Raw genomic sequence first — 144,179 nt, 5'->3', positions numbered from 1 at the left:
TTGTGCTTTGCGTTTCTGTTCTTTCGATGGAAACTTGTTCCTGTGCTCTACAGTGCGTTATATCACTTTTCAGCTTTCCTGTTAGAATAATTGAACAGGGGACACGTATGTGAATTAGTTTACAAAGTTGTGCTTTGCATTTCTGTTCTTTCTTTGGAAACTTGTTTCTGTGCCATACAGTGCGAGATAACACTTCGGTTTTCCTGTATTCCTAATTGTGCGAGTGACACACATGTGATTTAGTGTACAAAGTAGTGCTTTGGATTTCTGTTCTTCGGTTGGAAACTTGTTTCGGTGCTGTACAGTGTGATATATCACTTTTCAGTTTTCCTCTTGTAATAATTGAACGGGCGACACGTATGTGATTTAGTTTACAAAGTTGTGCTTTGCTTTTCTGTTCTTTCGATGGAAACTTGTTTCTGTGCTGTACATTGCCAGATAACACTTTTTGGTTTTCCTGTATTCTTAAATGTGAGATTGACACACATGTGATTCAGTTTACAATGTAGTGCTTTTCATTTAAGTTCTTTCGTTGGAAACTTGTTCCTGTTAGGAACAAGTTAGGGTTAGGGTTAGGGTTAGGGATAGGGTTAGGGTTAGGTTAGGGATCGGTAAGGGATAGGGTTAGGGTTAGGGTTAGGGTTAGGGTTAGGGTTAGGGGTTAGGGTTAGGGTTAGGGTTAGGGTTAGGGACTTAGGGTTAGGGTTAGGGTTATATCACTTTTCAGTTTTCCTGTTATTAGAATTGAACAGGCGACACATATGTGAATTAGTTTACAAAGTTGTGCTTTGCGTTTCTGTTCTTTCAATGGAAACTTGTTTCTGTGCCGTACAGTGCGAGATAACACTTTTCAGTTTTCCTGTATTCCTAATTGAGCGAGCGACACACAGGTGATTCCGTTTAAAAGTAGTGCTTTGCTTTTCTGTTCTTTCGTTGGAAACGTGTTCTTGTGCTGTACAGTGAGATATATCACTTTTCAGTTTTCCTGTATTCCTAATGGAGCGAGTGACACACATGTGATTTAGTTTACAAATTAGTGATTTTCTTTTTTGTTCTTTCATTTGAAACTTGTTCTTGTGCTGTACAATATGATATATCACTTTTCAGTTTTCCTGTTATAATAATTGAACAGGCGACAAGTATGTAAATTAGTTTACAACGTTGTGCTTTGTCTTTCTGTTCTTTCGATGGAAACTTGTTCCTGTGCTGTACAGTGCCAGATAACACTTTTCGGTTTTCCTGTATTCTTAATTGAGCGAGTGAAAGACATGTGATTCAGTTTACAAAGTAGTTCTTTTCATTAAGGTTCTTTCGTTGGAAACTTGTTCCTGTTAGTTAGGGTTAGGGGTAGGGTTAGGGTTAGGGTTAGGGTTAGGTTAGGGCTCGGTAAGGGATAGGGTTAGGGTTAGGGTTAGGGTTAGGTTAGGGCTGGGTAAGGGATAGTGTTAGTGTTAGGGTTAGGGTTAGGGTTAGGTGTTAGGGTTAGGGTTAGGGTTAGGTTTAGGGACTTAGGGTTAGGGTTAGGGTTAGGGATATATCACTTTTCAGTTTTCCTGTTATAATAATTGAACAGGGGACACATATGTGAATTAGTTTACAAAGTTGTGCTTTGCCTTTCTGTTCTTTCAATGGAAACTTGTTTCTGTGCCGTACAGTGCCAGATAACACTTTTCAGTTTTCCTGTATTCCTAATTGAGCGAGCGACACACAGGTGATTCCGTTTAAAGGTAGTGCTTTGCTTTTCTGTTCTTTCATTTGAAACTTGTTCCTGTGCTGTACAGTGTGATATATCAGTTTTCAGTTTTCGTGTTGTAATAATTGAATAGGCGACACGTATGTGAATTAGTTTACAAAGTTGTGCTTTGCGTTTCTGTTCTTTCGATAGAAACTTGTTTCTGTGCCGTACAGTGCAAGATAACACATTTCAGTTTTCCTGTATTCTTAATTGAGCGAGTGACACACATGTGATTCAGTTTACAAAGTAGTGCTTTTCATTTACGTTCTTTCGTTGGAAACTTGTTCCTGTTAGGAACAAGTTAGGGTTAGGGTTAGGGTTAGGGTTAGGGTTAGGTTAGGGCTCGGTAAGGGATAGGGTTAGTGTTAGGGTTAGGTTAGGAATGGGTAAGGGATAGGGTTAGGGTTAGTGTTAGGGTTCGGGTTAGGGTTAGGTGTTAGGGTTAGTGTTAGGGTTAGGGACTAAGGGTTAGGGTTAGGGTTATATCACTTTTCAGTTTTCCTGTTATAATAATTGAACAAGCGACACATATGTGAATTAGTTTCGAAAGTTGTGCTTTGCGTTTCTGTTTTGTCAATGGACACTTGTTTCTCTGCCGTACAGTGCGAGATAAAACTTTTCGGTTTTCCTGTATTCCTAATTGTGCGAGCGACACAAATGTGATTTAGTGTACAAAGTAGTGCTTTGGATTTCTGTTCTTCAGTTGGAAACTTGTTTCTGTGATGTACAGTGTGATATATCAGTTTTCAGTTTTCCTGTTGTAATAATTGAACGGGCGACACTTATGTGATTTAGTTTACAAAGTTGTGCTTTGCTTTTCTGTTCTTTCGATGGAAACTTGTTTCTGTGCCGTACCATGCAAGATAACACTTTTCGGTTTTCCTGTATTCTTAATTGAGCGAGTGACATGTGATTCAGTTTACAAAGTAGTGCTTTTCATTTACGTTCTTTCGTTGGAAACTTGTTCCTGTTAGGAACAAGTTAAGGTTAGGGTTAGGGTTAGGGTAGGGTTAGGGTTAGGGTTAGGGTTATGTTAGGGCTGGGTAAGGGATAGGGTTAGGGTTAGGGTTAGGGTTAGGTTAGGGCTGGGTAAGGGAGAGGGTTAGTGTTAGGGTTAGGGTTAGGGTTAGGGTTAGGTTAGGGCTGGGTAAGAGATTGGGTTAGGGTTAGGATTAGGGTTTGGGTTAGGGTTAGGTGTTAGGGTTAGGGTTAGGGTTAGGGTTAGGTTTAGGGTTAGAGACTTAGGGTTAGGGTTAGGGTTAGGTTTAGGGTTAGGGACTTAGGGTCAGGGTTAGGGTTAGGGTTATATCACTTTTCAGTTTTCCTGTTATAATAATTGAACAGACGACACATATGTGAATTAGTTTACAAAGTTGTGCTTTGCGTTTCTGTTCTTTCAATGGAAACTTATTTCCGTGCCGTACAGTGCGAGATAACACTTTTCAGTTTTCATCTATTCCTAATTGAGCGAGCGACACACAGGTATTTCCGTTTAAAAGTAGTGCTTTGCTTTTCTGTTCTTTCATTTGAAACTTGTTTCTGTGCTGTACAGTGTGATATATCAGTTTTCAGTTTTCCTGTTGTAATAATTGAACAGGCGACACGTATGTGAATTAGTTTACAAAGTTGTGCTTTGCGTTTCTGTTCTTTCCATGGAAACTTGTTCCTGTGCTGTACAGTGCGTTATATCACTTTTCAGTTTTCCTGTTAGAATAATTGAACAGGGGACACGTATGTGAATTAGTTTACAAAGTTTTGCTTTGTCTTTCTTTTCTTTCGATGGAAACTTGTTCCCGTGCTGTACAGTGCCAGATAACACGTTTCGGTTTTCCTGTATTCTTAATTGAGCGAGTGAAAGACATGTGATTCAGTTTACAAAGTAGTTCTTTTCATTAAGGTTCTTTCGTTGGAAACTTGTTCCTGTTAGTTAGGGTTAGGGGTAGGGTTAGGGTTAGGTGTTAGGGTTAGGGTTAGGGTTAGGTTTAGGGACTTAGGGTTAGGGTTATATCACTTTTCAGTTTTCCTGTTATAATAATTGAACAGGGGACACATATGTGAATTAGTTTACAAAGTTGTGCTTTGCCTTTCTGTTCTTTCAATGGAAACTTGTTTCTGTGCCGTACAGTGCCAGATATCACTTTTCAGTTTTCCTGTATTCCTAATTGAGCGAGCGACACACAGGTGATTCCGTTTAAAGGTAGTGCTTTGCTTTTCTGTTCTTTCATTTGAAACTTGTTCCTGTGCTGTACAGTGTGATATATCAGTTTTCAGTTTTCGTGTTGTAATAATTGAATAGGCGACACGTATGTGAATTAGTTTACAAAGTTGTGCTTTGCGTTTCTGTTCTTTCGATGGAAACTTGTTTCTGTGCCGTACAGTGCAAGATAACACATTTCGGTTTTCCTGTATTCTTAATTGAGCGAGTGACACACATGTGATTCAGTTTACAAAGTAGTGCTTTTCATTTACGTTCTTTCGTTGGAAACTTGTTCCTGTTAGGAACAATTTAGGGTTAGGGTTAGGTTAGGGCTCGGTAAGGGATAGGGGTAGGGTTAGGGTTAGGTTAGGAATGGGTAAGGGATAGGGTTAGGGTTAGTGTCAGGGTTCGGGTTTGGCTTAGGTGTTAGGGTTAGGGTTAGGGTTAGGGACTAAGGGTTAGGGTTAGGGTTATATCACTTTTCAGTTTTCCTGTTATAATAATTGAACAGGCGACACATATGTGAATTAGTTTCGAAAGTTGTGCTTTGCGTTTCTGTTCTGTCAATGGACACTTGTTTCTCTGCCGTACAGTGCGAGATAAAACTTTTCGGTTTTCCTGTATTCCTAATTGTGCGAGTGACACAAATGTGATTTAGTGTACAAAGTAGTGCATTGGATTTCTGTTCTTCAGTTGGAAACTTGTTTCTGTGATGTACAGTGTGATATATCAGTTTTCAGTTTTCCTGTTGTAATAATTGAACGGGCGACACGTATGTGATTTAGTTTACAAAGTTGTGCTTTGCTTTTCTGTTCTTTCGATGGAAACTTGTTTCTGTGCCGTACCGTGCAAGATAACACTTTTCGGTTTTCCTGTATTCTTATTTGAGCGAGTGACACACATGTGATTCAGTTTACAAAGTAGTGCTTTTCATTTACGTTCTTTCATTGGAAACTTGTTCCTGTTAGGAACAAGTTAAGGTTAGGGTTAGGGTTAGGGTTAGGGTTAGGGTTAGGTTAGGGCTGGGTAAGGGATAGGGTTAGGGTTAGGGTTAGGGTTAGGTTAGGGCTGGGTAAGGGAGAGGGTTAGTGTTAGGGTTAGGGTTAGGGTTAGGGTTAGGTTAGGGCTGGGTAAGAGATTGGGTTAGGGTTAGGATTAGGGTTTGGGTTAGGGTTAGGTGTTAGGGTTCGGGTTAGGGTTAGGTTTAGGGTTAGGGACTTAGGGTTAGGGTTAGGGTTAGGTTTAGGGTTAGGGACTTAGGGTCAGGGTTAGGGTTAGGGTTATATCACTTTTCAGTTTTCCTGTTATAATAATTGAACAGGCGACACATATGTGAATTAGTTTACAAAGTTGTGCTTTGCGTTTCTCTTCTTTCAATGGAAACTTGTTTCTGTGCCATACAGTGCGAGATAACACTTATGTTTTCCTGTATGCCTAATTGAGCGAGCGACACACAGGTGATTCCGTTTAAAAGTAGTGCTTTGCTTTTCTGTTCTTTCATTTGAAACTTGTTTCTGTGCTGTACAGTGTGATATATCAGTTTTCAGTTTTCCTGTTGTAATAATTGAACAGGCGACACGTATGTGAATTAGTTTACAAAGTTGTGCTTTGCGTTTCTGTTCTTTCGATGGAAACTTGTTCCTGTGCTCTACAGTGCGTTATATCACTTTTCAGCTTTCCTGTTAGAATAATTGAACAGGGGACACGTATGTGAATTAGTTTACAAAGTTGTGCTTTGCATTTCTGTTCTTTCTTTGGAAACTTGTTTCTGTGCCATACAGTGTGAGATAACACTTCGGTTTTCCTGTATTCCTAATTGTGCGAGTGACACACATGTGATTCAGTTTACAAAGTAGTGCTTTTCATTTACGTTCTTTCGTTGGAAACTTGTTCCTCATAGGAACAAGTTAGGTTTAGGTTTAGGGTTAGGGTTAGGGTTAGGTTAGGGCTCGGTAAGGGATAGGTTTAGGGTTAGGGTTAGGGTTAGTGTTAGGGTTAGGGTTAGGGTTAGGTTAGGGCTGGGTAAGGGATAGGGTTAGGGTTAGGTTTAGTGTAAGGGTCAGGGTTAGGGGTTAGGTTTAGGGTTAGGGTTAGGGTTAGGGACTTAGGGTTAGGGTTAGGTTTATATCACTTTTCAGTTTTCCTGTTATAATAATTGAACAGGCGACACATATGTGAATTAGTTTACAAAGTTGTGCTTTGCGTTTCTGTTCTTTCAATGGAAACATGTTTCTGTGCCATACAGTGCGAGATAACACTTTTCAGTTTTCCTATATTCCTAATTGAGCGAGCGACACACAGGTGATTCCGTTTAAAAGTAGTGCTTTGCTTTGCTGTTCTTTCGTTGGAAGCTTGTTCTTGTGCTGTACAGTGCGTTATATAACTTTTCAGTTTTCCTGTTATAATAATTGAACAGGGGACACGTATGTGAATTAGTTTACAAAGTTGTGCTTTGCGTTTCTGTTCTTTCTTTGGAAACTTGTTTCTGTGCCATACAGTGCGAGATAAAACCTTTTGGTTTTCCGCTATTCCTAATTGTGCGAGCGACACACATGTGATTTAGTGTACAAAGTAGTGCTTTGGATTTCTGTTCTTCGGTTGGAAACTTGTTTCTGTGCTGTACAGTGTGATATATCACTTTTCAGTTTTCCTCTTGTAATAATTGAACGGGCGACATGTATGTGATTTAGTTTACAAAGTTGTGCTTTGCTTTTCTGTTCTTTTGATGGAAACTTGTTTCTGTGCTGTACATTGCCAGATAACACTTTTCGGTTTTCCTGTATTCTTAAATGAGAGATTGACACACATGTGATTCAGTTTACAATGTAGTGCTTTTCATTTAAGTTCTTTCATTGGAAACTTGTTCCAGGTAGGAACAAGTTAGGGTTAGGGTTAGGGTTAGGGTTAGGGTTAGGGTTAGGTTAGGGCTCGGTAACGGATAGGGTTAGGGTTAGGGTTAGGGTTAGGGTTAGGGGTTAGTGTTAGGGTTAGGGTTAGGGTTAGGGACTTAGGGTTAGGGTTAGGGTTAGGGTTATATCACTTTTCAGTTTTCCTGTTATAATAATTGAACAGGCGACACATATGTGAATTAGTTTACAAAGTTGTGGTTTGCATTTCTGTTCTTTCTTTGGAAACTTTTTTCTGTGCCATACAGTGCGAGATAAAACTATTCGGTTTTCCTGTATTCCTAATTGGGCGAGCGACACAAATGTGATTTAGTGTACAAAATAGTGCTTTGGATTTCTGTTTTTCGGTTGGAAACTTGTTTCTGTGCTGTACAGTGTGATATATCAGTTTTCAGTTTTCCTGTTGTAATAATTGAACGGGTGACACGTATGTGATTTAGTTTACAAAGTTGTGCTTTTCTTTTCTGTTCTTTCGATGGAAACTTGTTTCTGTGCTGTACATTGCCAGATAACACTTTTCGGTTTTCCTGTATTCTTAAATGAGAGATTGACACACATGTGATTCAGTTTACAATGTAGTGCTTTTCATTTACGTTCTTTCGTTGGAAACTTGTTCCTGTTACGAACAAGTTAGGGTTAGGGTTAGGGTTAGGGCTTAGGGTTAGGGTTAGGGACTTAGGGTTAGGGTTAGGGTTATATCACTTTTCAGTTTTCCTGTTATAATAAGTGAACAGGCGACACATATGTGAATTAGTTTACAAAGTTGTGCTTTGCGTTTCTGTTCTTTCTTTGGAAACTTGTTTCTCTGCCATACAGTGCGAGATAAAACCTTTTGGTTTTCCTGTATTCCTAATTGTGTGAGCGACACAAATGTGATTTAGTGTACAAAGTAGTGCTTTGGATTTCTGTTCTTCGGTTGGAAACTTGTTTCTGTGCTGTACAGTGTGATATATCTGTTTTCAGTTTTCCTGTTGTAATAACTGAACAGGCGACACGTATGTGAATTAGTTTACAAAGTTGTGCTTTGCATTTCTGTTCTTTCTTTGGAAACTTGTTTCTGTGCTGTACAGTGAGATATATCACTTTTCAGTTTTCCTGTATTCTTAATTGAGCGAGTGACACACATGTGATTCAGTTTACAAAGTAGTGCTTTTCATTTACGTTCTTTCGTTGGAAACTTGTTCCTGTTAGGAACAAGTTAGGGTTAGGGTTGGGGTTAGGGTTAGGGTTAGGGTTAGGGTTAGGGTTAGGGTTAGGGTTAGGGTTAAGGTTAGGTTAGGGCTCGGTAAGGGATAGGGTTAGGGTTAGGGTTAGTGTTAGGGTTGGGGTTAGGTTAGGGCTGGGTAAGGGATAGGGTTAGGGTTAGGGTTAGGGTTAGGGACTAAGGGTTAGGGTTAGGGTTATTTCACTTTTCAGTTTTCCTGTTATAATAATTGAACAGGCGACACATATGTGAATTAGTTTACAAAGTTGTGCTTTGCGTTTCTGTTCTTTCAATGGAAACTTGTTTCTGTGCTGTACAGTGCGAGATAACACTTTTCAGTTTTCCTGTATTCCTAATTGAGCGAGCGACACACAGGTGATTCCGTTTAAAAGTAGTGCTTTGCTTTTCTGTTCTTTCGTTGGAAACTTGTTCTTGTGCTGTACAGTGCGTTATATAACTTTTCAGTTTTCCTGTTATAATAATTGAACAGGCGACACATATGTGAATTAGTTTACAAAGTTGTGCTTTGCGTTTCTGTTCTTTCTTTGGAAACTTGTTTCTGTGCCATACAGTGCGAGATAAAACTTTTTGGTTTTCCTGTATTCCTAATTGTGTGAGTGACACAAATGTGATTTAGTGTACAAAGTAGTGCTTTGGATTTTTGTTCTTCGGTTGGAACCTTGTTTCTGTGCTGTACAGTGTGATATATCCGTTTTCAGTTTTCCTGTTGTAATAATTGAACAGGCGACACGTATGTGATTTAGTTTACAAAGTTGTGCTTTGCTTTTCTGTACTTTCGATGGAAACTTGTTTCTGTGCTGTACTGTGCCAGATAACACTTTTCGGTTTTCCTGTATTCTTAATTGAGCGAGTGACACACATGTGATTCCGTTTACAAAGTAGTGCTTTTCATTTACGTTGTTTCGTTGGAAACTTGTTCCTGTTAGGAACAAGTTAGGGTTAGGGTTAGGGTTAGGGTTAGGGTTAGGGTTAGGGTTAGGTTAGGGCTCAGTAAGGGATAGGGTTAGGGTTAGGGTTAGGGTTAGGGTTAGGGTTAGTGTTAGGGTTAGGGTTAGGGTTAGGTTAGGGCTGGGTAAGGGATAGGGTTAGGGTTAGGGTTAGGGTTAGGGTTAGGGAGTTAGGGTTAGGGTTAGGGTTAGGGTTATATCACTTTTCAGTTTTCCTGTTATTATAATTGAACAGGCAACACAAATGTGATTTAGTGTACAAAGTAGTGCTTTGGATTTCTGTTCTTCGGTTGGAAACTTGTTCCTGTGCTGTACAGTGTGATATATCAGTTTTCAGTTTTCCTGTTGTAATAATTGAACAGGCGACACGTATGTGAATTAGTTTACAAATTTGTGCTTTGCATTTCTGTTCTTTCAATGGAAACTTGTTTCTCTGCCGTACAGTGCGAGATAACATTTTTCAGTTTTCATGTATTCCTAATTGAGCGAGCGACACACAGGTGATTCCGTTTAAGTGTATTGCTTTGCTTTTCTGTTCTTTCGTTTGAAACTTGTTTCTGTGCTGTACAGTGTGATATATCAGTTTTCAGTTTTCCTGTTGTAATAATTGAACAGGCGACACGTATGTGAATTAGTTTACAAAGTTGTGCTTTGCTTTTCTGTTCTTTCGATGGAAACTTGTTTCTGTGCTGTACATTGCCAGATAACACTTTTCGGTTTTCCTGTATTCTTAAATGAGAGATTGACACACATGTGATTCAGTTTACAATGTAGTGCTTTTCATTTAAGTTCTTTCGTTGGAAACTTGTTCCTGTTAGGAACAAGTTAGGGTTAGGGTTAGGGTTAGGGTTAGGGTTAGGTTAGGGCTCGGTAAGGGATAGGGTTAGGGTTAGGGTTAGGGTTAGGGTTAGGGTTAGGGTTAGGGACTTAGGGTTAGGGTTAGGGTTAGGGTTATATCACTTTTCAGTTTTCCTGTTATTATAATTGAACAGGCAACACAAATGTGATTTAGTGTACATAGTAGTGCTTTGGATTTCTGTTCTTCGGTTGGAAACTTGTTTCTGTGCTTTACAGTGTGATATATCACTTTTCAGTTTTCCTGTTGTAATAATTGAACGGGCGACACGTATGTGATTTAGTTTACAAAGTTGTGCTTTTCATTTATGTTCTTTCGTTTGAAACTTTTTCCTGTTAGGAACAATTTAGGGTTAGGGTTAGGGTTAGGTTTAGGGTTAGGTTAGGGCTCGGTAAGGGATAGGGTTAGGGTTAGGGTTATATCACTTTTCAGTTTTCCTGTTATAATAATTGAACAGGCGACACATATGTGAATTAGTTTACAAAGTTGTGCTTTGCGTTTCTGTTCTTTCGATGGAGACTTGTTCCTATGCTGTACAGTGCGTGATATAACTTTTCAGTTTTCCTGTTATAATAATTGAACAGGCGACACATATGTGAATTAGTTTACAAAGTTGTTCTTTGCGTTTCTGTTCTTTCGATGGAAGCTTGTTCCTGTGCTGTGCAGTGCGTTATATCACTTTTAAGTTTTCCTGTTATAATAATTGAACAGGGGACACGTATGTGAATTAGTTTACAAAGTTGTGGTTTGCATTTCTGTTCTTTCTTTGGAAACTTTTTTCTGTGCCATACAGTGCGAGATAAAACTATTCGGTTTTCCTGTATTCCTAATTGGGCGAGCGACACAAATGTGATTTAGTGTACAAAGTAGTGCTTTGGATTTCTGTTTTTCGGTTGGAAACTTGTTTCTGTGCTGTACAGTGTGATATATCAGTTTTCAGTTTTCCTGTTGTAATAATTGAACGGGCGACACGTATGTGATTTAGTTTACAAAGTTGTGCTTTGCTTTTCTGTTCTTTCGATGGAAACTTGTTCCTGTGCTGTACAATGTGATATATCACTTTTCAGTTTTCCTGTTGTAATAAGTGAACAGGGGACACGTATGTGAATTAGTTTACAAAGTTGTGCTTTGCATTTCTGTTCTTTCTTTGGAAACTTGTTTCTGTGCCATACAGTGCGAGATAACACTTTTTGGTTTTCCTGTATTCCTAATTGTGCGAGCGACACACATGTGATTTAGTGTACAAAGTAGTGCTTTGGATTTCTGTTCTTCGGTTGGAAACCTGTTTCTGTGCTGTACAGTGTGATATATCACTTTTCAGTTTTCCTGTTGTAATAATTGAACAGGGGACACGTATGTGAATTAGTTTACAAAGTTGTGCTTTGCATTTCTGTTCTTTCTTTGGAAACTTGTTTCTGTGCCGTACAGTGCGAGATAACACTTTTCGGCTTTCCTGTATTCCTAATTGAGCGTGTGACACATGTGATTCAGTTTACAAAGTAGTGCTTTTCATTTACGTTCTTTCCTTGGAAACTTGTTCCTGTTAGGAACAAGGAACAAGTTAGGGTTAGGGTTAGGGTTAGGGTTTTGGTTAGGGTTAGGGTTAGGGTTAGGTTTAGGTTAGGGCTGGGTAAGGGATAGGGTTAGGGTTAGGGTTAGGGTTCGGGTTAGGGTTAGGGTTAGGGTTAGGGGTTAGTGTTAGGGTTAGGGTTAGGGTTAGGGTTAGGTGTTAGTGTTAGTGTTAAGGTTAGGGTTAGGGGCTTAGGGTTAGGGTTAGGGTTATATCACTTTTCAGTTTTCCTGTTATAATAATTGAACAGGCGACACATGTGAATTAGTTTACAAAGTAGTGCTTTGCTTTTCTGTTCTTTCGTTGGAAACTTGTTCTTGTGCTGTACAGTGAGATATATCACTTTTCGGTTTTCCTGTATTCCTAATGGAGCGAGCGACACATATGTGATTTAGTTTACAAATTAGTGATTTTTTTGTTCTTTCATTTGAAAGTTGTTCCTGTGCTGTACAATGTGATATATCACTTTTCACTTTTCCTGTTATAATAATTGAACAGGCGACACGTATGTGAATTAGTATACAAAGTTGTGCTTTGCTTTTCTGTTCTGTCGATGGAAACTTGTTTCTGTGCCGTACAGTGCCAGATAACACTTTTCGGTTTTCCTGTATTCTTAATTGAGCCTGTGACACACATGTGATTCAGTTCACAAAGTAGTGCTTTTCATTTACGTTCTTTCATTGCAAACTTGTTCCTGTTAGGAACAAGTTAGGGTTAGGGTTAGTGTTAGGGTTAGGGTTAGGGTTAGGGTTAGGGTTAGGGTTAGGGTTAGGTTTAGGTTAGGGCTGGGTAAGGGATAGGGTTAGGGTTAGGGTTAGGGTTAGGGTTAGGTGTTAGGGTTAGGGTTAGAGTTAAGGTTAGGGGCTTAGGTTTAGGGTTAGGGTTATATCACTTTTCACTTTTCCTGTTGTAATAATTGAACAGGCGACACGTATGTGTATTAGTATACAAAGTTGTGCTTTGCTTTTCTGTTCTGTTGATGGAAACTTGTTTCTGTGCCGTACAGTGCCAGATAACACTTTTCGGTTTTCCTGTATTCTTAATTGAGCCTGTGACACACTTGTGATTCAGTTTACAAAGTAGTGCTTTTCATTTACGTTCTTTCATTGCAAACTTGTTCCTGTTAGGAACAAGTTAGGGTTAGGGTTAGGGTTAGGGTTAGGGTTAGGGTTAGGGTTAGGGTTAGGGTTAGGTTTAGGTTAGGGCTTGGTAAGGGATAGGGTTAGGGTTAGGGTTAGGGTTAGGGTTAGGTGTTAGGGTTAGGGTTAGAGTTAAGGTTAGGGGCTTAGGGTTAGGGTTAAGGTTATATCACTTTTCACTTTTCCTGTTGTAATAATTGAACAGGCGACACGTCTGTGAATTAGTTTACAAAGTTGTGCTTTGCGTTTCTGTCCTTTCGATGGAAACTTGTTCCTGTGCTGTACAGTGCGTTATATCACTTTTCAGTTTTTCTGTTGTAATAATTGAACGGGCGACACGTATGTGATTAATTTACAAAGTTGTGCTTTGCGTTTCTGTTCTTTCGATGGAAACTTGTTTCTGTGCCGTACAGTGCGAGATTACACTTTTCGGTTTTCCTGTATTCCTAATTGAGCGTGTGACACACATTTGCTTCAGTTTACAAAATAGTGCTTTTCATTTACGTTCTTTCATTGGAAACTTTTTCCTGTTAGGAACAAGTTAATGTTAGGTTTAGGGTTAGGGTTAGGGTTAGGGTTAGGGTTATGGTTAGGTTAGGGCTGGGTAAGGGATAGGGTTAGGGTTAGGGTTAGGGTTAGGGTTAGGGTTAGGGGTTAGGGTTAGGGTTAGGGTTATGTTAGGGCTCGGTAAGGGATAGGGTTAGGGTTAGGGTTAGGGTAAGGTTAGGGCTGGGTAAGAGATAGGGTTAGGGTTAGTGTAGGGGTTAGGGTTAGGGGTAGTGTTAGAGTTAGGGTTAGGGTTATATCACTTTTCAGATTTCCTGTTGTAATAATTGAACAGGCGACACATATGTGAATTAGTTTACAAAGTTGTGCTTTGCATTTCTGTTCTTTCTTTGGAAACTTGTTTCTGTGCCATACAGTGCCAAATAGCACTTTTCGGTTTTCCTGTTATAATAATTGAACAGGGGACACGTATTTGAATTAGTTTACAATGTTGTGCTTTGCATTTCTGTTCTTTCTTTGGAAACTTGTTTCTGTGCCATACAGTGCGAGATAACACTTTTCGGTTTTCCTGTTGTAATAATTGAACAGGCGACATGTATGTGAATTAGTTTACAAAGCTGTGCTTTGCGTTTCTGTTCTTTCAATACAAACTTGTTTCTGTGCCGTACAGCGCGAGATAACACTTTTCGGCTTTCCGGGATATTAGTCCTCTGTCAGATAAAGGGTTAGTGAAGATTCTTTCCCAATCTGTAGGCAGTCGTTTTGTTTTGATGATGGTATCCTTTGCTTTACAGAAACTTTTCAGTTTCATGAGGTCCCATTTATTGATTGTTGCTCTTAGAGCCTGTGCTGTTGGTGTTCTGTTCAGGAAGTTGTCTCCTGTGCCAATGAGTTCTAGGCTGTTCCCCACTTTTTTTCCAATTGATTTAGGGTATGTGGTTTTATGTTAAGGTCCTTGATCCACTTTGACTTTAGTTTTGTGCAGGGTGATAAATATGGATCTATTTTCATTTTTCTGCATGTAGACATCCAGTTGGTCCAGCACCATTTGTTGAAGATGCTGTCTTTTTTCCATTGAATGGAATTGGCTTCTTTGTCGAATATCGAGTATTCATAGGTGTGTGGATTTAGTTCTGGGTCTTCTATGTGGTTCCATTGATCCTCCTTTCTGTTTCTATGCCAATTCCATGCAGTTTTTATTACTGTTGCCCTGTAGTACAGCTTGAGATCAGGAATGGAGATACCTCCAGATGATCTGTTGTTGTACAGGATCGTTTTGGAGATTCTGGGTTTTTTGTTTCTCCATATGAAGCTGAGAATCTTTTTTTCAAGGTCTGTAAAGAATTGAGTTGGTATTTTGATGGGAATTGCATTGAATCTGTAGATTGCTTTTGGCAGTATGGCCATTTTCACAATGTTAATCCTACCAATCCATGAGCACGGGAGATCTTTCCATCTTCTGATATCTTCTTCGATTTCTTTCTTCAGAGACTTGAAGTTTTTCTCAAACAGGTCTTTCACTTGCTTGGTTAGAGTCACACCAAGGTACTTTATGTTATTAGTGGCTATTGTGAAGGGTGTTGTTTCCCTAATTTCTTTCTCAGCCTTTTTGTCTTTGGTATATAGGAGGGCTTCTGATTTTTTTGAGTTGATTTTGTATCCTGCCACTTTGCTGAAAGTGTTTATCAGCTGAAGGAGTTCTCTGGTTGAATTTTTGGGGTCGCTCATGTATACTATCATATCATCTGCAAATAGTGACACTTTGACCTCTTCCTTTCCGATTTGTATCCCCTTGATCTCCTTTAGTTGTCTTATTGCTCTGGCTAGGACTTCAAGTACTATGTTGAAGAGATATGGGGACAATGGACAGCCTTGTCTTGTCCCTGATTTCAGTGGGATTGATTTAAGTTTCTCTCCATTGAGTTTGATGTTAGCTATAGGCTTGCTATATATTGCCTTTACTATGTTTAGGTATGTGCCTTGTATCCCTGATCTCTCCAAGACTTTAAACATGAATGGGTGTTGGACTTTGTCAAATGCTTTTTCGGCGTCTAAGGAGATGATCATGTGGTTTTTCTCCTTCAGTTTGTTTATGTGGTGGATTACATTGATGGATTTCCGTATGTTGAACCACCCTTGCATGCCTGGGATGAAGCCTACTTGGTCATGGTGGATGATATCTTTGATGTGTTCTTGGATTCGGTTTGCAAGTATTTTATTAAGTATTTTTGCGTCAATGTTCATAAGAGAGATAGGCCTAAAGTTCTCTTTTTTTGTTGGGTCTTTGTGTGGTTTAGGTATTAAGGTGACTGTGGCTTCATAGAATGAGTTTGGTAGTGTTCCTTCTGTTTCTATTTTGTGGAATACCTTGAGGAGAATTGGAGTTAGCACTTCTTTGAAGGTCTTCTAGAATTCTGTGCTGAAGCCATCTGGTCCAGGGCTTTTTTTGGAGGGGAGACTGTTAATAACTGCTTCGATTTCCTTGGGAGATATAGGGCTATTCAGTCTTTCTACCTGATCTTGACTTAGTTTTGGTAGATGGAATCTTTCAAGAAAATTATCCATTTCATTCAGATTCTCAAATTTTGTGGCATATAGGCTTTTGTAGTATATCACTTTTCAGTTTTCCTGTTATAATAATTGAACAGGCAACACATATGTGAATTAGTTTACAAAGTTGTGCTTTGCGTTTCTGTACTTTCAATGGAAACTTATTTCTCTGACGTACACTGCAAGATAACACTTTTCAGTTTTCCTGTATTCCTAATTGAGCGAGCGACACACAGGTGATTCCGTTTAAAAGTAGTGCTTTGCTTTTCTGTTCTTTCATTTGAAACTTGTTCCTGTGCTGTACAATGTGATATATCACTTTTCAGTTTTCCTGTTATAATAACTGAACAGGCGACACTTATGTGATTTAGTTTACAAAGTAGTGCTTTGGATTTCTGTTCTTCGGTTGGAAACTTGTTTCTGTGCTGTACAGTGTGATATATCAATTTTCAGTTTTCCTGTTGTAATAATTGAACGGGCTACACGTATGTGATTAATTTATAAAGTTGTGCTTTGCGTTTCTGTTATTTCGATGGAAACTTGTTTCTGTGCCGTACAGTGCGAGATAACACTTTTCGGTTTTCCTGTATTCCTAATTGAGCTAGTGACACACATGTGATTCAGTTTACAAAGTAGTGCTTTTCATTTACGTTCTTTCGTTGGAAACTTGTTCCTGTTAGGAACAAGTTAGGGTTAGGGTTAGGGTTAGGGTTAGGGTTAGGGTTAGGGTTAGGGTTAGCGTTAGGTTAGGGCTGGGTAAGGGATAGGGTTAGGGTTAGGGTTAGTGTTAGGGTTAGGTTAGGGCTGGGTAAGGGATAGGGTTAGGGTTAGGGGTTAGGGTTAGGGGTTAGTGTTAGGGTTAGGGTTAGGGTTAGGTTTAGGTGTTAGGGTTAGGTTTAGGGTTAGGGTTAGGGGCTTAGGGTTAGCGTTAGGTTAGGGATGGGTAAGGGATAGGGTTAGGGTTAGGGTTAGGTTTAGGGTTAGGATTAGGGGTTAGGGTTAGGGTTAGGGTTAGGGGTTAGGGTTAGGGTTAGGGTTAGGGTTATATCACTTTTCAGTTTTCCTGTTATAATAATTGAACAGGCGACACATATGTGAATTAGTTTACAAAGTTGTGATTTTCGTTTCTGTTCTCTCAATGGAAACTTGTTTCTGTGCCGTACAGTACGAGATAACACTTTTCAGTTTTCCTGTATTCCTAATTGAGAGAGCGACACACAGGTGATTCCGTTTAATATTAGTGCTTTGCTCTTCTGTTCTTTCGTTGGAAACTTGTTTTTGTGCTGTAGAGTGCATTATATCACTTTTCAGTTTTCTTCTTATAATAATTGAACAGGTGACACGTATGTGAATTAGTTTACAAAGTTGTGCTTTGCGTTTCTGTTCTTTCTTTGGAAACTTGTTCCTGTGCCATACAGTGCAAGATTACACTTTTCGGTTTTCTTGTATTCCTAATTGAGCGAGCAACACATATGTGATTTAGTTTACAAAGTAGTGTTTTGGATTTCTGTTCTTCTGTTTGAAACTTGTTTATGTGCTGTAGAGTTTGATATATCACTTTTTAGTTTTCCTGTTCTAATAATTGAACGGGCGACAAGTATGTGATTAATTTAGAAAGTTGTGCTTTACGTTTCTGTTCTTTCGATTGAAACTTGTTCCTGTGCTGTACAGTGCGTTATATCACTTTTCAGTTTTCCTGTTATAATAATTGAACAGGGGACACGTATGTGAATTAGTTTACAAAGTTGTGCTTTGCATTTCTGTTCTTTCTTTGGAAACTTGTTTCTGTGCCGTACAGTGCGAGATAACACTTTTCAGTTTTCCTGTATTCCTAATTGAGCGAGTGACACACATGTGATTCAGTTTACAAAGTAGTGCTTTTCATTTAGGTTCTTTCTTTGGAAACTTGTTCCTGTTAGAAACAAGTTAGGGTTAGGGTTAGGGTTAGGGTTAGGGTTAGGGTTAGGTTAGGGCTGGGTAAGGGATAGGGTCAGGGTTAGGGTTAGGGTTAGCGTTAGGGGTTAGTGTTAGGGTTAGGGTTAGGGTTAGGGTTAGGGTTAGGGTTAGGTGTTAGGGTTAGGGTTAGGGTTAGGGGCTTAGGGTTAGGGTTAGGGTTATATCACTTTTCAGTTTTCCTGTTATAATAATTGAACAGGCGACACATATGTGAATTAGTTCACAACGTTGTGCTTTGTGTTTCTGTTCTTTCAATGGAAACTTGTTTCTGTGCCGTACAGTGCGAGATAACACTTTTCAGTTTTCCTGTATCCCTAATTTAGCGAGCGACACACAGGTGATTCCGTTTAAAAGTAGTGATTTGTTTTTCTGTTCTTTCGTTGGAAACTTGTTCTTGTGCTGTACAGTGAGATATATCACTTTTTAGTTTTCCTGTTATAATAATTGAACAGGCGACACGTATGTGAATTAGTTTACAAAGTTGTCCTTAGCTTTTCTGTTCTTTAGATGGAAACATGTTCCTGTGCTGTACATTGTGTTATAACACTTTTCAGTTTTCCTGTTATAATAATTGAACAGAGGACACGTATGTGAATTAGTTTCCAAAGTTGTGCTTTGCATTTCTGTTCTTTCTTTGGAAACTTGTTTCTGTGCCATACAGTGCGAGATAACACTTTTCGGTTTTCCTGTATTCCTAATTGAGCGAGCGACACACATGTGATTTAGTTTAAAAGGAGTGCTTTGGATTTCTGTTCTTCTGTTTGAAAGTTGTTTCTGTGCTGTACAGTTTGATATATCACTTTTCAGTTTTCCTGTTGTAATATTTGAACGGGCGACAAGTATGTGATTAATTTACAAAGTTGTGCTTTGCGTTTCTGTTCTTTCGATGGAAAATTATTTATGTGCCGTACAGTGCGAGATAACACTTTTCGGTTTTCCTGTATTCCTAATTCAGCGAGTGACACACATGTGATTCAGTTTACAAAGTATTGCTTTTCATTTACGTTCTTTGGTTGGAAACTTGTTCCTGTTAGGAACAAGTTAGGGTTAGGGTTATGGTTAGAGTTAGGTTAGGCTTAGGGTTAGGTTAGGGATGGGTAAGGGATAGGGTTAGGGTTAGGGTTAGGGTTAGGGTTAGGGTTAAGGGTTAGGGTTAGGGTTAGGGTTAGGGTTATATCACTTTTCAGTTTTCTTCTTATAATAATTGAACAGGCGACACATATGTGAATTAGTTCACAACGTTGTGCTTTGTGTTTCTGTTCTTTCAATGGAAACTTGTTTCTGTGCCGTACAGTGCGAGATTACACTTTTCGGTTTTCCTGTATTCCTAATTGAGCGAGCAACACACATGTGATTTAGTTTACAAAGTAGTGCTTTGGATTTCTGTTCTTCTGTTTAAAACTTGTTTCTGTGCTGTACAGTTTGATATATCACTTTTTAGTTTTCCTGTTGTAATAATTGAACGGGCGACAAGTATGTGATTAATTTACAAAGTTGTGCTTTGCGTTTCTGTTCTTTCGATTGAAACTTGTTCCTGTGCTGTACAGTGCGTTATATCACTTTTCAGTTTTCCTGTTATAATAATTGAACAGGGGACACGTATGTGAATTAGTTTACAAAGTTGTGCTTTGCATTTCTGTTCTTTCTTTGGAAACTTGTTTCTGTGCCATACAGTGCGAGATAACACTTTTCGCTTTTCCTGTATTCCTAATTGAGTGAGCGACACACATGTGATTTAGTTTAAAAAGTAGTGCTTTGGATTTCTGTTCTTCGGGTGGAAACTTGTTTCTGTGCTGTACACTGTGATATATCACTTTTCAGTTTTCCTGTTGTAATAATTGAACGGGCGACACGTATGTGATTTAGTTTACAAAGTTGTGCTTTGCGTTAATGTTCTTTCGATGGAAACTTGTTTCTGTGCCGTACAATGCGAGATAACACTTTTCGGTTTTCCTGTATTCCTAATTGAGCGAGTGACTCACATGTGATTCTTTTTACAAAGTAGAGCTTTTAATTTAGGTTCTTTCGTTGGTTAGGGTTAGGGTTAGCTTTAGGGTTAGGTTAGGGCTGGGTAAGGGATAGGGTTAGGGTTAGGGTTAGTGTTAGGGTCCGGGTTAGGGGTTAGTGTTAGGGTTAGGGTTAGGGTTAGGGGTAGGGGCTTAGGGTTATGGTTAGGGTTAGGGGTTAGGGTTACGGGTTAGGGTTAGGGTTACTGATAGGGTTAGGGTTATTGTTAGGGGTTAGGGTTAGGGTTAGGGTTAGGGTTATATCACTTTTCAGTTTTCTTCTTATAATAATTGAACAGGTGACACATATGTGAATTACTTTACAAAGTTGTGCTTTGCGTTTCTGTTCTTTCAATGGAAAACTTGTTTCTGTGCCGTACAGTGCGATATAACACTTTTCAGTTTTCCTGTATTCCTAATTGAGCGAGCGACACACAGGTGATTTAGTTTACAAAGGAGTGATTTTCATTTCTGTTCTTTCATTTGAAACTTGTTCCTGTGCTGTACAATGTGATATATCACTTTTCATTTTTCCTGTTATAATAATTAAAAGGCGACACGTATGTGAATTAGTTTACAAAGTTGTGCTTTGCGTTTCTGTTCTTTCGATGGAAACTTGTTCCTGTGCTGTACAGTGCATTATATCACTTTTCATTTTTCCTGTTATAATAATTGAACTGATGACACATATGTGAATTAGTTTACAAAGTTGTGCTTTGCATTTCTGTTCTTTCTTTGGAAACTTGTTCCTGTGCCATACAGTGGAAGATTACACTTTTCGGTTTTCTTGTATTCCTAATTGAGCGAGCGACACACATGTGATTTAGTTTACAAAGTAGTGCTTTGAATTTCTGTTCTTCTGTTTGAAACTTGTTTCTGTGCTGTACAGTTTGATATATCACTTTTCAGTTTTCCTGTTGTAATAATTGAACGGGCGACAAGTATGTGATTAATTTACAAAGTTGTGCTTTGCGTTTTTGTTCTTTCGATGGAAACTTGTTTCTGTGCCGTACAGTGCGAGAAAACACTTTTCGGTTTTCCTATATTCCTAATTGAGCACGTGACACACATGTGATTCAGTATACAAAGTAGTGCTTTTCATTTACGTTCTTTCGTTGGAAACTTGTTCCTGTTAGGAACAAGTTAGGATTAGGGTTAGGGTTAGAGTTAGGGTTAGGGTTAGGGTTAGGTTAGGGATGTGTAAGGGATAGGGTTAGGGTTAGGGTTATTGTTATTGTTAGTATTAGGGGTTAGGGTTAGGGTTAGGTTAGGGTTAGGGGTTATGGTTAGGGTTAGGGTTAGGGTTAGGGGCTTAGGGTTACTGTCAGTGTTAGGGGTTAGGGTTAGGGGTTAGGGTTAGGTTTAGGGTTAGGGTTAGGGGCTTAGGGTTAGGGTTACGGTTAGGGTTATATCACTTTTCAGTTTTCCTGTTATAATAATTGAACAGGCGACACGTATTTGAATTAGTTTACAAAGTTGTGCTTTGCGTTTCTGTTCTTTCGAGTGGAAACATATTCCTGTGCTGTACAGTGCGTTATATCACTTTTCAGTTTTCCTGTTATAATAATTGAACTGGCGACATGTATGTCATTTAGTTTACAAAGTTTTGCTTTGCGTTTCTGTTCTTTCTTTGGAAACTTGTTTCTGTGCCATACAGTGTGAGATAACACTTTTCGGTTTTCCTGTATTCCTAATTGATCGAGCGACACAAAGGTGATTCCGTTTAAATGTATTGCTTTCTTTTCTGTTTTTTCGTTGGAAACTTGTTCTTTTGCTGTACAGTGAGATATATCAGTTTTCAGTTTTCCTGTGTTCCTTATTGGAGCGAGCGACACACATGTGATTTAGTATAAAAATTAGTGCTTTTCTTTCTTGTTCTTTCATTTGAAACTTGTTCCTCTGCTTTACAGTATGATATATCACTTTTCAGTTTTCCTGTTCTAATAATTGAACAAGCGACACGTATGTGATTTAGTTTATAAAGTTGTGCTTTGCGTTTCTGTTCTTTTTATAGAAACTTGTTTCTGTGACGTACAGTACGAGATAACACTTTTCGGTTTTCCTGTATTCCTAATTGAGCAAGTGACACACATGTGATTCAGTTTACCAAACAGTGCTTTTCATTTACGTTCTTTCGTTGGAAACTTGTTCCTGTTAGGGTTAGGGTTAGGGTTAGGGTTAGGGTTAGGTTAGGGTTGGGTAAGGGATAGGGTTAGTGTTAGGGTTAGGTTAGGACTGGGTAAGGAATAGGGATAGGGTTATGGTTAGGGTTAGGGTTAGGGTTAGTGGTTAGGGTTAGGGAGAGGGTTAGGGTTAGGGTTAGGGGTTTGGGTAAGGGTTAGGGTTAGGATTAGGGTTAGGGTTATATCACTTTTCAGTTTTCCTGTTATAATAATTGAACAGGCGACACGTATTTGAATTAGTTTACAAAGTTGTGCTTTGCGTTTCTGTTCTTTCGAGTGGAAACATGTTCAAGTGCTGTACAGTGCGTTATATCACTTTTCAGTTTTCCTGTTATAATAATTGAACAGGCAACACATATGTGAATTAGTTTACAAAGTTGTGCTTTGCGTTTCTGTTCTTTCAATGGAAAATTGTTTCTGTGCCGTAGAGTGCGCCATAACACCTTTTCAGTTTTCCTGTATTCCTAATGGAGCGAGCGACACACATGTGATTTAGTTTACAAAGTAGTGCTTTGAATTTCTGTTCTTCTGTTTGAAACTTGTTTCTGTGCTGTACAGTTTGATATATCACTTTTCAGTTTTCCTGTTGTAATAATTGAACGGGCGACAAGTATGTGATTAATTTACAAAGTTGTGCTTTGCGTTTCTGTTCTTTCGATGGAAACTTGTTTCTGTGCCGTACAGTGCGAGATAACACTTTTCGGTTTTCCTATATTCCTAATTGAGCACGTGACACACATGTGATTCAGTATACAAAGTAGTGCTTTTCATTTACGTTCTTTCGTTGGAAACTTGTTCCTGTTAGGAACAAGTTAGGATTAGGGATAGGGTTAGAGTTAGGGTTAGGGTTAGGGTTAGGTTAGGGATGTGTAAGGGATAGGGTTAGGGTTAGGGTTATTGTTATTGTTAGTATTAGGGGTTAGGGTTAGGGTTAGGTTAGGGTTAGGGGTTATGGTTAGGGTTAGGGTTAGGGTTAGGGGCTTAGGGTTACTGTCAGTGTTAGGGGTTAGGGTTAGGGGTTAGGGTTAGGGTTAGGGTTAGGTTTAGGGTTAGGGTTAGGGGCTTAGGGTTAGGGTTACGGTTAGGGTTATATCACTTTTCAGTTTTCCTGTTATAATAATTGAACAGGCGACACGTATTTGAATTAGTTTACAAAGTTGTGCTTTGCGTTTCTGTTCTTTCGAGTGGAAACATATTCCTGTGCTGTACAGTGCGTTATATCACTTTTCAGTTTTCCTGTTATAATAATTGAACTGGCGACATGTATGTCATTTAGTTTACAAAGTTTTGCTTTGCGTTTCTGTTCTTTCTTTGGAAACTTGTTTCTGTGCCATACAGTGTGAGATAACACTTTTCGGTTTTCCTGTATTCCTAATTGATCGAGCGACACAAAGGTGATTCCGTTTAAATGTATTGCTTTCTTTTCTGTTTTTTCGTTGGAAACTTGTTCTTTTGCTGTACAGTGAGATATATCAGTTTTCAGTTTTCCTGTGTTCCTTATTGGAGCGAGCGACACACATGTGATTTAGTATAAAAATTAGTGCTTTTCTTTCTTGTTCTTTCATTTGAAACTTGTTCCTCTGCTTTACAGTATGATATATCACTTTTCAGTTTTCCTGTTCTAATAATTGAACAAGCGACACGTATGTGATTTAGTTTATAAAGTTGTGCTTTGCGTTTCTGTTCTTTTTATAGAAACTTGTTTCTGTGACGTACAGTACGAGATAACACTTTTCGGTTTTCCTGTATTCCTAATTGAGCAAGTGACACACATGTGATTCAGTTTACCAAACAGTGCTTTTCATTTACGTTCTTTCGTTGGAAACTTGTTCCTGTTAGGGTTAGGGTTAGGGTTAGGGTTAGGGTTAGGTTAGGGTTGGGTAAGGGATAGGGTTAGTGTTAGGGTTAGGTTAGGACTGGGTAAGGAATAGGGATAGGGTTATGGTTAGGGTTAGGGTTAGGGTTAGTGGTTAGGGTTAGGGAGAGGGTTAGGGTTAGGGTTAGGGGTTAGGGTAAGGGTTAGGGTTAGGATTAGGGTTAGGGTTATATCACTTTTCAGTTTTCCTGTTATAATAATTGAACAGGCGACACGTATTTGAATTAGTTTACAAAGTTGTGCTTTGCGTTTCTGTTCTTTCGAGTGGAAACATGTTCAAGTGCTGTACAGTGCGTTATATCACTTTTCAGTTTTCCTGTTATAATAATTGAACAGGCAACACATATGTGAATTAGTTTACAAAGTTGTGCTTTGCGTTTCTGTTCTTTCAATGGAAAATTGTTTCTGTGCCGTAGAGTGCGCCATAAAACCTTTTCAGTTTTCCTGTATTCCTAATGGAGCGAGCGACACACATGTGATTTAGTTTACAAATTAGTCATTTTCTTTTTTGTTCTTTCATTTGAAACTTGTTCCTGTGCTGTGCAATGTGATATATCACTTTTCAGTTTTCCTGTTATAATAATTGAACTGGCGACACGTATGTCATTTACTGTACAAAGTTGTGCTTTGCGTTTCTGTTTTTCCTTTGGAAACTTGTTTCTGTGCCGTACAGTGTGAGATAACACTTTTTGGTTTCCCTGAATTCCTAATTGAGCGAGCGACACACATGTGATTTGGTTTACAATGTAGTGCTTTGGGTTTCTGTTCTTCTTGGAAACTTGTTTCTGTGCTGTACAGTGTGATATATCACTTTTCAGTTTTCCTGTTGTAATAATTGAACGGGCAACACGTATGTGATTTAGTTTACAATGTTGTGCTTTGCTTTTCTGTTCTTTCGATGGAAACTTGTTTCTGTGCCATACAGTGCGAGATAACACTTTTCGGTTTTCCTGTATTCCTAATGGAGCGAGCGACACACATGTGATTTAGTTTACAAAGTAGTGCTTTGGATTAATGTTCTTCGGTTGAAAACTTGTTTCTGTGCTGTACAGTATGATATATCACTTTTCAGTTTTCCTGTTGTAATAATTGAACGGGCGACACGTATGTGATTTAGTTTACAAAGTTGTGCTTTGCGTTTCTGTTCTTTCGATAGAAACTTGTTTCTGTGACGTACAGTACGAGATAACAGTTTTCGGTTTTCCTCTATTCCTAATTGAGCAAGTGACACACATGTGATTCAGTTTACCAAGTAGGGGTTTTCATTATGTTCTTTCATTGGAAACTTGTTCCTGTTAGGGTTAGGGTTTGGGTTAGGGTTAGGGCTGGGTAAAGGATAGGGTTAGGGTTAGGGTTAGGGTTAGGGGTTAGAGTTAGGGTTAGGGGGTTAGGGTTAGGATTAGGGTTAGGGTTAGGGAGTTAGGCTTAGGGTTAGGGTTAGGGTTATATCACTTTTCAGTTTTCCTGTTATAATAATTGAACAGGCGACACATATGTGAATTGGTTTACAAAGTTGTGCTTTGCGTTTCTGTTCTCTCAATGGAAACTTGTTCTTGTGCTGTACAGTGAGATATATCACTTTTCAGTTTTCCTGTATTCCTTAATGGAGCGAGCGACACACATGTGATTTAGTATACAAATTTGTGCTTTTCTTTTTTGTTCTTTCATTTGAAACTTGTTCCTGTGCTGCACAGTGTGATATATCACTTTTCAGTTTTCCTGTTACAATAATTGAACAGGTGACACGTATGTGAATTAGTTTATAAAGTTGTGCTTTGCGTTTCTGTTCTTTCGATGGAAACTTGTTTCTGTGCTGTACAGTGCGTTATATCACTTTTCAGTTTTCCTGTTATAATAATTGAACAGGGGACACGTATGTGAACTAGTTTACAAAGTTTTGCTTTGAGTTTCTGTTCTTTCTTTGGAAACTTCTTCTGTGCCATACAGTGTGAGATAACACTTTTCGGTTTCCCTGTATTCCTAATTGAGCGACGGACACACTTGTGATTTAGTTTACAAAGTAGTGCTTTGGATTTCTGTTCTTCGGTTGAAAACTTGTTTCTGTGCTGTACAGTATGATATATCACTTTTCAGTTTTCCTGTTGTAATAATTGAACGGGCGACAAGTATGTGATTAATTTACAAAGTTGTGCTTTGCGTTTCTGTTCTTTTGATGGAATCTTGTTTCTGTGCTGTAGAGTGCGAGATAACACTTTTCGGGTTTTCCTGTATTCCTAATGGAGCGAATGACACACATGTTATTCAGTTTACCAAGTAGTGCTTTTCATTTACGTTCTTTCGTTGGAAACTTGTTCCTGTTAGGGTTAGGGTTAGAGTTAGGGTTAGGGTTAGGGTTAGGGTTAGGTTAGGGCTGGGTAAAGGATAGGGTTAGGGTTAGGGTTAGGTTTAGGGGTTAGGGTTAGGGTTAGGGTTAGGGGATTAGGGTTAGGATTAGGGTTAGTGTTAGGGGTTAGGCTTAGGGTTAGGGATAGGGTTATATCACTTTTCAGTTTTCCTGTTATAATAATTGAACAAGTGACACATATGTGAATTACTTTACAAAGTTGTGCTTTGCGTATCTGTTCTTTCAATGGAAACTTATTTCTGTGACGTACAGTGCGAGATAACACTTTTCAGTTTTCCTGTTATAATAATTGAACAGGGAACACGTATGTAAATTAGTTTACAAAGTTGTGCTTTGCATTTCTCTTCTTTCTTTGGAAACTTGTTTCTGTGCCATACAGTGTGAGATAACACTTTTCACTTTTCCTGTATTCCTGATTGAGTGAGCGACACACATGTGATTTAGTTTACAAAAGTGCTATGGATTTTTGTTCTTCATTTGGAAACTTGTTTCTGTGCTGTACAGTGTGATATATCACTTTTCAGTTTTCCTGTTATAATAATTGAAAAGGCAACACATATGTGAATTAGTTTACAATGTTGTGCTTTGCGTATCTGTTCTTTCAATGGAAACTTATTTCTGTGACGTAAAGTGCGAGATAACACTTTTCAGTTTTCCTGTATTCCTAATTAAGCGAGCGAAACACAGGTGATTCCGTTTAAAAGTAGTGCTTTGCTTTTCTGTTCTTTCGTTGGAAACTTGTTCTTGAGCTGTACAGTGAGATATATCACTTTTCAGTTTTCCTGTATTCCTAATGGAGCGAGCGACATATGTGATTTAGTTTACAAATTAGTAATTTTCTTTTTTGTTCTTTCATTTGAAATTTGTTCCTGTGCTGTACAGTGTGATATATCACTTTTCAGTTTTCCTGTTATAATAATTGAACAGGTGACACGTCTGTGAATTAGTTTACAAATTGTGCTTTGCTTTTTTGTTCTTTCGTTGGAAACTTGTTGCTGTGCTGTACAGTGCGTTATATCACTTTTCAGTTTTCCTGTTGTAATAATTGAACGGGCGACACGTATGTTATTTAGTTTACAAAGTTGTGCTTTGCTTTTCTGTTCTTTCGATGGAAACTTGTTTCTGTGCCTTACAGTGCGAGATAACACTTTTCGGTTTTCCTGTATTCCTAATTGAGCCAGCGACACACAGGTGATTCAGTTTACAAAGTAGTGCTTTTCATTTACCTTCTTTCGTTGGAAACTTGTTCCTGTTAGGAACAAGTTAGGGTTAGGGTTAGGGTTAGCGTTAGGGTTAGGGTTAGTTTAGGGCTGGGTAAGGGACAGGGTTAAGGTTAGGGTTAGGGTTAGGGTTAGGGTTAGGGTTAGGGTTAGGGTTAGGTTAGGGCTGGGTAAGGGATAGGTTTAGGGTTAGGGTTAGGGGTTACGGTTAGGGTTAGGGTTAGTGGCTTAGGGTTAGGGTTAGGGTTAGGGTTATATCACTTTTCAGTTTTCCTGTTATAATAATTGAACAGGCGACACATATGTGAATTAGTTTACGAAGGTGTGCTTTGCGTATCTGTTCTTTCAATGGAAACCTATTTCTGTGAGGTACAGTGCGAGATAATACTTTTCAGTTTTCCTGTATTCCTAATTGAGCGAGCGACACACAGGTGATTCTGTTTAAATGTAGTACTTTGCTTTTCTGTTCTTTCGTTGGAAACTTGTTCTTGTGCTGTACAGTGAGATATATCACTTTTCAGTTTTCCTGTATTCCTAATGGAGCGAGCGACACATGTGATTTAGTTTATAAGTTAGTGATTTTCTTTTTTGTTCTTTCATTTGAAACTTGTTCCTGTGCTGTACAATGTGATATATTACATTTCAGTTTTCCTGTTATAATAATTGAACAGACGACACGTATGTGAATTAGTTTACAATGTTGTGCTTTGCGTTTCTGTTCTTTCGATGGAAACTTGTTACTGTGCTGTACAGGGCGTTATACCACTTTTCAGTTTTCCTGTTATAATAATTGAACAGACGACACGTATGTGAATTAGTTTACAATGTTGTGCTTTGCGTTTCTGTTCTTTCGATGGAAACTTGTTACTGTGCTGTACAGGGCGTTATATCACTTTTCAGTTTTCCTGTTATAATAATTGAACAGGCGACACATATGTGAATTAGTTTACAAAGTTGTGCTTTGCATTTCTGTTTTTTCTTTGAAAACTTGTTCCTGTGCCATACAGTGCAAGATTACACTTTTCGGTTTTCCTGTATTCCTAATTGAGCGAGTGACACACATGTGATTTAGTTTAAAAAGTAGTGCTTTGGATTTCTGTTCTTCTGTTTGAGACTTGTTTCTGTGCTGTACAGTTTGATATATCACTTTTTAGTTTTCCTGTTGTAATAATTGAACGGGCGACAAGTATGTGATTAATTTACAAAGTTGTGCTTTGCCTTTCTGTTCTTTCGATGGAAACTTGTTTCTGTGCCTTACAGTGCGAGATAACACTTTTCGGTTTTCCTGTATACCTAATTGAGCGAGTAACACACATGTTATTCAGTTTACAAAGTAGTGCTTTTCATTTACATTCTTTCGTTGGAAACTGGTTCCTGTTAGGAACAAGTTAGGGTTAGGGTTAGGGTTAGGGTTAGGGTTAGGGTTAGGTTTAGGGTTAGGGTTAGGGATCGGTCAGGGATAGGGTTAGGTTTTGGGTTAGGGTTCGGATTAGGATTAGGGGTTAGGTTTAGGGTTAGGTTTAGGGGTAAGAGTTAGGGTTAGGGGTAGGGTTAGGGGCTTAGGGTTAGGGTTAGGGATAGGGATATATCACTTTTCAGTTTTCCTGTTGTAATAATTAAACGGGCGACACGTATGTGATTTAGTTCACAAAGTTGTGCTTTCCTTTTCTGTTCTTTGGATGGAAACTTGTTTCAGTGCCTTACAGTGCGAGTTAACAGTTTTCGGTTTTCCTGTATTCCTAATGGAGCGAGCAACACACATGTGATTTAGTTTACAAAGTAGTGCTTTGGATTTCTGTTGTTCTGTTGAAAACTTGTTTCTGTGCTGTACAGTATGATATATCACTTTTCAGTTTTCCTGTTGTCATAATTGAACGGGCGACACGTATGTGATTTAGTTTACAAAGTTGTGCTTTGTGTTTCTGTTCTTCCGATAGAAACTTGTTTCTGTGACGTACAGTACGAGATAACACTTTTCGGTTTTCCTGTATTCCTAATTGAGCGAGTGACACACATGTGATTCAGTTTACCAAGTAGTGCTTTTCATTTACGTTCTTTCGTTGGAAACTTATTCCTGTTAGGGTTAGGGTTACGGATAGGGTTAGGGTTAGAGTTAGGTTAGGGCTGGGTAAAGGATAGGGTTAGGGTTAGGGTTAGGGTTAGGGTTAGGGTTAGGGGTTAAGGTTATGGTTAGGGTTAGGGTTAGGATTAGGGTTAGAGTTCGGGGGTTAGGTTTAGGGTTAGGGTTAGGGTTATATCACTTTTCAGTTTTCCTGTTATAATAATTGAACAGGCGACACATATGTGAATTAGTTTACAAAGTTGTGCTTTGCGTATCTGTTCTTTCAATGGAAACTTATTTCTGTGATGTACAGTGCGAGATAACACTTTTCAGTTTTCCTGTATTCCTAATTAAGCGAGCGACACACAGGTGATTCCGTTTAAATGTATTGCTTTGCTTTTCTGTTCTTTCGTTGGAAACTTGTTCTTGTGCTGTACAGTGAGATATATCACTTTTCAGTTTTCCTGTATTCCTTAATGGAGCGAGCGACACACATGTGATTTAGTATACAAATTTGTGCTTTTCTTTTTTGTTCTTTCATTTGAAACTTGTTCCTGTGCTGTGCAGTGTGATATATCACTTTTCAGTTTTCCTGTTATAATAATTGAACAGGCGACACGTATGTGAATTGGTTTACAGAGTTGTGCATTACCTTTCTGTTCTTTCGATGGAAACTTGTTCGTGTGCTGTACAATGCGTTATATCACTTTTAAGTTTTCCTGTTATGATAATTGAACAGGGGACACGTACGTGAATTAGTTTACAAAGTTGTGCTTTGCATTTCTGTTCTTTCTTTGGAAACTTGTTTCTGTTCCATACAGTGCGAGATAAATTTTTCGGTTTTCCTGTATTCCTAATTGAGCGAGCGACACACATGTGATTTAGTTTACAACGTAGTGCTTTGCATTTCTGTTCTTTCGTGGGAAACTTGTTCCTGTGCTGTACAATGCGTTATATCACTTTTAAGTTTTCCTGTTATAATAATTGAACAGGGGACACGTACGTGAATTAGTTTACAAAGTTGTGCTTTGCATTTCTGTTCTTTCTTTGGAAACTTGTTTCTGTGCCATACAGTGTGAGATAACACTTTTCGGTTTTCCTGTATACCTAATTGAGCGAGTAACACACATGTGATTCAGTTTACAAAGTAGTGCTTTTCATTTACCTTCTTTCGTTGGAAACTTGTTCCTGTTAGGGTTAGGTTTAGGGTTAGGTTTAGGGTTAGGGTTAGGGTTAGGGTTAGGTTAAGGCTGGGTAAAGGATAGGGTTAGGGTTAGGGTTAGGGTTAGGGGTTAGGTTAGGGTTAATGTTAGGGTTAGGGTTAGGAGGTTAGGTTCAGAGTTAGGGTTAGGGTTACGGGGTTAGGCTTAGGGTTAGGGTTAGGGTTATATCACTTTTTAGTTTTCCTGTTATAATAATTGAACAGTCGACACATATGTGAATCAGTTTAGAAAGTTGTGCTTTGCATTTCTGTTCTTTCTTTGGAAACTTGTTTCTGTGCCATACAGTGCAAGATAACACTTTTCGGTTTTCCTGTATTCCTAATTGAGCGACCGACACACATGTGATTTAGTTTACAAAGTAGTGCTTTGGATTTCTGTTCTTCGGTTGAAAACTTGTTTCTGTGCTGTACAGTATCATATATCACTTTTCAGTTTTCCTGTTGTAATAATTGAACGGGCGACACGTATGTGATTTAGTTTACAAAGTTGTGCTTTGCGTTTCTGTTCTTTCGATAGAAACTTGTTTCTGTGACGTACAGTACGAGATAACACTTTTCGGTTTTCCTGTATTCCTAATTGAGCAAGTGACACACATGTGATTCAGTTTACAAAGTAGTGCTTTTCATTTACGTTCTTTCGTTGGAAACTTGTTCCTGTTAGGAACAAGTTAGGATTAGGGTTAGGGTTAGGGTTAGGTTAGGGCTCGGTAAGGGATAGGGTTAGGGTTAGGGTTAGGGTTAGGGTTAGGGTTAGGTGTTAGGGTTAGGGTTAGGGTTATATCTCTTTTCAGTTATCTTGTTATAATAATTGAACAGGCGACACATATGTGAATTAGAAACTTGTTTCTCTGCCATACAGTGCGAGATAACACTTTTCGGTTTTCCTGTATTCCTAATTGAGCGAGCGACACACATGTGATTTAGTTTACAAAGTAGTGCTTTGGATTTCTGTTCTTCGGTTGGAAACTTGTTTCTGTGCTGTACAGTGTGATATATCACTTTTCAGTTTTTCTGTTGTAATAATTGAACGGGCGACACATATGTGATTCAATTTACAAAGTTGTGCTTTGTGTTTCTGTTCTTTAGATGGAAACTTGTTTCTGTGTGTAAAGTTCGAGATAACACTTTTCAGTTTTCCTGTATTCCTAATTGAGCGAATGACACACATGTGATTCACTGTACAAAGTAGTGATTTTCATTTACGTTCTTTCGTTGGAAACTTGTTAGCGTTAGTGTTAGGTTTTGGGTTAGGTTACGGCTGGGTAAGGTCTAGGGTTAGGGTTATGGTTAGGGTTAGGGTTAGGGGTTAGGTTTAGGGTTAGGGTTAGGGTTAAGGGTTAGGGTTAGGGTTACGGTTAGGGTTAGGGTTAGGTGCTTAGGGTTAGGGTTAGGGTTAGGGTTATATCACTTTTTAGTTTTCCTGTTATAATAATTGAACAGGCGACACATATGTGAATTAGTTTACAAAGTTGTGCTTTGCGTTACTGTTCTTTCTTTGGAAACTTGTTTCTGTGCCATACAGCGCAAGATAACACTTTTCGGTTTTCCTGTATTCCTAATTGAGCGACCGACACACATGTGATTTAGTTTACAAAGTAGTGCTTTGGGTTTCTGTTCTTCTTGGAGACTTGTTTCTGTGCTGTACAGTGTGATATATCACTTTTCAGTTTTCATGTTGTACTAATTGAACGGGCGACACGTATGTGATTCAGTTTACAAAGTTGTGCTTTGCGTTACTGTTCTTTCGATGGAAACTTCTTTGTGTGCTGTACAGTGCGAGACAACACTTTTCGGGTTTCCTGTATTCCTAATTGAGCGAGTTACGCACATGTGATTCAGTTTACAAAGTAGTGCTTTTCATTTACATTCTTTTGTTGGAAACTTGTTCCTGTTAGTGTTAGGGTTAGGTTTAGGGTTAGGGTTAGGGTTAGGGTTAGGGTTAGGGTTAGGTTAGGGCTGGGTATAGAATAGGATTAGGGTTAGGGTTAGGGGATAGGGTTAGGGTTAGGGTTAGGGTTAGGGGGTTAGGGTTAGGGTTAGGTTTAGAGTTAGGGGGTTAGGCTTAGGGTTAGGGTTAGGGTTATATCACTTTTCAGTTTTCCTGTTATAATAATTGAACAGGTGACACATATGTGAATTAGTTTACAAAGTTGTGCTTTGCGTATCTGTTCTTTCAATGGAAACTTATTTCTGTGACATACAGTGCGAGATAACACTTATCATTTTTCCTGTATTCCTAATTGAGCGAGCGATACACAGGTGATTTCGTTTAAAAGTAGTGCTTTGCTTTTCTATTCTATCGTTTGAAACTTATTCTTGTGCTGTACAGTGAGATATATCACTTTTCAGTTTAATTGTATTCCTTAATGGGGCGAACGACACACTTGTGATTTAGCATACAAATTAGTGCTTTTCTTTTTTGTTCTTTCATTTGAAACTTGTTCCTGAGCTGTACAATATGATATATCACTTTTCAGTTTTCCTGTTATAATAATTGAATAGGCGACACATATGTGAATTAGTTTACAAAGTTGTGCTTTGCATTTCTGTCATTTCGATGGAAACTTGTTTCTGTGCCGTACAGTGCGAGATAACACTTTTCGGTTTTCCTGTATTCCTAATTGAGCGAGTGACACACATGTGATTAAGTTTACAAAGTAGTGCTTTTCATTTACGTTCTTTCGTTGGAAACTTGTTCCTGTTAGTAACAAGTTAGGGTTAGGGTTAGGGTTAGGGTTAGGGTTAGGGTTAGGGTTAGGTTAGGGCTGGGTAAAGGATAGGGTTAGTGTTAGGGTTAGGGTTAGGGTTAGGGGTTAGGGTTAGAGTTAGGGTTAGGGTTAGGGTTAGGGGTTAGGGTTAGGGTTAGGGTTAAGGTTAGGGGCTTAGGGTTAGGGTTAGAGTTAGGGTTATATCACTTTTTAGTTTTCCTGTTGTAATAATTGAACGGGCGACACGTATGTGATTTAGTTTACAAAGTTGTGCTTTGCGTTTCTGTTCTTTCGATGGAAACTTGTTTCTGTGCTGTACAGTGCGAGATAACACTTTTCAGTTTTCCTTTATTCCTAATTGAGCAAATGACACACATGTGATTCAGTTTACAAAGTAGTGATTTTCATTTACATTCTTTCGTTGGCAACTTGTTTCTGTTAGGAACAAGTCAGGGTTAGGGTTAGGGTTAGCGTTAGGGTTAGGGTTAGGTTAGGATTGGGTAAGGGATAGGGTTAGGGTTAGGGTTATGGTTAGGGGTTAGAGTTAGGGTTAGGGTTAGGGGTTAGGATCAGGGTTAGGGTTAGTTTTAGGGTTAGGGGTTAGGGTTAGGGTTAGGGTTAGGGGCTTAGGGTTAGGGTTATATCACTTTTCAGTTTTCCTGTTATAATAATTGAACAGGCGACACATATATGAATTAGTTCACAAAGTTGTGCTTTGCGTTTGTTTTCTTTCAATGGAAACTTGTTTCTGTGCCTTACAGTGCGAGATAACAGTTTTCAGTTTTCCTGTATTCCTAATTGAGCGAGCGACACACAGGTGATTCCGTTTAAAATTAGTGCTTTGCTTTTCTGTTCTTTCGTTGGAAACTTGTTCTTGTGTTGTACAGTGAGATATATCACTTTTCAGTTTTCCTGTATTCCTAATGGAGTGAGCGACACACATGTGATTTAGTTTACAAATTAGTGATTTTCTTTTTAGTTCTTTCATTTGAAACTTGTTCCTGTGCTGTACAATGTGATATATCACTTTTCAGTTTTCCTGTTATATTAATTGTACAGGGGACACGTATTTGAATTAGTTTACGAAGTTGTGCTTTGCGTTTCTGTTCTTTCGATGGAAACATGTTCCTGTGCTGTGCAGTGCGTTATATAACTTTTCAGTTTTCCTGTTATAATAATTGAACTGGCGACACGTATGTCATTTAGTTTACAAAGTTGTGCTTTGCCTTTCTGTTCTTTCTTTGGATAATTGTTTCTGTGCCATACAGTGTGAGATAACACTTTTTGGTTTCCCTGTATTCCTAATTGAGCGAGTGACACACATGTGATTTAGTTTACAAAGTAGTACTTTGGGATTCTGTTCTTCTTGGAAACTTGTTTTTGTGCTGTACAGTGCGTTATATCACTTTTTAGTTTTCCTGTTATAATAATTGAACAGGGGACACGTATTTGAATTAGTTTACAAAGTTGTGCTTTGCATTTCTGTTCTTTGTTTGGAAACTTGTTTCTTTGCCATACAGTGTGAGATAACACTTTTCGGTTTTCCTGTATTCCTAATTGAGCGAGCGACAGACATGTGATTTAGTTTACAACGTAGTGCTTTGCATTTCTGTTCTTTCGTGTGAAACTTGTTCCTGTGCTGTACAGTATGATATATCACTTTTCAGTTTTCCTGTTGTAATAATTGAACGGGCGACACGTATGTGATTTAGTTTAAAACGTTGTGCTTTCCGTTTCTGTTCTTTCGATGGAAACTTGTTTCTGTGATGTACAGTATGAGATAACACTTTTCGGTTTTCCTGTATTCCTAATTGAGCGAGTGACACACATGTGATTCAGTTTACCAAGTACTGCTTTTCATTTACGTTCTTTCGTTGGAAACTTGTTCCTGTTAGGGTTAGGGTTAGGGTTAGGGTTAGGGTTAGGTTAGGGCTGGGTAAATGATAGGGTTAGGGTTAGGGTTAGGGTTAGGGGTTAGGGTTAGGGTTAGGGTTAGGGTTAGGGAGTTAGGGTTAGGATTAGGGTTAGGGTTAGGGGGTTAGGTTTAGGGTTAGGGTTAGGGTTATATCACTTTTCAGTTTTCCTGTTATAATAATTGAACAGGAGACACATATGTGAATTAGAAACTTGTTTCTCTGCCATACAGTGCGAGATAACACTTTTCGGTTTTCCTGTATTCCTAATTGAGCGAGCGACACACATGTGATTTAGTTTACATAGTAGTGCTTTGGATTTCTGTTCTTCGGTTGGAAACTTGTTTCTGTGCTGTACAGTGTGATATATCACTTTTCAGTTTTCCTGTTGTAATAATTGAACGGGCGACACGTATGTGATTTAGTTTACAAAGTTGTGCTTTGTGTTTCTGTTCTTTTGATGGAAACTTGTTTCTGTGCTGTACAGTGCGAGATAACACTTTTCGGTTTTCCTGTATTCCTATTTGAGCGAATGACACACATGTGATTCAGTTTACAATGTAGTGATTTTCATTTACATTCTTTCGTTGGAAACTTGTTCCTGGTAGTAACAATTTAGGGTTATGGTTAGGGTTAGGGTTAGGGCTTAGGGTTAGGGTTAGGGTTAGGGTTATATCACTTTTCAGCTTTCCTGTTATAATAATTGAACAGGTGACACATATGCGAATTAGTTAATAGAGTTGTGCATTGCGTTTCTGTTCTTTCGATGGAAACTTGTTCCTGTGCTGTACAATGCGTTATATCACTTTTAAGTTTTCCTGTTATAATAATTGAACAGGGGACACGTACGTGAATTAGTTTACAAAGTTGTGCTTTGCATTTCTGTTCTTTCTTTGGAAACTTGTTTCTGTGCCATACAGTGCAAAATAACTCTTTTCGGTTTTCCTGTATTCCTAATTGAGCGATTGACACACATGTGATACAGTTTACAAAAATGTGCTTTTCATTTACGTTCTTTCGTTGGAAACTTGTTCCTGTTAGGAACAAGTTAGGGTTAGGGTTAGGGTTAGAGTTAGGGTTAGGGTTAGGGTTAGCTTAGTGCTGGGTAAGAGATAGAGTTAGTGTTAGGGTTAGGGTTCGGGTTAGGGTTAGTGTTAGGTGCTTAGGGTTAGGGTTAGGGTAAGGGTTGTATCACTTTTCAGTTTTCCTGTTATAATTGAACAAGTGACACATATGTGAATTAGTTTACAAAGTTGTGCTTTGCGTTTCTGTTCTTTCAATGGAAACTTATTTCTGTGCCGTACAGTGCAAGATAAGTCTTTTCAGTTTTCCTGTATTCCTAATTGAGCGAGCGACACACATGTGACTTAGTATACAAAGTAGTGGTTTGGATTTCTGATCTTCGGTTGGAAACATGTTTCTGTGCTGTACAGTGTGATATATCACTTTTCAGTTTTCCTGTTGTAATAATTGAACAGGCGACACGTATGTGATTTAATTTACAGAGTAGTGCTTTGCGTTTCTGTTCTTTCAATGGAAACTTGTTTCTGTGCCGTACAGTGCGAGATAACACTTTTCGGTTTTCCTGTATTCTTAATTGAGCAAGTGACACACATGTGATTCAGTTTACAAAGTAGTGATTTTCATTTATGTTCTTTCGTTGGAAACTTGTTCCTGTTAGGAACAAGTTAGGATTAGGGTTAGCGTTAGGGTTAGTGTTAGGTTAGGGCTGGGTAAGCGATAGGGTTAGGGTTAGGGTTAGGGTTAGGGTTAGGGTTATATCACTTTTCAGTTTTCCTGTTATAATAATTGAACAGGCGACACATATGTGAATAAGTTTACGAAGTTGTGCTTTGCGTATCTGTTCTTTCAATGGAAACTTATTTCTGTGACGTACAGTGCGAGATAACACTTTTCATTTTTCCTGTATTCCTAATTGAGCGAGCGACACACAGGTGATTACGTTTGAAAGTAGTGCTTTGCTTTTCTGTTCTGTCGTTGGAATCTTGTTCTTGTGCTGTACAGTGCGATATATCACTTTTTGGTTTCCCTGTATTCCTAATTGAGAGAGCGACACACATGTGATTTAGTTTATATATCACTTTTCAGTTTTCCTGCATTCCTTAATGGATCGAGTGACACACATGTGATTTAGCATACAAATTAGTGCTTTTCTTTTTTGTTCTTACATTTGAAACTTGTTCCTGTGCTGTACAGTGTGATGTATCACTTTTCAGTTTTCCTGTTATAATAATTGAACAGGCGACACGTATGTGAATTTGTTTACAAAGTTATGCTTTGCATTTCTGTTCTTTCTTTGGAAACTTGTTCCTGTGCCATACAGTGCGAGATAACACTTTTCGGTTTCCCTGTATTCCTAATTGAGCGAGCGACACACATGTGATTTAGTTTACAAAGTAGTGCTTTAGGTTTCTGTTCTTCTTGGAAAATTGTTCTTGTGCAGTACAGTGCGATATATCACTTTTTGGTTTCCCTGTATTCCTAATTGAGAGAGCGACACACATGTGATTTAGTTTACAAAGTAGTGCTTTGCGTTTATGGTCTTTCGTTGGAAACTTGTTCCTGTTATGAAGAAGTTAGGGTTAGGGTTAGGGTTAGGGCTAGGGCTAGGGTTAGGTTTAGTGTAGGGTTAGGGTTAGGGTTAGGGTTAGGGTTAGGTTTAGGGTTAGTGGTTTAGGGTTAGGGTTAGGGTTAGTGTTACGTTTATGGTTAGGGTTAGGGTAGGGTTAGGGTTACGGTTAGGGTTATGGTTATATCACTTTGCAGTTTACCTGTTTTAATAATAGAACAGGCGACACTTATGTGAATTAGTTTACAAAGTTGTGTTTTGAGTTCCTGTTCTTTCGATGGAAACTTGTTTCTGTGCCGTATAGTGCGATATATCACTTTTCAGTTTTCCTGTATTCCTAATTGAGCGAGCAACACACATGTGATTTAGTTCACAAAGTAATGATTTGCATTTCTGCTCTTCTGTTGGAAACTTGTTTCTGTGCTGTACAGTGTGATATATCACATTTCAGTTTTCCTGTTATAATAATTGAACAGGTGACACGTATGTGAATTAGTTTACAAAGTTGTGCTTTGCGTTTCGATGGAAATTTGTGTCTGTGCCGTACAGAGGGATATAACACTTTTCTGTTTTCCAGTATTCCTAATTGAGCGAGCAACACACATGTGATTCCTTTTACAAAGTAGTGCTTTGCTTTTCTGTTCTTTCATTGGAAACTTGTTCCTGTGCAATACAGTGCGATATATCACATTTCAGTTATCCTGTATTCCTAATTGAGCGAGCGACACACATGTGATTCCGTTTACAAAGTAATGCTTTCCTTTTCTGTTCTTTTGTTGGAAACTTGTTCCTGTACTGTACAGTGTGATATATCACTTTTCAGTTTTCCTTTATTCCTAATCGTGCGAGCGACACACATCTGATTTAGTTTACAAAGTAGTGCTTTGAGTTTATGTTCTTCTGTTGGATACTTGTTCCTGTTAGGAAAGAGTTAGGGTTAGGGTTAGGGTTAGGGTTAGGGTAGGGTTAGGGTTAGGATTAGGTTTAGGGTTAGGATTAGGGTTAGGGTTATTTCACTTTTCAGTTTTCCTGTGATAATAATTGAACAGGCGACACATATGTGAATTAGTTTACAAAGTTGTGCTTTGCGTATCTGTTCTTTCATTGGAAACTTGTTCTTGTGCAGTACAGTGCGACATATCACTTTTTAGTTTTCCTGTATTCCTAATTGAGCGAGCGACACACATGTGATTTAGTTTACAAAGTAGTGCTTTGCGTTTATGTTCTTTCATTGGAAACTTGTTCCTGTTAGGAACAAGTTAGGGTTAGGGTTAGGGCTAGGTTTAGGGTTAGGGTAGCGTTAGGGTTAGGGTTATTGTTAGGGTTAGGGTTAGGGTTAGGATTAGTGGGTTAGGGTTAGGGTAGGGTTAGGGTTAGGGTTAGGGTTATGGTTATATCACTTTGCAGTTTACCTGTTATAATAATAGAACAGGCGACACTTATGTGAATTAGTTTAGAAAGTTGTGTTTTGAGTTTCTGTTCTTTCGATGGAAACTTGTTTCTGTGCTGTACAGTGTGATATATGTCTTTTCAGTTTTCCTGTATTCCTAATTGAGCGAGCGACACACATGTGATTTAGTTTACAAAGTAATGATTTGCATTTCTGCTCTTCTGTTGGAAACTTGTTTCTGTGCTGTACAGTGTGATTAATCACATTTCAGTTTTCCTGTTATAATAATTGAATGGGCGACAAGTATGTGAGTTAGTTTACAAAGTTGTGCTTTGCGTTTCTGTTCTTTCGATGGAAATTTGTATCTGTGCCGTACAGTGGGAGATAACACTTTTCAGTTTTCCTGTATTCCTAATTGAGCGAGCGACACACATGTGATTCCGTTCACAAAGTAGTGCTTTGCGTTTATGTTCTTTCGTTGGAAACTTTCTCCTGTTAGGAACAAGTTAGGGTTAGGCTTATGGTTAGGGTTAGGGTTAGGGTTACGGTTAGGGTTAGGGTAGAGTTAGGGTTAGGGTTAGGGTTAGGGTTAGGGTTATATCACTTTGCAGTTTACCTGTTATAAAAATAGAACAGGCGACACGTATGTGAATTAGTTTACAAAGTTGTGTTTTGAGTTTCTGTTCTTTTGATGGAAACTTGTTTCTGTGCCGTACAGTGCGATATATCACTTTTCAGTTTTCCTGTTATAATAATTGAACGGGCAACAAATATGTGATTTAGTTTACAAAGTTATGCTTTGCGTTTCTGTTCTTTCGATGGAAACTTGTTTCTGTGCTGTACAGTGCGATATATTACTTTTCAGTTTTCCTGTGTTCCTACTTGAGTGAGCGACACACATGTGATTTACTTTCCAAGTAGAGATTTGCGTTTCTGTTCTTCTGTTGGAAACTTGATTCTGTGCTGTACAGTGTGATATATCACTTTTCAGTTTTCCTGTTATAATAATTGAATGGGAGACACATATGTTAATTAGTTTACAAAGTAGTGCTTTGCTTATCTGTTCTTTCCATGAAAACTTTCTTTGCCTTACAGTTCAATATATATCAATTTTCAGTTTTCTTGTATTCCTAATTGTGCGAGCGACACACATGTGATTCCGTTTAAAAGTATTGCTTTGCTTTTCTGTTCTTTCATTGGAAACTTGTTCCTGTGCAGTACAGTGCGATATATCACATTTCAGTTTTCCTGTATTCCTAATTTATCGAGCAACACACATGTGATTTAGTTTACAAAGTAGTGCTTTGTGTTTATGTTCTTTCGTTGGAAACTTTTTCCTGTTAGGAACAAGTTAGGGTTAGGGTTAGGGTTAGGGTTAGGGTTAGGGTTAGGGTTAGGGTTAGGTTTAGGGTTAGGGTTAGTGTTAGTGGGTTACGGTTAGGGTTAGGGTTATATCACTTTTCGGTTTTCCTGTTATAATAATTGAACAGGCGAAACGTATGTGAATTAGTTTACAAAGTTATGCTTTGCGTTTCTGTTCTTTCGATGGAAATTTGTGTCTGTGCCTTACAATGGGAGATAACACTTTTCAGTTTTCCTGTATTCCTAATTGAGTGAGCGACACACGTGTGATTCCGTTTACAAAGTAGTGCCTTGCTTTTCTGTTCTTTCATTGGAAACTTCTTCCTGTTAGGAACAAGTTAGGGTTAGGGTTAGGGTTACGGTTAGGGTAGGGTTAGGGTTAGGTTTAGGGTTAGGGTTAGGGTTTTTGGGTTAGGGTTAAGGTTAGGGTCATATCACTTTGCAGTTTACCTGTTATAATAATGGAACAGGCGACATGTATGTGAATTAGTTTACAAATTTGTGCTTTGTGTTTCTGTTCTTTCGATGAAAACTTGTTTCTTTGACGTACAATTCGATATATTACTTTTCATTTTTCCTGTATTCCTAATTGAGAGAGCTACACACATGTGATTCATTTTACCAAGTAGTGCTTTGCGTTTCTTTTCTTTTGTTGGAAACTTGTTCCTGTTACGAACAAGTTAGGGTTAGGTTTAGGGTTAGGGTTAGGGTTATATCACTTTGCAGTATTTCCTGTATTCCTAATTGAGCGAGTGACACACATGTGATTTAGGTTACAAAGTAGTGCTTTGCTTTTCTGTTCTTTCGTGAGAAACTTGTACCTGTGTTGTACATGGCGATATATCACATTTCAGTTTTCCTGTTATAATAATTGAACGGGCGACACGTATGTGAATGTTTACCAAGTAGTGCTCTGCTTATCTGTTCTTTCGATGAAAACTTCTTTCTTTGCCGTACAGTTCGATATATATCACTTTTCAGTTTTCCTGTATTCCTAATTGAGCTAGTGACACACATGTGATTCCGTTTATAAAGTAGTGCTTTGCTTTTCCGTTCTTACGTTGGAAACTTGTTCCTGTGCTGTAGAGTGCGATATATCACTTTTCAGTTTTCCTGTATTCCTAATTGAGCGAGCGACACACATGTGATTTAGTGTACAAAGTAGTGCTTAGCTTTTCTGTTTTTCCGTTTGAAACTTGTTCCTGTGTTGTACAGTGCGATATATCACATTTCATTTTTACTGTTATAATAATTGAACAGGCGACACATATGTGAATTAGTTTACAACGTTATGCTTTGCGTTTCTGTTCTTTCGATGGAAAATTGTTTCTGTGCCGTACAGTGCAATATATCACTTTTCAGTTTTCCTGTATTCCTAATTGAGCAAGTGATACATATTTGATTCTTTTTACAATGTAGTGCTTTGCTTTTCTGTTCTTTCATTGCAAATTTGTTCCTGTGCTGCAGAGTGCGATATATCACTTTTCAGTTTTCCTGTATTCCTAATTGAGCGAGCGACACAAATGTGATTTAGTTTACAAAGTTGTGCTTTGCATTTCTGTTCTTCTGTTGGAAACTTGTTTCTGTGCTGTACAGTGTGATATATCACTTTTCAGTTTTCCTCTTATAATAATTGAACGTGTGACACGTATGTGAATTAGTTTACAAAGTAGTGCTTTGCTTTTCTGTTCTTTCGTTAGAAACTTCTTCCTTTGTTGTACAGTGCTATATATCACATTTCCATTTTCCTGTTATAATAATTGAACATGCGACACATATGTGAATTAGCTTACAAAGTTATGCTTTGCTTTTCTGTTCTTTCGATGGAAACTTGTTTCTGTGCCATACAGTGGGAGATATCACTTTTCAGTTTTATTGTATTCCTAATTGAGTGAGCGACACACATGTGATTCCCTTTACAAAGTAGTGCTTTGCTTTTCTCTTCTTTTGTTGGAAACTTGTTCCTGTGCTGTACAGTGCGATATATCACTTTTCATTTTTCCTGTTTTCCTAATTGAGCGAGCGACACATATGTGATTGAGGTTACAAAGTAGTGCTTTGCGTTTATGTTCTTTTGTTGGAAACTTGTTCCTGTTTGGAACAAGTTAGGGTTAGGGTTAGGGTTAGGGTTAGGGTTAGGGTTAGGGTTATATCACTTTTCAGTTTTCCTGTTATAATAATTGAACAGGTGACACGTATATGAATTAGTTTACAAAGTAGTGCTTTGCTTTTCTGTTCTTTCGTTGGAAACTTGTTACTGTGCCTTACAGTTGGAGATAACACTTTTCAGTTTTCCTGTATTCCTTTTTTTTGTTTGTTTCTTTTTTTTTATTTTTTTTATCAGTTACATTTTATTAACTCTGTATCCCAGCCGTGTCCGGATCCCTCATTCCCTCCCGGTCCCTCCCTCCTTCCCTCATCTCCACCGTGCCCCTTTCCAAGTCCACCTGATAGGGGGGACCTCCTCCCCATTCATCTGATCCTTTTTTATCAGATATCTTCAGGACTGGCTGCAAAGCCCTCCTCTGTGGCCCAACAGGAGTGCTCCTCCCTTCGGGGGTGGGGAGACCAAAGAGCCAGTCATTGAGTTCCTGTTAGAAATAGTCCCTGTTCCCCTCACTTTGGGAAACCAATTGGTTACTGAGCTACCACAGGCTACATCTGAGTGGAGGTTCTAGGTTATATCCATTCATGGTCCTTGGTTGAATGTCAGTCTCAGAAAAGACCCTGTGCCCAGATATATTTGGTCCTTGTGGAGCTCCTATCCTTTCCCCATCAGACTTATTCCCCTTCTTTCTTATGATTCCCTGTACTCTGCCAAAAGTTTGGTCATGAGTCTTTGCTTTGAAAACACTGCTAGTTAGAGTCTTTCAGATGCGCTCAGTAGACTCCTGTCATACGTTCAATGCACATCCCATCTGTCTTTCTAAACGAGGATTGATCATCTTATCCCATGTCCGCTCAATTGATTATCTTTTTTAGGTGTATAGATTTCATTATGTTTATCATATCTTATAGGTCTATATATGTGAGTATATCCCATGTTTGTCTTTCTCCTTCTGGGATATTTCACTCAGAATGATCTTTTCTAGATCCTACCATTTGCCTGCAAATTTCATGATTTCCTCCTTTTTGATTGCTGAGTAGTATTCCATTGTATAAAAATACCACAATTTCTGTACTCATTCCACCGTTGATGGACATCTGGGTTGTTTCCAGGTTCTGGCTGTTACAAATAGAGCTGCTATAAACATGGTTGAGCAAGTGTCCTTTTTGTGTACTTGAACAAACTTTGGGTATATACCTAGCAGTGGTATAGCTGGGTCTGGAGGAAGCACTATTCCTATTTGTCTTAGAAAGCGCCAGATAGCTTTCCAGAGTGGTTGTACCAGTTTACATTCCCACCAGCAGTGGAGGAGGGTTCCCCTTTCTCCACAACCTCTCCAGCATGTGTTATCGCTTGAGTTTTTCATCTTGGCCATTCTGATGGGTGTAAGGTGATATCTCAGGGTCGTTTTGATTTGCATTTCCCTGATGGCTAATGAGGATGAGCATTTCTTTAAGTGTTTTTCTGCCATTCGATATTCCTCTGTGGAGAATTCTCTGTTTAGCTCTGTTCCCCATTTTTTAATTGGATTACTTGGATTGCTGCTTTTCTGCTACTTATTTCTTTGTATGTACTGGATATTAGTCCTCTGTCAGATAAAGGGTTAGTGAAGATTCTTTCCCAATCTGTAGGCAGTCGTTTTGTTTTGATGACGGTATCCTTTGCTTTACAGAAACTTTTCAGTTTCATGAGGTCCCATTTATTGATTGTTGCTCTTAGAGCCTGTGCTGTTGGTGTTCTGTTGAGACATGGTCTTAACACAGCCCAAGCTGTCCTCCAGCTAACAGGGTAGCCTAGGCTGGCATCAAACTCTGAATTTTCCTACCTCATCTTACAGAGTGCAGGGAAAACTAGTGTGTAATACTGAGCTTACAAATACTCTCTCTTTCTGCATTGCACTCATTAAATTTCCGAAGCTGTCAAGAAAATCTAAACCATTACTAAAATCTCATTTGATAAAAACCCAATGAACTGCTCCTGGCATCCACATCCCTCTATTCTTTTACCCCATTTTTAAAAAGATGTTCTTCTACTGCCAGTTTGTGTGCTGGCTTCTGTTGAACAGCATCAAGATGAAATAGATCTCCTCCTGAGACTGTAGCTCAGTTGGTAGAGTGACTAACTACCATTCATGAAGCCCTGGGTCTGATCCTCTGCACTTTTGTAAGAGAGATATGATAGTAAACACCTGTAGTTTCCAGCACAGGGGAGGTGGAGGCAGCAAGACAGAAATTTAAGGTCATCCTCAGCTACATAGAGAGATTTTGGCCAGTCTAGGTTACATGGAACCATGTCTACAAAGGGGAGGAGCACCTGACCAGATGGGTCATGAGTTTAAACTGATAGTGGCTCTTGCACAGTACCTTAGTTTGCTTCCCAGCAACCATATCTCATTGCTCATGGCCACCTCTAACTCCAGGTTTAGGGTATCCAATGCAGGGTAATTATTTTGAAAACTAATTTAAATTATCATATTCATTTATTTTTTTATTTGTTTGTTTTTGTTTTTCAAGACAGGGTCTCATTATGTAGTCCTGGCTGTCCTGAAATTACTCTGTAGACCATGGCTGAACTTGAACTCACAGGTATCTGTCTGCCTCTTTTTCCCCAGGGCTGGGATTAAAGACTGTATTTTTTTGTTTATTTGTTTGTTTTAGTTCCTTTCCTATGTTTGTCATCTGAGGAGATCAGAAGAATTCATGGGATCCTGTAGAGGTGGACCAGGTGCCGTGAGCCAGCTTAAGTGGATACTGTGAATTAAACTTAGGTTTATTTTTGGAATAGCCGGAAGTATTCTTATCCACTGAGCCATTCCTTTAGCCCTCTCAGTTTTTTTTTAAGTTGATACAAGTAAATTTGGGGAATCTGAGGATTTAGCTCAATGGAAGAAAGCATGCTCTACATGTATGAGAGCAAAGATTTCATCCTCCATGCTGCAAAAAAAAATGCTTGTTTTGTTTTGCTTTATATTTTCAGACAGGACTTCTTTTAGCCATTGATAGTCATAAACTCACTAGCCAAGGATATCCTTGAACTTCTGATTGTTCCACCTGTACCTCCTAAGGGCACTGATTACAGGTAATACCACTGTGTCAAGTTTTATGTGGTGTTGGGCATGAACCCATAGCTTCATGCATGCTAGGCAAGCACCATGCCAACTGAGTTCCATCCCCAGCCATTTTTTTTCTGTGAAGTCACAGAAAAAAATAATCTCATTGCATTTTCTAAAACCTCTCTTTAATCTTTAATACTCTTGGCACCCTTCCACCTGTGGGACAGATTGTTCACTTTGCCTCATGTTGACTAAGGCTGTACGGTATTCACCTTAATTCCAGGAGGAGGAGGGAAATTGCCTACTGAGTGCTGGAAGACAAAAGGTAGGCTATGAAACGACAGGCGTAAATGATACTGAAATAAAAATCTCTGAAGATCTGGAAAAGGTGTGGCCCCCAAATGGAATCCAAGGCCAGAAATCACTGAGCCCATCCCTTCAGTACACTGTAATCCCAAGGCAGGTGCACATGTCACTTAAGACTCACTGGCCAAGGTGGCAGCGCCAGGAGAACACTACTTCTGAGGACCAGGACAACATTTTCTGTACAGCAACCAATTGACTGAACTCTGGGCCCTAAAACAATAGTGATCATGTTTCCCAGGTGAGAGGAAACCCCCACAGTGTGGGAATCAGTCAGGTCCACTCTCAGCTCACCCAGCCAGAACCCGGAAGAGATCCCAGGTCGTGCAGCCACTAGGTTGCCAGACCAGAGCCACATGCCTGTGTATCCTGATCACCTTCCCAGGCTGAATGGTGGGTACAAAAACACCAGAGAATGGGAGTCCCAGTTGTGAGAAAAACCCACAGGGAAGGAAGGAAAAGGATCTAGCCTCCGGTCAGCCAGTCTTTCCCTGGAAAAGATCTCACAGAATGGTGGGTGTGCACCACCAGCACTGAACTGGGCTCCAGCTGTGAGCACAGAGACTTGCTGCATGCCCAACTCTCCATCACAGACAGAACTGTGCACTGCAGGGCAACAGAGGCTGGGAGTCCCTGTTGGGAGAAAACCCCACAGGAAGGAAGCAGATGGGGACTGAATTAGGTCATCCAGTATATCCCTGGAAAAGGTCCCATAGACTAGCAGGCACTCGTGCTGTCAGCCCAGAGACCTGCTGTGCACAGTTGTTCAGTAGAGACAGAACTGTGTGCCCCAGGGCACTAGAGACTGGGAGTCCCTGTCAGGGAAAAAAACTTACAGGGAAGGAAGCAAATGCGGATGGATGGAGGCCACCCAATATATCCCTGAAAAAGGTCCCACAGACCAGCGTGCCTGCCAAGCCAGGGACCTGCTGTGCACCAGCTAGCCTGCTGCTCCCAGGAGAGCGGTACTCACCTGCCACTGATTACCACTTGGGTACTGGGGCACAGAGCCCCAACCTCAGACCTACAGAAGCCTGGGATCCCCGAGATCAACCCCCAGATACTTCTCCAAGGGGCAACCAGTTATCCCTAAACAAACCAAACCACGGGCTACCCAGGTTACAGCAACAGCTCACTAAATTACAGCAAGAAACCCAGAAGCAGGGCAGCTGTGACTTCTCCGAGTGAGAGGAGAGCCCTCTCCACTAACAAGGACCACAGTTACCACTCAGGTCTGTACACCTGAGGTGATCTGTGACAACTCCTGAAAAACACCGGCCATTCAGTGACCATACCCAAAAAGCTGAGGAGGCTTCCTTCAGAAAAAAAGAAACATTCCTGCCAATGGGATTCTCTCCACCACAGGATTCCAGGGACCACCAAAAACTAACACCCAACACCGAAGATAGCCCAATGGGTAGAGCCAAGGTAAAAGCTCAACCAACAAAAGACAGAGCAGTATGGCATCTCCAGAACCCAGTTATACAAAGGCAAGTAGCCCTGGACACCCCAGCATAACTGAAATTCAAGAAGATGACCTAACATCTATGCTCATGAAGAGGAAAATAGAGGAAACAAAATGTGTAAAGACCTAGAAGAACATAAAGACATAACAGCTTATGACCATTTGTAAAGAAATAGAGGAAGATAAATACAAACAGATTATGGTCATCTGTAAAGAAAGATGGGAAGTTGCAGCCAGTTTGTGGCCTTTAAAGAGGAAATATTTAAATCACTGAAAGAAATAAAAGAAACAGAGGATTGTTCAAACAAACAGCTGAAGGAATTGAAGGAAAATACAGTCAGACAGGTGAAGGAAATCAACAAAATGGCTCAAGATCTGAAGATAGAATTGGAAAAATTAAAGAAAACACAAATGGAGGAAATCATGGAGAGAAAGAACTTGGGGAAGAAAATAGGTACTACACAGGTAAGCATAACTAATAGACTTCCAACAAGAGATGGAAGAAAGAATCTCAGGTGTGCAGGATAAAATGGAAGAAATCAATGTATCCCTCAAAGAAAATGTTAAATATTAAAAATTCCTGACACAGACCATCCAAGAAATTCATGACAACATAAAAAGACAAAACCTAAGAAGAATAAGAATAGAGGAAAAAGAAGACTCCCTCCTCCAAGGCCCAGTAAATATTTTCAACAAGATCATTGAAGAAAATTTCCCCAACTTAAAGGAGAGGCCAATAAGAATACAAGAGGTCTACAGAACACCTAATAAATCAGACAAGGAAATCTTCCCATCACATAATAATCACAACAGTAAGTATACAGAACAAAGAAAAAATACTAAAAGCTGCAAGGGAAAAAGGCCAAGTGACATATAATGGCAAACCCATTAGAATCACACCTGACTTCTCAACAGAGACTATGAAAGCCAGAAGAGCCTGGATGTATCCATCCAGACCCTAAGAGAACACAGATGTCAGCATAGGCTACTGTACCCAGCAAAACTCTCAGTCCTCATAGATGGAGAAAACAAGATATTCAATGACAAAAATTTCAACAATACCTACACACAATTCCAGTGTTACAGAAGATGCTAGAAGGAAAAATACAACCCAAGAAAACGAACTACTTTCAAAAAAAACAAAAACAAAAACAAAACAAAAACAAAACAGGAAATAAATAACTTCACTACAGCAAAACAAAAACAAGTAGCCAAACACACTATCGTAGCCAACATCAATATCAAAGGATCTAAGAGCCACTGGTCATTAATCTCCCTCAACATCAGTGGACTCAATTCTCCGATAAAAAGACACAGACTAACAGAATGGATGCGTAAACAAGACCCAACAATCTGTTGCATACAAGAAACACACCTAAATCACAAAGATAGACATTACCTGAGAGTAAAGGGCTGGAAGACGGTTTACCAAGCAAATGGACCCAAGAGGCAAGCAGGAGTAAGTAAGCCATTCTAATATCTAATAAAAGATATTTTCAACCAAAATTAATCAAAAGAGATAGAGAAGGACACTTCATAATCATCAAGGGAAAAATTCACCAGGAAGATATCACAATCCTGAACATCTATGACCCAAATGCAAGGACACCCACATTTGTAAAAGAAACTTTAATAAAGCTTAAACCACACATAGACCCCCACACATTAATAGTGGGAGACTTCAACACCCCACTCTCAACAAAGGACAGGTCAACAAAACAGAAATTAAACAAAGAAACAATAACTCTGACAGGTCATGAATCAAATGGACCTCGTGGACATCTACAGAACCTTTCACCCAAACAAAAAAAAATTACCTTTTTCTCAGCACCTCATGGAACCTTCTCCAAAGTAGACCATATAGTGGGTCACAAAGCAAGACTCAACAGATATAAGAAGATTGCTTTTTTATGACAACAACTACATTTCAACTAAACATAAAGTTTAAATACATGGATGAAGTGTTGTTAATAAGGCACTTTAAAAAATACATATTAATATTTTTGCTTCAATAAAGAAACAAAAAGTTATCAGCATTCTCTTTTGTTTAAATTAGCACAGCTTTTGATTATCTGAAACCAGAAAATTATAAACATCTAAAAAATATTTTTCTTAGTTACGCTGGAATCTGCATCAGTTAATAGTGTTAATTCACTCTAAACTTAATAGTTAACACTCTAAACAAATAATTCAGAGTCAATTATATACTTATAAAGTCAACAAAAATAAGAAAATGTGTAACTACCCCATTTTTTAATTGGATTACTTGGTTTGTTGGAGTTTAACTACTTGAGTTCTTTATATATTCTGGATATTAGCCCTTTGTCAGATATAGGGTTGGTGAAGATCCTTTCCCAATCTGTAGGCTGTCATTTTGTTCTGATGACAGTGTCCTTTGCCTTATAGAAGCTTTTTTTTTTCCTGGGGTCTCATTTATTGATTGATGATCTTAGAACCTGTGTTCTCGATGTTCTGTGCCAGTGAGGTCAAGGCTCTTCCCCTCTTTTTTTTCTAATAGATTTAGTGTGTCTGGTTTTATGTTGAGGTCTTTGATCCACATGGACTTTAGTTTTGTGCAGGGTGATAAATACGGGTTTATTTGCATTTTTCTGCATGTAGACATCCAGTTAGAACAACATCATTTGTTGAAGATGCTATCTTTTTTCCATTGCATGGTTTTGGATTCTTTGGAACTTTTCTGGCATGAACCAAGTGGCAGTCTCTCTGATCCCCTCCCGTTTATTAGTTGATGGTCTTCATGTTTTTTGCATGTTCCATTTTAGTCCTGATCAGAAAATTCTTTCCTGAAAATTCCAACGTATCTCTTATTTTTCTTTTGTTAGTTTCAGGATATCATGAAAAAGATTGCAGTTCTTCTATGATACCTCTGGAATTGTTTTGTGCATGGTGAGAGATATGGACAGTTTCATTTTTATGTGGAGGTAAATAGTTCAGCAAGTACTACTGAAGGTGCTCTTTTCCCTAATTTTCAAAAGCTGTAGGAGTGCAGCTTTGTGTGGTGGTCCTCAATTCTATTCCAATGGTCAGTAAGCCCATTTTTAAGACAGTACCATGCTGTTTTTATTACTATAGCTCTGTAATGTAACCTGACACATGAAATGGAGATACCTGCAGAAGTATTTTTGATGTTAAAGACAGTTTTTGTTGTTTTGGATTTTTTTTCTTACAAATGGATTTCAAGAACATTTTCAGTTTCTTTGAGGAACTATATTGGAAATTGGTGGAGACTGCATTGAATAGCTTTTGGTAGAGTGGGCATTTACACAACATTATTCTTATAAAACCCTAAGCATGTGCAGTCTTTCCATCTTCTGGTTTCTTATCTAATGTCTTAAAATTTGCCTTGTGTTTGTTAGGTGCATTTGATTTATGGTGTCTTTAAATTCCACAGTTCCTCGGATTAGTTTGTTTCCAGATAACCAGTTTATTAGCAGAAGGGATTATTGATTATCACTGTTTTGGAGCAAATCTGTTGTTTCATATGTAATTTTTTCTTTTAGGAAACTGAGTACACTTGTTTTTGATGTCTGTGTGTTGGGATTGTAATATCTTTTTGTTTGTTTTTTTTTTCCCAGACAGGTGTCTCTGTGTAGCTCTGGCTCTCCTGGACTTGCATTTTAGGCCAGGGAGGATTTGAACTCACTGTGACCAAGCCTCCTCTGCCTCCAGGATTGCTGGGATTACAAGTGCACACTGCCACCACTACCAAACTGATTGTAATATCTTTTGGTGGATTTTTCTTGAATGAGTATGAAGTGCCCCCCTAACTACTTTTGTCTTGAAGTACATTTGGTCAGACAATAAAATACCTATATATATGGTGGTTTTCTGGTTCCATTTCATTGGAATCTTATCAAATCTATTTCCACAAGTAAGTGTCTGTATTTAACGTTGATGTAAGGTTCTTAGAGGCAGAAAACAGATGTATCCTGTTTCTTATCCAGTCTGGTAGTTCATGCGTATTTATTGAGAAATTGAGACCAGTAATATAGTTATTATGAAAGCTGTGTATTGATTTTTGTTATTTTCTTGATTTCATGCTTTTTTCTTGAATATATTTGACAATTAAACATTGTACATGCAATATTTTTTAGTACCTTGTGATATCTTGGTCATTCTTCTTTTTACATTGATATATTCCTCCTAATTTTTTTCATAGTGCTGTTTTGTACACATGAATTCTTTTAATGAGTGTTTACTGTAAAAGCTTATTCCTCCTGCAGTTTTAATACATATTTTTGTTGAGTATAACTTCTTGTCTAACAGTTACGATGTTTCAGGGGTTAGAGTATATCCTTTGATTTCCTTCTGTGGTTAAGTTTATGTGAAACTCTTTTGTATTATTCTAATAAGTGGGCTACCTTTTTAAGTTACTTTATCTTCCTCAGTGTAAAATTTAATACCATTTTTAAATTTTGTGTTTCTAGTATTTTAACTATACTACATTGTTAAAATCTCTATGCCAATCTCCCTCTTTCTCTCTCTGTTTGGCAGGGTTCCAATGTTCAGGATATGACTTGTGACAGGATGAAGAATCCCTGTTCAATTTATCTCTTGAGTGGTCAGGTAAAAGGGACTGGATACACTGTTGCTAAGGCAGAAAACTTAACCTGGCCACCTGTTTTGTTTTCACTGATTGAACTTGTCAAAATCTGCTCTGGCCCAAACTGGAAGAGTCCTACTCAGTTAGGTTCTGAATCTATTCACTTATTTGTGGATCGATAGGAAAAGGAAGAAAAAAAAAGGAAAGTAAGCACAGACTGTTCCTATACACATGCTCAACAGAAAGGGTAGATGAAATTAAAACCTTATAGTTCATCTTAAACAAATTTTCAAGAGTTTACATATGATGATGTTGTTGCTTTTAGCTAGCAACTCCTCTGTAGAAACTGCGTCAGGCTTCTGGTCCCACAGTACACACCCATATATACATATAGACAAACAATCAGACATATGGATTTGTACATATTACTAGACACATTCCATGGTTGATAAAAGTGGAGCTCCTGACCTGCAAACAATTGACATACACTCATATAAAATCACTGGCCATAAAAAACTCATTTATTATCTATTTATACTTTTATATTTCTGAGGCAAAGGAATTACCTCATAGTCAATAAGACAATTGATCACAAAATAAGATGAATTCTAAAATACAACAGTTTACACATTTTAAAACTAAACATTTCTTATTTATGTATCCTTTACATGTGTTCATAGTTTAGAATGACAAAGGCTGAAAAGGGTCTCAAAGTTCCAAGAATATATGTATTTTCAGTTAGGACTAACCTGGCTACACCTTTCAGCTCTCTCTAAGTTTATACTGAGTTCAAGATAATAATTCTTTTTTGCTTCAAATTCTAAGAAACAACGTTTATTTAAAATGATAGTATGCCATTAGTTGACAAGGTATAAGAAATTACAACAAAATAGTTTATATTTAATGGCATCAATATTTGTACTTGATTTAGACATTTTATGGTAGCTCTATTATATTTTGGGTTCATGGGAAGTTTAAAATGACTTGCCTGTACCTATGGTGTATACCAGGGTTCGTGGCATCATCTGGAATAAAGGCTATCTGAGAGGTCACAAATGTGCCTCATATCTGTCTCCTAGTAATGTATCTGGAGGTTCACAAAGCTGTTTATTGCAGTCATAAACATTCTAAAGTTGTTTTAGAAGTTTGAAAGCAATTTAACTTTAAAATTATTTGAATCAAATCAGGAATTCCATAATTAGGAAATAATCCAGTTAAAAAGCAGTACATCTTCAATAAGATTGTTCAATTAGAGTGGGTAAATCCCCAGAAAGTGATGGTTCAAACCATGCCAGGTTTTAGGGAGATGCAGCAGTGCACAAATGATGGTGTTGTTAGAGGTTGGAATCAGTTCTGTGGTGCATGACAGTACAGTCCTTGCAAAATACAGGATTCCCTTCCAGAGAGCTCTCCTACCTACTGAACTTTCCCAAATCAGTGGCTCTTGACATCATTTCAGATGCTGGAAGCATTTCTGTGGCTGCATCACAGTACAGATGCAAAATACTGGACAACCTTCCAGAAGGCTCACATTCCTAAAGAGCTCCTTTTACAGAAGGGCTCCTGACAATACGTCATGGAGAATTTGTTTTCTAGTCTTATGTAATTGGCATTCTGTAGTTCTCTCACAACTTGGTAGGCATCCCTTTTATTAGCTTTTGGAAATTTTCTTCAATACCTTTACTGAAGATACTTTATATGACTTTGCTAATGTTTTTATGCTCCTCTTTTTATAAATATACTTTAGGTGTTTGATATTTTCTTTGTATCCCCAAACTCTGTCATTTCCATTCATATATGCTTTTAAGTTTCTCATTTTCTTTTATTGAGTCTTCTGGTTCCTCTACTTGGTCTTCTTTCCTAAACTCTCTCTTTTCAACAAGATCAATTCTGTTAGTGTGACTTTACACTGAGATTTGTATTTCCTTGACTGGGTTTTCCTATTTAGCATTGTTTCAGTTTGAGTTTTTGAAAAAAAATTAATTTATTTTATTTTTATTATTAGTTACATTTTATTAACTCTGTATTCCAGCTGTATTCCACTCCCTCATTCCCTCCCAACCCTACCCTCCCTCCCTCATCTCTTCCCTGCCCCTTTCCAAGTCCACTGATTGGGAAGGACCTCCTCCCCTTTTATTTGACCCTGTTTTATCAGGTATTTTCAGGACTGGCTGCAAAGTCCACCTCTGTGGCCTATCAGGACTGCTCCTCCCTTGTGGGGTGGGGAGGTCAAAGAGCCTGCCATTGAGTGCCTGTCAGAAATAGTCCCTGTTCCCCTTACTGTGGGAAACCAATTGGTTAATGAGCTACCACAGACTACATCTGAACAGAGGTTCTATGTTATATCCATACATGGTCCTGGGTGGAGTGTCAGTCTCAGAAAAGACCCCTTTGCCCAGATATATTTGGTCCTTGTGGAGCTCCTATCCTTTCCACGTCATAAAAACTCCCTTCTTTCATATGATTCCCTGCACTCTGCCAAAGGTTTGGTTATGAGTCTTAATATCTGTTTTGATACACTGCTAGGTAGAGTCTTTCAGAGGCCCTCTGTGGTAGGCTCCTGTCCTGTTACTTGTTTTCTCCTATGTCTAATGCCCATCCCATTTGTCTTTATAAGTGAGGAGTGTATAGATTTCAGTATGTTTTATCATCTTGTAGGTCTATATAAGTGAGTATATACCGTGTGTGTCTTTCTCCTTCTGGGATACCTCATTTAGAATGATATTTTCTACATCCCACCATTTGCCTGCAAATTTCATGATTTCCTTGTTTTTTTATTGCTGAGTAGTATTCCATTGTGTGAAAATTGCCACAATTTCTGTATCCATTCCTCCGTTGATGTTGATGGACATCTGGGTTGTTTCCAGGTTCTGGCTATTACAAATAAAGCTGCTACAAACATGGTTGAGCAAATGTCCTTGTTGTGTACTTGAGCAAATTTTGGGTATATGCCTAGCAGTGGTATAGCTTGGTCTTGAGAAAGCACTATTCTTAATTGTCTGAGAAAGCACCAGATTGACTTCCAAAGTGGTTGTACCAGTTTACATTCCCACCAGCAATGGAGGAGGGTTCCCCTTTCTCCACAACCTCTCCAGCATGTGTTGTCATTGGAGTTTTTGATCTTAGCCATTCTGATGGGTGTAAGGTGAAATCTCAGGGTCGTTTTGATTTGCATCTCCCTGATGGCTAAGGATGTTGAGCATTTCTTTAAGTGTTTCTCTGTCATTCTATATTCCTCTGCTGAGAATTCTCTGTTTAGTTCTGTATCTCATTTTTTAATTGTATTACTTGTTTTGTTGGTGTTTAACTTCTTTAGTTCTTTATATATTCTGTATATTAGCCTTCTGTCAGATGCAGGGTTAGTGAAGCTCTTTTCCCATTCTGTAGGATGTCGTTTTGTTCTGATTGATGGTGTCCTTTGCTTTACAAAAGCTTTTCAGTTTCATAAGATCCCATTTATTAATTATTAATCTTGGAGCTAGTAGTGTTGGTGTTCTCTTCAGGACATTGTCTTATGTGTAAATAAAGTCAAGGCTCTTCCCAATTTTTTCTTCTTACAGGTTTAGTGTGTCTGGTTTCATGTTGAGTTCTTTGATTCACTTAGACTTTAGTTTTGTGCAGGTTGATAAATATGGGTCTGTTTGCATTTTTCTACTTAGACATTCAATTAGACTAGCATAATTTGTTGAAAATGCTGTTTCTTTTCCATTGTGTGGTTTTAGGTTCTTTGTCAAAATTTAAGTTTTCTTAGATGTGTGGATTTATTTCTGGGTTTTCTGTTTGAGTACAATAATCTACCAATCTGTTTGTATGCCATTACCGTGCCATTTTTATTAGTGTTGCTCCATAGTACAGCTTGAGATCTGGGATGGAGATACCTCCAGAATTTCTGTTATTGTACAGGATTGGTTTTAGGAATTCTATGGTTGTTTTTTGTCTTTTTAATTTGTTTTGTTTTGTGAAATTGAGAATTGTTCTTTCAATGTTTGTAGAAAATTCTGTGGTATTTTTACGGGAATTGCATTAAATCTGTAGATTGTTTTTGGTAGCATGGACATTTTCACTATGTTAATCTTACAGTTCCATGAGCATGGGAGATTTTTAAATCTGTTATTGTACAGGATTGTTTTTAGGAATTCTGTAGGTTTTTTTTATTTTGTTTTGTGAAATTGAAAATTGTTCTTTCAATGTCTGTAGAAAATTTTGTGGTATTTTGATGGGAATTGCATTAAATCTGTAGGTTGCTTTTGGAAGCATAGACATTTTCAATATGTTAATCCTACAGCTTCATGAACATGGGAGATCTTTTCATCTTCTGATATCTTCTTCAATTTCTTTCTTTAGACACTTGAAGTTTTTTTTCCCCTGTGCTTCTTTCATTTTTTTGGTTAGAGTTACACCAAGGTTCTTTAAGTTCTTTGTGGCTATTGTGAAGGGAGTTGTTTCCCTAATTTCTTTCTCAGCCTTTTGTCTTTTGTATAAGGAGGGTTTCAGATTTTTTTTTTGAGATATTTTTTATCCAGCCACTTTGCTGAAGGCATTTATCAGCTGAAGGGGTTCTCTGGTAGAATTTTTGGGGTCACTGATGATCTGCCAATAGTGATACTTTGACCTCTTCCTTTGCAATTTGCAATTCCTTAATCTTAATCTTAATTCTTCCTTTGAAATTCCCTTAATCCCCTTTAGTTGTCTTATTGCTCTATCTAGGGCTTCCAGTACGATGTTGAAAAGATACAGAGTGGGCAGCCTTCCCTTGTCCCTGATTTCTGTGGGATTGATTTAAATTTCTGTCCAATTAATTTGATGTTGGCTGTAGGGTTGCTGTACGCTGCTTTTACTATGTTTCGGTATGTGCCTTGTATCCATGATCTCTCCAAAGCTTTAAACATGAATGGGTGTTGAACTTTGTAAAATGTTCTTTCAGCATCAAAGGAGATGCTCATGTGTTTGTTTACTTTTTCAGTTTGTTTTTATGGTGGATTACATTGATTTTTTTTATGTTTAACTACTCCTGCATGGCTAAGATGAAGCCTACTTGGTTGTGGTGATCGATATCTTTAATATGCTTTGCATTCAGTTTACAAGTATTTTATTGAGTAATTTTGCATCAATGTTCCTAAGTGAATTTGGTCTAAATTTCTCTTACTTTGTTGGGTCTTTGTGTGGTTTTGCTATCAGCATGACTGTGGCCTCACAGAATGAGTTTGGCAACATCCCTTCTGTTTCTGTTTTGTGGAACAGTTTGAAGAGTATTTGTATTAGCACATAGTTGAAGGTCTGGTAAAATTCTGCACTGAAACAATATGGCCCTGGGTCTTTTATGGATCGGAGATTTTTGATGAAACCTTCTATTTCCTTATGTGATATAGGACTGTTTAATTTATTTACCTGATCTTGATTCATCTTTGGTAAATGGAATCTGTCAAGCAAATTTTCCATTTAGTTACATTTTCAAATTTTGTTGCATATAGCCTTTTGAAGAAGGACCTAATGATTCCTTAAATTTCCTCAGTGTCTGTTGTTATCTTCTCCTTTTCACTTTTGATTGTGTTGATTTGTACAATGTTCCTTTGCCTTTTAGTTAATTTGGCTAAGGGTTTGTCTGTCTTGTTCATTTTCTCAAAGAACCAGTTCTTGAATTTGGTGATTCTTTGACTCGTTCTCTTTGTTTCTAATGTATTTATTCCATCCCTGAGTTTGATCATTTTTAGTTGTATACTCTTCTTAGGTGGCTCTGCTTCTTTATTTCTAGTATTTTAAGGTGTGCCATTAAGTTGCTTGTTTGAGATGCCTTGAATTTTCTTATGAAGGCACTTAGTGCTATGAACTTTCCTCTTAGTACTGTTTTCATTGTATCCCATAAATTTGGGTGCCTTCATTTTCATTGAGTTTTAGGAATTCTCTGATTTCTTCTTTTTTATTTCTTATCTGATCTTGCTGTTGTTGAGTAGAGAGTTGTTTAGTTTCCATGCATATGTAGGCATGTTGTTATTTCTGTTGTTGTTGAGGTCTAGTTTTGGGCCATGGTGGTCTGATAGGATACAAACGATTGTTTAAATCTTCCTATATCTGTGAAGGCTTGCTTTGTGCCTGGCTGTATAGTCAGTTTTGGAGAAGGTTCCACGAGGTGCTGAGAAGAATGTATACTCTTTTGTGTTTGTGTGAAAGTGTCTATAGACATCTATTAGGTCCATTTGATTTAAGACCTCTGCAAGTGTCATTATTTCTCTATTTAACTTCTATCACAATGATCTATCCTTTGGCAAGAGTGGGGTGTTGAAGTCTCCCTCTAATAAAGTATTGGGATCAATGTGTGATTTAAGATTTAATAAAGTTTTTTTGACATATCCTTGTGTTTTGGTGCATTGATGTTCAGGATTGTGATGTTCTCCTGATGTATTTTTCCTCTGATGAGAATGAAGTATCCTTCTTCATCTCTTTTGATTAATTTTGGCTGAAAGCCTATTTTATTAGATATTAGGATGGCTACACAAGCTTCCTTCTTGTGTCCATTTGCTTGGAAAACTTTCTTCCAACTCATTACTCTGAGGTAGTGGCGACTTTTGTTGCAGAGGTGTTTCTTAAATGCAACAGAATGTTGGATCCTGTGTCTGCAACAAGTCTGTTTGTCTGAGTCTTTTTATCGGAGAGTTGAGACTATCAATGTTAATAGATATTAGTGACCAATGATTTTTAGTTCCTTTTATTGTTGAGTTGTTGATGATTTTGTGTTTGTGTGTTTGCTTTCTTTTGTTTTTTGATGTGAGGTGTGTTTATTCTCTGTATTGGGTGTACTTGATCTCATTGGGTTGAAATTTTCCTTCTAGTATCTTCTGTAGGGTTGGATTGCTGCATGTATATTGTTTAAATTTAGTTATGTCATGGATGATTTTGTTTTCTCCATCTTTGTTGATTGAAAGTTTTGCTGGATATAGTAGTCTGGGTTGTCATCTATGATCTCTAATCTCTGCATGATATCTGTCTAGGCCCTTCTGGCTTTCATAGACTCTGTTGTGAAGTCTGGTGTGATTCTGATAGGTTTGACTTTATATGTTACTTGGCTTTTTTCCCTTGCCACTTTTAATAATTTTTTTTTCATTTTTCTGTAGATTTAGTGTTTTGATTATTATGTGACAGGAGGAATTTCTTTTCTGGTCTAGCTTATTTGGGCTTGCTGATTTTGTCATATGTGAGCCAAAGTGTTGGAGCAATGGCAGGTAGATCTCTTTGCCTAGAACTGCCCCAGTGTCCCACAGGCTTCACTTAGATGGTGGGGAATAGAACCTTAGTCCAAAGCCTAGGTTAGCTCTGCTGTGTTCACTGTCTGTGCTGTGCTGGCTGATTCTGACCTGGGTGAGCCACACAGAAGAGGATTAGGCATAAAGGAGCTGTACGTTCTCCACAGCACCAGAATGTATCCCCTCCAATGGGCAGAGAGAGTCAGTTACACTAACTGCTGTGACTAGGAAGGTGTCCAAAGAATGTTGAGTGTGGTCTCCCGGGTTTGGAATCAGGAGCCTTTATTACCGAGAAGGTGTCCACAGTACTGTGATGGTAAGCATCCAGGTTTGGAGTCTCACCCACAATACAGGCAGTGAGTGCCCAAGGTCAGAGCTGTCTTACTCTGATTCTAGGAAGATATCCACAGAAAGTGGTCTTAGGCAGTGGGAGGCAAGTTATCCACAGATGGAGTGTTTTGGCAGGTGGGTGGCCTAAGGCTGTAGGGTTGGACCCCAGTGTGCTTGCTGCTTGTCCCAGAAAAGTACTCACTGATAGGGGGAGGGGTTCCAATGGTTTCCTGTGCTTCCGGGTCAGATCCAAGCCCACTGCTCCTGCCAGTATTTTAGCATCAATTTTCATAAGCTAGATAGGTATGAAGTTCTTTTTTTGTTGGATCTTTGTGTGGTTTAGGTTTCAAGGTTACTGTGGCCTCATAGAATGAGTTTGGCAATGTACCTACACATGCATGTCAACTAAACAACTCTCTACCCAATGACAGATTGGTCAGGGAAGAAAAAAAAAGAAATTAGACACTTCTTGAAATTCAATGAAAATGAAGGCAAAATTCACACAACTTATGGGACACAATGAAAGCAGTGCTAAGAGGAAAGTTCATAGTACTAAGTACCTTCAGAAAGAAGTTTGAGACATCTCATATAAACAACTTAAAGGCTTACCTGAAAGCCCTAGAAAAAGAAGAAGCTGGAATACCCAGTAGGAGCAGACAGCTGGAAATAATCAAACTCATGGCTGAAATCAATCAATTAGAAACAAATAAAACAATTCAAAGAATCAATGAAACCAAGAGCTGGTTCTTTGAGAAAATCAACAAGATAGACAAACCCTTAGCTAAACTAACAAAAAGGCAGAAAGAAAATATCCAAATCAGCAAAATCATAAACAAAAAGGAAGATATAATGACAGACACTAAGGAAATTCAAAGAGTAATTAAGTCTTACTTCAAAAGCTTTTACACAACAAAACTTGAGAATCTAAATGAAACATAATTTTCTTGATAGATTCCATTTACGAAAGCTAAACTAAGATCAGGTAAATAAATTAAACAGTCCTATATCCCTCCAAGCAAATAGAAGCCATCATCAAATGTCTTCCTGTCAAAAAAAATGCCAGAGTCTGATGGTTTCAGTGCATAATTCTACCAGATGCTCAAAGAAGAGCTGCCACCAATTCAAACAATTCCACAAAATAAAAACAGAATATTTGTTACTTTTAAACTTAATAGATTTGTCTAGAAACTTCACACAAAATGAATCGGAACAAGAGATATTGTATATATCATAATTTAAAAGTGGTAAGTAAGAATGCAATTGTATTTAGCAGGATGAGATCATGAAAACCACAAAATTGAGGAGCACTGTGACAGTCTACAAAGACTAAAGTAGGACTGTAGAGACTAACAATAAAAATATTTTAAGTAAAATTCTATTATGAAGAAATCTTAAATCAAAACACCAGGCACCAAAATTAACCAGACCAGAATTCTGTACATTTCAGAGAAATTGTATACATTTAATATGTGCATTCTGAGTCACATTAACAAATATAAATATCATGTATCTTTCATGTTTATTATCTATAATATGTATCAGGAAGCTACAAGATTGTATACTACAGAACTTAATGTCAAGACTCCATTGCTGAAGATACCAGAAAACTTGAGTTAATGAACATGGAGAAATCAAGCTATTAATCACCTGGATGCTTTATCTTTGCTGGCTATATTTCATAGTGCTGGAAGGTGCTATATATCCTACCAAAGGAAATAAAGGTAATATCACTTTATCTGTGAACCAAGAGGGATACAGTTATGATGGGCCTTATATGATATACAGTCTGGTTCAGTAATAGGCACACATATTTTATGTGTAATTAATCTTTCTCTGATTCGATTTTTAAGGTCCCCTCATGATATAGAACACATGCTTGGCATTCAAAATCGCCATAATCTGTGACTAGGTAGGTCATAGACTCAAGTGGTGTACAAGTTTATGACATACTATGGTTTTCAAAACATGAATCTAAAATAAAGTGGTGAAGTCTTCCATTTCTTTATCACTGCTGTGTGTGTGGAGGATTGGAGCCCCTCTGCTACTTTATCATGAACTATGAAGTAGTGATTGCAGTCTATAATGTGTTTGCAATCCTTTACTTACATGCATAAAGTTGTGTAAAATGATATATATCATATGTATGTAGATATACATTTGGATCTATGCTGTCCTTTGGCAAGAACTACTATTTATTTTTCTTGTTTCTCACAATTTCAACAATGCCCTTCCATCACACATTTAATTTTATTTTGGTCTTTAAATATATATTGTTTAATATTTTAGTGCAAACATTTTGGTCATATTCACCAACACCACCACTTCCATATCCGCCTACATTAAGCCCCCTACCTATCTGACTTTGTGTTTCCTTTATTCTCCCAGTCAAGGGCAGTGAGTGTTCTATAAGTACTATTTTAACTGGAGCCTTCTTGTGTGTGTGGATGGCCACCTAGTGATCATAACAGTGAAGAAACTCTCTTCACTTTTCCAGTAACTCGCAAATCTCAGTAACTCTCTTTCCCAGTAACTATCAAATCCCAATCAAATTTCAGCTAGCAGTGATATTTTCTTCCCCTCTCCTTCTTCATGCTGGTATTTTGTTTTGTTTAAGTACACATGATCTGGCACATCTTTTCATAATTATTGTGAATTTACATGTGCAAATAGCCTGCTGTGGACAGAAAATGTTGTTTTCTTGAGGTTATCCAAGCCTCTGGCTCTTACAATCTACCCAGGTCTCTTCAGCCATGACCCCTCATCCTTATTGAAATGGGTGTGATATGTAAGCCACATTTGTGTCTGAGCACTTCATAGTCTATTATGATATGTACCATGAGCAGTTTCTATACCTTGAACAGTCACTGATTTCTGCATTATTTTCCATCTACTGCAAAAAGAACAAAAGCTACGCTGATGAAGGCTCAGGGATGCACTAATCCACGGTGCAACAACAAATGAGTTGATTTCATATATAGTCCATTTTGTAGAATAACAGCATTAAGTTCAATCCTTGGGTCTTTGCTGTATCTAGTCACAGATTCTGGCTATTTTTATGGTGCCAAGTGTGTGTTCCATTCCATTGAGGAGACCTTAAAATCAAATCAAACAAAGGTTGATTCCATATATAATATGTTTGCCCATTATTGGACCATAGTACATATGATGTAAAGCCCATCATAACTACATACCTCATAGTTCATGGAAGAATAGGAGTTGGTGTTACCTTTATTTTCATTGGTAGCAAGTGTAGAACCTTCTAGCATTATGAAATATAGCCAAGATAGATAAAACATCCAGGTGATTAATAGCTTGATTTCTCCATGTTTAGCAACTCAAGTTATGTAGTATCCTCAGCAGTGGAGTCTTGACATCAAGTTTGCAAGTTTCCAATATCGTATCTTCCTGACACACATTATAGATAATAAATATGAAAGATGAATGATATTTAAATTACCTTTTTATTAATTAAAATTTATATAATTTGTATCCTGGCTGTAGTCCCCTCCCTTGTCTCCTCCCAGTCTCCCATTTGCTCCTCCTTTTTCCCCTATGTCCCTCCACTAGTCCACTGATAAGAAAGGTCCCTCTCCCCTTCTCTCTGATCCTGGCCTATCAGGTCTCATCAGGACTGGCTTCATTGTCCTCTTCTGTGGTTTGGCAAGGCTAAATCCCACAAGGGGAGGTGATCAAGAGTCTGGCCAATGAGTTCATATCAGGTGTTTTTTTGAAATTTTACTTTATTTATTTTTAATAAATTACACTTTGTATCCCAGCTGTAGCTCCCTCTTTCATCCCATCCTAATCCCACCCTCAATCCCACAACACCTCCCAGTCCCCTCCCAAAGTGCACTGGTAGGGTGGTCCTCTTGCTTTTCCATTTGACTCTAGCCTATCAAGTCTCATCATGTCTGGCTGCATTGTCTTCCTCTGTGGCCTGATAAGGCTACTCCCCCATTAGGGGGAGGTGAGAAAAGAGCCAGCCACTGAGTTCATGTCAGAGACAGTCCCTGTTACTATTATTAGGGAGACCACTTGGAGACTGAGCTGCCTTGGACTACATCTCTTACCTCCATACATGGTCCTTATTTAGAGTATCAGTCTCAGAAAAAACCCCTGTGCCCAGATGTTTTGGTTCTGTTGCTCTCCTTGTGAAACTCCTGTCCACTCCAGGTCTTTCTATCTCCCACTTCATTAATAGGATGCCCTGCCCAAAGTTTGGCTATGAGTCTCAGCATCTGCTTAAATACTCTGCTGGGTAGAGTTCTTCAAAGGCCATCTGTGCTAGACTCCTGTCCTATTCCCTATATTCTCACACTTCCAATGTCCATTAAATTTGCTTTTCTTAAGTGAGGATTGATCATCTTTCCCAGGCTCCTCCTTCTTGCTTAGCTTCTTTAGGTCTACAGATTTTAACATGATTATCCTATTCTATATGTCTAATATCCATTTATTAGTGAATATACACCATGTGTGTCTTTCTGCTTCTAGGATACCTCACTCAGAATGATCTTTTCTACTTCCCACCATTAGCCTGAAAATTTCATGGTTCCCTTGTTTTTAAAAACCGAGTATTATACCATTGTGTAAGTGTATCACAATTTCTGTATTTATTCCTCAATTGAGGGACATCTGAGTTGTTTTAGATTCTGGCTATTACAAATAAAGCTGCTCCAAAAATGGTGAGCAAATGTCATTTTTGTATACTAGAGCATATTTTGGATATATGCCTAGGAGTGCTATGGCTGAATCTTGAGGTAGCACAATTCCTAATTGTCTGAGAAAGTGCCAGACTGATTTCCAAAGTGGTTGTACAAGTTTACATTCCCACCAGCAAAGGAGTAGGGTTCCCCTTCCTCCACATCCTCTCCAGCATCTGATGTCACTTGAGTTTTTGATCTTAGCCATTCTGATGGATGTAAGGTGAAATCTCTGGGTCATTTTTATTTGCATTTCCCTGATGACTAAAGATGTTGAGCATTTCTTTAAGTGCCATTTTATATTCCTCTATTGAGAATTCTCTTTTTAGCTCTGTATGCCATTTTTTAATTAGATTACTTGTCATGTTGGTGTTTACCTACTTAAGTTCTTTATTTATTCTGGATATTAGCCCTCTATCAGATATAGGGTTGTTGAAGATCCTTTCCCAACTGTACTATATTTTCTGTATCTAGTACTCTGGTTAGGGACATGTAGGGTTTTCCAGATTCTGGCTATTACAAATAAAACTATGAAGATGGATGAGCAAAGGCTCTTATTGAATGGTGGAGCATCTTTTGGGAATATGCCAAGGAGTTTTATAACTGCGTCTAGAGGAAGTACTATTCTAAATTGTCTGAGAAAGCACCAGATTGATTTCCAAAGTGGTTGTAGAATTTCCAACAGAAATGGAGGAGGGTTCCCCTCTCTCCACATCCTCTCTAGCATGTGTCTTCACTTGAGTTTTTGATCTTCATCTTTCTGATCAGTGTAAAGCGAAATCTCTGCGTCGTTTTGATTTGCATTTCCTGATTACTAACAATGTCGAGCATTTCTTTAAGTGTTTATCTGTCATTCAATATTCCTTGATAGAGAATTATCTTTTTAGCTCTGTACCCCATTTTTTAATTGGATTACTTGATTTGTTGCTGTTTAACTTCTTGAGTATTTGTAGATTCTGGATATTATCCATCTATCAGATAGAGGGTTGGTGAAGATTCTTTTCCAATCTATAGGCTGTCCTTTGGTTCTGACAACAGTGTCCTTTGCATTACAGATTTTTAGTTTCATGAGGTCCCATTTATTGATTGTTTAGGATCTTAGAACCTGTGCTGTTGGTGTTCTGTTCAAGAAGTTGTCTCTTGTACCAATGATTTCAAGGCTCTTCCCCACTTTTTCTTCTAACAGGTTTAATGTGTCCACTTTTATACTGAGGTCTTTGATCCCCTGGGTGATAAGTATGAATCTATTTGCATTTTTCTACATGTAGACATCCAGTTTTACCAGCACCAATTGTTGAAGATACTGCCCTTTTCTATTGTATGGTTTTGGGTTTTTTGTCAAAAAGCAAGTATCCATAGGTGTGTGGGTTCATTTCTGAGTTTTCTATTCTATTCCACTGATCCACCATTCTGTGTCTATGCCAATACCATGCAGTTTTTATTACTATTGCTCTGTAGTACAGTTTGAGATCACGGATGAAGATACCTCCAGACTATCTGTTGTACAGGATTGTTTTAGTAAGTCTGTTTTTTTTTTCCATATGAAATTGAGACTTGTTCTTTCAAGGTCTGTAAAGAATTGTGTTCGTATTTTTATGGGAATTGCATTGAATCTGTAGATTGCTTTTGGCAGGATGTCTGTTTTTCACTGTGTTAATCATACTAATCCATGAGCATGGGAGATCTTTTCATCTTCTGATCTTCAATTTCTTTCTTCAGAGACTTGAAGTTTTTTCTAACAGGTCTTTCCCTTGCTTGGTTAGAGCCAGACTAAGGTACTTTATGTAATTTGTGGCTCTTGTGAAAGTTGTTATTTCCCTAATTTCTTTCTCAGCACATTTGTCATTTGTATACAGAAGGGCTACTGATTTTTTTTTATTTAATTTTGTGTCCAGCCACTTTGATGAAGGTGTTTATCAGCTGAAAGAGTTCCTGAGTAGAATTTTTTGGGTCATTCATTATATTGTCATATCATCTGCAAATAGTGATACTTTGTCATCTTCCATTCCAATTTGTATCCCTTGTTCTCCTTTAGTTGTCTTATTGCTCTAGCTAGAAATTCAAGAACTATGTTTAAAAGATAACAAGAGATTGGCCAGCCTTGCCTTGTCCCTGATTTCAGTGGGATTCATTTAAGTTTCTCTCCATGTATTTTGATGTTGACTATAGACTTGCTATATATTGTTTTTACTGTATTTAGGTATGTGATTTTTATCCCTGATCTCTCCAAGACTTTAAGTATGAATGGTGTTGGATTTTGCCATATGTTTTTTAGGCATCTAAGGAGATGATCATGTGGTTTTTCTCCTTCAGTTTGTTCACATGGTGGATTACATTGATGGTTTTCCATATTTTGAACCACCCCTACATGCCTGGGATGAAGCCTACTTTGTCATGTTGGATGATATCTTTATGTTTTCTTGAATATGGTTTGCATGTATTTTAGAGTATTTTTGCATCAATATCCAAAGAGAGATAGGTCTGAAGTTCTCTTTTTTTGTTGGGTCTTTGTGTGGTGTAGGTATTAAGGGCTTCATAGACTGAGTTTGGCAATATTCCTTTTGTTTCTATTTTGTGGAATAATTTGAAGAGAATTGGAGTTAGCTCTTCTTTGAAGGTCTGGTAGAATTCTGCACTGACACCATTTGTCCCTAGTCTTTTTGTTTGTTTGTTTGTTTGTTTAAGAGAGACTTTTGATGACTCCTTCTATTTCTTTGGGGTGGATAGGACTATTTAATGTATTTACCCAATCTTGATTTAATTTTTAATTTGGAAAAGAAAATTAGAGATTTCATTTAGATTTTCACATTTTGTGGTATACAGGTTTTATAGTAAGACCTAATGATTGTTTGGATTTCCTCAGGGTCTATTGTTATGTCCCCCTTTTCATTTCTGATTTTGATGATTTGAATAGTTTCTTTCTGCCTTTTCATTAGTCTGGCTGTGGGTTTGTCTATCTTATTGATTTTCTCAAAGAACCAGCTCTTGGTCACATTGATTCTTTGATTTTTTTAATTTTTACTTTTTATATTAATTATAGGTTCCTCCTCCCCTTCCATCTGACCCTAGACAATCAAGTCTCATCAGGACTGGCTTCTTGTCCTCCTGTTTGGCTTGGCTCCCCTCTTAGGGGGAGGTGATCAAATGTTCATAGCAGCTTTATTCTTAATAGCCACAACCTGGAAACAACCCAGATGTCCCCCAACTGAGGAATGAATACAGAAATTGTGGTACATTTACACAATGGAATACTACTCAACAATTAAAATCAAAGAATTCATGAAATGTGCAGGCAAATGTTAGAATCGAGAAAAGATCATCCTGAGTGAAGTAGTTAACAAGCATAAAAACACACATGGTATATACTTACTTATTATTGGATGTTTTCTTTGTTTCTAATTCATTAATTTCACCTCTGAGTTTGATTATCTCTGATAGTAGTTATTACTTTTAAATTATGACATCACAATATTTTCATTTTGTTTCATATTTTTGTGAAGTTCCTAGACAAATTTATTAGATTTATAAGAAACATAACTCAGAAACACAATCTGTACATCAGAGCAGATTCATAGAAAAGGACTTTAGGTTTGGAAAGAAAAAAAAATACAATGTACTTGGAGCCTGTGTGCATGTCAGATATGTGAGAGAAATGCAGTTTTTCAAAGGAAAATTTTTTTAGAAAAGGAATAAGAAATCACAAAGACAGCATCTTCAACAAATGGGCTGGTCCAACTGGATGTCTACATGTAGAAAAATGAAAATAGATCCATATTTATCACCCTGCATAAAACTAAAGTCCAAGTGGATCAAAGATCCAGCTACACTAAATCGGTTAGAAGAAAAAGTGGGTAAGACGTTGGAACTCATTGGCACAGGAGACAACTTCCTAAACAGAACACCAACAGCACAGGCTCTTAGAGCAACAATCGATAAATGGGACCTTATGAAACTGAAAAGCTTCTGTAAAGCAAAGGATATAGTCATCAAAACAAAATGACAGCCTACAGACTGGGAAAGGATCTTCACCAGCCCTACATCTGACAGAGGGCTGATATCCAGAATATATAAAGAACTAAAGAAGTTAAAAAGCAGCAAATCAAGCAATCCGATTAAAAAATTGGGTACAGAGCTAAACAGAGAATTCTCAGTGGAGGAATACAGAATGGCAGAGAAACACTTAAATGCTCAATGTCCTTAGCCATCAGAGAGATGCAAATCAAAACGACCCTGAGATTTCACCTGACACCCACCAGAATGGCTAAGATCAAAAACTCAAGTGACAACACATGCTGGAGAGGTTGTGGAGAAAGGGGAACCCTCGTCCATCATTGGTGGGAATGCAAACTTGTACAAACACTTTGGAAATCAATCTGGCGCTTTCTCAGACAATTAGGAATAGTGCTTCCTCAAGATCCAGCTATACCACTCCTAGGCATATATGCAAAAGGGGCTTAAGTACACAACAAGGACATTTGCTCAACCATGTTTGTAGCAGCTTTATTCGTAATAACTAGAACCTGAAAACAACCCACATGTCCCTCAGTTGAGGAATGGATATAGAAATTGTGGTACTTTTACACAATGGAATACTACTCAGCAATTAAAAATGAGGAAATCATGAAATTTGCAGGCAAATGGTGGGACCTAGAAATGATCATCCTGAGTGAGGTATCCCAAAAGCAGAAAGACACACATGGTATATACTCACTTTTATAGACCTATAAGATAGGATAAATATACTGAAATCTATCCACCTAAAGAAGATAAACAAGAAAGAGGAACCAGGGTGTGATGATCAATCCTCACTTAGGAAGACAAATGGGATGGACGTTGGATGTAGGAGCAAACAAGTAACAGGACAGGAGTTGTACCACAGAAGGCCTCTGAAAGACTCTACCTAGCAGTGTATCAAAACAGATATTAAGACTCATAACCAAACCTCTGGCAGAATGCAGGAAACCAAAAAAAGGGGGGGGAGTTAATACGACCTGGAAAGAACAGGAGTTCCACAAGGACCAAATATATCTGGGCACAGGGGTCTTTTATGAGACTGATTCTCCAAACAAGGACGATGTATGGATGCAACCTAGAGCCCCTGCTCAGATGTAGCCCTTGGTAGCTCAGTATCCAAGTGAGTACCCTAATAAGGGGAACAGGGACTGTTTCTGACATGAACTCGATTGTGGGCTCTTTGACCTCCCTGCCTCCCAGGGAGAAGCAGCCTTGCTAGGCCACAGAGGAGGACTTTGCAGCCAGTCCTGAAGACACCTGATAAATCAGTATCAGATGTAAGGGGAAGAGGTTCTCCCTTATCAGTGGACTTGGAAAGGGGCAGGGAGGAGATGAGGGTGGGAAGGTGGGATTGGGAGGGAAAGAGGGAGTGGGATACAGCAGAGATTCAAATTTAACAAACTGTAACTAATATTAAAAAATAAAAATTAAAAAAAGAAAGCACAAAGAATCAGCAATACAAACAATGTAGAAAAACAGCAACAGAAAAAACTGTGACTAGAAAAACATAATTACGCAAAAATTCTACATCTAAGGGTACACTCTTTGTTTCTTTTCAAGTATGTAGAATTTAATCTTCTTTAATGTAGAATTAATCTTCTTTCCTATAGATCTTTCCAAAATATAAAAAAATATTACTTTTCCAGAAAACTCTGAAAATATATTAATATGTAGCATTTCTATAGAAGATCAATTTACTAAATAGAAAGTTAAGAAAACTTTTTTTGTGAACAGCACACTTTGACACTAAATGAAATGCTATTCCTGGTGTGTGGGACTTTTGGCATCATGAAGAATGTGAAATCTTTCCTCACCATATTATTGTTAGCATTATTATTACATAATAAGATAAATTGCTCCAGGTGCAAGTGTGAGGATCTAAGTTCAGATCTCCCCCCAAACATAAATGTACTATTATAATCCAATGATCACATAGCAGGAAGAACCCAAGAGAGGAGACCCTCTACAAGTTTGCTGTTCACAGTGGCAGGCTTATGTGGTGAAAACAATGAAGTCAGTTAGTGTGGTACTCTGCCTTCTGCACAGCAGTGGGTAAGGAGAGGCAGAAAGAATCTTAGTGATTTCAAGGCCAGAGTATGTTCCAGGTCAGCCAGTGCTACATGGTCAGACTCTGTCTCAGTCAATCAAATAAGTCAGTCAGTCAGTAAGTGAATAATTAACAAATGATAAAGAACCACTGTGAAATAATGTGGACAGCTAGGACTGACCCTGGATATTCTTTCTGCCTTGCACTAATAGTTATTGACACTCATAAACCTGTACATGCACAGAGAGACTCACATCTACAATAGTGTTGCACAGTTCATCAATACACAAAATGTTAACATAAATTTAAATATGGATTCACATGAATTAATCCCAGTAATTGAATGCAGAGACAAGAATATTCCCATGAGATCAAGGGCATCCTTGTCTACATGCTGTGTTCCAGGCCACACTATTGAGAAAATATCATAGAAATGGCAACTGCAGCAATATATTATTTGAATTAACTTTGTGCTATACTTTAAGTAAGTTATTTTCTAAAACCTGAGTGATTGTATCAAGACATAATGACATTTCTTAATTGTTAAAGTAGAAGGGCCAAATTCCAGACACCAAAAGTTGTGATGTTTTGTCAGAACCCAATTTCTTATTCATGGACAGTTTAAGTTTATTTTTCTGCACATAAAAGATAAATAAAGCAATGTAATAAAAAATTATATTTCCTGAGACCATAAATAATAAAGGTTAATAATGTAGGATCTTACCTAGTCTTATCTACTTAAATTGCCCATGTTAATTCCAATCATTCATGAGAATATACTTAAAAAAGTGTTGTATAGAAACATGGGCTTTTGAGTTATAAAAGCCATTGCACTAAATATGTGGGTTTATATTCTATGTCTTTTTCCTATATGTTTTTGTATTGTTTTGTTTTAATCTGTTCAGGTATGAGTTTAAGAACTACCAGTTTGTTCTGGCCCTGGTACTTGCCATTGAGGAAATGAACAGAAACCGTATTCTTCTTCCCAACACAACTCTGGGCTTCGCTCTGTATAATGCTGCACCTTTGGAAACGAGTATCCTTTATGCTCCCTTTATTTGGCTCACACGTTGAGGGTACCTCTAGCTAATTTCAACAGTGGACTGAAGAGAATGTCATCTGCTGCACTCACAGGAACATCATGGAAAATATCTTCCCACCTTGGGAAACTGTTTCAAATTTACAAAATACCACAGGTGAGGGCTGGGGTGTTGGAACTCAGGGTCAAATGTCAGTTTTGATAGTATTGGTTGATTGAAAATGTAAAATAGGAGGTCTAGAATAAGTCATCTAACAAAGTAAAGTACAAAGGTGCTTCATGATAGATCCACATTTCCATTACTTGAAATATAAAGAAGGAGAAGTTGATGAGAACAGCTACCTTACTGAAACTTGAGAATAGTCAGTAATTTTTTTGGAAAAGTCTCCGTTTGGGTTTGCCTTTTAAAATATGACAAAACCATCTTCATACCAACTGTTTATGCTTGTTGATTCAGGACTGATAATCTGTTTGATGCCAATGTTTTTCTTCTTTTTTTTTTTCAATTTTCTTTTTCTACAGCTCACTTTTGGACTTTTTGATTCTAGCTTAAATAACAGAGGTCAGTTTAATTCTATCAGATGGCCCCCAAAGACACATTTCTGTCACTTACCATAGTTTCTTTGATGCATCGTTTCAAATGGTCCTGGGTTGGTCTGATTCTCCGATGGCCACCAGAGAGAATCAGATTCTTTCAGACTTGAGAGAAGATATGGAGAGTACTGGCATCTGCATAGCCTTTTTGAAAATGATTTGTGGTTCCTGGAATTCATATTCCAGTGCATTATGGAAGGATCTGGTAATGATTCCGGAATCATCAGCAAATGTGATATTTATGGGGATGTTGTTTCTTTGCAAGGTTTAATGCGACATATTGAGCAGCAGTTAGTGACATGGAAAGTCTGGATCTTGAACTCTCAATGGGATGTTGATCACAATTATGGTAGAGTCATTTCATGGGAGTCTCATTTTTTCACACCACCATGAAGAGATGGTTGACTTTACAAATTTTATTTAAACAGTTAATCCCTACAAATATCCAGAAGACACTTATCTTCCTAAGTTTTGGTTTCTGTTCTTCAAGTGCTCATTTTCTGAGTTCGATTGTCAACTTTTAGAAAACTGCCAACCCAATGCTACTTTGGAGTTACTGCCAAGACACTATTTTGACCCAGTTATGAATGCAGAGAGCTTCAATATATACAGTGCTATGCATGCTGTGGCCTACAGTCTCCATGAGATGAATCTTCAGCAAATACAGACATAACCACATGTTAATGGAGATGGAAAGGAATTCTTCCCCTGGCAGGTAATATCCCTTCCTGTGTTGTTTTAACATCAGCAATGTGAGGTATTTTTAGGCATTTAGGCATTTAAATTAGGTATCACAGGGTTTTTAGAATACATTGTCAACAAGCAAGGATGTATTCCTCAGAGCAGAGGTAGTAGCAGTAGATCCTTAAGGTTTAAAATGCTTCTGAGCACTACCACAGGATTATGAAGTTAAGGATCACTTTAATGTGTACTTTCCACCCCAGGGCCCTCGTCTAAGGATGGCAGCTTTGTATATATTCTGAAAGTTGGTTAGCTTTCCAAAGGAACTTGAATCAGCAGAATCCACATTACGTTGTTTATTGCTGACTTAGTTGTTCCTAGTGCAAGGTTTTATCTTGAAGAAAATGTGGTTTCCAAATTTTAATGCATTTCAGTCCAAGTATTGTTCATTTACTCAGCCACACGGATACCTCCTTTAAGGTGCTTTTTATTCTAGTTCCCACCGATGGCCTGCAAATGTCATGATTTCCTTATTTTAATTGCTGAGTAGTATTCCACCATGTAAATGTACCACAATTTCTGTATCTATTCCTCAGTTGAGGGAAATATGAGTTGTTTCCAGATTCTGGATATTAAGAATAAAACTGTTGTGAACATTGGCAAGCAAATGTCCTTGTTGTATACTTGAGCACATTTTGGATATATGCCTAGGAGGAAGTATAGCTGGATAGCTGGATCTTGAGGTAGCATTATTCCTCATTGTCTGTGAAAGCATCAGATTGATTTCCAAAGTGGTTGTAAAAGTTTACATTCAAAACACCAATGGTGGAGGGTTCCCCTTTATCCACATCCTCTCCAACATATATTGTCACTTGAGTTTTTGTTCTTACACATTCTGATGGATGTAAGGTGAAATCTCAGGGTTTTGTGATTTGCATTTCCCTGATGACCAAGGACATTGAGCATTTCTTTAAGTGTTTCTCTGCCATTCGATATTCCTGTATTGAGAATTCTCTGTTTAGCTCTGTACCCCAATTTTTATTGGAGTACTTTATTTGTTGCTGTTTAACTTGTTGAGTTCTTAATATATTCTGGATATTAGCCCACTATCAGTTATAGGGTTGGTGAAGATCATTTCCCAGTCTGTAGCCTGTCATCCTGAGTGAGGTATCCCAGAAGCAGAAAGACACACATGGTATAGACTCATTTAAAAGTAGATATTAGACAAATAATATAAGATAAATTATATGAAAATCTTTATACCTAAAGAATCTAAGAAAGAAGGAGGACTCTGGGTAAGATGACCAATCCTTACGCAGAAAGGGAAAGGTGAAATACATTAGAAGAGGGAGAAAACAGGGAACAGGACTGAAGCCTACCACAGAGGGCCTCTGAAAGACTCTAACCGGCAGGGTATCAAAGCAGATGCTGAGACTCACAGTCAAACTTGGAGCAGAGTACAGGGAATCTTATGAAAGAAGGGAGAGATAAAAAGATATGGAGTGAACAGGAGAGCTACAAGAAGAGCAACAGAACCAGAATATCTGGCCATAGGGGTTTGTTCTGAGACTGATACTCCAAAGAAGGGCCATTCAAGGAGATAACCTAGTACCCCTTCTCAGTCTTCAAGTGGTTCCCTAGTAAGGGGAACAGGGGCTGACTCTGACATGAAGTCAGTGGCTGGCTCTTTGATCACATCCCACTGAGAAAGGACTTCCTTACAAGACCGCAGAGGAAGACAATGCAGACAGTCCTTATGAAACCTGATAGGCTAGGGTCAGATGAAAGGGAAGGAGGACCTTCCTTATCAGTGGACTAGGGAAGGCGCAGAGGACTAAAAGAGGGACATAGCAGGGGTTTGGGAGAGAATGAGGGAGGGTCCTACAGCTTGGATACAAATTGAATAAATAGTAATAAATAAAAAATAAATTTTAAAAATTATCCTTTTATAATGATTCTTTGTACTACTTTTTAAATAAAATGTTTTTAGTATCTTAGATGTACTTCAAACTATATTCCTACATCTCTTTCAGTTCCTTTATTTCCTAAAGAATGACCTACTGAAAAATCTCTTGAGAGGTCACAAAATACTGGATGGGAGAAAATGCCTAGATTCAGAGTATGACATTCTCAATTTTTGGAATTTTCCAAAGGGTCTTGGATTAAAGGTTAAAGTATGCACCATTTTCATATGCACCATTTTCTTCAGATGCTCCTCTTGGTCAACAGTTGTCTATGTGAGCAGATGATTCAATGGCCTACAAAGTTTATAAAGGTGAGTCATGACTTATCTCATTTTGATCTTTAATAAAAACAAAAGTAGTTTTCAGGATGTTATGATCTTTTGACACTTATTCAGTACCAATTATTATTCAGCAACCATTTAGGCAGTTAAACAGCCAACATAAACTGTTTTCTCATTTCCTGACTCTGATCAATGGAAAAGTTTGTTTTTAAATCTTAGTATGCCAACATATTTCTTATGAATAAGTTAAGTTTCTGTCATAGCCTGAAAACACTGATAGAAGATTTATTTAGTGACAGAGCCTTAGAAATTTTAGTGAGAAGTAAAGTGGCATTTTTTTTTCAATGCAGTTTATTCAGGAACATTGAACAATCCTCGGACCCTGGGGAAAGCCAGCCCACAGCTTAAATAGCCTCTGGGTAGCCAACCCAGGCGTGCCACGGGGGCAATGCAGATAGGTCCACATACATGGAAGCAAGCCAGATCCTCGGCCTTAGCCAAATGTGGAGTTGTTCGTGACAGAGAGCACTCACCATCGGGAAGGTGGAAGGCAGAAACCAGCTCCATCTTTAAGGCATAGCATTCCGCAGCTCTCTACAGTTCCCCCTTTTTGTTTTAGACGCATCAGGCAAGAGTAGAGGTCTGATCTCTGATATTAGAAATATATTGGGACTTTGTACAGATGTTCATTTAGGTGTCATCCACCCAAAGAGCATCAGACCCGTCCGATACCTTTTTCTCAGAGGCGGGACCTGGGGCATCAACCCGCATGCAATCAGACATGCTCTTCTCTGGGTCCAAAGCGGCTGACCCTGAGTGCAGTGCTTAGCCTCGCATCCTGAGCGTATCATTTTAGCTTTTTATGGTATCTAACCATGCTTGGGGAGAATGTCCTGCTTCAATGGCTGTAAAGGCCTGAATGATCATGGCTGCCTCACACTGTTGTGAGACTCTAATCTTGCATATATACCACAGGCAAACCAAGGGGTAAAGTGGAATTTTTATTGTCAGCCTTTAAAAAAGATAGATTAGGATGACAAGTGAGTGTGTGTGTGTGTGTGTGTGTTTGTGTGTGTGTTTGCTTTGCTACCTCAAATAAATAGTCAACAAAACAACTGAAGGGAGAGCAGGTTTGTTTTTGCTGACTCTGTGAGCAATCAGTCTTACCCTAGTGGGAAAATAATGTTTTAGGAGCCAGAGAATGTGATGACACTAAACTCACAGTAGCCAATTAATTATTGACCCCCATTTTGTGGTAGCTTTTTCCACATCAGGTAAATGTTTCTCTACAACTCCTCACAGAAATGCCCAAAGACTTGTTTCCATGATGAATCCAAGCCCTATAGAGTTGTCAATCAACATTCACAACTACATTGGATATTAAAGTTCCCTAGTAGCCAGTAAAATTGAGACAGTTTAAATCTGAAGTCATACTGTGACCTTCTAGAACACTACTTTAATGACAACAGCTTCATATATTGAACCAAGGTTTAAATATGTGGGTTTTGTATTGCAAAATGTTCTAAAATTAGTATCACTAATACCCATTACCTTTCATTTTATGTGTAAGCATTTCCAGATTAATATTTGATAATACTTAGAAACATGCCACTCACTCAAAAATTTCACAAAAATCCAAACATTTGCTAATAGTTTTCATTTCTCTTAGATTCCACAGTCTGTGTGCAGTGACAGCTGTATGCCTGGATTAAGGAAGTCTGCCCAGGAAGGCAAGGCTGCTTGCTGCTTTGATTGTACTCCTTGTGCTGAAAATAAGATTTCCAATGAGACAGATAAATACAGGCTGATAGAGAACTTCCCAACTTGTCCATAGAAGTCTGAAATACCTAAGCCAAAGGAAAAGGACTAGCGAGAAGATATAGACTTTTGTTCCTTGATTAGAAATTTAAAGTTTCCCAAGAGGAAACAAAAGAGTCAGAGACACACTCATCCTCAAAGTCAGAAGTCTCATTGTCATACTAAGCTAAAATACATGCAGAAGACCAGGTGTACTCATGTAGGCCTTATGCTTGCTGTTTCGGTCTCTGTGAGTTCATATGCACCATTTTTGTAGTTGATTCAGAGGGCTTTGTTTTCCTGGTGCCTTCCATCCCCCCAACTTTTATAATCCTCCCACCTCCTGCTCTCAGTGGAATCCCTGAGCTCTGCAGGGAGGGCTTTGATGGAGACCTCCAATTTAGACACTCTTCACACAGTCTGGCTGTGGATTTCTGAATCCACTCTGAATTCTTGCCAGAGGAAACTTCTGATGATGATGATTGGATAAGGCATTCAACTATGAATGTAGTAGAATATCACTAGGATATTCTAATTAGGATATTCCTAATCATTAGGCATCATTTTATTGAGGTTTTCTTAGATCAGTTATATTTCATTTTACCCTAGGTTCTGGAATATCCAATCTCCTGCTCTTGGTTACCCAAGAAGTGTCATTCATGCTCTGCTTCTCCTTGAGTGGTCCTTAAATCAGATCAAATAATTCTTGGCTACTTCCATGACTTCTTTTTCATTTTTCATTTATTTATTTTTAATTTATTACAGTTTCTTCACTTGGTATTCCAGCTGTAGCTGTCTCCCTTGTCCCTGTCCAATCCCACCCTCTTCTCTTCTCCCCCTATGTCCCTCCCCCAGTCCACTGATAGGGGAGGTCCTCCTCCCCTTCAGTCTGACCCTAGCCTATCAGGTCTCATCAGGACTGGATGCATTGTTTTTTGTTGTTTTTTTTTTCCTGTTGCCTGGAAGGACTGCTCCCCCATCAGGAGGAGATGATGAAAGAGGCAGTCATTGAGTTCATGTCAGAGACAGTCCCTCTTCTCTGACTAGGGAAGCCACTTGGAGACTGAGCTGACATGGGCTACATCTATGCAGGGGTTCTAGTTTATCTCCTTGCATGGTCATTGGTTGCAGTATCAGTCTCAGAAAAGATCCCTGTGTGTGTGGTCAATGGAATGTTGTTTGGTTGTTATTAATCTAAGGGCTACTCTCCACTTTGAAGTGGTACTCAACAAACTTGTCTTTATAGGTCTGGATTATCTCACTCAGGATGTTTTTTTTTCTCGTAATATCCATCTTTTTGCTAATTTCATAATGTCTTTTAAAAAAACAGCTGAGTAATAATCTAATGTGTAAGTGTACCAGATTTCTTTATCTATTTTTCTGTTGAGGGATATCTAGAATATTTCTAGTCTCTAGATATTATGGATAAAGCTACAATGAACATGGTTGAACAAGTGTTATTGTGGTTGGATGTTGCATTCTTTGGTTATATGCCCAAAAGTTATATGTCTAGATACTGTGATAGATCAATTCCCAACATTCTGAGGAACTGCTGTATTCATTTACTTAGAGCTATTTTTGTATTCACGTCAACATTTAAGAGATGTTCTTACTCCACATCCTTGCCAACATGAGGTGTCCATTATGGTAGAAATAGGAATGTCAAAGTATTTTTGATTTGCATTAGATATTTTGATGCCTAAAAATATTGAACACTTCTTTAAGGTTTTTTTTTTTTCCAGCTATTTGTATACCTCTATTACACACTCATTGTTTAGGTCTGCACATCAATTTTATTTTTGTTTTTTTGAAATCAGGTTTTTTAAGTCCTTTATATAATCTTTACAATTAGTACTCTATCAGATGTGAAGTTTGTGTAAATAATTTCTCTTTATGTAGGAAGCTGCCTGGCTTAAATAACTGTGTCCTTTGCCTTACAGAAATTTTCAATTCCATGAGATGCCATTTATTAATTGTTCACCTTGGTGCCTTTCCTTTCAGTGTTCTAGTCAGAAAAGCTTTGCCTGTTCCAATGCATTCATGGCTATTCCAAACTTTATCTTCTATACAGTTCAGTGTATCTTCTTTTATCTTGAGATCTTTTATCCACTGATAGTTGGGTTTTGTGCAAGGTGATGAATTTGTTATTTGCATTATTATATTATTATATATTATTATATATATTATATATATTTTATAGTAATCTAGTTTTAGTACTATCATTTGATGAAGATGCTGTTTTTTTATCCTTGTAGGTAACTTTGGATATTTTTATAAAAATATCAGGTAGTAATATGTGTTTGGATTTATATTTATTTCTTTAAAAATTTTTAATTATCTTTTATTAAAATTTGTTCAATTTGTATCACAGTTGTGGTTCTCTTCCTTGTCTACCTCCAGTTCCACCTTCCCTCCCTCTTCTTGCCATATGCCCCTCATCTAATATGCTGATAAGGGAGGTCCTCTTCCCCTTTTCTTTTGACTCTACTATCAGGTCTCATCAGGACCATTGAATTGCCTTCCTCTGTGGTCTAGCATGACTGAACCCTGCAGGGGTAGGTGATCAGAGAGCCTGCCACAGAGTTCATTTCATAGAAAGTCCCTGCAATCCTTATTAGGGACTCCACTTGGATGCTGAGTCTATGGGCTACATATGAGAGTGGGTTAAATGTCCTCTACACGTCCTTGGTTAGGTTATCAGTCTCTGCAGGCCCCCTTCCAGGGCTCAGATTTTTTGGCTCTGTTGGTCTCCTTTTGGAGCTTCTTTCCCCTCCTGGTCTTTCTATTTAATCCAGGCATTTTGCCCAAAGTTTGGCTACGAGTTTCTGCCCCTGCTTTGATACCTAGATCAGTACAGACTTTCAGAGGCCTACAATTGTAGGCTCCTGTCCTGTTACCTGGTTTCTCCTGCTTCCAATGTCTATCACATTTAACCTTCTGAATGAATATTGAGCATCTTCCCTAGGGTACTCCTTCTTGTTTACTTTCTTTAGGAGTATAGATTTTAGTATGTTTATCCTATATTATATGGCTAATATCCACTTACAAGTGAGTATATACCATGTGTGTTTTTCTGCTTCTAGGTTACCTAACTCAAGATGGTCTTTTCTAGTTCCCACAATTTGTCTGCAATTTTCATGATTTCCTTGTTTTTAATTGTTGAGTAGTATTCCATTGTGTAAAGTACCACAATTTCTGTATCCATTTCTCCATTGAAGGACATCTAGGTTGTTTCAAGCTTTTTATTTTTAATAATATAGCTGCTACAAACATGGTTGAAGAAATGTCCTTGTTGTTTACTTCAGAATATATGCTCATCTAATATGCTGATAAGGGAGGTCCTCTTCCCCTTTTCTTTTGACTCTACTATCAGGACTATCAGGTCTCATAAGGCCCATTGAATTGCCTTCCTCTGTGGTCTAGCATGACTGAACCCTGCAGGGGTAGGTGATATACCTAAATTTACTTTGGATATATGCCTAGGAGTGGTATAGCTGGATCTTGCAGCAGCACTATTCCCAATTTTCTGAGAAAGCACTAAATTGATTTCCAAGGTGATTGAACAAGTTTAAATTCCCACCAGCAATGGAGAAATGTTCCCTTCTCCACATCCTTTCCAGCATGTGAGTTTTTGATCCTAGCCATTCTGATGGGTGTGAGGTGAAATCTCAGGGTTTTTTATTTGCATTTTCCTGTTGACTATGTATGTTGAGCATTTCTCTGTTTCTCTGCCATTTGATATTGCTCTATTGAGAATTCTCTGTTTAGCTCTGTACCCCATTTTTAATGGGATTAATTGGTTTGTTGGTGTTTAACTTTTTAAGTTTTTTATATATTCTGGATATTAGCCTTCTGTCAGCTGTAGGATTGGTGAAGATCTTTTCCCAGTCTGTAGTCATTTGGTTCTGATGACAGTGTCCTTTGCTTTATAGAAGCTTTTCAGTTTCATGAGGTCCCTTTTATTGATCTTAGAGTCTGTGCTGTTGGTGTTCTCTTCATGAAGTTGTCTCATGTAACAATGAGTTCAAGGCTCTTCCCCACTTTTTCTTCTAATGGGTTTAGTGTGTCTGGTTTTATGTTGAGGTCTTTGATCCACTTGGACTTTAGTTTTGTGCAGGGTAATAAAAATGGATCTATTTGCATTTTCTACATGTAGCCTTCCAATTAGGACAGTACCATTTGTTAAATATGCTATCTTTTTCCATTGTATTGTTTTGGCATCTTTGTCAAAAATCAAGTATCCATAGGTGTATGGGTTTATTCTGGGTTTTTTCTATTTTATTTCATTGATTCACCAGTCTGTTTCTATGTCAGTACCATGCAGTTTTTATTACTATTGCTCTATAGCACATGTTGAAAACAGTTTGTACCGGATTGTTTAAGCAATTCTGAATTTTTTTCCCCATATGAGACTTGTTCTTTCAAGTTCTGTAAATAATTGTGTTGGTGTATTGATGGGAATTGAGTTGAATCTGTAGACTGCTTTTGGTAGGATGGCCATTTTCATGTTAATCCTACAGATCCATGAGAATGGGAGCTCTTTGCATCTTCTGATATCTTCAATTTATTTTTTTATTTTTTATTCATTACAACTTATTCACTTTGAATTCCAGCTGTTAGCCCCTTCCCTCATCTATTGCTAATACTGCCCTCCCTCTCTCTTCTCCTCCCATGTCCCCCCTTGCATCTGACCCTAGTCTATCAGGTCTCATCAGGACTGTCTGCATTGTCTTCCTCTGTGGCCTGGTTAGACTGTCTCTGCCTTCAGGGGGAGTTGGTGATCAAAGAACCAGCCACTGAGTTCATGTCAGAGACAGCCCCAGTTCCCATTACTAGGGAAACCACTTGAAGACCGAGCTGCCATGGTCTACATCTGTGCAGAGGTTCTAGGTTAACACCATTCATGGTCCTTGGTTGTAGTATCAGTCTCAGAGAAGATCCCTGTGCCCAGATTTTCTGGCTTTGCTACTCTCCTTGTAGAGCTCCTGTCTCCTCTACATCTTTTGCTCTCCCCCTTCTTTAGAATCCCTGCACTCTGTCCAGAGTTTGGCTATGAGCCTCAGCATCTGCTTTAATACCCTGCTGGATAGTCTTCTTCAATTTCTTTCTTCAGAGTTTTGTACTTTTTAATATAGGTATTTCATTTGCTTGATTAGTCACACCAAGACACTTTATGTTATTTGTGGCTATTGTGAAGGGTGTTGTTTCCCTAATTTCTTTCTCAGCCCATTTGATTGTTGAATATAGGAGGGCTTCAGATTTTTTTGAGTTAATTTTGTATACAGCCACTTTGCTAAAGGTGTTTATTGGCTGAAGGAGCTCTCTGATAGAATTTTTGTGACTTCTTCCTTTCCAGTGTCTATTCCCTTTATCTCCTTTAGTTGTCTGAATGCTCTAGCGAGGATTTCGAGTACTATTTTGAAGAGATATGGAATAGGGGGCAGCCTTGCCTTGTCCTGATTTCATTAGGATTGATTTAAGTTTCTCTCTCTTTAGTTTTTTGTTGGTTCTAGGATTGCTGTATATTTCCTTTACTATGTTTAGTAAGTGCCTGTATAACTGATCTTTCTAAAAGTCTAAACATGAATGAATGTTGGGTTTTGTGAAATGCTTTTTTGGCATCTCAGAAGATGATCATGTTTTTGTTTTGTTTTGTTTTGTTTTCTCCTTCTGTTTGCTTATGTGCTGGATTACATTAATGGATTTCAGTATATTGAACCACCTCTGCACACCTGGAATGAAGCCTACTTGGTCATCATTGATGATATTTGGTTTGCGAGTATTTTATTGAGACTTTTTTTTTCTTTTATTGTGTCATGTTCATAAGAAGAGATGGGTCTGAAATTCTACTTTTTGTTGGATCTTTGTGTAGTTTAGGTATCAATGTGACTGTGTCCTCATAGAATGAGTTTGTTAATGTTACTTCTCTTCTTATCTTCTGGAATAGTTTGAAGAGTATTTGCTTTGGGTCTTCTTTGAAGGTCTGGTAGAATTCTTCCATTTCTTTGGGCCATGTAGGACTGTTTAATCTATTTACCTGATCTTGGTTTAACTTTCCTAAATGGAATCTATCAGGAAAATTGTCCGTTTCATTTATATTTTCAAAATTTGTGACATAGGCGTTTGAAGTAAGACCTAATGATTCTCTAAATTTCCTCAGTGTCTGTCATTATAACCCACTTTTCATTTCTGATTTTGCTGACTTGGACAGTTTTTCTCTGCCATATACTTAGTTTGGCTAAGGGTTTGTCTATCTTGTTGATTTTTTTCAAAGAACCAGCTCTTGCTTGATTCTTTGAATTGTTTACTTGTTTGTAATGTATTGATTTCACCCTGAATTTGATTATTTCCAACCCTTTACTCCTCTTGGGTGTGTCTGCTTATTATTTTCTAGAGCTTTCAAGTGCCATTAAGTTCCTTCTATGAGATATCTCCAACTTCTGTCTGAAGGCACTTAGTGCTGTGAATTTTTCTCTGATCGCTACTTTCATTGTGTCCCATAAATTTGGGTAAGTTGTGCCTTCATTTTCATTGAGTTACATTGAGTTTCTTTGTTTTATTTCTTCCATGACTAAACTGTCATTAGGTAGAGAGTTGTTTAGTTTCCATGCATGTGTAGGCTTTTTGTTATTTCTGTTGTTGTTGTTGTGGTCTAGTTTTAGGCCATGGTGTTCTGATAGGATTATTTCGATCTTCTTGTATCTGTTAAGGCTTGCTTTGTGTTTGACTATGGAGAATGGTCAACTTTGGAAAAGGTTGTGTGGGGTGCTGAGAAGAAGGTAGACTCTTTCGAGTTTGGGTGAAAATTTCTGTAGGCCCATTTTATTTGGGACCTCTGTAAGTGTCATTATTTCCCTATTTAGCTTCTGTCTTGATGATCTGTCCCATGGAGAGAGTAGAGTATTGAAGTCTGCCACTATCAAGGTGTTGGGATGGTTATGTAATTTGAGCTTTAGTACTGTTTCATTTACAAATACCAATGCTCTTGTATTTGGGGCATAGATGTTCAGGATTGTGTTGTCCTCATGGTGGAATTTCCCCTTTGATGAGTATGAAGTTTCCATCCTCATTTTTTTTATTAATTTTGTTTGAAAGTTTATTTTATTATATATTAGAATAGCTACCCCAGCTTTTTTTCTGGGTCTGTTTGCTTTAAAAATATTTTTCCAGCCCTTTATTCTGAGGTAGTTTCTCTCATTCTTGCAGTGGTGTGTTTCTCGGATGCAGCAGAATGTTGGATCCTGTTTCTGCAACCATTCTGTTAGTCTGTGTCTTTTTATGGGCGAGTTGAGTCCATTGATGTTGATAGATAAACCAATAAATGCTAGTTCCTTTATTATGGAGTTGGTGGTGATAGTGTGTTTGTGTGCTTGTTTTCTTTTGACTTTGTTGTTGTTGTTGTGAGGTTATCTATGTTCTTTATTTTCTTGGGTGTAGTTGTTTTCGCTAGATTGAAGTTTTCATTCTAGTATCTTCTGTAGGGCTGGGTTGCTATGAAGATGTTGTTTAAGTTTAATTTTGTCATGGAATATTTTGTTTTCTTTATCTTTGGTGATTGAAATTTTTGCTGGGTATAGTAGTCTGGTTTGGCATCTGTGTTCTCTTAGAGTCTGCACGACATCTTCCTAGGCCCTTCTGGCTATCATGCTTTCTGTTGAGAAATCTGGTGTGATTCTGCTAAATCAACCTTTACATTTTACTTGTCCTTTTTTCCCTTGCTGCTTTTAATATTTTTCTTTGTTCTGTAGATTTAGTGTTTTGACCTTGGAGCCTGGGATTTTTTTTTTTTTTGGTCTATTCATATTATTTTTAGATTTTTTTTTCTTTTCATGATGTCCTTGATTTCTTGGATGTTTTGTGTTGGGAACTTTTCTGATTTTACTTTTTCTTTGAAAGAAGTTTCAATTTCTGCAATTGTATCTTCAGTGCCTGAGATTCTTTCTTCCATCTATTGTATTCTGTTGGTGATGCTTACCTTTTTTGGCTCCTGGTCTTTTCTCTAAGTTCTCCAGCTCCTGAGTTTTCATTGTTTGTATTTTTTCATTGATTCTAATTCTAATTGATTCTAATTCATGTCTTGCACCATTTCCTTCATCTGTTTGAATGTGAATTCCTATCTTTCTATGATGGCATCCATTTTTAAATTTGTTTCCCCTTTATGTGTCTATATTTGGGTTGCTATTTTTTGTTGGTATTTCTTTGAGAGCTTTGTTTCTTTCCTCTTTATGTGCCTCTATTTTTGTGTAGCTGTTTAAGAGTTTTGTTCATTTCTTATTCACGTGCCTCTAATAATTCAATAAGCATAGCTTTACAATAATTTTCCTGTGATTCCAATGAATTAAAATATCTATGTTTTTTGGAGGTTGCTGGTGAATCCGTGATGTCCTAATTTATGTTGGATGTGTTCTTAAGCCTGCCTCTAGCCATTTGATGATCAGTAGCCTTTTCTGTTTGTTCCTTAGAGCCCATACTGCAGACTGTGTCTGTCTTTCTGTGGAGTCCAGGGAATTCTTCAGGAAGATTAGAGAGGTCCACTGGTTTGAGAGTGGGTGTTGGTGTTTCAAATGCAGCTAATCGAGGAAGGTTGCAGGTGCAAATGTGCAAGTGCAGGAGTGTGGGTGTAGGTGTGTCTGCCTGGAGAAGTGAAGTATAAGGACAAAGCTTAAGTACAGGTGAGGGTTCTGGCATATTTTGCAGGCTCAGTGTGCATGTCCAGGTGCCATGAATGGCTCAGTGGCCCACAGGCCTGTCCAAGCATTGTGCTTCAATCCCTCAGATCTGCCTAAGCTGCACTGTCTTGGTTCTAGGAAATGTTTGTCTGGACTCCACTGGGAAACCCAGAGAACAGGGGCTTCAGTGTTGAGGTTGTTGTCCCAGACATCCCTATGTTGCCCATAATGGGGGTGTGTGTCAGAGGAATCTGATGTCTGGCTGCGAGTGCAGAAAGACCCATTTTCCAGGCTCTGTATGCACTCTCTTGCAGAAGCACTCACTGGCAGGCTGTGTGGAAAGTGCTGAGGACCTGCGAACTCACTCACAGGCATGTGTGGGAGCACTAGGGCCCATGCACACTCACTTGCAGGTGGGTGTGCAAAGCATAAAGGGCCCATGAACTCACTTTCAGGCTTGTGTGGGAAGCACAGAAGTCCTGAGCACACTCACTCACAGGTGTATGTGATAAGCACAGAGAGCCCACAGATTTCTACTTTCAGATTTGGGTCCCTGTTTGGCTTTTAGAGTAAGGAGGTGCCCCATACCTGGGGTTATGCACTCCCCACCTCTGTTGCACCACCAGGGCAAGCTGAGCAAGCGAAGGTGCAGCTGGGAGTGCAGGGTTCCATAGTTGGCCACTTTTCAGACCCGGAGACATCCACGAAGAGGATGGATCCAGGGTGTCCCAGCACATGGGTCTAGCCCTGGAAACCTCAAAGTCAATGCTCTGGCTTCAGCTAACCATCCACTCACAAGTTTTCAAGTTTTTGGTGTTCTGCCCTTCAGAAATGGTGTGCACTGGTTGCCACCATCTTGGAACTCTCAGATAGATAGATAGATAGATAGATAGATAGATAGATAGATAGAGATCTATTCAATTACCAATATGTCTGTCAATATTTCTGTTTTTATGCCAACACCATTCATACTATATCTCTTAGTACAAATTCCAGTCAGAGGTAATGATATCTCCTATAGTTATTGTATTGTTCAAGACTGTTTTGAGTATTTTGGCTTTGTAATTTTCACGTATGAAGTCAAGATTTATCCTTGCATAATCTGTAAATAATTGTGTTGGAAATTTTAAGGGGAGTGCATTGAATCGGTAGATTGATTTTGGTATGGTGGTCATTTTTACTTTGTTATCCTATTGATTCATAACCATGGAAGAATTTTCCATTTTCTCATAGCTGCTTCAAATTTTTTTTCTTCAAAGACTTGAAGTTTTACCACATAATTATTTCCCTTGCTTATAGTTACACTAGGAAATTTAATATTATTTGAGGCTATTGTGAAATATCATGGAATTTTATTTGTGTTAATATGTAATATTATTACCCATCTCTTTTGATTAGATTTGCTGTGTAGTCTATTCTTTAGATATTGAAATGTCTACACAAGCTTCTCTCTTTTAATTTTTAAGTTATTTATTTATTATTTATTACAATTTATTCATTTTGTATCCCTGATATAGCTTCTACCTTGTCTCCTCTGAGTCACACCTGTCTTCCCACTTCTACCCATTTACCTCTCCCATTCCCCTAATACACTGACAGGGAAGAACCTCCTCCCCTTCTATCTGACCTTAGTCTATCAGGTATCACCAGGGCTGGCTGCATCATCTTCCTCTGTGGCCTGGCAAGACTGCATCCCCTAGAAGGAGGTGATTAAAGAGATGGCCACTGACTTCAAGTCAGAGACAGCCCTGTACTTGGAAATCACTTTGAAGCTGAGCACCTATGGACTTCATCTGAGCAAGGTGTCTAAGAAATCTCCATTCAAGGCCAATGGTTGGAGTTTCAGTCTCTGCATGTCCACTATGGGCCCAGGTGTTTTTGGCTCTGTTGGTCTCCTTGTGTAGCTCCTGTCTCCACATCTTTGTAACTCCCCCTTCATAAGTTTCCGTGCACTCTGCCCAAAGTTTGGATATGAGTCTCAGCATCTCCTCTGACAACCTGATGGGTAAAGTCTTTAAGAGGGCCTCCCTGGCAGGCTTCTGTCCTGTTCCCTGTCTTCTTTTACTTCAGTCTTGTTTGCCCTTCTGAATGAGGTGTCAATCTCTTCCCTAGGGTCTTCCTTGTTTAGCATTTTAGGGCTAGAGATTTTACTATGTTTATTCTATATAATGTGAAGAATATCCACTTATAAATGAGCATATACCTTATTCGTCTTTTTGTTCTGTGTTACCTCACTCAGGATGATATTATCTAGTTCCCAGCATTTGCCTGCAAATTTCATGATTTCCTTGTTTATAATTGCTGAGTAGTATTCCATTGCATAAATGTACCACACTTTCTGTACCCGTTCCTCTGTTGTGGGAAATCTGGGTTGTTTCCAGATTCTGGTTATTACTAACAAAGCTGCTATGAATATATTTTGAGCAAATGTCCTTGTTTTATGGTTAAGCATCATTCGAATATATGCCCAGGAATGGTATAGGTGGATCATGAAGTAGCACTCTTCTTATTTTCTCAGAAATGCCAGATTGATTTCCAAAGCAGTTGTACAAGGTTACATTCCCACCAGCAATGGAGGAGGGTTCATTCTCTTCCACAACCTCTCCAGCATGTGTCATCCATTGAGGTTTTGAGTTTAGCCATTCTGATGGGAGTGAGGTGTTAAAACTCTAGCCTTTTCTTACACACTGCACTTGTCTAACTCAGTTACCTTCCAAAACATGTATGTTGATAGCCAGGTCAAAGCAGTTTCTTAAAAATAAAATGGCCTTGTGTAGACAAACAGTCCAGGAAGTGCAGAGGGGCATATAGTCCCCAAAACTGCATTTAACTTCCCAGTTTTCCAAGAAAATCCTATATACAACCAGAAAGTCCTCATGCCTATTTGCAGGAACCCAATAGGTCAAACATTCCAGATAGTTTCCACAGACAAACGAACTACCGACTCTTTAAAATATAGTCTGGGAATGCCCTGCATGATATCCAGTATTGTTTTGTCAATCCAAAACTAAAAGGAAGTACCAGTTCAGTGATTTTGACACCCAGTTTTACCTTATTTCTTCACTCTTTGTCTATGGGCTAAGCCAACAAAGCTCCATTTGGTAAACCTCAGACTGGTTATATTTGCATGTCTCTCAGTTCTATTGTGACTTCAATATACATTGAACAATGGCTATTTATAGCCTAAATTTGAAACTTTCAATTTTAAAGTCTAAATTGATTTAGAATAGTTCATAAGATGGAAAAATTTCTGAAATGTATTCAGTATATCCCAGGTATGCTCCACCCTACTAATGCTTATTACTCTTCTCATCCTTAACTGTCCCTTTACCAGTTGCACGAATTTTTTTTTCATTTTTCTGTGACATATTTGGTTTAATCTTCATGACCTTTGGATTCAGAATGTGCCTTGGAGCCAGATACAGTCATCACTTGTTACACATTTACCTCTCCTTTTTAAAAATATCTTTACAGGCAATACTTTAACAGGGAAGGGAACAGTAATTCTCTCATTCTTCATCTCATCCTTATGAAGAATCAACCAGCGACATTATCCGTAATTATTGAGAGTTCTTTAGTGCAATACATATGATGCCTAGACACAATTAGCAACCATCATCTTGTGTACATTTTGCATTTATTTCCATTATATTTCTTGAATGTTGGAATAGATGGTTTAAAAGTCATTCTTTATGGATGGGCATTAATGCATCACTCATTCTCAGGATCTTTCACAGTCATATTTCTTGGCCTTCTTCATAGATCACAGCAAAGAGAGGCTTCTTAGAGTAAGAATGAGAGTATTACTTTTCCATGTGCATAAACAAGAACATTTAGAAGTTTGTTTGACAATAAGTACATTAAACTAATTGGCAGCATCAAGTTCCTCCTCTTATGATATGGTCTCCCACCTCCTGAAATTGTGTGTGGTCTATAGGACCAGGTATGTAATACTCTTTTGATAAATGTCCTTCCCTGTATTTCAGATATATGGTAAGTGCATAAATATATTCAATATGCACAGAGTAGGAACACGTCAGTCATGAATGCAATATCCTGTCTTTGTGACTATATTTTGAAATACAGTAAAATATGAGTGAACACATACATGGTCAAAATTAAAATTTCAAACTAACAATGATTCAATATTGCAGAATATGAAAAACTTATTTTTTAAAAAAAGATGTTATCCACATATATATATTAGTTAATGAAACATATAAATAAAAGCTTAAAGCATACATTGTACAATAGAAAAGCAACAAAAAACACTCATAACAGAAGCAAAGGAATAAGCTCTGAGTGTGAAATTATCTTGAGAAAAAATTACTATTCAAGATCACTAAAGAAAACATATATCAAAATACAGATTTGATTTTTCTGACAATAAACTTGATAATGTTTAGTTCAAAATGTAAAACAGAAAATTGTTTGATGAAGTGATAATTTTTAGAAATACAGAAAGGTTTAATATAATAAAAATATTTCATTGCAAACCAAGGAGTATATGTTATTAATTCAAGATAAATGACACAAATGTTAGAAGCAGAGTATTTCAAACTTCTTTTTTGAATATATAGAAATACTTCAAAAATTTTCTTCTTTTATGTTAAACATAAGGCTATAGTTAAATGTAAAAACATATATTAGTGAAGGTTTTAAGCTTCAAGGATATAATGGTATTTATTATTTCAAAATCATACATAATATGAACCAAATTGGGTGTATCCAGGGGATTTGGGGAAAATAATTTAATATGGGTCCTGAATCTTAGAACAGTATATAAGAAATTAATTTCAAAGCCTATTGTCCATACTGTACAAAGTATACACCTAGAAATTAGCAATTTCTTCATAAAGTGAAGTATGAATAAAATTAGCATTGTACAATATTATTCTGTCATCTTATGACTTATAAAATAGATGCTGGCTTGCTTCCATGTATGTGGACCTATCTGCATTGCCCCCGTGGCACGCCTGGGTTGGCTACACAGAGGCTATTTAAGCTGTGGGCTGGCTTTCCCCGGGGTCCGAGGATTGTTCAATGTTCCTGAATAAACTGCATTGAAAACAAAAATAGATGCATGAAGCCATAAATTTAAGCCAAACATACAAAAACAGCAAAGATCATTGGGATTCTTTGATTTTTGTCACCATAGACAAAAATGGCTTCATAGATTTGAGATGATTCACAGGCAACCTGGTATTTCTTTCTGAAACAATAAACAATAAAGGAGGTGAATCAGGAAACATTTTGATGAGCTGAGGCTGAGTAACAACTTAGGGGAAAAGGGAACACCTGAGGATTGATTCACAGTCACCTTTATTTCTGAACAGATATCGACCAGTGTGTGATGTGTCCAGAAAGTCACTATGCAAACTCAGAGAAGAGTTACTGCCTCCAGAAATCTGTGACCTTTTTGTCCTAAGACTTCTTGGGTATGGCTTTCACCACTGCAGCACTGTGCTTCTCTGCACTCACAACTGTGGTTCTTGTAGTCTTTGTGAAGCACAGAGACACATGCATTTTCAAGGCCAATATTCAGGCTCTCAGTTACATCCTGCTATTGACACTCATCATCTACTTCCTCAGTTCCTTGCTCTTCATTAGCCCACACAACACAGCCACCTGCATCTTGCAGCAGACAGCATTTGGAATTCTGCTCACTGTGGCTCTCTCCACAGTACTGGCCAAAGCTATCACAGTTGTTATTGTATTCAAGGTCACTGTTCCAGCTAGATTGGTGAGGTGGTTAATGGTATCAAGGACCCCTAACTTCATCATTCCCATCTGCACACTGATCCAACTTGTTCTCTGTGGAATCTGGCTGGTTACCTCTACACCATTCATTGATCATGATGCTCATGCTGAACATGGCCACATCATCATTGTGTGCAACAAAGGATCAGCAGTTGCCTTTCACTGTGTCCTGGGATACCTCTGCTCCTTGGCACTTGGGAGCTATGCCATGGCCTTCTTGTCTAGAAATTTGCCTGACACATTCAGTGAAGCCAAGTTCCTGTCATTCAGCATGCAGGTATTCTTCTGTGTGTGGGTCACCTTCCTCCCTGTCTACCACAGCACAAAGGAGAAGATTATGGTGGCTATGGAAGTCTTTTCTGTGTTGGCTTCCAGTGCAGCACTCCTTGGTTTGATCTTTGTCTCCAAGTGCTACATAATTTTGTTAAGACCAGATAAGAACTCCCATCTTGATATCAGGCACAAAACCCATTCAAAAAGGAATTTTAACTTAAAATTTAGTTAAAATGAAAATTAATCTGTTAGTAAATTATAAACAAAAAATAAAACCAGTGCTACACTATTATAAATCTTTAATTATGTATAATACCATGTGAATATTTAATTAATTGTACTAAAATCTCTTGAAATGAAACCATTATTTTAATCTTATGTTTGAGATTTATGTTTTACACTTTTTCACTAATAAAATTTCTTTATGTTTCTTTCTTTTAGCTGAATCCCCATAATTAGAACAGTGTGGCATAAACTCATGGATAGATGATTTCCTTTGGCTACAAAGTGCTAGTTTTGAAGTTGTGTCACCGTGTGTCAGCCATGATGTATTTGTTTTATCCTTCTCTCGTTAAAAACAAACCATTAAATTTTGTGTAATTATTTCATTTTTGAACTCCAGAAGATTCTGTTTTTTCACAGGTTATTTTCAATGAAATTCAGAAGAAATTTTATAGTTTAGCATGACTGTATAAGATCCTATTTTCTCATATTAGGGAAAATAAAAGCTCTTACTATGGGGAACTACACCGGATGCCTGATTTGTAACTAGTAGTTGTTTAGATACACAGAGATCAGAAAAGAGATATGACTGACTGATCAGGTGGTTCATATTGTGTTATGAGAACAAGGCATTGGAGTAGAGGCAAGCAGAGCAGTAGGAACTATGGAAGATGGAATTATTAACACTCTACAGCAGAATAATATGGAGGGTATATTCTTCATTGTAAAAAATTAAACGTCTTTCTTAGAGGAGTAGAAGTTGTGGATAATGGGCAATGGAAATGGAAATATCATTTTAAATGACCTCTTTGACTATGATCATAGAAACCACATTTGGATATTCAAAATATCTGAAGAAAACTCATGTCTCTAAAAACAGGGGTGTTAGAGTCTCTTATGTTGGTAACATCCTTGATGCCGAAAATATGAATGAACAGTAGCTGAAGCATTTGGACATGTGAAATCCCTTACAGGTTTTCTGTTTGAAGCTTTGTTATCTTTGTGGTATGATTTAGAGGTAAGTTTTCAGAGGTTTGTTAGATAGTTTTAACTTCAAGAATCTGAGGCAATTTAGTAAGTGAGACTACAGAAAGTGACTAGTCTTCCCTCAGCAGAAGTGGTTGTTTGTTTTTAATAACAGAGATAAGACATTTTTCAGTGGGAAAAGGGGTATTTTTGAACAGGGATGGATTCACATAGAGTTTATGTAGGGGTTTTTTTTTGGTACAGATGCAGATTTAAATATAGATTCAGATGCCTTCATGCTAGTCTCTACCTCCTCAGACATTTCTGTCTTCCTGGGACATGTTATCTATTATATATTTGGAAATTGTCTTGTCCTGACTACCATAATGCATGTTGGAATGGATGACTGATTTAGGCAAGGGCAGTGAATGTGAAGAGGCTGGGGTTTCAATGTAGAATCAGATTTCAGCCAACCTTTGTAGAAGGTACTTGGCTTGATGTACTTATGTGCCAATCCAGGGTTACCTGAATTAGGTCAGAGGGAACATTGTCTATCTAGCAAAGGTTAGTGCAGTCAAAGTAAGATTGATGATTGACAAATTTATTGCATGAAATCAGATTTTTACATATTTATCAGAAACAGAATGTAATTGCAGCTCCCCTGAAGAATACAGTCATAGTTGCTGACATTTGCAAACTATACAGGGCACACAGGATTAGTATATAAGACTAAAAGTTCTTTCAAGCTTCAATATGCTTTTCTGACTTCTAGGAGATGCACAGATACACAGGTGTCCTGAATGCTTCAAAGCCTGAGGGAGTGCTTCAGGTCTTGGGAACTGAAATGGACAGTGTCTTAGGAGCTCCTGACTATAAACTGAAAATCCCATGGCACATGCTTCTCAAGGCATCTAGATCAGACCAACTCCATGATTCCCCAGAGTTATCTCTTTTTTTATTTTTTAATTTCAAAGTATGGAATTCAAACTTCAAAGCAGGCATGGAGTAGCCAATCAACCTCAAGGCTATAATGTTGTCCAGCATAATCAACAAAAAAAAATTTCCAGAGACATTGCTGTGCACCACATTTTAGAAGTCCAACTAGAATCAGAAAAAATAATGAACAAAAGTTTTTGCTAGTTTTTGCCCAGCAATAAAGGAGGGTGATTCATCTAAATTTCAGTGTTGAATAGCTAATATTTTATCACCCAAGCATGAACATCAATGTTGTCGTGTGACCATCTCTGCCAACGAAACCATATGATCATCAGTAACTTATTCAAAAGAGACAATATAGCAAAAAACAGCAATTTATCAGTCACACCCTTCAGCCTTAGATTTCACCAACTATCTTCCTTCAGTCACTAGTTTCTACATCTGAGAAGTTGGTAGAAAGACTGTTTTTCAGGGCTCCATGACTCCATTACCCCATTCATGAGCATATTTTAATTTCCACAAACTGGGGACAAAATTAACATCTCCACACATATGATTTGGCAGTAATCCTCTGGGAGTTTACATCACAAGAAGGTAGAAGTTTTATATTAACTCTTACACATAAAGGACATTTGTTCACAATCAAGGGAGCCTGCACTTTAGTTAGTGAAAAGTGATATTTCAATCCTGAAACATTCTGATGAAATTATTCCTGGGATTCTTGTGCTCCCTGTGGTTTGTTACTTCCTAGGAAAACAGGCAGTGTCAAAAGGGAATATTCCTTTGCATTTCTCACTGATGAAAGTCCTGAAAGATTAGAATGTGATCTTATATGACAATAAAAAAAAAACTGGACATTCCTGTGTTCTTAATTTCTGTTGAATCAATTTTACTAAATCATGAGTGGAGGTGCCCGGTGAAGAAATCCACCCTTATTCTAGATGCTGCACTGCCATCACTGGTACTGTGTGTCAGAATATAAGTTGGGAGGTTGAAGGTAACATTTTAAGGCAATGCAATCATGTGTAATTCCATTTGTTGTACAGAAGCACTTATATGAAAAAAAAATCAGTGAATCATCTTTGGTGACATCTACAAATACTACTTTGTGTGGAGAGTATCCTCTGAAGCCTGATGTGTTTTTAAAATACAGCCACTGTCATGACTGATTTTTCTTCCTGTTGTTTGACTGCCCATATTACATTACTGTTTCCCCCAAGAGGGCTACAGTAAGAAATATATTCAGCCTTGAGTATATAAAGGCCCTATATTAGTACAGAGACAATATAATCATTAATACCTTCTTTATTTCCAAAGGGACACATGGCTGACTGTCTTAATTAAAATTCTAATACATCAGTTGCTTGAAAATAATTACTGCTCTCTGTCCATCAACCATTAGGTGACTGAAAGCCTACAAAAGATGAGAAAAAAAAGACTCTTGATTTGGCTCATCAGACCCCTGTCTAATTTTAGAACGCTCTGTCTTTCTTTCAGAATCTATTAACTTACAACATGCATGCAGTGCCAAAGCATTTATTTGCCCATAAGCCTCTGGATATGTAATGTGTCATTACATGTATCATTACTATACAAGCCTTCTCCTGGTAACATCTCCAAAGTTATAGTTACATTGTTTCGGTGATTTCTGTCAGTGTAGTCTTCACATGTTTCTTTTTTTTTCTTTTTTTTGCATCCCCCCATAAGCCCCTCCCTCCTCCCCTCCCAAACTCACCCTCCCGCCTCCCTCTGCATGCATGCCACTCCCCAAGTCCACTGATAGGGGAGGTTCTCCTCTCCTTTCTGATCTTAGTCCATCAGTTCACATCAAAAGTGGCTGCATTGTCCTCTACTATGGCCTGGTAAGGCTGCTCCCCTGCAGGGGGAGGTGATCAAAGAGCAGGCCAATCAGATTATGTCAGAGGCAGTCCCTCTTCACATTACTATGTAACCCAATTGGACTCTGAACTGCCCTGGGCTACATCTGTGCAGGGGTTCTGGGTTATCTCCAAGAATAGACCTTGGTTGGAGTATGAGTCTCTGGGAAGTTCCCTGTGTTCAAATTTTCTGGTTCTGTTGCTCTCCTTGTGGAGACCCTGTCCTCTCTAGCTCTTACTATTTCCCAGTTCTTACATAAAATTCCATTCACTCTGCCCAACAGTTGCCCATCAGGCTCAGCATCTGCTTTGATAGTCTGAAGGGCAGAGGCTTTCAGAGGCCCTCTGTGGTAGGTTCCTAGGTTGTTTCCTGTTTTCTTCTTCTTCTGATGTCCATCCTCTTTGCCTTTCCGGATGGGGATTGGACATTTTAGTTAGGGTCCTCTCTCTTGCTTAGTTTCTTTAGATGCACAGGTTATAGTGGGTTTGTCCTACGTTGTATGTCTATATGAGTGAGTATATACCATGTGTGTCTTTTTGCTTCTGGGACAACTCACTCAGGATGATCCTTTCCAGATCCCACCATTTACCTGCAAATTTCATGATTTCCTTATTTTTCATTGCTGAGTAATATTCCATTGTGTAGATGTACCACAATTTCTGCATCCATTCTTCAGTTGAGGGGCATCTGGGTTGTTTCCAGCTTCTGGCTATTACAAATAAAGCTGCTACAAACATGGTTGAGCAAATGTCCTTTTTGTGTACTTGAGCCTCTTTTGGATATATGCCTAGGAGTGGTATGGCTGGATCACGGGGAAGCACTATTCCTAGTTGTCTGAGAAAGCGCCAGATTGATTTCCAGAGTGGTTGTACAAGTTTACATTCCCACCAGCAGTGGAGAAGGGTTTCCCTTTCTCCACAACCTCTCCAGCATGTGTTGTCACTTGAGTTTTTGATCTTGGCCATTCTCATGGGTGTAAGGTGAAATCTCAGGGTTGTTTTGATTTGCATTTCCCTAATGGCTAGTGAGGTTGAGCATTTCTTTAAGTGCTTCTCTGCCATTCAGTATTCCTCTATAGAGAATTCTCTGTTTAGCTCTGTTCCCCATTTTTTAAGTGGATTACTTGGTTTGCTGCTTTTCAGCTTCTTTAGTTCTTTATATATACTGGATATGAGTCCTCTGTCAGATAAAGGGTTGGTGAAGATTCTTTCCCAATCTGTAGGCAGTCACTTTGTTTTGGTGATGGTCTCCTTTGCTTTGCAGAAGCTTTTCAGTTTCATGAGGTCCCATTTATTGATTGTTGCTCTTAGAGCCTGTGCTGTTGGTGTTCTGTTCAGGAAGTTTTCTCCTGTACCAATGAGTTCTAGGGTATTCCACACTTTTTTTTCAAGCTGATTTAATGTGTCAGGTTTTATGTTGAGGTCTTTGATCCACTTGGACTTCAGTTTTGTGCAGGGTGATAAGTATGGATCTATTTTGATTTTTCTACATGTAGACATCCAGTTGGACCAGCACCATTTGTTGAAGATGCTATCCTTTTTCCATTGTATGGTTTTGGCGCCTTTGTCAAAGATCAGGTGTCCATAAGTGTGTGGGTTTATTTCTGGGGCCTCTGTTCGGTTCCATTGATCCACTATTTTGTTATTATGCCTGTACCATGCAGTTTTTAAAACTGTTGCTCTATAGTACAACTTAAGATCAGGGATGGAGATACCTCCAGAAGATCTTTTATTGTAGAGGATTGTTTTAGCAATTCTGGGTTTCTTGTTATTCCAGATGAAGTTGAGAATTTTTCTTTCCTGGTCTGTAAAGAATTGTGTTGGTAATTTGATGGGAATTGCGTTGAATCTGTAGATTGCTTTTGGTAAAATGGCCATTTTTACTATGTTAATCCTACCAAGCCATGAACATGGGAGATCTTTCCATCTTCTCATATCTTCTTCTAATTCTTTCTTCAGAGACTTGAAATATTTTTCATACAAGTCTTTGACTTCCTTGGTTAGGGTTACTCCGAGGTACCTTATGTCATTTGTGGCTATTGTGAAGGGTGTTGTTTCCCTAATTTCTTTCTCAGCCCTTTTGTCTTTTGTATATAGGAGGGCTACTGATTTTTTTGAGTTAATTTTGTATCCGGCCACTTTGCTGAAGGTGTTTATCAGCTGTAGGAGTTCCCTGGTACAGTTTTTGGGGTCACTCACTTATACTATCATATCATCTGCAAATAGTGATAATTTGACTTCTTCCTTTTCAATTTGTATCCCCTTGATCTCCTTCAACTGTCTTATTGCTCTAGCAAGGACTTCCAGCACTATGTTGAAGAGATATGGAGAGAGTGGGCAACCTTGTCTTGTCCCTGATTTCAGTGGGATTGCTTTAAGTTTCTCTCCATTCAGTTTGATGTTGGCTATAGGTTTGCTGTATATCACCTTTACTATGTTTAGATATGTGCCTTGTATCCCTGATCTCTCCAATACTTTAAACATGAATGGATGTTGAATTTTGTCAAATGCTTTTTCAGCATCTAGGGAGATTATCATGTGGTTTTTTTCTTTCAGTTTGTTAATATGGTGGATCACATTCATGGATTTCCATATATTGAACCACCCCTGCATACCTGGGATGAAGCCTACTTGGTCATGGTGGATGATATCTTTGATGTGTTCTTGTATTCGGTTTGCGAGTATTTTGTTGAGTATTTTTGCATCAATGTTCATAAGGGAGATTGGCCTGAAGTTCTCTTTTTTGGTTGGGTCTTTGTGAGGTTTAGGTACCAAGGTGACTGTGGCTTCATAGAATGAGTTTGGTAATGTTGCTTCTGTTTCGATTTTGTGGAATAGTTTGAAGAGAACTGGAGTTAGCTCTTTTTTGAATGTTTGGTAGAATTCTGGGCTGAAACCATCAGGTCCTGGGCTTTTTTTGGATGGGAGACTTTCGATGACTGCTTCTATTTCCTTAGGACTATTTAATTGATTTACCTGGTCCTGATTTAGCTTTGGTAAGTGGAATCGATCAAGAAAATTGTCCATTTCATTTAAATTTTCAAATTTTGTTGCATATAGACTTTTGAAGTAAGTCCTAATAATTGCTTGGATTTCCTCAGTGTCTGTAGTTATGTCCCCCTTTTCATTTCTGATTTTGTTGATTTGGATGGTGTCTCACTGCCTTTTAGTTAGCGTGGCTAAGGGTTTGTATATCTTGTTGATTTTCTCAAAGAACCAGCTCTTGGTTTCATTGATTCTTTGAATTGTTTTATTTGTTTCCAATTGATTGATTTCAGCCCTGAGTTTGATTATTTCCAGCCGTCTGCTCCTTCTTGGTGTGTCTGCTTCTTCTTTTTCTAGGGTTTTTAAGTGAGCCATTAAGTTGCTTGAATGCGCTGCCTCAAATTTCTTCTTGAAGGCACTTAGTGCTATGAACTTTCCTCTTAGCACTGCTTTCATTGTGTCCCACAAGTTTGGGTATGTTGTGTCTTCATTTTCATTGAGTTCTAGGAAGATTTTAATTTCTTTCCTTATTTCTTCCCTGACCCAGCTGTCTTTTAGTAGCAAGTTGTTCAGTTTCCATGTATGTGTAGGCTTTTTGCTATTTTTGTTGTTACTGAGGTCCAGCTTTATTCCATGGTGATCAGACAGGATACAAGGGATTATTTCAATCTTCTTGTATCTGTTGAGGCTTGCTTTGTGACCAACTATGTGGTCTATTTTGGAGAAGGTTCCATGAGGTGCTGAGAAGAAGGTAAATTCTTTTGTGTTTGGGTGTAAGGTTCTGTAAATGTCTGTTAGGTCCATTTGATTCATGACCTCTGTTAGAGATATTGTTTCTTTGTTTAATTTCTGTTTAGTTGACGTGTCCTTTGTTGAGAGTGGGGTGTTGAAGTCTCCCACTATTAGTGTGTGTGGATCTATGTGTGGTTTAAATTTTATCAATGTTTCTTTCACAAATCTGGGTGCCCTTGTATTTGGGGCATAGATGTTCAGGATTGTGATGTCTTCTTGGTGGAATTTTTCCTTGATGAGTATGAAGTGTCCTTCCCCATCTCTTTTGATTAATTTTGGTTGAAAGACTATTTTATCAGATATTAGAATGGCTACTCCTGCTTGCTTCTTGTGTCCATTTGCTTGAAAAGCCGTCTTCCATCCCTTTACCCTCAGGTAATGTCTATCTTAGGTGTGTTTCTTGTATACAACAGATTGCTGGGTTTTGTTTACACATCCATTCTGTTAGTCTGTGTCTTTTTATTGGAGAATTAAGTCCATTGATATTGAGAGAGATTAATGACCAGTGGCTGTTAGATCCTTTGAGTTTGATGTTGGCTGTGGTCATACGGTTGTGTGCTTGGTTGCTTTTTGTTTTACTGTAGTGGGTTATTTATTTTCTGTGTTTTCTTGAATGTAGCTAGCTTTCTTGGGTTGTATTTTCCCTTCCAGTGTCTTCTGTAATGCTGGATTTGTTTGTAGGTATTGTTGAAATTTGTTTTTGTCATTGAATATCTTGTTTTCTCCGTCTATGAGGACTGAGAGTTTTGCAGGGTATAGTAGCCTGGGCTGACATCTGTGTTCTCTTAGGGTCTGCATGATATCAGTCCAGGCCCTTCTGGCTTTCATAGTCTCTGTTGAAAAGTCAGGTGTGATTCTAATGGGTTTGCCATTATATGTTACTTGGCCTTTTTCTCTTGCAGCTTTTAGTATTTTTTCTTTGTTCTGTATACTTACGGTTTTGATTATTATGTGGCGGGAGGATTTTCTTTTCTGGTGTAATTTATTGGGTGTTCTATAGGCCTCTTGTATTCTTATTGGTCTCTCCTTTAAGTTGGGGAAATTTTCTTCAATGATTTTGTTGAAAATATTTTCTGGGCCTTGGTGCAGGGAATCTTCTTTTTCTTCTATTCCTATTCTTCTTAGGTTTTGTCTTTTTATGTTGTCTTGAATTTCTTGGATGGTCTGTGTCAGGAATTTTTTAGATTTAACATTTTCTTTGACAGATACATCTATTTCTTCCATTATATCTTCCACACCTGAGATTCTTTCTTCCATTTCTTGTATCCTATTGGTTATGCTAACCTCTGTAGTTCCTGCTTACTTCCCTAAGTTCTTTCTCTCCACAATTTCTTCCATTTGTGTTTTTTTTAATTTTTCCAATTCTATCTTCAGGTCTTGAGTTGGTTTCCTTCCCCTGTCTGACTGCATTTTCATGTTTTTCCGTCAATTCCTTCGGCTGTTTGTTTGAACAATCCACTGTTTCTTTTATTTCATTCAGTGATTTAAGCATTTCCTCTCTAAAGGCCACAGACTGTTTGGCTGCAGCTTCCCGTATTTCTTCACGGATGGCCATAATCTCCTTGTCTTTAATTTCCTCCATTTCTTTACGGATAGCCATGATCTGTTTGTTTTTATCTTCCTCTAATTCTTTTCGTATTTTATTTGTTTCCTCTGTTATCTTCTTCATGAGCATAGATGTTAGGTCATCTCCTTGAATTTCATTTATGCTGGGGTGTCTAGGGCTATTTGCCCCTGGATAACTGGGTTCTGGAGATGCCATATTGCTCTGGCTTTTGTTGGTTGGACTTTTACGCTGTCCTCTACCCATTGGGCTATCTTAGTTGTTTGAATTTAGTTTCTGGTTGTTCCTGGACTCTTGTAGTAGAGAGAATCCCTTTGGCAGGAAGATGGTTTTTCCTGAAGGAAGCCTTTCCAACTTTTTGGGTATAGTCACTGGATGTCTGGTGTTTTTCAGGAGTTGCTACAGCTCACCTCAGGCCTAGAGACCTGGGTAGTAACTGTGGTCCTGATTAGTTGAGAGGGCTCTCCTCTCACTGGGAGAAGTCCTGGAGACAGTTGCCCTCCTTCTGGGTTTCTTGCTGTAAATTGAGTGATCAACTGCTGTAACCTGTGTGTCCCGTGGTTTGGTCGGTTTTGTTAGGGATAACTGGTTGCCCCTTGGAGCAGTATCTGGGGGGTTGATCTCAGGGTTCCCAGTCTTTTGTAGGTCTGAGGTTGGGGCTCTGTGCCCCAGAACCCAAGAGGTAATCTGTGGCGGGTGAGTACTGCTCTGGTGTCTTGGGGTGCACAGTTCTGCCTGTAAGGTGTATTTGGTACAATGCAGGCCTCTGGGCTGGTGGAGTGTGCGCCTGCCTGCTAGTCTGTGGAAGCTGAGTTTCTGATCACTCTGTGCTCCCTGTTTGGGCCCAGATCTGTGATGGCTGGGAGTACTCACCTGTCTGCGATCTGCAGGCTGCTAGACTTTCCCTAGGTGACCCCAGCAGCACGGTTTCTTCCTTCCCTGTGGGGTCCTCTCTGGACAGGGGTTCCCAGTCCCTGTTGTACTGGGGCACGCATCTTGTCTGTACTGCTGAGCTGAGCGTGCAGCTCTCTGCGAGGCAGGAGCTCAGTTGTGTTGGCGGTGGGTACCCGCCGTCCTAGCGACCTTCCGGGGATAGACTGGGTGACCCGTGATCAGTCTGGCAAGATTGCTTCCCAGTGGGGTCCCCCTGAGGCTGGGACTCCCAGCCTCAGGCACCCTTGTGCTCACAGATCAGCCTGGGAAAGTGATTGCTGCAGGGACACTTGCAGCTCCAGCCCGGAGACACAAAGCCTGTGTTACCCGGGATTTCTTCCAGGTTCTGGCTGGGTAGCCGTGAGTGGACCCAACCGATTCCCACACCGTGGGAGCCTCCCCTCACCTGGGAAACAGGATTGATGCAGTTTCAGGGCCCAGAGTTCAGTCTCCTGGTCTCTGCATGGTGAGTGCTGTCCTGCTTCTCAAACGCGGTGCTCTCCCGGCGCTGCCATCTTGGCTCCCCATACTTATAATTTTTATACATCTGACTTTTTTTTCACTTTTTTAAAAATAAGCCAACAATGTGGTAGCCAGGCTCCCCTTGAGCTCAAGCCTTTGGGATGTTTTCTAAAGTAAGCAAAGCTTGTGTAGTCATGGCGGGAAGGGGTGAGTGGGTGGTGGCAAGTGGCTCAGAGAGGCACTCTCCGCACATGGAACTGTCATTCTCCAGGGCTCTGCACAGAAGAGCAACTCTGGTAAGCTGAGGGGAGGGATGGGCTGCATGGCTGGGGAACCATGGCAGTTGCCATGATTCCCTTGTTGGAATGTTTTCAAGCACAAGCCTCAAAAACTGCACCCCTGGACTGCACCATTGAGTTCTTTCACACCACTGAAGCTGTGGGAGGAACCTGCGGGCACCTTAATGTCAGCAGCCGTTCTCCTGTCTCTCTCTCTCTCTTTAAAGATTTACTTTTATGTGCATTGATGTTTTGCATGCATGTATGTCTGTATGAGGGCTCCAGATCCTCTGGAACTAAAGTTATTGACAGTTGTGAGTAGCTATGTGAGTGCTGGGAATCGAACCCAGGTCCTCTGGAAGAGCAACAAACACCCTTAACCACTCAGCCATCTCTCTGGCTCCCTCCTGTCTCTCTTGTCATGTGCTCAGTGGCAATGCAAACCAGACCTGTGGCCACCAGATCATCTCTGTTTGTGAGCATTGTCTGCTTTTCTTGGATGAAAATCTGAAAATTACTGGGAACTTGAAAAATTCAATTTAGTAGTTTATGAATAAAAGGTCTAGGATGCACCAAGTATTTCTTATCTTTTAAAAATTTAAGTATGACAAAAAGAAGTGTCAGAATACCATTTTATTGAGAAAAATGAGATTAAATGAAAGGACTCTGTTGGAAACAAAGATCCTTGGATGATTTTTGAGAAGAAATATAAAGACTGAAAAAATATGAATGTATCTTTATTTCCTTCATTCTTTTGTTTCTCTTTCATTATTTCTCGTTTTTATTTATTTGGTCTCTTTTTTTCCCTACTACCGGGGATTAAATGCAGGGACTCCCACTCATTAGGTCACCACCTTACCACCGAGCTACACATCCAGACCTTTTGGGGACCAGGGGGAATCAGGGTCTTACTAAGATGTCATGCTGGAAGTGAGCTCTGCATCCCACACTGGCTGTGGCAAATTCACAGGTCTCCTGCATAGCTCTTAAATACAATCCTTTGTTGCCTGTTTTGATTAGCAATGAGAACATCTCTCTTGGCTTCTTGTAGTCTTCTTTTTGTGATTTACTGCCCAGACTGGGGCTCCTACCTTCCCCACCCCAGTTCCTGGCAAGGGAGACACAGTCCTCAGCACTGGCTGAGCCCCATTACAACTTCTCTGCATCATGAGAGAAGACAACAAGATGATGTCAGAGTTCTGCGGATGTCAGTGTGAACAGGGAAATCGCTGTTGGGTGTGCATTTGGTGTGTGCTGCGTCGACTTTCAGAGGCAGTGGGTATTTGGACTGGGTTTCCTGGTCGAGTCACTGTGACTGAACAGGGTACAGTTCAATCTCTGGGGTGTAGTGTCAGTACTAGACCTATTGAGAGAACGCCTGTCGGTTCCTCAGCTGTTCATGTTGTCTTCAGTCAGCTTTCTCCTAGCACCGGAAATGAAGAGGATCATCTAGATCGCACGCCATTTAGCTGTCATGGAGTCTTCCTGGTAGAGTTTTACAAGAAAAGTGAGTCTTTAGCTAGCTACAAAGTCATGTTCTTCAAGGATTTAGTCAATTAAAAGTTATATCATTATATGCCAGAAACTATGTTTAAGAGGTATGTGGTAACCATGTGGGTGACATAGGTGGGTAGAAGGAAAAATAACTCAGAAGTCCAGCCAGCAAAAGTGAGGGAAAGCAGTTTGCTTTGCACTGAAAGACTTGAAACTCTAATCTCATCACCAGACTGAGTCAGCATGAGCTGCTCTGTGCCTGCCTCTGTGGCTTGCACCCTGTGAGGTCTGAAGTGGACGTGAAATAAAGACACAGATCCTTGGACCATAACTGTCATTGTCAGTGCTGTTGCTTGATCGTGTTTGGGGTAGTTTTCAGCCTCACCACACACCTCATCTGACCCATACTGCATAAGGTATTGTTTTACATACGTGAATTTGTGGCCCAACCAGCTAAATGACATGCTCAGGGGATCAAGTGAGTATATGACAGAAGAGGGACCACTACACCTGATGACCTGAGCTTGACCCCCAGGATTCACATGACGGGAGAGAAACAGCTCCCACAAATTGTCTCTGACCTCCACAGGCTTGTATATACACAATAAATGAATACATTTAATTAGAAAAAAATAAAGAACAAGAATTAAAACTTACACCTTTAACCTCAAAACCCATATCTTTTGCTCACCACCAACCACCCTTCTTGACTCTTAGTATTTCTGAATTCTGTGTTTTCACCAGAAACCAAAATCCTCCTCAATGATGTTCCCTCTCTGAGCATCAGTGTCTTTGCTGTAACATGAGATAAGTAGGTCACAGACTCAGGGAGGTTAGCTAAAAGGTGGGTGTGGGGATTCTTGATAAATTGCACAGGATTACAAAGATTCTCGAGTTCCATTCATTTCACTTATATGTGGCATGGTGTGCCATAGTGAACAAAGCAGGAACTTCAAGTTCCCTGTGACTGGAATTCAACTCTGCCCTCAGCTCATCCTCTGTCCAGTCTTGAAGAAATTATCTCATTTCCCTAAGCCTTGGTACCCTGTCTGTGTAGTGAGGTGCGCTATTCTTTCCCCACAGGGTTGTCATGGGGATTAAATGACACAGTGTACAGAAAACATTTAGCAGGTGCCAGGACGTTGAAAGGTGATGAAGCGAGAGTGACTCTTAGGCTTGGGGTCATAGAGATGCATTGCACAGCAGGTCACGCTGGTAAGGGCAGGTAGCCAAGAAAGAATAGGCTGTACCACTCCCCACTGCCCTCATCCCCCTCCCATTCCTGTGGACCCTTTCTCCCAACAAGTCTTCTTCTGCTTTCTCTCTCTATCTCTCTTTCTCTCTCTCTCTTTCTTTCTTTCTTCTTTTTTTTTTTGGTTTCAGTATATTTACATCACAAGGGTGCCCATCCCTCCTCTCCTCCCAGCCCCACCTTCCCTCCTTTCCCTTTCCCCTCTCCCTTCCCTTCAAAAAAGGGGAGCCCCTTCCTCCACATCAATACTCCCACCATACCAGTCCTCTTCTTGTTTGTGACCCACTTGAGCTTCTTGGGATTATTTATAGGCGTGTGAAGGTTACTTACTAGATTATGAGCACTTACCACTGTCTGCATCACTGAAGACATCACTGTCCCTCCTTCAGCAACCATTAACTTCAGAAAACCATTCAGGGAGCAGTGGGGCCTCGTGAGCGCCCCACATCTGTGATGGGCAGTTGATGGTGCCTGGCTTTTTTTAGTGTAGGTTCTGGGGATTGAACTCTGGTCCTCAAGCTTGTAAGGCTGATGGGACCATCTCCCCAAATCCTAATTTTGTATTAAAAAAATCTTTGCAGAGTTTGTATAAACTGTGTTGGAAAGAAAGTGTTGGCTGATTCTCCTCACTTGAGTCTCAGCTGCCAGTTTCAGTACCCATTTCCACACCGTCAGAAACTGCCTGGGCCCTTTTCAGTCAAGGCTTATGTATATTTTAAGCAAGAGATGTGTATTAGGGTTCTCTAAAGGAATAGAACTAATAAAATAAATGTGTGTATGTGTGTATAGAGATAAAATTAATATACATGTGTATTTTCATTTTAGTATTTAACAAATGATTTCAACTTAATATTTAATGAATATGGTCATTTTAATATATATAATTTCTTAGAGTGTCTTAAACTCTAAGACCCAGCTAGTTCCATAATGGCTGTCTCCTGACAGGAAGGCTGAGAATACAGGGGTTGTTCAGTCCCCAAGGCTGTTTGTCCAGTCTGGTGCTGGAGTCCTAGAGGAGTCCTACAAGTATTCCTAAGGAGTTGCGGGTCGTCAGTCTCTGCTGGAACCCAGATGAGCTAGGTTCTAACATAGTGGAGGAGTGCCTGCCTCAGCAACAGGCAGATGAACTCGTCACAGAGGGTAGGATGAGCATGCAAACAAGCAAAGCTTTCTTTTTTCCATGTCCTTTACGTGGGCTGTCACCAGAAGGTGTGACCTAGGTCGGCAGTCCCACCTCAAATGATCCCTCAGGAATGTCCCTCACAGAGCTGATTCCAGATGTGGTCTCATGGACGGCCAAGGTGACAGGTTGAAATAGTGAAGTGCATCTTTATGCAAAAGAGAAAACATAAACTATTCTGAATTGATGGAGGAGCGTGAATAATAAATTTGAGGTATTTTCTCCTCTTTTAATTACTAAATGTTCTCCTCTTCAGATTTATTTTTCTTATTTTTTATTATGTGCCTTTGACAGTGTGTGTGCACATGAGTGCAGGTGTCCCCTGGGACTCACAGGTGTCATTACCCCCTGGATCTTAGTCACATGGGGTTATGATCCACCCAATCTGGGTGCTCGGAAAGGAGGGTCCTTCCTAGGAGAGGTGTTTGCTCACTACCAACTGCTGAGCTGTTTCCTCTTTTGCTGCTTCTAGTCAGGTCTTCTCATCGTGCTGGTGAGGACTCCTAGTGAGCTGGGAGTGAGCTGTGTCCCTCCGTTTCCCTGGGCAGCCAGGAAGGCCTGGCTTTCTCAAGCCCATCCCGACCCCCTCCACTTACCCCAGGGTACTGCATAAACAGAGCCCCTTTCCTCTCTATAAAAAAGGCAGGAGGCCTAGCTGTGGATGCCGGGTGAGTCTGATTGTTTCCTGCTCCCACGGTGGGGATACAAGTTAGCGGACATTCTCATAGGCTGTTTCCTGATTGAGTTTGACCTTGACAGTGAAGACATATGGCAGATAAACTAACATCAAATCAGGATGCCCGGCCTACCCAAAGTTCCGAATGGAAAGATGTTCTCAAGCTTCAGCAGCAGAAGCTTTAAACCACGCACCAGGGCTGAGGACGAGACCCTGTGGGCAGGGGCCAACCCATAGAATGTGGCTGATCTTGGGCTAAGCATGCCTAAGCCCAGGGCTCAGTCCCAGCACCCAAAAACAAAGTCAGGGAGAAGGAAAATCCACTGAAAGTTCTGCCTAGTCTAACTGCCTGTTAGCTGGGGAGAGAGACTTCTTGGTTATGTTGCGGTTATTCCCAAGTGAACTTTGAATTACCTGATGTGAAGCTTTGGTTTTCTTTGAAAACAGAGTTATTTAAAGTTTGATCATATTTACCCCCAACTCTTCCCAGATTCCGTTCCCACTACCATTCAAGTTAATGTCCTTTAAAGAATGTTCACACACACACACACACACACAAACACACACACTGCAATAAATATAAAACTCTCCAAATCCAATTTGTGCCGTCTGTAACTCATAGGTGTGGGGTGATCCAGTGGAACGTGGTTTACCTACCAGCAGCCATATCCTTAAAGAAAACCAATTCTCCCTTCCCCAGAAGCCGGCAACTGCCTTTGCTAAGGGTTGAGGCTCATAATCACCCCCTCCCCATTTGACTTAGCTTAATCTAATCATTGACAACCTTAAGCTACAAAAACATCTTTAAATGCTTCAGAATCTTTGTAAACTAATGAGGACTAAGACAAGGACCAGGTTATTGTACTAAGTGAATATCACTGTTGAAATACAGTTTTTAATATTTTGAAAAATGGATCTAACTCACTTTTAATCCATGGCACCTGCTCACACGTAATTTGTACTGGGCTTCGATATCCTTTTATTACCAATTTCTCTTTGAATACAATCAAATCTTCCTTTTGCATAACTTTATGATGATGGAAAGTGCTACCCTTAAAGAAACAAGCAACTGGCCTGGAAAATTGGAGCTATGTTTTCTATTATTTCATGCACTGTCACACATCCCCAGGGGCAGGGGAATATTGGCAAATCCATGCCCCATTACTCAAACAGAGTCACTGCTCACCATACCACACCCTGCCTTTACTGCTTTCTCCTTCTACAAAATTGTTCACATTAATTTCACATTGCCTTCTGGTATTCTTTAGTTGTAATCATCTTCAAAGTCTGAATTTGGCTGTGAGAGCAAGCATATTGGAGTCTTCAGAAGAATTAGGCCATCACTTTTACCCATTTGCATTATGGTTTTATTTGTGCTTCTGAGTATGTGCTCTGCTTACCTCATAAATTTAAGGTGTTTGCTGGTTATGCATGGCAAATGCACCACTCTAATGTCACTTCTGCTGAATTCATCTTTGCAGCTTGCCACAGAGGCTGTACTTGCTGGTGCCATGGCTGCTGAGATGCACCTGCTACTAAACTCTATTCAAGCAAGATTAAGCTTGAATGACCAGAAGTTACATTGATCTAGAAAAGACAGAAAATGGTTTTCTTTGCACTTGCCTTTAATGAGGTCAGTACATTTCCAGGACCTGCAATTCAGACATTTTTAAGTGTGTGACTACCTATATGTGGGGGCCAAAGGCAACAGGGTGTTTCTGCTTGGCCAGGCCTGGTTAGCAGAGGGGCAGGTGTTAGGGTTCATCTGTGCATCCCACATGCTCATGTGCTTGACCACTTGCTCCCAGATCATGGTGATAACTGTAGAACCTTATGGACATGGTTCCTACCTGGCAAGCTAAGCCACTGCAGGGGGCTCTAAGGGCATTCGCTTCTGGTTTCTGCCTGAGATCTTTATTTCTAATTGGCCTCCATGAAGTGATCAGTCACCAGCTCCACCACCACAGACTGAGCCGCTCCACCATAACGGGCCGTCCCTTTGAACCATGAGCCAAAATAAATCCTGCTCAAGTTGCCTCTGTCAAATATTCTGCCACCACTATGAAAACAGTAACTAATGCTGTAAGTCTGATACTGCCTTAGCTGTCCTCAGCTCAGGTGTGAGGGACAAGAGAAGCACGGAACCTTGTTTGACCTACTTACAGACACTTGGAAACCTTTCTTTCTTCCTTCATTCCTTCCTTCCTTTCTTCCTTCCCTTTTTGATTGACGGCTTGATTGATTTATTCTAGTGCTGTGCCCTATCTGATGGCATTTGCTGTAACATGAGGACTGGAGACATCCATGGGAGTTCAGGCAGACTCTTATTAGCATCTAGAAGGAACAGGAAACATTTTTGAGCTCTCTGGTGTGACAGTGATGAGGTGGGCTCACACGATGATCTCTGAGTAAGCCCACCCAGACATACCAGAGGTGCCCTAAAAATAACGCTGGTTTGTCCTGGTTGCACCCACAGCTTGTCCTTCAGATGCTGGAGCCTTCACTTGGATGCATTCTAATTACTTTGTGGCTATACATTCAGCATGGATTCCTTTAGATTTTACTTTCTCTGAATATGGAATAAAAATAGCAACCAGAGAGTACACAAACAAACAGAAAGATGTGTGCGCACACACACACACGCACACACACCACCCTCCCTAAGCCTCTACTCTGATTTCTTCCAGTCCCTGTGCTGACAAAGGAGAGTGCAAAGCATTCTGCCTCTGCCACTGACCCTCGGCTACCTAACCTTAGGCTAATACTTAAATCTTTACTCTGATTCTTTAATATGGAGATTCTCTTTCACACAATATTTCAATCATCTACTGAAAAAATAGTGTGAACATTCTGTAAATTTATACAAGAAGGTACTATATTTCACTTGAGTTTGTTACGCAGGGCACTGATAGGCATGTGCTCTGAGTCAGTCAATGTTGGTGTAAGAATGAGTGTATTTAAAACATCAGCTGGTTTGATTGTAAAAGTAGTATTCTCTGTTTTACTAAGAATTTTTATAAGCTGAACAGAAGGCTGAGAAGCAAAAAAGAACAAATCAAATGAAAACTGAGCAAACTGAGTTATAAGTCAATCAATAGGTTTTTATTGAGTAACTAGTTTGTTCTAAATCTTGTCCCACAGTATTGGGATTGTGGGGACTGTGAACAAAACAAAACCAAATCTGTGACTTCATGAAGCCTCCATTTTAGTAGAGAAAGCTAAGCAATAAATATAATAAAGCTGTTAGTGTGCTGGAGGTTGAAAGTACTAAGGCAGACAGTAAAGTACTCAAGGAAGACCTGTCGTTACGATTTTAACTAGGGATCTGAGGAGAAACACCGCTGGAAAGGTGATATTGGTGTTATCGTGAAAGAGGCGAGGCATGGGTAGTGAAGATGGGTTCTCTTCTAGCTGCTTTGAACTGAGAGCAAACTCACGATAGGACATGTAGCCAATATTGAGTCTTCTCGGAGAAGACCATAAAGGATAAGATTAGAAACACTATGTATTTTTCTTGTCATGTGAGTAGAAGAGCTGTGGTGTGGTCCTGCCTGTACAGTGTTGGTTCCTTGTTAGTGTGGACTGGGTTCTTCAAGGAATGCATCTCTTTTTCCGTAGCTATGTAAGAACAGAGTACTGTATGCCTTTGTCCAGGTGGGCAAAGAGCCCAACCTTGAGTGGAATAAGGGAGCCACAGCAGAAGAAATGCCTGTCCATGACAACAGTCATCAGCTTGTCAGTGACAGCAGATACCTCCTAAGCAGGCATCATCTTCTTGTCTCTTCAAAGAAAGACTTCAGCTGAGAGACACATGGTTTAAGCAAAGCAAATTACACAAGTGAGTTCTCCAGTGTGGACATTTAAGAAGTTTCTTATAGGCCCCTACCTCCTTTGACATCAGTGCTTAGTTCTTCCTCTTGGGTACCACCTTCATTTCACCCCATTGCACTCAGCATGCTCTGGAGCTAAGATGTTGCTCACTGTGGCTTTTCCTCCCTTGGTTGTTGGGATCTTCTCTGGTGGGCCTATGTGGGCCACAAGAAAGTGCCCTATCCTTTCCATTTCTAAGATGGTGGCACAAAACTACTTCACCTCAAGATGTCAAGCCACAAAGCAGTATTTTACCTACCAGGAGACAGTAGTTTCCCTGATTACCTTGTGTGTTATTCTCTGCCTGCCTAGTCAGGATGTACTGAACAACAAAAAGGACCTATCTACATGACACCCCTTCCCTCCTGCTCATCATGCCTGCCTCACTACTTCCTCTCACAGTATGAGAAAGAAAACACAAAACAAGACAGACTCTCCTGCAATTGGTTTAACATCTGGCTGGAGAAGCTGATCTGGAACAAAATGTAAATAACTAATTCCAGATGTAGCTAAATGCAAGATGTGACTGCAGTGTGTAAAGGAAGCCCTCTGGATGACCAGAGGTCTCTGGAGAAAGAGCTGTTCTATTTGGGTTGAGTATGTGTGAGTTGGGTCAGTGGGCATTTAGAAAATGGAGGCAACTAGGTAGAAAGAGCAGCCTTTTGGGGTACAGAACATGGCTACCATATATAAAGGAGATCTGATGGAACAGGAGCATCCAGGAAAGCCAGTGGGGGGCACCACTGGTGTCAGGGAGCTAAAGGCTCTGCCTGCAGAAGGTATTCAGCACCACTTTTGCTCTGTAACTCCAGAGTCACATGGCTAAAGTCATTGTTTTGTGGCGCTCATCAAGCATCCATGGTATCTTGCTACAGAGCCATAGCCTCCCCAGAACCAGAAGGGAAGGCAGGATGAAATCCAGAGCCCTTCTCATCAGCTACAACTCCCAGGGGACCCATGCACTTCATTTCTGGTTGTCATAATGACCACCACATGGAAAACATTGACCTAGGGGCTAGCCTCCTGGAGTACAGACCCACAAAGATTTTTCATAGCTAGGTAATGACCCAAATGGGAGTCAGGCTAGAGAGAAATGGCTCCTGCTCTTTTTCTTTGTGCATCACCTTCCTGGACACTGGGCAAGAGGGAGAATTCCTTCACACCCTTGGAGCACTTGTTTCTATAAGTATGCCAATGGGACAGTACCCTTATCTTACTTAGGTTAATGGTGTTTATTGAACATCTGCTGGAGCCAGGCATGATGTTGATTTTTTTTTCCATCGCTCAGCAGCAGGAGGTTCTCTTTCTCTCATTCAGTCCTCTGGACAGCATGAGGACATAGGTGTCAATTGTGCCTAATTACTGTATAGTAACTAAGAGGAGGAGACGTGTCCCCAGGGCCACATGATACACTGCTATAATAGTGACTCTGATTTAGTTGTCACCTACCCTGCAGGAGCATCACATAAGGCACTCCATAACTTCTCCTATCTGGTCAATGGGTGTCTCGTGCTCTACATCCAAAACACAACTGTTGCACGTGTTTTGTAGATAGATAGTATATCCTGCCATGCTAGTCAGGATGAGGAATCCCAGAATACATTTTAGCATAATCAGCCATTCAAACAACAGAAACCTCCCAGCCAGGGGAAACAGCAGGGGTGGAGGTGGGAGCAGATAGGTCACCCTCCCCTGGGACCACAGCTGCATGTCACGGCTGTTCATTGCTTCATAACTCTCATCCTTGGAGTGAAATCACAGACTTTCAAAGAAAAATATTAATAAAACTTCTATGAACTATGTCCCAAACCGCAGACTCTTGCTACTTCCTTACCCCATGTAGGAGTATTTTTATAGAACTATCCCTTCTAAGCCCGGAAGCCATATGCCAAATAAATTTTAAAAATTATGAACTATTCTTGGACTCTATGGGGCCTGGAGCCATTTACTAAATGCATTTGTGGCCCCCAGAGGAAGTCTAAAATTGGGGACATGAGCCTCTGGTCCTCCAGCTGCTGGTAAGCAAATTGGCCTGGATGGCTGAAACTGATCTGTTTGCTCCCCTAGTCTAGGAAGCTCTGTGCCCTTTCTGCTGTCACAGTGATTACTGTTAAGCCATAGTTTGTGATTAAAAATAAGAATATTTAGTGCCTTAAGCTGAGCAGACATTGCTTGAGATCAGAATTCCAAGCAACTCCATCTGGTTGGACTGCGGCAACCCTGAGAGACTATTGAGGCCACAGTGTACCCCCAGCCTTACCCCATAATGTGGCTGTAGTCAAGTCTGCCACAGCAGTCAAGTGGCCATGGACATAGGGACTTTCTCCAAAGCTCTTGACTTCTGACACTCACACGGTCTCTGTGCTGGGTCAGCTGTATAGTACGAATAGGCCTGGACAGTGACCATCTCATGGGGCCTGTCCACTAACTCATGGCTCATTTACATGGACGGGGTAAATGAGCCTCCAAATGCTGACCATGGATTATGCAGGAAGGGTAGAACCAGACATGAGCTGGATGACCAGCTGACGGCAGAAGGGATGCCTGAGAAGCTGGCTGTTTTCTCTAACGTGCTTTCAGGCTAGTTGGTTTCTCATTTTTTACAGCCTCTTATTCCTTAGATTTTTTTTTTTTCAAAGAAAGTTATTCACCATATGACTCCAGCTGGCCGAGAATGCACTAGTAGACCAAGCTGGTCTGAGCTTGCAGAGCCCTCTCCCCCCCACACACACACCTCCTGAGTGCTGGTTAAGGCGTGAGCCACCAAGCACAGGTTGTGAAATGTTTTACAGCCAGTCACATTGTTCCTCCACCTCACCTGCTGGCAGTGTCTGTTACCTATGTCCACCTATATCCAAAACTGCTTCATGGAAAACTCTAGCAACAAACAATTCAATGGCCTTTATTGCAGTACAATTGCCTTATTTTCTTGTAAGTTTTTATTAATCTCTTGTTTCCAACTTATAAATTAAACTTTATCATTGATATATATGTATATGAAAACCAGCATAGCTATGAATAGGATTGGTACTCTCTTTGGATTTAGGCATCCACACAGGATCTCAGAATGTATCCCATGCAGATAGCAAGAAACTACCAAAATGATGCAGTCTTTGGTGATGAGCTTAGTTAAAAGTAATGTTTCTATATTTTAAGAGGAGGTTAGAATATTGTTAGACAATGCTTTATTTAGATTTTTTTTATCAAAATACATGTTTTATTGACATTAATGTAAAAAAGAAAACTTTGGAAAGAGCCAAAGGCCAATCCTTGCCTAGCCTAAAATGCAAGGTCTCCAATGCCTTAGAAACTGTTACCCCTGAGCTCACCCAGAGCAAACCTGGGCCTCATCTCATGCCTCAGGGGACATAAAAAAACTATCAATCAAGCCTCCAGGGCAAGAGCATTTTCTGTGCCAGTTCAGCTGATGTCCTTTTGCAGGGAAAGTGGGCGCAGGCGTGTGACATCACTCAAGACATACGGGCCATTCTCCTGGGAAAGAGACTTCACTGTAAGCAGTGGCTTTGTACATTTGTTCAAATGACTTCAGCAAGCCACATAAGTTTTCTTTTTCTTTATCATTTTTGTGTGCCAGCCTGTGTGAATTTATGTGTATCACCTGTGTGCACGGGTCCAAAGAGGCCAGAAGAGGTCCCCTAAAACTGTAGCTGTGAGCTGCCATTTGGGTGTGGAAACTGAATGGTCCACTTTTCAGTGAAAACTGAAATGGTCCTCTGCAAGAGCAGCAAGCTCATTTAACTGTGGTGCCATCTCGCCAACCTCTTCAGCAAGCTGCGAGTCCTGTGCCCATACCACAGGCTGGAGGAGAAAAATGTGGTCGAGGGCTATCACACAGCTCCCCAGTCCTCCTTTCATACCTCACCTCTTCCTTGAGGCATCACTGTTTAATTTCCTAATCTGCCTGTGTCCTTGTGTTGGTTTGGGTGGCCTCCTGTCACACTCCGCTGAGTTTATTGAAGGGAAGTTCTGAGGGAACAGAGGTCCCTCGGCTTCTTGCCCAGTCATGCTTTTCTCCACTGAGAACCATAGACAGACAGCCTAGAAATGAATTTGAGGATTTTAACCATCAGTCAGATGGCATCTAAAACAAGTCATGAAAAACAGCACACCTCTCCATTCATCCATAGCGTTTATAATTTTCCTGACATTTTTCTAGTTGTGTTTTTGTAGTTGAAACAGAAGAGTCAAAACCATGCTTAGTGGACAGGATGAAGCTTCCACAGGGGACAGACGTTTTTCATCACCCTGCTCTTTTCTGGGGATTCTTTGTTTTGGATGCAGCAGACTTGACTTCAGCTGCTAGCACCTTACAAATACCATTTTAGGAGACCACAGTGCAGCTTACATTGAGACTTCCCCTCCAAAGTTAGCCAGGCTGTCTAGGGTAAGTTATGGGCTTTTCCCTGGAAAATCTAATTCTGGGAGCTGAGGAATGAAGCTACAGAGTTTTCAAAACCTTTTGGGGAATCACAGAAGTGCAAGGCTTCCTCCTTCCCTGCTCAGATGCAGAAGGGAAGAAGGGAGGTCTTGCCCTTGAAAGAACATCGGCTAGTCGCCATTGCCTTTACTGGAGGAGGGGTGGGGTTTTTGTTTATTTTGTTTGGGGTTGTGATTTCTTTTCTTCTTTGATGGAAAAACTGGCTTCACATGTTTTTCTTTTCCATCTCTGACCAAACTCTACACTTTTTTCTTTCTTCCTTCTTCTTCCTTCCTTCCCTTCCTTCCTCCCTCCTTCCTTCCTTCCTTCTTTCTTTCTTCCTCTCTTTCTCTTCCCCCTGGAAGATTGGGTGTAGCCCAAAATAAGTTAAGAAATTCCACACTACCCTTCTTGGAGGAAACTATTGAAAATAGGATGTCAGTGTTTAATGAAGCACCTGCGGGACATGGACCCACCTGGGGAAAAGCAGAACTGAAACAAAGATCATTAAGTGAGCCAGGTGTCTGCAGTGGAAAGACTGCAGGAGTCTACTCAGGATCTGCACAGCTTGTGGGCAAGCAGAGGGAGTACAGACCACACAATCTGAGGGTAATGGGGAGCCCTGTAGGATTTTGAGAAGACAGGCATGTGGCACAGAGAACATTTCAAATTTGAAGCCAACTTCTGCTCCTACACCCTATCTCGAAATCCAAAGCAAGCAAGAGAGAGAACATAGCAGTGGTATGACATAGTATGGCTTGTGTTTTTAGAAAGTCATCGTAGGCGCTGAGTGGAAAATAGATGAGAACTGGGATAAGAAGAAAGGAAATTAGATGAAAAGAGCTCAGGCAAGGGAGGTCTTAGAGGAGCAGTGAGGACCACTGTCGTCTTCACTGGGGTGGTGATGAAGATGGTAGGCAAGGTGGATTTGAAATTTTGATTAGAAAATCAATGTCCCATGCCAATGGAATTAAAGTGAAAGAAGTCACAGGCGATCCTTGAGTCCTGGGGTGAGCAACTGGAGGCAGGGGGGAGGCCTTTACTGAGATGGAGCAGATGGGAATCTGGGAAAGCTGACAAGATTCAGTAGGAAGCCAGGAGCTTTCAGGGCAGCCTTGAACTAGGGTTGATGGGCAGAACTGGGTGTGAAGCATGCCCACTGAGGGGTAGGACTCAGACTCTTTGTATGTTCCCACTAGCTCTGCCTCCTCACTCTCCTTTGCCGGTTCCATCCCATTGTTTAAGGTCCGAATGTCACAGTGATAAGGACCCAGTCTTCAGGAGAATTGGCTTCCGAGACTGAGTGTTGTAAGCTCTGTCTGCTGCTGGCTCCATGGACTCCTGACTCCAGACTTCTGGGCTCTCAGCAGCTCGTCTTCTGCAGCTGCACTTTTAGTAGACATCTAGGGATTACCATGTGCCCTGACTCACCGAAAAGCCCTGTTTCTGTATTTTCCCCAACTTTGTGTCAATCCTTGGAGCTACTGAGGCCAGACACTCAGCATCCAGCTGAAGTTCTGTTTGTTGCTATTGTTCTCTACTTTACAACCCAAGGCCGCTGCCTAGAATCCAGCTACATGTCCCTTCTCCTGCTGTAACCACCCTTCCAGCCAGCACAGCCTGTGTCTAGGTCACTGAAGGGCTATAGGACTTCCTCCAACCCACCAGTGGTAAATAATGACACAGAGACTTTTATAAGTCTAAAGTTGAGGACTTCACCTGGGCAGATTCTCATCTACCATCTAGACTTGACCCAACTATTCTTGCCTATGACCTCTGCTCTGCTCTGCCCTTCTGCTCTCTTCTGTGTCTGTTCCAAAACCTTCATATTTGCCTTCTTATCCCAGACTTCCTCTCTCTCTCTCTCTCTCTCTCGAAGCTCTGTCCTCTACTTCCTGCTCCAGAAATTGGTCATTAGCTCTTTATTATAACCAAACAGCAGTAAGAGAACACTTGAACATCTTTTAGAGTGCCTCTAGGTAAATGAGGAAAGTCAAACATTCACAAACTAGAACACCCAGTGGTGGGACACAGAATTGACAATAGCAGTATCCTGCCAGCACTGAGTTCTCTGTCAGAACAGTCCAGAGACGTTTCCTCACACAATGTGAAGGAAGGTTACTCCAACACAGGGCCTTCCTCACTGGCCCCCCTCGGTTTTTCTCTTTTTAGTCTGTCTCAGCACAATGTCCACAGCACTGGCCCAATGGCCCCACTGTTCTCAATTCTCATGTTTCCACTCTGCCACATTCTGGGTCATGCTAAGACCCTGTTCAGAACAATTTAGCTAGCTGCTCTCACTACCCATGTGACCTTCTCCCTGCTCTGCTCTGGCCATGGCACATTCTCAGTGAGGTCTTCTCTGACTTCTCATTTGAAATTCTAACCCTCCGGGCACTCCCCCTTCTACTCTTTACCTTCTCCACTGCACATGTACACCCAACACTTCTCTTACTGTTTTTTTCTTTCTGTATGTCTCTTGCCGCCAACTATAAACTCCATAAAAGGCTCTTTGCCTACCTGTCCCCTGTCTTGTGTCTCTCCCGACAGATACTCAGTACCTATTTGTGGTGTAAAGGGGTTACAACAGGAGACTGTCTGCTCCTTTTCATCTGCTTCCTTCTAACTCTTTATTAAACTGTTGTAATTTCTGCATGTTCATAAAGGATATAGGGCAGAGTGAAAGCCAATGGACAGCAGTCTAGGCTCATGGCTTCTCCACAAGCTGTTTGACCTAGGTCGTGTCAATTAGTTTTTCTGAGTTTTGATCTCTTTGCTAATAAAATGGAGAAAGCCTGCCCTGCCTATCACAGGTGGCTAAGATGCTACAGAGTAATGTGTGAGGGACCATTGTCTTAGTCTCTTATTTTGCGAAAACAAATATCTGGGGCTGTATTCACACAGAAAGGACATTTACTTCATAGTTTTAAAGGTTGGAAGACTACGATTAGGTGGTAAATATTGACACAGAGACTTTTATAAGTCTAGAGTTGAAGATTTCACCTGGGCAGATTCTCAGATTCTGTCTGTTTGACCTCTGGTTAGAGCCTTCAGATCATATCACAACATGGTAGAAACACATATGACAGAGAGGGAGGTCACATGGCAAGGTGAGAAACCGGGATCTGGGAAAGAGGCCAGGCCAGCTCTTTTGTAATAACCCATTGTCTCAGGAAGTAATCCATGGGATTCACCCTCTCTCCTTCAAAGGAGCATTACATCATTTGTGATGGAGGAATACCATTACCTACCTACCTTCTACTGGACCTCACTTTTAACAGCTCTTTCATTTCAGTACCACTGGGGACCAAACTCGCAACACACCAGTCTTTATGGTTACGATGAAAACCATTCCTAATTCAATACTATAACTTTATATGTGTGACCACCTCATTGAATTCTCATATCAAGGCAGTGAAATTGCAGTATTGAATTCATTTCACTGAGATGCACCCCCAAATTAAATGGTTTGTTCAACCATTAAACAACAGAACTAGCCTTTGAACCTAAATGTTTTCTTTTTAAAAGAATCTTATTTTGTTTATGTCTATATATGTGCATGTGTGTGCCGTTGTTCATGGCAGATATCCTAGGAATGGAGGTACAGGCAATTGTGAGCCTCCTAATGTGGACTGTGGGTGGTAGGAACGGAACTCACGTCCTCTGAAAGGGGAGTGCTTCTTCCTAATGAACTCTCTCCAGTCCCTGAACACAAGCACTTCACTTCTATGTCCTGAGCAGTTGTCCCATTATGCTCAAAATCAGTTAATGACTGTGTGCAGAGATGAAGAAGATTTGACCCAAGGTGAAACTGTTGCTTCTGCAGTTTTTTTCCCCGACTGTTATTTAATGTAGTATTTCCCTGACAGTATTCTCTGTGCCCTTCTTTGGATTCAAATAGGCACACAGTCCTGTTTCCCACAGGCAAACAACCTTCAGGCCTCTCTACCCAGTGAACGAAAGCCTGTCATGGGTCTCTCAGGCTTTTGTCGTGTGTCCGACTAAGCAAGGGTAGATGGCTTCCTCAGGTTGAGACACCAGTCCTCAGTCAAGTATTTGTTGACAACTACAGAGATGAAGACTGGACTAAGCTGCAAACACCTGCTTCCCAAACAACCAAGCTATGCTCTATTCTTTGTGTTACGGTCTTTCTGTGTTAATGAGTTTGTTAATGTGCTTTAATTAGTGTTTACTGAAAAATAGCTGCACACAGATTAGTCTTGTGAGAGACTTAGCCAAAATGTTGAGGCAATTTGTTCCTTGTATAAAGCAGCTAATAAGTGAGAAGTACTCTGTAAAGGTTGGAAAAGGACATTAAGTTGGTTTTTAAGAAATAGAACTTTGTTTCTACAGGAAAAGAAATGATTTATTTGAATAGGTAGATTGAAATATTAAAATAGCAATCCCCTCCTAACTCAGGTACCAGATGATTTGCATATAACAAAACTGGATAGTGGCAATCTGATTGGAAGCCATGGCATCCACCAAGAGGGGAGGTCTACAGAGATCCTGAAAGAACTTGAAATCACTTGTAAATTTCATTAAGTGTTTTGGTTCCCTTCAAACCTATGCATTATGTATCAACTTTTGTTTCTGAATTCTGGCCTCAGGCAAATTGCCAATGTCACAACCAAATGAGGGTTTTAAAATTCTCATAAACTGCTCCCTCTTCATTTGGGAGGATTTTCACTTCCAGAGGAGGAAAGTGAACGTTACTGGATTGTTATTCAATCTGGGCTTCATCTGTAAGTTAATTTGTCTCTGTATAAATGTAGGGACCTGGATGAGGTCTCCTTGCAGCTGTTGTAGGTTGAAGGAACACCCTCTTCAACCTACCCCTCAGAGGTAGCTTGTATGTGAGCTGAGTCGGGTTCCCACCTCAATGCAGAACTCAGATCCTAGAAAGGAGTGAGATAGGGTGTGCCACAGCTCGATGGGGGGCTTAGGCTCCGGTGTTCTGCAAAGTAGGGGGTATCATTAATGTATTGTGTTTTCAAATAGCTAGGAAGGAAGATGAATGCTCTCATCACAATGACATGGTGAGTGTTTGCGAGGCTGAATATGCATATGCCCAATTTAATCATCACATTAGGCATGTCTCTATAAAAACTTCACATTGGAAGCCACATATGTTCAATTTTATGTATCAGTTACAAGTACCTAAAGTCAAAACTAACCAGTCAGGTGATTGATGACGATCCCTATTTCCTGATCTATGGATTTTACAAACGAAATTTGAGCCCTGTGAGCCACACAAATGCTGCCCGGTAGGAATTTCGTGAATGAGGGCCTCAGAAACAGTTTGGTATCAGAGGCCCTGAGACCAAGGTGTAACTCCAAGCACCTGGTGCTTTCCAGCACGATGAATAGCACCAGAAAGCCAGCCTGCTTCCGGGAGACTAGTCTTCCAAGTCTAGCATCTGTGTCCATCTAGTAATTAGTCATCCTTCTGATTACCCATGATGCTTTTCCTACTTGTTCTTTAGTTTTGTTTTTTGTTTGTTTGTTTGTTTGTTTGCCTTTAGTTCACAGTGTGTTTTGTGATGGACCTTGGAGAGGCAAAGCCTAACAGCCATTAAGATCTGCCTGCAGAGTAGACAGCAGCAGGAGAGACAAATACAAATGACAAGAATCCCAAAACGAAAAATCAGAGGTCAGGTTGTTGTCCTTCAGGTCGTCTGAAGTGAAAGGGCAGAGCCGCTTCTGTGTGAAGGGGTATATACAGACTACAAGTCCTACTGAGCACTGCCTGTCACCCAAGCATCCTAGAGGCAATTGGGAGAGGAATTGCCTAGAGCAGATTGGCTTATGGGTATATTTTTGGAGAATTGTCTTGATTGCTAATTGATATAGAAGGCCTTACACCACTGTGGGCAGCACCATTCTCTAAGATGGTTTGAGCCTTCAAGGAAGCCAGCAAGCAGCAGTCTGTCACAGTCCCTGCTTCAAGTTCCTGCTTATGTTCCTTCCCTGGCTACCCTCAGTGGAGGAGTGTGGCCTGCAAGCTGAAACAAACCCTTCTTCCACTAAGTTGATTTTCGTTAGAGAATTTTATCATTCACAGACAGGAAACTAGAACACTACACAACAGTCTGAAAGCTCGTGACTAAAGTCAGGCATTATCCCCTCTGAGCAATGTCCTGTGATGGCACCTCTGCCCCTTTCTAGCCTCCCCCAGAGTGTCCCTCCTCCATGTACCACCCATGTACCACCGCACCGGACCCAGTCTTCTGCCTCCATGGGTCCCCTCACTGCCACCACCACCCCCTGTGTACCGACGGCTGAGTGTCCTAAGGGAAAGGTCACATCTCACTCTTGGCATCCACATCTCTGGAAGTCTGAGAAAGGCTGAATGAACACTAACTGGATATGTGAGTGGAAGCCAGTATTGAGAGCGACACCTCCACCCCCATGGAAGGCACTTCCTCCCCCACACCGTGCCAAGAAAAGAGTAACACGGGAGTGTATACTTCTACTTTACAAATGGAAACATGGTGCTAGGGAGGCAGCTCAGCAGTTAAGCCCTTGCTGTATACCCATGAGGTTCCCAGCTCAGATCCAAGCACCACGCAATCAGTGGACATACAGTACAGATCTGTAACCCCATCTCTGGGAGAGGCGGAGACAGGAGGATTGCTGGAACTTGCTGGCTGGTTTCCAGCCTAGCCTAAAAAAAACCTGCCCCCACCCTTTCTTAAAGAAATAGGTGAAGGGTAGCAGCAAAGACCATGTGATACCCTCATTTGGCCTCTGTATATTCAAACATATACGTACACATAAGTGAATAAACCTTTTTCAATGAAAAAATACTTAAAAATACAAACACTCCTTAATGTACAGTGGAGATAAATCCTGCTAAACCCATGCATGCTGTGAGACTGTGATTTGTGTGGAAAATGCATCAAATAATCTCACCTGCCCAGCATCCCGGCCTCCTGGGCCACTGTAGGGCAAAGCTCTCTGCTGTAGGTCAGGACTCCACAGAAGATCCCACCAGGGAATATGGAGGATGTGAGCAATTGGCAATATTAATTCCAGGTCTGGAGAGGTGGCTCAGGGCTTAAGAGTACTTGCTGCTCTTCCAGAGGACCCCAGTTCAGTTCCCTGGATAGTCTGCTCACAACTATCCATAATTCCACTTCTAGGGGATCCCTCTTCTAACCTCAGGCACTAACCACAGGAGGATGAAATCAAACACATTATGCAGACTAAACTCTCAAGCACATAAACAAGTAAATCTAAAAATAGTTTTCAATTAACTCAAAATCAAACACATAGTGAATCTGAGATGTTCCTGGTGAAGCTTGCTTGAGTTGCATCATGGGACTCCACTGTAGCATTGGCTCCGGAGGTGCCATGTGAGCACTTTGCACCACACAGGCTGCCACACACCGCACACACACACAGACACACACATATGCTGCCATGCACACACACACACACACACACACACACACACATGCTGCCATGCACACACACACACACACACACACACACATGCTGCCACGCACCGCACACATGCTGCCTCACACACACACATGCTGCCTCACACTGCACACATGCTGCCTCACACACACACACACACACACATGCTGCCTCACACACACACACACATGCTGCCTCACACACACACACACATGCTGCCACACACACGCACACACATGCTGCCACACACACACACACACACACACACACACATGCTGCCACACACACACACACACTCACACACACACATGCTGCCTCACACACACACACACATGCTGCCTCACACACACACACACACATGCTGCCACACACACACACACATGCTGCCACACACACACACACACACACTCACACATGCTTCCTCACACACACACACACACACACATGCTGCCTCACACACACACACACATGCTGCCACACACACACACACTCACACACACTCACACATGCTTCCTCACACACACACACACACACACACACGCTGCCACACACACACACACACACACACACACACACACACACACACATGCTGCCCCTCACCGCACACAGTCAGGGAAGGCTGCATGAAAACGCTCTTTTCCCTCTTCCCAAGGAACAACACCCGATAATCACGTAGGACAGCTCTACAAACTATGATGTGTATTTTCTTTTCTCTCTGCAGTTGAATTTTCGTGGCCAGAATGGTGAAGCAGAACAGCAAGCTGGGCCCTGAAGTCATGCAGGACTTACTGGAGATCACGGACTTCCCGGAGCATGAGATCCAGGAGTGGTACAAAGGCTTCTTGAGAGACTGCCCCAGTGGACACTTATCAATGGAAGAGTTTAAGAAAATATATGGGAACTTTTTCCCTTATGGGGATGCTTCCAAATTTGCAGAGCATGTCTTTCGTACCTTTGATGCAAATGGAGACGGGACAATAGACTTTAGAGAGTTGATCATAGCCCTGAGTGTGACCTGAGGGGCAAGCTGGAACAGAAGCTGAAGTGGGCCTTCAGCATGTACGACCTGGACGGTAATGGCTACATCAGCAAGGCAGAAATGCTGGAGATCGTGTAGGTAGGGGCCCTGGCATGTTAGAGGGAGAAGCATGTGTCACAAGAAAGACCCAAGAGGCACCCGGAGAATTGGGACTGAGTGTGTAATCTGGTGTGTTTCTGAGGCAGTTAACTTTTTGAAAAGTTTGAATTTGCATGCCCAAAAATGGCATAAAAATCTCCACTGGTCAGAATTTCCTGCAAACCCAGGAGCTGCAACTCTGCTGCCTGCACATGCTCTCCTGTCAGCAGTCACCTGGGCTTTGGGGTGGCTCCCACACTGCAGAGAGACAGGGCTCTCCCTGGTGGCCACCCTTGTTATAGTCTTCCCATTGGTCAATATAACGACCTGCTCAGTCATAGAGTTTGCGGTCACGTCTTCTGAAGTTGCGTGAGTAACAAAGCCCTGGCTTGGGTCCCCACCTGCGTTTTTCAGGGACCACCTCTGTGGCTTTGATCAGCAGTCAACACAAGCAGTGTCTTCACCTGTGAAGTGGGACTGCCTGTCATGGGGCTCGTTTAAGTTTAGATTTACCTCCCCATGTGAAATGCTGTCTTAGTTACCGTTCTGTTGTGAAGAGATACTGTGACCAAGACAACTCTCATAAAAGAAAGCATTTAATTGGGGGCTTGCTTACAGTTCTGGAAGGTTAGTCCGTGATCATCAAAGTAGGAAGCAAGCAGACAGGCATGGCGCTAGGGCAGTAGCTGAGAGCTTTGCATCCTGATCCATAGGCATCAGGGAGAGAGAGACTGGACCTGGTGTGGGCTTTTGTACCCTCAGAGCCCAACAAGACCACACCTCTTAAACTTCTCTAAACAGTTCCACTGTGCACCAAGATTTCAAACATATGAACCTATGGGTGCCATTTTTATTCAAATCACCACAAATGCCCAGGACCAAACACATAGTCAAGATCACTGTTCTTAATTTACAGCTTTGTAGGGTCTGGACTCTTTATCCTATCCAGGATGCAAATACAGAGAGCTTCTTCATTTTACTAAGAAACGCTGAGTTTGGCCTCCCCAAACCACTCGGTTTGAGTAAATTCACTGAAGCAAACAGGAGAAGGTGGTGCTGGTAGGCTCGTGGTAATGGCAGCTTGCTGAGCAGTGGGTGGGGTCTGGGGACAAAGCTAAGGAGATTCACTGAGGGCTCAGGAGAGACTTGGAGAGCTTCTGCTACCGCCATTACTAAGAACTAGATGATGACAGAGACCACGGGAGCTGGCTGCCGTTCACCTCTAGGTAGGTGAGGGAAGCTCGGTAGAGAACCACGTGGTGGAGGTGGGTCAAGGGCGTGGGTTTTGGATTCTTGGAGGGCTCAGCTCAGAGGTCACATTCATTGCAGGGCTTCTGGGCAAATGTCCTATTGAGATAGAGCTGCTGCCCTGGGAAAATGGTAGCGTTGGGTAGGAAGGGATGGAACAAGGAGATAAAAGAAGTCAGCTGCTGTAGGAGTGGGGTTAGCATATTAGGATAGAGGATGGCTAGCTTGCGGAGAATGTTGGGGACCATGACAAGGGAAACTGGACAGAGCTGAAAAGACTACAATAGAGCTGTGACTGAACAGTAGTCATGTTCAGGTGGAGCCTGCATGGGCAGTTACAGCACAAACGTTAGGAAGATGCAAGATGAGGGTTTCTGGTGACACTGCCTCACCCAGGAATCGCTCTCCAAGCACTTCTCTCTTCTGAATGGCCACCAGTGGCTCTCCTTCCACCAGAGGGTAACAGGCCATACCAAAATAATCACTCAGTGATATAGATCTTAAGCATTTCCCCTCCTCTGCAGAGGGGGACAGCTAATGTAAAAGATGGACAGATAAAGGGGTGGGCTTGAGAGATAGTTTAGTGGCTAAGACCACTGACTGCTCTTCCAGAGGACCAGGGTTCAATTCCCAGCATGGTGGTTCCCAACAGTCTGTCACCCCAGGCTCAGGAGATACACTGTCCTCCTCTAGCGTCCACAGGTACTGCAAGCACAGGACATACATGCACCCAAAGCACCCATATTGTACAATAAAGCAGAATATTAAGAGAAAAGTATTCATTATTCCATCCTACCCTCAATTTTTTTTTATTTTTAAAATTTTTTTGTGGGTAGGACAGTTTCTTAAATGATATATTTCTTGATAATTTTTAATATGATGATTTTTAAATTATATATTTCCTGGTCCTCTTACCATGCATTAAAAATATTCAGTTACGTCTGTAAGGTGTATGTTATTTTCTACCTTGCCATTTTCATCTTGCAGAGTAACACAAGTATTTCTGTGTTTATAATGATGTCTTATAAAAATATTTAATAAAATGCATAATAATCCTACAGTATATTAAAATTACTTAATTTTCTACTGTTGGATATTTAGGTTACCTCCAGTTTTCATTATAAATGATTTATTCTTTAAAAATAAAATAAATCTGCCAGGTACAGTGGTGCATACCTGTGATCATTTCAGGCCAGTCTGATCTACAAAGTGAGTCCAGGACAGCCAAGGCTACACAGAGAAATCATGTCTTAAAAAAAAAAGTCAATCTTTCTATATAAAGTTTTTCTATATAAAGTTTTTCTTTCCATTCTTAGGATGGAATCCCAAAAGCTGGGTCAATATTTCTAAGATCTCTTGATACATCTTATCAAAGTAGTTTTTCTAATGCCCCCACAAGTGGAGGTAGGACAACTGCTTATCATTTTGCACCTTAGATTTCCCTTATTTTTTGATAGTTAAACAAAAATTAAAATTCCAAGGTTTGATTTCTGTAACTATAATGAATGCCTGAAACAATCAACTTACAAGGAGGTTTGTTTTGACTTACAGTTTTGTAGATTTCGTCCCCTCTGTGAGTCTGGGCCTGTGGCAAAACATTACATCAGGGTCGGGAGTGTGAAGCAGAGAAAAACCATTCACCTCATGGCCAGCAAGCAGTGAAAGAGAAAAAGACTGAGGTGCCGCAGTCTCCTTTGAAGACTCACTCGGACTACCTGAAGATGAGCCCAGCAGGCCCCCTCTTAGAGAGTCTACCACTTCTCAGCAGGGCCAGACCTTCAGGTGCAGAGCTTCGGGAACACATGACATTCAGTTGTAGCTTTCATCCTAACTAGGCTTTTTTGCTATTATGTGTTGTTTTACTATTTGGTACTGGGAACAGAACCAGGGGGTTCATGAGTACTAGGCAAACTCCCACACACCCCAGTGCGGACTTTGCTGCATTCCAGGCCTTTCTATCTCAGAGCGCTGGGCTCTGCCCTTGGAAGAGTGGAAAGGGCTATACTCATTTTGGACAAAACTTCTTCCTAACTGGAATCTGAAACAGAAATGCCCAAGAGCCATGGTGTTATCTTCTAATGTTTTGTTTTTTGTTTTGTTTTGGTTTTTGCCCAATTTTCCTGGTGGTTTTTGCAGCCATTGTTGATGAACCTGTAGATAGCAAGACTGTAAGGAACATGAGCTTACGAGAATGGAGATGCAGCTATGCACTCATCTGCTATCCATAGCTCAGCAAAGGCCCTGGCAAGGGGAACAGTGTTCAGGAAGGTCACATTGCCCCGTGCTTTGGAATGTGGCTTGGAAGAGCAGGTAGGAGAACGCTGGGACATGCAGAACACGACAGCAGACCCCAGACCCTGAAGGGTCTTCCACCATGTTCAAGCCTGGTGAGAAACATGAAGGTGTGCTCAACCTGATGGAGGCCTGCCCCTCACTGTAAAGTGCCCTAGGCCACTCCCAGGCCCTCATAAGTGTCCAGACCTGAACTTCAGACATGCGTGTGTAAGGCTGAGGTTCTTAAGAAGCCTGTCAATAGAAGACTCAAATTCTTCAACCGTTGGACACCCCCATGCCTTTGATGGTTAATACTCATGGCTGCGAACACCACAAGCACCTGAAGTGACTTTAGATCATCGAAGAGATTAAATTAAATCTCAAACCATTTTCATACCCAGGGCTATTTTGCAAGCTGACAGTCCACACAGTCCATCACATTCTTAGGCTGATCCCTATCATCAGTTATTTGGGATGAACTGGAATTCAGTGTACCTCACTGAGCTCCACGGTCTGGTTTTGTTTTTGTTTCTGTTTTTTGTTTTTTAATCTTTTATTCCTTCCCTTTTTGAAAGCCTACACTCTCTAAGCCCTGTCACAGGAAGCTATTTGTGGGGATATTCTTGTCTTTGTCCTAGCTGGTCTGCACCACTTAGGAAAACATTGATTACTTCAAAGCAGTCACTGTCTGCTGAGTGTCTGTGGTAAGCTGGGCAAACAGCTGTTCAGCTGTTCGGAAGCAGGGAGGCGGGGCCAGCTATGCTAGGGAGCACCATAAACGGACTAAGGGTCTCATTGTTGAAGGAACACTTGTAGCTTAATAACAATCTCTGAAAGCAACTTCCTAGCTGAATCACCATCCCTTCAAGACTCAGCAATTCAAGCCATTTAATGGGGAATGAGGGGAGGAAAATTTATGATCATTTGCCTACAAATGCTGACAGGGTCAGGGCGTAGACCAGGATGAAAGTGAGTCTTTAATTAGGCTTTGCATAGAGATGGAGGGACGTACGCTGTTCAGAAATCATCCATTTGTTGTACTTAGATCTTTCCCTCGACTTAGTTTTGGAATAGTATTAGTGACAAAAAGGCTAGAATTCATTTCCGGATATTGGTATGAAAGACTAGAATTTACCACACTACCATGAATTCTGTGCTGAAGCCAGCTGAATTAGTCTTTATGGCTGCTACAGCAAGGAGCCCCAAAGCTCATGGCTTACAAGCCCACAAATATATTATCTTATAGTTCTGAAAGTCTGACCTCAGTTTCACTGGACTAAAATTAAAGTGTGCTTATGGTTGTGTCCCCTTCTGGAGCTATTTGGAGAAAAGATTTCTCATCTGCCCCAGTTCTTAGAAGAAGTTTACATTCCCAGGCCTGCTCATTCACCTTCAAATCCAGCTGCACAGATGCTGGCTCCCTGGGACTGCAACCCTGATCGTCTCTTCCGTTCATGCATGCATTTGTGTAGTTATGAATGTTAATCATTGGTTCCTGTGTTTTCCGGGGCCATGTGTGGAATCCAGGTGTACCCTCCCATCTCCAGATCTGTGATTGATTCATCCAGTTTTGAGAAGTCTCTTTGCTATGTAAGGTAAGACAGCTCCAGGCTTCAAGCGTCAGGACACAGACATCCACAGGGGGTGGGGGGGTTCATTACTCAGTCTACCACATATGCTGGAGGACAGTTGTGGCTCTTTTTAAAGAAAACTATTTATTTTCACTATTTTTTGATGTACCATCATCTGGATGAATAAATTAAAACATCTGTGAATTTGGTTTAGAGCCTTAAATGAACACTTCTTTTTTACAGTTATGTGTCTGATTTCCTGTTAGTTACAAATTTAGGATCCTGATTTAGGCTGGTTTTTAGTATTGTACAGAAGCACTTCCTGCAGCTTAAAGCAGGCTGAAACGGGGACCTTTCCCCACCATACTCTGAATTCTCTGCTCTCCATGGGAACAGCTGCCTGTCACTTTATGAGGAAGGAAATTCCTTTCTTCCTCTCATAGTTCCAGCTCCCTGCCCTGCTTGGGGGCAGTCTAAATGCCCACACACCCACCATGGCACAGGCTGAGTCTATGGAAAGGGCCAAGTGATACCTGAAAGACATCACCAGTTCTCCTGTGGCCTAGAACTTCCTGGAGCTGTCAGAGACAGAAGCTGGGATGGGAATACAGCATCCAGTGTAAGAGATGGAGTGACGCTTGCCTCCCGTCTGTTCGCAAGTAGTCACTGAGCAAGGCCGATGTGACGGCAGGACTGTCATTGGTTACAGGGACAGGCGTCAGCCTCATAACTCAACGTGAGCAACAAACAAGTGCAGGCAACAGCCACCTTTACCCAAAGTAAAGATGATGGCTAGGCATCTTGAGGAAAGCAGGCCAATGTCCCCTTCTTTTTAAAACTTCAGGTTCCCCTATCCTCCTTTTGCATCTATTATGTGCTCCTTGCAGGTCCCTTAAGAAGAAATTTAACCATGAGTCTACTTTCTTGACTAGTGGAATGCACAAACTATCTAGTTCCTTCTGGATGATATGTTTTTGTCTATCAAAGTTTTGATCTGTAGACTTATGGTTTTTATCAGATTTGGAATGTTTTTAGTAATTATGCTTTTGGCTCTCTTTCTTCCCTCCTTCAGTCTTTAATTATGGACATACTGTACAGCCTGAAGCCCACACACAATCCACCAGCATTGCAGATGCTAACTGTTCTCCCTTTGATCTTGGGTAACTTAGCCTCATGTCTACATGAGTACTTGTTTTACTAGTAGATCTGATTTGCCATCAATCTCACTCTGTGCATTTTCCACCTCAAACATTGTAGAATTCATTGCTAAAAATTCAAGTTGGGTTCTTTGTAATGTCTTCTCCCATCTCTTTTGGGGAAAGATGGAGCACATTTTTGTATGGGTTTAAATGGCTTTCTGCTAATTATAACATCTGTGGCAGTTCTGGGCCACTGGATGGAGTTACTCCTCCTTCTGTGTGGATGATACTGCTTCCTTAGGAGACTGATAGCTTTGGGTGGGAGGGCACAAGACATTGTGAATTTTACCCGTTGAGAGGTATATTTTGTAAATATAAATTCTGTCCAGCTTTTTAATGTCCTTATGCTTTGTTCGGAGAAGTAGTTAAGTTTCTAGGAAATGGCTCGAACTTTCCAGATCTTGGTTTTAAAATTTGAGCAGGGATCACTGGGACTAACTATTTCCCAGTAGACAGACCCCACAAATCAGGAGGTTTTCCATGGATGGTGACATTCTTCCTGACCACAGCTGACGGTCAGGCTCTCCTCATCCATCTTCCCATTTGATTCTTTCAACCCTGTTTTTTGCTAGTTCTCATTCTTCTGCACAGGAACTCAGCCAGACACACATGGGGAGCCTCAACAGTGCTCTGGACTCCTGCCTGTGTGGTTTTCTCCTTTACACTGTCTTTGAATGACTAAACACCTTGGTCTGTCCACCCGCCAGTGAGTCTATAAAGCTCCTTCCATAGGGGTGAGTCAGTCACTGTCACAGCATCACAGTGGAGATGTCCAGGGCTTACTTCTTCTGGTTCTAGTTTCTCAGGAATCACTGTCATTGGCTGCCTAATTTACAGATCTTATAAGCTTATACATCAGGTTCGATGTATTTCGTCTTTGTCAAATCAAAATATTCTTCAACCATTTCTTGTGTGTAGATGATCCATTCTGATTACTCACACCTCGATCTCTATTACCTCCTTCCTGTCCTCATACCTACCCTCCCCCCATGTAAGTTGTTTTCCCATTTTCATGGTTTTTTTGCTTTGTGACCCGTTGGCTTTAACCAGTGCCATCTATGGAACATGTTTGGTTTCTGTTGGTGATGGCTTTAACTGGGAGGGTAGTCCAGTCCCTGAGAATCCTGGTTGGAAGTAACCTTCTCTGTTTCCATTTTCACATTCAGTCTGAATGCCTGTCTCTCTGCCCCCTGTGAGTTTCTTGACCTGGACCATGCTTTCCTTTTCTAAATCTGAAAGATATTGTACGGTCCCTGTGCTTATCACAAAGCCAGCATGCATTCATCAACCAAAGCAAATACTAAGCCACAAAACATACACAGATGAATAAACATCCTATGAAGCAATGTAGATTCCACTGGGAAGAGAAAACTCATGGAGAAGCATCATGGGTCTTGGATCATTAGTTCTGCCAAGAAGAAGAGGGAAAAGAACAGAGGATTCCAGGAGAAGGTGTTAGCATCAGACTTGGTCTTGGCTCAGAGAGACTCTCCTTGGGGTGCTGATTTTACCAATGCTTTGTAACAAAAGCATTGGTCAAACCAGTTTGGGAAGTGCTGGATTCAACTTAGTGGGCATCTTCAGTGCAGAGATTCTAAGGGCCTTTTTAACATTTGCGCTGTGGTATTCTTACCCTTCTTTAATACTTGTAAGCTTCATTTTCACAGATCTCTCTTCATTTCTATTTCATTCATTTGTTCACATTTTATAATATATTAATTTTACAAAAAAATTGACTCTGGTCAAGTCAGAGACTTTCTCATTATTCTTCTATTAAAACTTGATTTTATTTAAAGTATAAGAAATATACATTGTTCAATCTCTGTAATCAGAAGTGGAAAGGTAGCCTATCTCTGCACTTGAGCCCCTAAGTACTCTACTTTCTACATGAACTAAAAGTCAGTGTTGTCTGCTATTATATTTGAAAAGCTACAGATAGGTAGAATTGAAGTATTTCAAGATAAATATGAGCTACGGACTCAGTCAAAACTAGCACCCAGTGCATCGAAGGGTGCTGGCACAGAAGCCCCTGGGGTGGTGCTAGGGACCACCAGCACTCAGTAATTTTCCAGTTAATTCTCTCTGTCCTAATACATTTCAGTCAGCATAAACCAGTGTTTCTCACCTTGTTTGGGTGATGGTGGTCTTAGGGCATCTTGAAAGACACATTTCTTAAAAAGAGCTGTAGGGGCACATTGGCACTGGCTCACACCTTAATCCCAGGGCTTGGAGGGAAGAGGCAAGCAGAACTCAGAGTCTGAGGCCAGCCTGATTTACAGAGAGGATTCCAGGACAGCTAGGGCTCCACAGAGAAATACAATTTTGGGAGAGAAGAAAAAACAAAACAATACAAAACAAAAAACTTTAGTGAAAGCACTGTATCGCAGAGTTTGTCCCGCTTATGTGTGTATAGCTTTAATTTTCACACACTTGGTTCTATAGATTATCTAATGTCTATCACCTTTAAATGATAAAAAGGCATCGTGCTGGCCTTTTAAATAGTAAGCTGTTGTGTAGGAAGGAAGAGTCAGTTTATAAATCTGTACTTAAGATCTTCAAAGTTCTCAGGCTTGTATGGGGAAAAATATGCAAAGTGGACAGACCCTATTTTGAACAGGAAAAACTGATAGTTTATTTTTTCCTAAGTAAAAACCTTCATGAAATGTAGTATAAGAATGAGATGTCATTTATGGAGAGGGAGCAAGAGGGGCTGAAGAAATGACTGACTGGTTAAGATCACTGCTCTTCAGAGGGTAGAGATGGAGTCCCAGCCCACATGGCAGCTCACAGCATTCTCTAACTCTACTTCCAATGGATCTGATGCCCTCTTCTGGCCTTCGTGGTCACCAGGCAAACACTCATGCACATAAATAAAAAATGTTTCAAATAATAAAATAAAAGAGGAGATGGGAATGCTGTTCTCTTGTCAGAAATGGTACTCAAATACCTCAGCAGGACATGGTGATGGACATTGATGTAGTTTACCTTTCCAGCTGAATGACATATCATTCCAGCATGTAGACACTGACTGCAGTTTAAAATTATTACCAGAAAAGGTTTTCAGGGTCTCTTATCCTGGTGTAGAAATCTTTCTAAGTAGGATGCTTTTCCTTATCTGCAATCCACAGACAGCACTGCTCAGCTAACCTCCGCTGCCATCAGAGAGCACTGAATGTCTGGTGCTTTATAGGAAGAGTCTAAATTCTCTGGTGAAAAGAGTCGCTTTGGTGTCTTTCAGAGAAAACGCCTTGATTCTTAAAATTGTGCCTGGCCTTGGTCGATCCACAGCCCTGTCAATCCAGATGTGACTGTTTCTAAGAGTTTGTTCTTTCAGGATGGAAGGAATGGAGGGAGGGAGGAAGGAGGGAAAGTAAGGAGGAGTGAGGAAAGACCACAAAGAGGAAGGCCACAGTGAGCCTAACAGGGAACAACCTTACTGGGCTTCTGAGTGTCCCAAAGGTACACATATACCCAGGGACAGCGTCCTTCTAACAGGACTTAAAAATAGGCTACCTCTGCCAGGTCTTCACTGACATTGCTAAAACTAACATGCGGAAGCAGCTTGGTTTCTCTATGGCTTAATCCCATTAAGTTTGGGGGAAATGGTGATAATAAAAGACATGGTTTGCCTCAGAGCACTGGTTGGGACTGTGTCTTTTCTCTTGAGGCTCTAGAGCCCTAGACTGAAGCTCAACAGTAGTCAGTTTTGGTTGTTCCTGCTCTGGGGAACAGAAGGAAGCCATCATCCCTCCAAGCTAAGCTTGTGAGACTGACACCACTGGGGCCTGAAGCCCCACCTGCCCTATCTTCTCTGTCCTGGGGCCTGAAGTCCCCCCACACCACTGTCTGTGCACTGCCCTGGGGCCTGAAGCCACCCCTGTCTGCTCTGCCCTGGGGCCAACCACATTACAAACTTGGTTTGGGGATCACTGCATTCATCCTATTGGCTAATTGATGCACAAAGAACAAATCTAATCTAATTGCCATAACAAAGCCATTATGCTTGGCCAAAGACCAGCCTCTTAAAGGAAACCTAACCATCCAGACATCCAGGTGCCCAGTTTGCAACTGCTACTAATGCATCGTCTTGTGGAGGATTCAGTGACTGTTCTTTGTGGGCTGGTGATGTGGCGAGGGAGCTGTTTGTAGAGCCCTCATTTCTCTGAGCCAGTTCTATTCCTTTGTAACAGTTCAGGACCCTGTCGGCTGTTCTCAGCTGTTCTCACAAGCCTCCATCTGTGTCATCACCTGTGCTGTGGTTTAGAACCACAGGCCAACCTGTTGGCTGTAGAGGTAGTCTCCTCTTACGCCCTGTGTTTGTGTCAGCTTTCACGCCTCCACTCTAGCAGAAGTGTTAAAGGACTGACCTCCATACTGCTACTGCTCGTTGTCATCAAAGTCCCAAGAAGGAGGATTCCATTTAGCCCTAGCCTTCCAGGCCCAGGGTTCTTAAAGGGTCAGTGGGTTTCTAAGGGAGCACTAGGGACTGAGAAGAACGGAAGTGAAGGCTTTCATGACAACTACTAAGGCGTTGCCGGTGTGCCTAAGCCCATCTAAACGGTGGTCTCTGGAAAGTGGGATACTTTTCTCAGTGTGGTAGCATCCAAGCTCTTTCTAAAGGGCAGATGAGATGTGAGAGGACAAACCCCGCCAACTGCTTTTCTTTGGAAGGTCTGTGCTCTTTTCATGTCTTGCTTCATAGTCAGCCTTCAGGGCGGCCTGCCCTAGCCTCCTTTCAGACTCAGAGTCCCACACCTCTTGTCATCATGCCACACAGTCCCTTTGCCCATCCCACAGTGGGCATCTCATCCTTCTGCCTGCTTCCTGGTAAACCCCTCAGGACAAAGGCAGGGCTGGGCGCAGTATCCTGGTGTGTCAGACTCAAGACAGAAAATGACAGGTGAATGAGTGGGTTGGGAAAATGAATGGTAACTGAGACCTGTGGAGGGGATAGTCAGGAGCAGAGGCTTACAGGGTTGGGGTGTTGGTGGATATGCTCCTAAATCCGCAGGTCTGCATAGTTGTCTGCAGTGATAGATATGTATCCACAAACATTTGCGCCAAAGGGGGAAGCTGCAGCTGTTGGCAGACTCCGAGAGTGTAGGGAGCTTACAAGAATTAGATTTTATGTATAAATACACATTTACAGAGGGAGAGAGACATGGGAAACAAAGGGTGGGAAACAAAAACTGTGAGACAAAGAGGGAACCTTATATAGAGAAGCAGAGTAAAGGAGAAGAGAGGAAGAATATGAGAGCTGGGCTGGAGAGATGGCTCAGTGGCAAAGATTCTCTCTGCTCTTCCAAAGGTTCTGAGTTCAGTTCTCAGCACCCACATGGCAGCTTTCACCTGTCTGAACCCTCTTCTGGTGTACTCATATACATAAAATACACAAATAAATAAATCTTAAAAATGTATATATGAAAGAAGACAAGTGAGGTGGGGCTCTCACTCTGGAACAAATTCTTTACACTGGTGCTATACAAGACCTTGCAGTAGCCACTGCCAGTAGCCTGATGAGTAGCCAGGCATGATCGCCCGTCACAAAAGGAGGGTGTCCTGGCCAACTATAATTGAGGGTAAGTGGAATGAAATGCTCCCAGAGACGTTGCAATAGAGCCATTTGTTTGTGCAGAGGAAGGGAGAGTGCACGCTGAAGAGGAAGGAAGGGAAGGCATAGGTGGCTTCCTGTGGTAGGGTCCCGTTTTCTTTTATCCTTAGTACATGGGCCAGGCTTGGGGGTGAGCAGGTGAACACTCAGATAAGAAATGAGTGCGAGTGAAGCCACTCATCTAGGAAAACAGGAGAGCACCTGACTGCAAGACAGTCACAAACACAAACCAGGAAGGAGCCCCCAAGAGGCAAAAAGACTCAGGAGAGAAACAACTGGGTCCAAAAGAGATTGGGGAAAGACAATCACAGTATGCTGAAGTCTTGAGGCAAAAAATAAATGCCTCTGTTGTCTGTAAATATTCCTCAGCTGACACCTCTACGCATGCTGACGGAGCAGTGCTTGCCCTGGACAGAGGCTGTGCTGGGGTGAACCGGTGGGGTCCAGACACTGCACTGCTGTTGCTGTTCTGAGATCCCTGAGATTATGAACTCACAGAACACAAAGAAGCTCAAAGTGTGTGTGTGTGTGTGTGTGTGTGTGTGTGTGTGTGTGTGTGTTGCCTGGTCCCATCTTGCCTTGTTCTGGAGTTAGCAGGAAAGCTTTCCCACTTTTAAAAAGAGCACTACCTCTATGGCCAACAGGTTGGCCTGTGGTTCTAAACCCATAGCACAGGTGGAGACACAGATGGAGGCTTGCGAGAACAGCCGAGAACAGCCGACAGGGTCTGGGACAAGAACTAATTACAGCCCTATTCTTGCCTGCAGGAACTCTTTAGCAAGCACTTTTCAGGAAAGCTGGATGTGGCTGAGTTTATCCAGTGTTGGCCATCACTCTAAACTGGGCCACGGTGCTGGCCTTGACTGTCTTCCTAGAGTGACTGACCATGGGGTGTCCCTGGAGTTCAGCAAGGGACGTGGAAGTCTGCCGCAGGGGTCTCTGAGGGATGGTATCTGCCCAAGGGGACCTCTACTGGGTGAATCCACCTTCATTCTTATTTTGTTGGCTGGGATTAGAACATGTCTACAATATTTTAGGTATTTCTGATAGGATTGATCCTAAACAAGAATGTAAAGCAGGGAAATTTAACCCTTACTATCACCTTCGCCTGGCATTTCCTCTTCTCTTTAGTTGTCTTTATTTCCCTGTTTTTCCCAGTTACACTGATGTACCTAGAACTCCAGAAAGTTCCAGAACTTTCTGACAAAATCTATTTTTTAAACGTTTTCACCATGCTGAAGTGCCCAAAGTAAAATTGATTAACAATGTCATGATCTAAACAATGACTTCATCTTGCTCTTCCTAAATACAAAGTACCTTTGATGAGTGAGGCCCTCGAACCTTTCCTGTGCATCTTCACTTCCACTTACTCAGTCCTTCAGTCAAATCTCTTTTTCTTCTATCATATTTCACAGAAGTCTATCTCAGCCTGAGATTGCAAAGTTATTATAATCCAAAACTCTAACAGCACCTGCCTTCCCTCTCAGAGCTACTTGGATCTTCAGAGAATGAGTGAGCCTATAGCCACGCACTGTGGAGAAAACAGTGCTGCACAGGTTGAGAGGACTGATAGGGTCTGCCAGGGGGAAGATAATGACATACACATGACCACCCTCACCCCAGTTCCTGTAATAATGACTCTGAGACACAACTGCTGAGAGCTCCTTTACACTATAACACATCAGAGGCAGCAGGATGGGCTTTTCTGCCAGTTGGCACTACCGAGGGTGTCGTTGGTGGAGAGCAAGTTTGAGGGCCTGGCTTCTACCACAGACTTCACATTCTGTCCTGTAAAAGGCTCAGGGACAGACGGCGCTCCAGCAGAGCAAAGGGCCCTTCCCCTTACTCCAGCATCTGACTCTTGATAGAGCTACTGTTGGCTTGAACTGTTTCCATATCACAACCCGGCTGCTTCTTTCCCTAGGCTATCTACAAAATGGTTTCCTTTGTCATGAAAATGCCTGAAGATGAATCAACCCCAGAAAAAAGGACAGAGAAGATCTTCTGCCAGATGGACACCAATAGAGATGGTAAGAGGCTAAAGGACTTTGCTTGGGTCAAGCTTCTGGTGGAGTCCAGGCAGGGTGGCTCTATAAAAGGACCAAATGTCAACCACAGGGACCTTATGCACAGTGATATGTGACAACCACCTATGCTGGGTGGGGAGGAATAGAAGTGGGTAGAACCTGGAGCTGGTCCCAGTCTAGAGCAAAGGCCTTATTTTCTAGGCCCTTCTAGCTTTCTCCTAAGTTAGCCTTCCCCAGAATAGAATGGGTCCTGTGGAGCAGAAATAAAAGGACCCAAGAAGCCACTGAGGTAGGATGGGCCTTTTCTAGAAGTCTGGATCCTTGTGGCCAATAGGCCAGAGTATGGGGATGTGCCTGCTGTTTCTTAAAGACCCCAACAGCTTTTATCCCAACCTGCCTGAATGATCTTATGAGCAGACTCTACGATGCTGCGTCCAAGTGAAAGCTCAGGTAGTGGGAAGCAGGTTGGAGTGGTCTGCTGGTTCCACTGGGTGAGGGTGCTGCCTGGATGCAGCCAGCAGGTGCACAAACCAAAGAGCGCTTGGTGACACAGGAGGACCACAAGTCTGAAGCTATCTGCAAAATCAAATAAATAGATATGGTTTCTGCATGTTGGGCTACCAAGTAAGCTACAGGATCCCCAGGCAATTGAAAAATAATGACTTCTTTATAGCATCTCTCTCTGTGCAATATTTGGGGCATACGTATGCTAAGTAATTGATCGTTATTCAACTGAAATTTAAAGTTATTTTAGAATCATTATTTTTATTGCCAAATCTTGAAATGCTATTCAGAAATAGTTCCTGAGTTTACAGTGCTAAGTCAAGGCCTACCATTGATGACCCAATGCTGCCAAAAGCTTCACAGCTCTTTAAACAAACATGTATTTCTTTAATATTTACATGCATGTATGTTTGTACCTGCACACATGTGTGAGTTTATATGCATCACACGCATGCAGAAATCTGAAGAGAGCATAAGAGGATATACAGTTCCCTGGAACTGGAGCTGCAGGTGGTTGTGATCTACTCAACATGAATGCTGGAAATCAAACTGGTCCTCTGCTCTTGACTGCACTTTCCTTTACATAGTTTCCAGGAATCAAATTCAGGTCATCAGGTTTACACATCACATACTTCTATTCACTGAGACAGCTCACTGGCCCCAGACCCTCACACCTGATGTTTAATAATTCTAGTGAGCTGTGTTCAAATAGACCAGGTCCTCTGAGAGCTGTTTTCCCTCATGTGCCCTGATTCACAGCACATAGTTTGTTTCACAAGTTTAAATAAACATGGGATTGTTTTTATGATATTGAACCACAGGTTTTGGTCATCTGGGGAACATGATGGCTTTAAGACCCAGCCTCTTCCTTAGAGGAGGACTAAATGATGGGGGGAAAGACACTTCTGGATATCTGGCTCAAGGCAATGGCAGAGCCTCTCCACTGGGATTTTTTCTATGGGATCAAAGAGCTCTGCCTGGGCCCTTGCCCAATGCACAGCCGAGTACTACTGCCCTGGGCTTTGAGAAGGAAAGATTTGTTTAAACAAGGAAAGCTATGGGGATGGAGGCAGTGAGGGCAGGAGGGCAGGAGGGCAGGGACTGCCCATGGACATTCTAACATGGGTGGGGTTTGGGGTAGGGGGTAGGGACAGGGAAGAGACTCCACCCCTCCCTGAGGAGGAAGGGGAGACATTTTCCTTAGCAGTGTAACTTGGTGTAACAGTGATACTAAGTTGCCCATGCCCATGCTCTAAATAACTTTCTCCCCATGCTCACATAAGCAACTCTAAACTCATTGAGTCTACACACACACACACACACACACACACACACACACACACACACACACATGGTGCACATGGAAATGTGGGAGACATGTGAAAGGAGCCTGGTTAGGAAAAATGAAGGGATCAGCAAGAGTGGAAGGGGAACAAACCAGAGTAATGAGGTTGTGATCTACTCAACATGAATGCTGGAAATCAAACTGGTCCTCTGCTCTTGACTGCAGAGCCATCTCTCCAGCCAACTCATTTTTAAAACATAAAACTCATTTTAATATTACAGTGTAGAATTTTGCAAGTATTATTACATGACATGTATGAGTGTGCCATGGTGCACACATGCAGAAGACATGTTTATGAAGTTCGTTTTCCCCCACTTTCCTTTACATAGTTTCCAGGAATCAAATTCAGGTCATCAGGTTTACGCATCACATACTTCTATTCACTGAGACAGCTCACTGGCCCCAGACCCTCACACCTGATGTTTAATAATTCTAGTGAGCTGTGTTCAAATAGACCAGGTCCTTCGTGGTGTGTATGATAGCATGTTCTGCATAGAATAAGCCTCCTTTTCCCCCCATACGTGGGGCGCCAGCTCCCTGAGAATCTTGGTTTGGTGGCACAGCCAGCTTGTTCACTGCTAGAAGTTGCCTCCATGAAGCTGCCTGACATCCTCTGAGAGCTGTTTTCCCTCATGTGCCCTGATTCACAGCACATAGTTTGTTTCACAAGTTTAAACAAACATGGGATTGTTTTTATGATATTGAACCACAGGTTTTGGTCATCTGGGGAACATGATGGCTTTAAGACCCAGCCTCTTCCTTAGAGGAGGACTAAATGATGGGGGGAAAGACACTTCTGGATATCTGGCTCAAGGCAATGGCAGAGCCTCTCCACTGGGACTGTTTCTATGGGATCAAAGAGCTCTGCCTGGGCCCTTGCCCAATGCACAGCCAAGTACTACTGCCCTGGGCTTTGAGAAGGAAAGATTTGTTTAAACAAGGAAAGCTATGGGGATGGAGGCAGTGAGGGCAGGAGGGCAGGGACTGCCGAGCACCCGAAAAACACACTGCTTCAGCTCAGGGCTTGGCTTCAGTGCTTCGGGCATGAGCCTCCTGTCCCTCCTCACTTGGAGCAGAGCCGGCGTGGTGTGAAGCCTGCTGCCACCAGAGTCTCCTTAGATAAGGGTCTTTGCATCCCACTGCTGGCCTCTGCCATGGAAAGTCTGCACCTACAAGCAAGTCAATCTGGGAGTCTGTGCAAGAGGCAGAGTTCATATGGGGTACCAAATGCTCTACAGCTTGTGGTGCCCGATGCCTGTGCTTGTGCCTGCAGCTTTAAAGTGTTTAGATGCTGCTTCCAATCCCATCCCCTCATTCTCATCCTGCAGGGGCTGAGCAGGTAGCATGGAAGAGCAGCTAAGGAGGTACTGAAGTGCACAGGCCTGGAGGAGCCTGGCAGCCTCGTATCTGTCTTTGGAAAAACAGATGGGGCTAAGTCTGCAGGGAAGGAGAGAGGGCAAAGTTAGGTAGTTAGGTAACGGCTCCCAACAGTTCTATTTCCAACTATCAGTCAATGAGTCACTTCAATCAAATGGTCACCATGGAAGTGCCAGGAATGAGGAAAGCCACCCCCACCCCCATTTCTCCAAAGTGATAGTGACAGAGACCTTTACTGGCAGAAAGTTGAGGAGGAAGGATACTGAAGATCCAGGAAATTGAGGAGCCTGAGGTAAAAAAGGAAGCTTGGGCTACACAGTAGAGTCCATATCAAAAAAGAAGAAAGAAAGCCATCTGGTGAGAGATCCAGGTTTTTGGCTTCCTTCTCAAGCCGCCTGGGTTGACAGAAGTGTATCACCTTCTGTCTAGAACACACTCCTTTATCCTCCCGACTTTGGATGACGGTGGTGCTATCCTCAAAAGTTGTTAAAAAGAACCTACACTCCTGCTCTGCCCACTGGGAGCGGGGTGGGGGGAGGAGTCTTCTGCAAACCAGAATACAGCAGTACACAGGGGCTGAAGGGCCTGAGCCTGGCACACGCAAATGAGCTAGGGCTACTCAGTCCTCAGAAGCTGAGCATGAGCACAGGGGCTCGAGGAGTGGGGTGAGGCCCCGGTATAGGTAGAGGCAGAAGAGCCACTAGGGCAAAGATTCAGGTCAGGGTAAGCCAGTACCCTCCCCAGGCCCTGGGTCCTGTCCTGGAGGTCTTGTTAAATGGCCCTGTGCACTGAGCGAGGTGGGGGAATGCCATGGTAAACAGAGAATTGGGGTCTCTGCCTCATGGTCTCCTGGCTTCTGGTGGGTGAAGCTGTGGGCTTCTGCTGTGCCCCGTGTGCAGTGCAAAGGACCACAGGCCGTCACTCACTGGTCCTCTTGCCTTCTAGGAAAACTCTCCCTGGAAGAATTCATCCGAGGGGCCAAAAGAGATCCATCCATAGTGCGTCTCCTGCAGTGTGACCCCAGCAGCGCCGGCCAGTTCTGAGCCCCGCACCCTAAGGACGCTACAGCTGCCTGGGTCTCTCCCAGTTGGCTTTTAAACTTATTTTATTTGTATTTTTTTGCCAAACAATATTGATGGTGAAGCTGTCCCCTCTTCAGTCAGACGCGCTCTGCTGTGACACCCTTGCCCCTTGCTTCTTTCGTCGTGGACGTGAATGCCCAGAGCGCTTGCGGAGAGCATGAACAGACTTCGTGGTGTTCCCTGTTGGATGACTTTTTAATCATCATTACTTTTTCCCCTTTGATTCTAATGTATCTGTCTTAAAACCCAAGACTGGTGGGGCCAGAGAAAAGAATTCCATTCTGCCCCTGAGATCCTTCAGCAAGCTTTGAGGGGCTTTGTTTGAAAGACAAAACTCCTAATCTGGGTGTGTTGTCACGCATGCCCTCAGGGCTATGGCAGGCACCCGGAGGCTAGGTTTTCTAAGAGCAGGTTACCCCCTGGGGTAAAGCTATTAAAGCCAGCTGGGACATTCCCCTCCACCCCAGCAGGCTGTAGTTTCCAAGCTGTGAACATTAAAAGGTAAATTAACAGAGATGGGGAAAGATGACTCAGCGGTTTTCCCACCCCACAGGTTTACAGAGGTGAGCTAATATGAGGAGGTCCTTTGAAAAATCAAACACAGATGGTAACATTCTAAAACCAGACCCATCTTGCTACCTATTTGTGATTTATAAAAAGACTGCTGTATATAAAATATTGGGTCTTGCAGACCAAATTAAGTGTTTTGCCTTGTAAATGCATGTTTAGTGAGCGCTAATGCAATCTTACTACAGAAGACTTGTTTTAGCAGTTTATTGTGAAGCCAACTACAACGAATGTCAGTGTCTTGTTTTAAAGTCCTGTCTTTGCACAAATGTACCAGTCAACAAGTGTATTTTATATACTCCATAAAATTACAAAAAAATGATGACAAGGGCCTGCAAAACCTGCACTCCTGGTGCAGGGTCCGTACCGCTCCCTCCCCCAAAGTGACTCACAGACCGCGGTTCCATGCAAAAGCAAGAGGCAGTTTATTCCGATCGCTATGGGGGTCGTCCCTTCAAAGCAGGAGACGACCCCGAGCATACAAAGCACAGAGTTTTTATTTCAGGCCTTTACATTGATTAGTTAGCAGAAAAGATAGCAGTTATGCGGTTGGCAGCTGTAGCGGGGAACTCATAGCTTCAAGGACAGTCCTCCCCTAAATTGCCTGACTTGCTCTTTCTTTTTAGCTGGCCCTTATTCAAGGTCCAGTTGTTTTTCTTTCTAATTTGGGATGGTCCCATTTCTCAGGCCCAGCTTTGATTTCGAATGGTTTTACAGAGTCAAGGTGGCCAGAGGAAGGCAGTTTCCAAGCGTCTTGTCCACCAGCAGCTCTGAGAAGGGGCCAAGGTCCAGCAGCACACTGGCAGGTGCAGGTGTGCTGTCTTTCTAAGCAGATGAATGTTCCATAGACTCGGAAAAGCAGATTGGTCCTAACAGTGTAAACCTATATCCTCAGTGGGGGAGCCACGCCTAGAATCTTCTTTTTCTGCCCCCGGGTATCTTTCATGTAGTGAGGTGTGGGCCAGCCAGGCAGTTCACCCACCCACTGTAGGTGCTGGCTAGGGAGCCTGCAGTGTCTGAGGCCACCGTGGGTCCCAACAGCACTCCCTTTCACCGTGTTATTTGAATCTAGCAAAGCTGAGTTGTTGCTTGGGCTGGTCACCTCATATACACTACTTTGAAATACGGGTTGGAAGCAAAAACTTCTGGCTACAGGCAACCAAAGCCTCACACACAGTGGCATCAACAAGGCCCAGACACTCAAGGATGTTGGTGGCAGAGCCTGCCTAAGAGGAGTCAGGAAGGTCTCTGCTGCCTGTAGCCACTTCCTGTAGAACAAAGCCGCAAAAAGTTAAATAAAGCTATAAGAAATGATGCCCAGGCAATTCTTGCTGGCTGAAGGTCCCCCCCCCCATGGCGATACTCTTAACTGGCAGAAGTTCAAACTTTAATGGTGTCTCCATAGGTTGAAATTTTGTGACCTAGATTTTGTAATCTTAATTTTTCCTAGTGTCATTTCCTTACCTTTTGTAGCAAGGCTTGCA

General features: G+C 40.4%; 1 pseudogene; it reads left to right on the top strand.

Annotated features, from left to right (window-relative positions):
* The first annotated feature begins 69,290 nt into the window (after positions 1 to 69,290).
* LOC110542452 (neurocalcin-delta-like) lies at positions 69,291 to 142,270 on the top strand (annotated as a pseudogene).
* Positions 142,271 to 144,179: the final 1,909 nt, after the last annotated feature.

The sequence above is a fragment of the Meriones unguiculatus genome, assembly GCF_030254825.1.
Source record: "Meriones unguiculatus strain TT.TT164.6M chromosome 13 unlocalized genomic scaffold, Bangor_MerUng_6.1 Chr13_unordered_Scaffold_34, whole genome shotgun sequence".
NCBI classification, from domain to species: Eukaryota; Metazoa; Chordata; class Mammalia; order Rodentia; family Muridae; genus Meriones; species Meriones unguiculatus.
The sequence above is the reverse complement of the archived record's forward strand: the minus strand, read 5'-3'. Positions and strand labels throughout refer to the sequence as shown.